Source organism: Mustela lutreola, chromosome 14 (assembly GCF_030435805.1).
Source record: "Mustela lutreola isolate mMusLut2 chromosome 14, mMusLut2.pri, whole genome shotgun sequence".
Lineage (NCBI taxonomy): Eukaryota > Metazoa > Chordata > Mammalia > Carnivora > Mustelidae > Mustela > Mustela lutreola.
In genome coordinates, this window is record NC_081303.1 from 2,832,480 (window position 1) to 2,976,658 (window position 144,179).

Genomic DNA, 144,179 nt, shown 5'->3' on the forward strand with positions numbered 1-144,179 from the left:
ACTGAGACAGGCGTGAAAAATAAAATGAAGACAGACATCTTGTTGAGAAGTAAAGTTTTGAGGTGAATAGTTAGAATCTGCAAATATAGAAAATTAAGTTTCTTAAGGTCACTGTGTTGAATTCTATTGAACCTTTAATCTCAAATATCATTAAAAGCAATGTGAACAAAAAAGAATGCTGGAATCTTCACTTAATCTACTGCCTGACTCAGTATTTCTACTTTTATTTGATCTTCGATAAAGCTCTCTTTGTTCTCATACATGAGTAATGGGTTCAAGGTTTTTATTAGTTGTCTTGCTACAGCAGGGTGCAGTAGCTGAAATTCTTCTTCAACCTATGGAAGTATAGATTCATTTTTCAATGAGACTCTTATCTTCAGAAAGAGCACATTTCAGCAACACAGTCCAAGGTCATGATAACAAGTCTTTCCTATGGTCTAAGAATAAGAGTCTGACTCCTAGCAACTGAGGAACATGCTTTTGATAATACTTATGTCAATGTGATATGGCAAAGGAATCTTCATTACAAACAAACAAAAAAAAAATTGGAACCTTTCAAACAAGAGCTGGGTAAAAAAAAAATAATCTAAGTACAAGTATACTTTGATTTATAGGGTGTTTAACCCTACGTTTTATAATTCTTTTCCACTTTTCCACCAAGAAAAAATAGTAAGTCTGAATGCTACTATACAACTTTTCTCGTTACTCCACTCCCAGGGGAAGAAAGCAAAGAGAGGCTCCAAAATACTCAATGGTAACCCAATTTGGGGATATGCACCCTTTGGTGAGATAAACAAAGGGACCAATGTCCTCTTCTTCCTTCTGATATTTCTAGTTTTTTAATTGCTGCTACAGGATACTCAAGAGGGTCAAGTAAGAGTAAAGTAGAGGCCATGGGAAGGTAAGCAGGGACTCCTGGGGCTGAGTTTGTATTAAAACTTACATTTAGGGCACCTGGATGGCTCAGTGGGTTAAGCCTCTGCCTTTGGTTCAGGTCATGATCTCAGGGTCCTGGGATCGAGCCCTGCATCAGGCTCTCTGCTCAGCAGGGAGCCTGCTTCTCCCTCTCTCTCTGCCTGCCTCTCTGTCTACTTGTGATCTCTCTCTGTCAAATTAAAAAAAAAAATCTTAAAAAAAAAACCTTACATTTACAGGTTCAGATTATTGCATTGACACTTCTGTAAATCACTGATACACACCAGCATGACACACTATCTGTCAGTGTCATTGGCAGCATGCGCCTAATTGTGGTCAGAGAATCAGGTTCTAATCATGGCTGAGTGCCCTCTCCTACCCTGGGAAAATTACTTAACCTTGGTTTCCTTATTGGCAAAAGGGGATAGTAAAACCTACTTTCTGGGATTATTGTGAAGATTAAATGAAGTAATGGATATATAAAATGGAACACAGTATTTGGCTTATAGTAAATACTCATCAAATGATAGCAATTATTGCTATTACTGCAGTTCCAAAGTTAGGAGATTGAGGTTAATGCTAATGGCTGCATAGCTAGGAGGAAATTTCATGGCCTTTATATTTTAGACATCTGTTTTCAGTGCTATGTACTTAGTATATCACTTAATTGAACACACAAAAGTATATTTAATATCCTGCTACATACCAGAAGGCAATTTGTAAGGATATTTGATACTTGTTAAGCCAACTAATATTCTGTTTTAAGGCTTTTTTTTTTCTTACATGCCTCTACTCATCCTTACAGAAATTCTCTGTGGAAGACAAACAGTAGATAAATGGCAAGAACTAGGCCTCCAATTTCTTGCTTGAATTATAGTTCCTGTAAAAAATATAGTGTGGGATGTCTTCAGCTTGAGAAGTGGAATATGAAGGGAACTGGCTTTTTTAAACATAAGAGAAACAAACAAAAGGTGTTCTTTATGTCTGACATTTTCCTATCAACACTATCTCTTTGGGCCTCGATCATATTATTTCACGTAGCAGCAGGTAATATTCAGTTATATCAGCATCATGCTATATATTCATAATATTGAATATTTGGATTATTTGCAGTTTAAGTCTGTTACAAATAGTATTGTTTATTTGAAAGTCTGTTGTTTATTTTGTGAACTTTCCAGTTTTGCTTCTGTTGTTGATTGCTAATTTCATCTTGTTGCGGTCGGGAAAATTTGGATGGTATCTGTCATTTCAATCTGCTGAGACCTGATTTGTGGCTAACATATGGTTTACCCTGGAAACGGCTCTGTGTGCACTGGAGAGGGATGTGAGTGCTCCTGTCCTCAAGTAGAGTGCTCTGTGAGGCCTGTTCCATCTAGTTGCTCTATGGTGTTATTCAAGACCTTTGTTGCTTTATCTTCTGTCTACTTCTATCTGCTCTTGAGAGTTAAGCATTGACGTCTCCTGCTATTGTAAAGCTGTTTACTTCTCCCCATAATTCTGTCAGTTGTTGCTTCCTATATTTTGCTGGTCTGTCATTAGGTATATAAATGCTTATAATTGTTATATATTCTTGCTGTGTTGAAACTTTTATTAATATACAGTGCTCTTATTCATTTCTTTTAACCTATGTTGATATAAAACCCATTTTTTCTAATATCCCTATAGCCACTTTTGCTCTTTTTTGGTTACTATTTGATAAAATATCTTCTTCCATCCTTTCACGTTCAGTCTCTGATTTGGATTTAAAGTAAGTCTCTTGCGGACAGCATATGGCTCCATCACACATCATTTCCTTTCCACCAGTCTCTGTCTTTTTTTTTTTTTTAATTTTTTATTTTTTATAAACATATATTTTTATCCCCAGGGGTACAGGTCTGTGAATCACCAGGTTTACACACTTCACAGCACTCACCAAAGCACATACCCTCCCCGATGTCCACAATCCCACCTCCTTAGTTTCTGTCTTTTGATTGGAGAGTTTAATCCATTTACTAATAAGGAGGGACTTAATTATGTCATTTTGCTGTTTTTTCTTCTACAGGCCCTACAGCTTTTTTGTCCCTCATTTCTTGCATTACTATCTGCTTTTGTGTTTAAATTTTTTATAGTCAAACATTTAAATTTACTTCTCATTTCCTTTTGTATATATTCTGTAGCTATTTTCTTTGTGGTGACCATGGGGATCACATTTGACATCCTAAAGTTCAAACACTGTAATTTAAATTTATACCAGTTTAACTTCAGTGAAATACAAACTCTACTCCTTTACCGCTCTGTCACTATCTCTCCTGGTGGTGGATGTCACAAAATTACATCATTTACATTGTGTGCCCAAAAAGCTACACTAATAATTCTTTTGAATGCATTAGTCTTATAAATCATATATAAAGCAGCATGTAGAGTTATAAGCCAGAGTTACAGTGACACTAGCTTTTAGATAATAACCTTAAAAAATACATTAATTAAGTCTCTTAAGTAATGTGGAACAGGAAAAGTGAAATTACAAACCACTGTTAAAATAATACTAACTTTTATAACTGCCTTTGTATTTAACTTTATGAAGATACTTGTTTCTGCAAATGGCTTCAATTTACTGTCTAGTTTCCTTTCATTTCACCTGGTAGGATTCCTGTGAGTATTTCTTGTAAGGCAGTTCTAGTTGAAATGAACTCCATCAGATTTTACTTATTTGGAAATGTCTTAATTTCTCCCTCACTTTTGAAGGATAGTTTTGTTTGATACAGGATCCGTTGGTTGACGATGTTTTCTCCCCCACATTGAGCACTTTGAATATATTGAACCATTGTCTTCTCACCTCCAAAATTTCTGACGAAAAAAATCTGCTAATACTTGTATTGAGGATCCCTTGTATGTGGTTAGCTGCTTCTCTTGTGCTGCTTCAAGATTATCTTGGCTTGGTTTTATCTTTGGCTTTTGAAAGTTTGATTATGATGTGTCCCAGTGTGAGTCTCTTTGAGTTCGTCTTATCTGGAGAATGTTGAGCTTCTTAGATATTTATATTCATGTCTTTCTTCAAATTTGGGAAGTTTTCAGCCATTATTTCTTCAGATATTCTCTCTGTCCCTTTCTCTTTCTCTTCTCCTGGAACTCTCACAACGTGTAAATGGCCTGCTTGATAGTGGCCCACAGTTCACTTCAGCTATGTTCACTTTTCTTCAATTTTTTTTCCTTCTGTTCTTCACATTTGATAATTTCCACCATTCTACCTTCAAGTTTGTGGATTTTCTCCTCCGCCTGCTCAAATATGCCTTTGAATTCTTCTAGTGAATTTATCATTTTAGTTACGTACTTTTCAGCTCCAGAATTTCTTTTTGACTCCTTTTTATTTGTTGATAATGTCATTCTGTTCACACATCATTTTTTTTTTTTACTTTCTCTACATCTTCCTGTAATTCTTTGAACATATTTATGACAATGTTTTTTTTTTTTTAAAGATTTTATTTATTTATTCGACAGACAGAGATCACAAGTAGGCAGAGAGGCAGGCAGAGAGAGAGAGAAAGGGAAGCAGGCTCCCTGTGGAGCAGAGAGCCCGATGCGGGGCTCGATCCCAGGACGCTGAGATCATGACCTGAGCTGAAGGCAGCGGCTTAACCCCCTGAGCCACCCAGGCGCCCCGACAATGGTGTTTTTAATGCCTTTTCTAGTAGGTCTTCTGTCAAATCTTCTCCAGGAAACTTTTTGTTTATTTATTTATTTATTACTTTTAATAAGCCTTATTTTTCTGTTTCTTCATATGCCTAGTGATTTTTTGTTGAAAGCCAAATGTTTGGGGTGCCTGGGTGGCTCAGTTGTTAAGCATCTGCCTTTGGCTCAGGTCATGATTCCAAAGTACCGGGATCAAGCCCCACATCGGGCACCCGGCTCAGCGGAAAGCCTGCTTCTCCATCGCCCACTCCCCCTGCTTCTATTTCCTCTCTCACTGTGTCTGTCTCTGTCAAATAAATAAATAAAATCTTAGGGAAAAAAAGAAAGAAAGAAAGAAAGTAAAACATTTGAATCTAATAATGTGATAACCTGGAAATCAGATTTTTCTCCTTTACCAAGGTTTCAATTATTGTTTTTGTTTATTGCTTTTTATTGTTGCAGACCGTCTGTATTCCAAAGATCCGCCGGAGGGACAAACTTAAGATCTTCTCAGGTCTTTCCTGAGCCTGCACCTTTTCTTGGGTGTGAACAGTCACTTTCTAATTTTCCACACATATAGTTGCTTGTGAATGTCCTAATCTTTATTTATTTTACTGTCGTTGAGAGAGAGAGAGAGAGAGAGAGTGAGAGCATGAGTCAGGGGTGGGGGGAGGCAAGGAAGGAGGGTGAAGGGAGAGGGAGAGAGAAAATCTTAAGCAGGCTCCACACCCAGCATAGAGCCTGATGTGGGGCTGCTTTCCAGGACCCTGAGATCATGACCTAAGCCAAAATCAAGAGTCAGGCATTTAACTGTCTGAGCCACCCAGGTGCCCCTGAATCTTATAATCTTTAATGTCTATCTCCTAAATGGGGAAAAAGAGTAAAATGAAGGGGGAGGAAGGGCACTGGCCACTAAAACCCCTAGAAATCATTTTAGCTTGAGGGGGAGTATGATAGTAATTGTCATCCTCCTGTTCATCTGCACCTCTGTGATCAGAAGCAGCAACCAGTAATTAGAGCACAGATCCCTGATGTTGGAGGATAGAATTCTTTTTGCCCAATCGGGATCTAGTAAGTTTCTAGCTGCTCTAGGTACATGTGCACAACTGCCTGCCATGGGGCTTAGTATTAACCTCAATTTACCATCCATATATTAGACAGATTCTGCCACTGTAATTGTTTACTGGAGAGATAATTTCTGGTGCCTCCTACTCCTCCAGCTTCCCAGAATACTTTCTGCTCCACAGCATTTATTAACCTCCATGCGTCAGCCTGGATATTTTCTTCTGGTCTATTTTTCAGCTCACTAATTATCTTTTTGAACTGTGTCAAATATCCATTTAAACTTATATACTGGACTTTCAAGTTAAGTTATATTTTCAGTTCTAGAAATTCCATTTGATTTTTAAAATTCCACTGGTGAAATTCTAATGATACATTACTTTAGTTATGTTATTAGTTTTTTAAGTCCATGTTTGCTTTCTCTGATATCTGAGCCACCTATTTCTGTTGTGTGTTGTTTCCCTTGGTCTTGTTTCTGAATATGCCCCCTTTTTTAAAAGAATGAAATGTTAGGCATTTTATATGAAAATTATAGTGACTCTGGATGTTGTATACCTTAACAGAGAATTCAGCTTGTCTTTGAAAGCAAAAGAGAGGCAAATCAGCTCAATTCAATGGGCAATGAACTCAATTTTGTTCAATTCAGTCTGCATCAATTTGTTTGCATTCTTTAGGGTATAGTTTACTAGATCTCCTAACAGAGAGCCTGAAGTATTTATTGTGGCCTCTTCTCCCTAATATGCCATGAGCTTCAATTTTTATCTTCCTGCCCCTTGTCAGGTTGCCAAAATGTCCGATCTAATTTTTATTCACATTGTGCTATGCCTCTCAGCCTTTTGCCTGGTTCAACTTAAATACCTTGAGGGGACAGACATGTGGATATTGGTCTCATTTGTCTCAGCCTCCCTCCTTTATGAAAGCTCAGCAGTCCCAAACTCAAGCTTATCTTCCTTTAATGCCATTCCATTGATAAAGCTCTGCTGGAGTCCCTGCTTCTTAGCAGGAACTTTCTTCTTGTTCTTGTTCTATGCCAAAATGTGGCAGGCAACCCAAGGATAAAGGGGAGATGGACAAAGTTTGGTTTGTCTCAAAAAGCATTCTTCTCTGGAACATAATCATTTAAGTCCTAGTTGCCTTACAAGCCCTCTGATATTTGGGGTGAGGAGGATCTAATATTTCAGATTTTTTGGGCTGCTCTTGGTGGGAACATGGTTGGTCTGCTGCAAGCTGCTGCATCATGGCCCAAAGTGGACACTATCACTTTGTGAACTATCATTGAATATTCACTATTTGCCAGGCATTCTGATGGATCCTTACCTATGTTATCTTACATTTTTTCAGCAGTTCTTTGAAATGCTGAAGCTCAGAAGGACTAAGTAACTCACTTGAAATCTTTAAGACAGAACCAAGGAATCTACCTCCCTGAGCTGCTAAAGCTCTACTCTTCTCTCATGCTAGGCTCAAAGTGGGACATAATAGCCTGTCTGGTAAGGTTAAAGATTAATGGTCATTTGGTCCAAAATAACATAAAACCAGATATTTGAGATCCTGTATAATAATTTTTAATGGGGAAACTGAGACACCTGATAAATTAGAGAGATCAATAAATCATACTCTTCAAATTTTGAAAGAAATAATTCAGACTTCGAGCTTAAAGGAGCAGCAGATACTCAAAGGAAAAATTCCAGGAAGAGGAAAAGATTAAAAGGCGAGTGGCAAAAGGAAGTTTAAAAAAAAATCATGTTGAGAAAGATGGTTCTGGTGTTTTAATTAGCAATAATCGCACCTCGGATAAACCTCATTGGCTATGATACTGCCATTGCACCAAGCTGGTTCTTGTGTTTTAAATGTGAAGCTGGACACCAAGTTCATGAAAAGTAAGGGTGTGTATTGTATAAAAAGGTGAATGGTGACTTAAAATGTTGAAGTTAATAGTTCATGAGCCGCAAAGTGTTGAAATAATACGTTATTTCAGGTCTTAAAAATTTTTTAAATGTGTAAATCCCTTTCTATCAATTCTCCTCTCTTCTTCTGTAATGATAAAGAAGCAAGAAAAGAACTAGTCTTATTTGCAGTCATGGCTTTTATACTAAGTTCCTCATATACATGTCATCTCACAGCAAACTTTGGAGGTGAGCAAAAAAAAATATGGCCCTGAAATTTCTTACCGCTGTTTGCCATGGAGCAGAACTTAAGATGAGCCAAATCCAGGTGGGTTTAAGATGATAAAATATATATATATATATATATATTTTATATATATATATAAATATAAATATATATATATATTTATATATATATAAAACAAGGAGAATAATACATATGTATACCTAGCAAGTGTAACTGGCCCATAGGAGACGCAGCTAGGCTCTTTGTTCGCCTGAAGCTGGTCCTAGAGGAAAGGGGAGAACTGGGAGAAGAGAAGGGTAAGCCCCGTTTGGAGAGATTTGCCCAAGGACTCTGGAGAAGAAAGCAGGTGGAGACTGGGCTGCACTTGGCTCCAGATTTATGAGAGCAGCAAGCCAAAGAAGGTGATCCAAAGTGGCACACCCACTGGGTAGGCTATAAATAAGCATTAAAGTCAACTGAAGGACCTTATGGGTTTCAACTCAGCCCGACTTACCCAGGCCCAAAGCATTTTGTAGCTCTCCTTTAAGAGCCCACCCACTTTTGCTTGGCTTAGAAATAGTGCTCCAGGACCCAAAAGTCGGGGAGCCTGCAGAGGCAGAAAGCCAGCCTGGGACCTCAGCTCAGATGTCTTGTGAAGGGCCAAGAATCTAGTGAGCAGGCAGGTCCTCTAATTCTGAGTGTGATATGAGAAGCCACCAGGCTTTAGCTGTTCTGGGGCAGGAGGGAAGAGTCCGCAGTGGTTTCCCTAGCAGCTCTGTGTGCTGCTGCTTGCCTGGAACTGTTCCCAGTTTGAAGCATCTTCATCACATGCATTTGCCTACCCTTGAGGGACCTTTCTAAAATGGAAAGACAGCAAGGATTTAGCTTCCAGTTTCTTTGTGGTGCCCAGAGGAACCTAGCCTGGGCTATCTGATCCTAAGGGAAAGAGCAGATGAAAGAAATCAACATTAGTTGAGTAAGGACTAGGGTAGGACTTCTTTCTTTTGTCTTCTTAATCCTCCCAACAGCCATTTGCCCGTTTGTGGTAGGTCTGAGTTTTCCTGGTTTAGAAAGCCTCGGCTTCCTCAGGAGAAAGAAGGTGTAGTACCTGCACATTCATGTTTCCTCTGAGGGTATTTCACAAGGCATTTTGACTACTTGTTGTGTTTTATATATTGGAACACACCATAATATCACAGCTGTGCACGTCGCCTGTTCATTTGCTCTGGTCTTACTTAACCTTCAGGACCATCAACCATCCCTTATAGACTATATAATGACAGATTAGATGCCAGCTATGTAACGTAGGCAGACCTTCATGATAACCTGGATAAGCTGGAGTTGGGGTCAGAGAGAGAGGAATTTGGGGTAACTCCTAAGTTTCCTGCTGGGGAAAGAGGAGGGGCATGGAGAGACTAGGCGAGTTTGGTGTTAGACTTGTTGAGTTTAAGGTTCCTTGATGAATGAACAAATGTCAGCAAGAACAGAGTTATCTTTTCTTCTTTCTGGGCTTACTATATGCTAAGCCCTGTGTTAAAGGGCTTGCATACATTCTCATTTAATTCTCACAAATATATGTCAGGAGGGGCCATGATTAGCCCTATGGGAAAGAGGAGTAAACTGAGGTTTACAGAGGTAACTAAATTGCTCACTTTGCCCAGCGTGACAGTAAGTAACAAAGCTTAAACTTTAGACACTAGACTCATTGACAAACAAGTGGTAGTTAACCTGTGAAAATCTATGAGATCTTACAGTAACAACCTGTTCAATGGAGAGGATGGGGAAGATGAAAGGCAGAACCCTGGAGAGTAGCAACATGTAAGAAGTGAGCTGAAGAAAAGGAATATTCTCTGAAGACCTCCAGGAGGTCTTCAGAGCAAGAGAGGACACCAGGAGAAGAAATTTCAAAAAGAGAATGTTCAGTACTGTTGATAACAGCTGAGACATTTAGCAAAATAAGGTCTAAGAGTATTCACTGAGTTTGGCAATGTGCAGATTACAGATGTCTTTAGCTAAAGCTGGCCCGGTGGTGCGTGCAACGTTAGTGTCAGTGGTTGGAGGAGCAGATAGCCTCTGTGAAACTGCACTGAGTCCCAACTGAGTATGTTGGACTTCCGGCCTATAATAGGATGGGCACGTTACCAGTGTACTACTTGGAAATGTGTTTTAGTCCTACTGTATTTCATTCTTGCAAAATTTCAATATCACTCAATAGGGCTCCTGGATGGAGGTGGGAGTCAATGGAGGGCACTCACCCATGCAAGGCAGGAATGGTCCGACAATGCCACTTACGATTACAAGAGCCAGAATTGAGGGTAAAGGAGAGTTTCTTTCAAGGCTGGCATTGAGTTTCCTTCTCAGAAACACTACAAGCCGGTGGGCCTGTGGAATTATCTTGCACTTCTCTGTTTTCCCCTGTCTCATCATTAATGAATATATATTGGATTGTGAACCGTGAGCAGGAAAGCATTTCTACCCCCAAAACATATTATTTGCATGAGGGTGGTATTGTCTTGCTTATGTGTCATGGAGCCGGTGACCTGTCACATGTGATTATCGTGTCAGCTTATGAACATGCCAGGGAAGGCAACTCCTGGTTTCCACCTCAGAGGGGAAGCTTCTTAGGGTGGGCGCACATTCTGCTAGCCAGATGAGGCACGGTTCTGCCAGCTTCCTGTGCCAAGGAAACCCTGGACAGTAATCAATACCAAACCTAACTATGAATAGGACCACCCAAGGGCACATGGCCATAAAGCAAACCTCCTTCCCCTCCTGCCGGGCTCTGATCTCTCGGCAAATTCCTTGCTAGTCCCAGCTTTGTTCCCACTTACTTGTGGAAGAATCCAGAAACGGGAGTTATTTTTTAAAAGGGTGGGGCCGAAAGAAGGGTTGGAAAGGCGCTCTTGGATGCTGGAAGGGTCATGAGGAAGAGGGTTCTGGTTACTGACATCACCCGGAGCTTCAGATTCTTAATAAATACGGATTGATGGATGGAAGTCAAAGTGAAAGCCAAGGAAAGACCTACACATGTTCAGAGATTTTGAGTCAGAAATGCTCTCCTCCCAACTCTTCCCCAAAGGAAATCACACGGGGAAAGGAAAGTAGCGATTAAGGAACTAAACAGGCCACAGCGTTCTCTGGGGCCTTCTAAGTTCCCAGGCCAGACCTGCTGCCTGCTTGCTGGGACGGGCATATGCTCCCAGCCACAGCTTCCCTTCTCCTGACATCTTTTTGCCAGATGGTGGTTCTTCAATTCTAGAGGTACTTGGCCCTCCTGGTTCCTGCAACCTGAGCCGAAAGAACTTTGATCCACCAATTTCCCCCTCCCTCCACCTCTCTAGCGAGCAAGGCCTGGCGCCTGGACTGCAAGGAGAGGCCAGGCAGCCACCTTGGGCATTCTGAGAAGGCCTCTCCTGCCTACCTTTGTGTGCCCAAAGTAGAGCACTGACGCTGATTCTGAGGGTCCCTGAGAGCCTTTTCCGCCTGGCCAGCTAGGTACAAACCCATGCTTTTCACCATTTATTGGGTGACCAGAGCTCTCCAGTTGGTCTTGAATCTCCCTGTAGGGTTATCCGCATAGCTTTCAATTACAATCCAGCAAATCCAGAATCTCAGCAAATTACAAATGTTGTGTAAACATAATCAGGGTGTGGATCCAACCCACTAGTAATTGTTAATAGAAAAAAAAGGAAAAGAAAAAACCTAAAAAGGGCTAAAAAAGCAACACCAAAAAAGCAATTCTGCTGGGCTTCTGCCTTGGGGATTTATTTGCTTTCCTGGGGACCCTCCCAGAGCTTTCTTCCAGCCCACCCTGCTGTCCGGACTCCCCGCGGTGATTTTGGCTGAGGCTGAGGGACTCTGGGACTTGGCCTCGGAGGCCAAGGGGTGCCTGCCTGCCGGGGTGCAGAAGGGCCCCTCGAGCCTTCGGAGCCTTCCTTCCGCTCTCCCGCGCCTCCGCAGGGTTCCAGGAAAAAACGCTCGGGGTTGGTGAGAGGGGATCCTGCCGCTTGCCTCCAGACCCTGTCCCAACACTGGCTTCTCCCTTTCCCTGGACACCTTGTTAGTCTGACCCTGAATTCGTTTTCGGGCTTGGAAGACATTCTGCTCACCCCTCCCTCCCCAAGGTCCGCAAAGGCCACCCCAATTGCTGGAGGAGGACCCCCAGGCTGGGCCTTGAGAGCCTTGGTGGGAGAGCTGCGGGGCCACGGCGGAGCTCACCCAGAAGTCAGAGGTATTTGAATTCTCAGCCCCAGCAGCTGAGGATTTGGGGGAAGAGTGCATAGAAAAATTTATATAACTTACACACAGATACATATTCGGTCGACAAATGTTAAGCAAATGTGTCTGATGTTTTTGTTGAAACGGCGTCGTAGTTAGTATTGGTAGGACTGGTTGACATTATTACCCGAATGACAAGTGGATAATGTTAAGGGAGTGCCTGATCCCTCCCGAGAACACGGCGAGTGCGAGCGCAGACCTCCGACTGTGCTTCCCAGGAGGGCCCAGCTCTGATCTCTCCTCCCTGTCGCTGCCTCCCGGCCACTAACCAGACTGCCTGGCGGCCCTGCAGGGACCAGGCCGCTGTCTCCCGAAGGCGGGCTTCCCGGACTGACGGAGAGCCTGGGTCTCCAGCGGAAGCGCGGCGCGTCCTGGGGTGTCCGAAGCCCCTGGTCTCTTGCCCAGACCTTTGTCACAAAGGGCAGTTCGGTCAGTGTCGGGACAAAAAGAAACGTTAAATTCGACTGTCAGCGAGGGTGGAGGAGCAGGGCGAGGCTCGGGCCCCGTGCGGGTCTGAGCGGGGCCCGCGAGCCTGCAGGAGGCTGACCCGGCTGCGGAAACCGGCGCTGCCTCGTTCGGCCTGCACGGAAGGGAGGGCCCCTCGGCCCTTTCAGCCCAGCCCGGCCGGCGGGACCCCTGGGGAGGACCTCTCTGTGCGATTGAGTCGCGTCCCTTCGAGCGAGCGGGTGGCACCGCCACGTGTGCCGCCCAGCGGAGGCTCGCGCGCGGCGGTGCGGGAGATCCCCGCGGAAGGCGTCCGTCGCCCAGCAGCACCCCGCTAGCCCTGCCGCTCGGCTCGCACCGGCCCAGACGCGGACAGATGTTTACTGCCTCGAGCCCCGACCGCTGGGGAGACGGAGCGGCGGGCGCGGCGCACCGCGCGGCGCTGGCGGGGCTTGGGGCTCCCGGTCGGGGGTGCGAGCGAGCGGGGGCGGGGGGCGGGTGGAGGGCGAGGGGGTGGAAATAGGAGCGGGGAGTGGGTGGACTAATGATGAAAAAGTCTCCTCCATCCCGGCTCCTTAATTAAATGCATGGAAAGAACCGCGCGAGCACATCTGGTTTCAATCTGCAGCCCTTTGATGGCATCAAATGTTCTTTTCCCAGATCGGGGCTGGGAGTTCTGGGCTAACTATGGCCGTTTGGAGCCCAGAAACCATTTACACACACTCGGACCCTTCTTTCTCTCCAGTCGAGCCTCTCGGCTATAGGAGGGAGAAGAAGGGGGGAGAAAAAAAGTCTAGTAATCAAGCCAGCGGGAAAGTATGTGTGTGTGTGTTTGAAGAACATAAAATGCCACAAATAAGCACTTAATATTTTACTTACTCGTCATATAGTAACTCATTTCTAATGAGACTATTAAAGCTGTTACCAAATTCCAACAGGTCATGAAAAAATCCCTCAGCACCTCTCTGTTCCTCGTCAAGTTAGGGCTCGGCAGACGGGCGGCAGGGCATTATCCCTAGACGTGGGAGCTCCTCTCTCCCTCCCTGTCCCTCCTCCTACGGCCGCTCCCCCGCCCGCCCTGGCACCCGGGTCCGACCCTGTGCTCAGGACCCTCGCCTGGCCACTCGCTCCAGGAATGCCCCTGACTCCTGCGCATCTGGGCAGCGCGACCCTCCCGACTCCGCGTTGTCGCCTGGGGAAGCGACCTGGGCCGCACGGAAGAGGTTACGAAATTGGCCAGGGTGGGAGGAGGGGGGAGCAATTAAGCTCCGCTCCTCGAGTTCTTTCCTCCAGCTAAATAAATATGTAAATTTCCGACTGCCCTGGCCCCGGGATTCCGAGCGGCGCGAGAGACTCGAATCGATTCGGCACCTTCCCGATCGCCCCGAACCTGCCTTCGGTTCGCGGAAGAAGCGTGGGAGAGCCTCCCGGTCCTTTCTGACATTACTTAATAGCTGTCTCTACGGAGCCCCACGGAGCCTTAATTTGCTTGCTCTCGCCTTCGTTCTCTCTCAGACACTCCCCCACCCCCCAAAACTGTTAGCACGACAGGAAACGCTAAAGAAAAAAAGGGCAGAGAGAAGAAAATTTGATTGAGATAGTTGTGGATTTTTTCCAACAAGTTTCCCCGCAGCTGTTATCAAAACATGCAAATGAGTTTTTCCAACAGGATCTTAAACAAATCTGGAGGAGTTAATGCCCAAGCAAAATAATCAGCCCGTTTGAAGTGACTGTGGGTTTCAGTTTGTCTTGTCTCCCCGCGATACTATTGCAGGGAATGATAATTAGACCTTTACTTTACAAGTCCAAGGGGCTCTCTCGCTCTCTCTTCCCTCCCTCTCGCTCCCTCCTCCCCCTCTGGCTCCCTCCCTCTCTCTTTCTCTCTGGCTCAGATGTTGGCAAAGGGGGTTTTCTTAATCAGACTGTTTTTTGGTCCGAAGGAAAGGAGGAAGAAGGAGATTGTGATGGAGAAAGGGGGTCTGTAAAACGTCAGGCACCGCACAAAGGCTTTGCCACGTAATTACAGGCTCCTATTAAGTCGAGATCTGCCCTCCCAGGGGTCTCCAATTTTCTTGTATTCCCTACAAAGCCTCCTCTGCATGCCAGTTTGTGCCTTTTGAAGTGCCAGAGAGCTTCTTGATCCAACTGAGAAGGAAAAAGGAGCTCAGCGAGAAGAGGGGGAGAGCGAGCGGGAAGGGAAAGGGGGAAACCCACCACCACCCTCCTTCGGACTCTTGAAACCCTTTTTTTTTCTTCTTACGAAAAGTAAAGTGAGAATCCTGCTCTCCAATACATCTGCAAGACATCACCCTCTCCTCCTGAAACTTTAGTCACTCCTGAGAATCCACAGGAGTGCAGAGAGGGGGAACACGTTTTCTTGAAGATGTTTTAAAGCTGGAACAAGCCTTCTTCTGTTGGTGCTTGAACTCTTGCCTGGGAATAACTTTTTTAACCTTGAAAAAAAAAAAAAACACTTTGATTCTTCTCTCCCACCCCTTCGTCTCTCTTCTTCTGTTTGCCTAACTCCCCCGCCCTGCTGGCCTCCCCTTTCCTTTCTCCCCCTTAGTATTATTTTTAGTGTGTGCGTGTGGACGCGTTTGGAGAGCTAGAAGGAATTTTTTTTTTTTTCTCCTGACTTGAACATAGGGTGACTTTTTAATTTTATTTTTTGGTGTGGATTATCTCCTTGGACCGCGCCGGGCTTGGCCTCAGGAAAGCAACCGAGGCTGTCGAAGGCTGTTGGTGCAGAACGCTCGCTCTGCAGAAGGGGGTCCCCCGCCCTCTTTCCTTTTTTTTTTTTTTTTTTTTGTCCTTAGCCTCCTTCTCTCTCTCTCTCTCTCTCTCTCTCTCTCTCTCTCTCCCCTGCTCTCGCTCCCGCTCTCTCTCCACTCCCCCCTCTCTCTTCCCCACTCGGCTCCTCTCCCCCCTCGCGCCCACAGCGTTTGGTGTTGATTCGAGCGGGAAGAGGGGGGTGGGTGGGATCGGAGGGAGACCATGACCTCCAGCTACGGGCACGTTCTGGAGCGGCAACCGGCGCTGGGCGGCCGCTTGGACAGCCCGGGCAACCTCGACACCCTGCAGGCGAAAAAGAACTTCTCCGTCAGTCACCTGCTAGACCTGGAGGAAGCCGGGGACATGGTGGCGGCGCAGGCGGACGAGAGCGTGGGCGAGGCCGGCCGAAGCCTACTGGAGTCGCCGGGACTCACCAGCGGCAGCGACACCCCACAGCAGGACAGTGAGTGAGGGACGCATGCCCGCGGGAGTGTGTGTCCGCGACCGGGGTCCGGGGTCCCGGCTGGGCGCCCGGAACCCTCCCGGACCAGGGAGAGAAAGTCGGGGGCGAGGAGAGGTGGTGTCCGTGGCCAGAGGAAGGGCCAGGCACACGCGGGGAGGAAAGGATGATGAAAAGGGATCGCCGAGGGTGCAGCCGGGGCGGGCGCTACAGGGAGTCCCGAGGCCCTGAGGTCGAGCTTAGGGACTCTGTCCGCGGACGACGCTCGCCGAAGCCGACTGGGTTGCCCCTCAGCCCCGGGCGAGCCCCGCGGCCAGGTCCTCCTGCCTGCGGGGCAGCCGTACTGGCAGGAAAGGAGGGGTGGAAAGTTGGGGAGCCGGCCCTGATCGTGAAGGCAGCGGATTAACGATGCCGAGTTGGGTTGGGAGGGCTTCTCCCAGGTCTCGAGCGTGTGGGTTCGGGGGCAGGCGGGGCGGAGAGGCGGAGGGCACCGCGCACAGCGCCGGGACCCGCGCGGCTCCTGCGGCACAGCGCGCTCGGGGCCCCGATGGCCGGGGCGTGCGGGAGGGGCCGCGCGGGAGCGCCCAGCCCCAACCCGGGATCCGCTCTCCGTCCTCTGCTGTCGCCGCGCTCCACCTGCACATGGGTTGGAGACCCCCCGCAGAATCAAAGGTCCGTGCCCCGGGAAAACTCGGGCAAAGCAAAAGGGGCGTCCTTTGGGGTGAAACCCGGGCTCCTGCCCCGCTCCGTCCCGCACAGGAGAGATGCGCAGGGAAAGCGAGGACTCCAGTGCCTGGTCTGGTGTCGCATTCCACGAGCTCTCCCTATTGGCCCTAAGTCCTCCCAGAAAAGTTCACGCAGTCTCCCTTTCCCATCCCTCGGGACTGATACCGTGGCCCCGCGGAAATCTCGACTGCGTTGTTAACCGCGCCTTAAAAGGTGGCGGCAAGTGGATCCATGCGTTCTGGAGTCTGTTACAGACCTGTCCCCTGAATCAGCCCAGGTGACGTGGGCCTTGGTATTTCCTCCTTGAGACTGCAGGAGTCTGCACTTGGCTGGAAGTTTTTTAAATGAGGCAAATTCTTTTCCATTTCATTATTTGTAGACTGTTATTTTGTCTTCAAATTTGGAACCTGTGAAAACAGGAGATCCCCGAGGCATGCTTTCATTAAAAAAAAAAAAAAAAAAATTGCCAATATCAGACTCTCAGGAAATAGTACGGGAAGGAAACCGGACCCAGAGACAGCTGGAAGCAAGGCCCTAGCAAAGCTGTGGGAGCCCAGCAGCAAGCCTCAATGAAAGGAGAGGCTAGGAGATCCCCTCTCTCCCCAGGCCGCCCGCCCCTTGCCCGCTTCCCCAGGTCCAGGCCTACAATCCCCTCAGGTTTTGTTTTGTTTCCTTTTGTTTTTAAAGCCAAAATTGAACTGGAGTCAATCCCCCGTAGGTATTCCCAGAGGCAGAGGGCGATGGGGAATTTGGACAGGGTCATCTGGCCTGGCCTGGCCTGTCACTAGAGAAAGGCGGCTGCTCTGAGGAATGAAGACCTGGTGTTCCCAAGTCCCGCGTAATGGCTGAGCACAGACGCCGAAGCTTCCTTATTGGAGATGTTGGTGCTGCGAGGGGGTGGGGGAGAGGAGGGTGGTTCGAGCAGCACGAGCTGCCCACAGCGGGAGTTAATTGTTTGCCTAGACACTTTGAACTCCGGGAAAATGCACCGCGAAATAATGGGATTGTTCTTAAACGCTTTTACTAGGGAAAATTTAAATGTGCAAAGAGGGGGAGAATAGTGTTCCGAATCTCCAAGTGCCGATCGCCCAGCTTCACTGATTTCTGCACTTTCTGCCGGTCTGGTTTCGCCACGGTTATTTATCAATCACGACACTTACCACTGTTGGGAGAACTGGAAGCCGGACCCACAACAGAAAACAGGGTCGTGAAGAAACGACTGCGTAAAAGACGAGGGTGGGGCGGGAGGGACCAGCCATTGTTGCTTTACCCCTAAAACAAGCGGGGGGTGCGAAAAGCAGGCTCACGGGGGCCACAGCAAGCCCGGCGGGCGCCGGCCCTGATGCGCGCGGGATGCCGACCGTTCCTGCCCTTTGGCTCCGAGGAGACGCCTCGGAGAAGGGAGCCCGGGTTCACGGTGGCCTTCTAGTACGGACCGGAGGACACTGCGCTTGGAGGCCGGCTGGCGGGCACCCTGGAAGCTCAGGCGGTGGCGGGGAGGCAGCCCAGGGTTGACTCCCGTGAAACCCAGGCCTGGCGTGGCTAAGGTCGCGCCGTGCACGTGGCGTCCGCGGGTATGCGCGAGGACACGGAAAGGGCCTAGGCGAAGTTGGGGACCATGTGTTGCAAGGGAAGGGGATGAAACCTCCGGGTACCTGCCTGATGCAGCCTTAGTGCTTGCATCTCCGAGTTTCAAGGAGTAAGGAGGCCTGCCTAGTGGGGAGTGGGCAGGGGAAGGAAATTGAGGTTAGGATACCAGCCAGGAAAAGGATAGTTAAGGCAGAAGGATGGTCGACAGACCCTTCAGAAGGAGGTAGCAGAAATGCAGACCCAGGTGGTGGGGACAAAGTGACTGACCGACACTTGGGAAACCCGGTAGGCCTTGCTTTCATGCGATGGCGGGGGGCCTCTTCTAACAAAGGGTTGTTGCTTTAAAGAAGCGATGTTTTCTCCAGCTCCTCACTCATCTCTGAGATGAGGACAGGAAGGTCTGGTAAGTGGGGCACAGGGTGTCCAGTGGGGCACAGGGTGTCCAGTGGGGCACAGGGTGTCCAGGAGGAGCCTTGTCCTTAGCCCTTGCGCCCCCCCCCCCAGTCAGGTGTTGCCGAGGGGTCTGTTGGGAACTACTTGAGTGAGGACGGGCGGGCCCTGCTAGGCTTCCAATCTGCGGTGGACAGGGAGGCTCAGTCTGTGAGTCAGAGAGGAGAGGAGTTTTCAGTCTTCGGGACTAACGTGGGGCTCTGGACCGGAAGGGGACAGAGAGCCACACTGAGAGTCAGGTGCCCCTTACGGCCTGCTGGAGTCTACCCCCGAGGGGGAAACCATAATCTCCTTTGGAAAACATGGGAAACACATAAAAGACATGGTTTACTCTTCCAACTCTATGGAAAGGTTCTTAGATTTTCTTTTCAGCCGAAATTAATGAGACATATTCCATCTACACTCATGCTGCAGAGTTTCCAGTTACCACCTGGCGTGATCTTAGCATGATCCGGATGGGAGCTTCTGTCTGCTCTCCCTCTCTGCTTACCACAATTCTCTTTCCCCTTGGTTCAGGCTCATTCCACTTTCCTCTCTGTAGAACGATCCCTCTTCCCTTTTACTGGTTTTCCCAGCCCAGTAAATGTCTCAGACTTCTGGGTTCAGATGCCTTAAGTGTTTAAAAGAAATGGTTCTTTAACTGTTAGGAATCCTGTGGCTAATGGGGGAGTATGGGGTGTGAAGGGGGGTAGAACAGGGGAAGCCTGGGAGAGAAAAGAGGAACAGGTCATAAAAATAGGCAGACCTACTCCTAAGAGGACGGTGCATCTGCTGTCATTTCTTAATCTGAACTTCTGCAAACTCTTAAAAAAAAAAAAAAAAAAAGCTCCTGCTTTCCACGTTCCCAACCTCTAAATTAGTGAAACCAGATTGTCCTAATAAGACCTTTTGTTGGAAACACATGTAGTCATAAAAAGGTAGACGGAAAGTCAATTAGACACGCGTGCACACACGCACACACTCCCAAACCAGTGCTAAGTGTGTACCGGGGCACAGCTGGGCCCCGGGCCTTTGGCGGGATGCGAATGCAGAACGGCGGCAAGGGAAATCGATTTGTCACAAAGGGAGAGGTGTAAACGCGGCGCTAAGGAATCCACGGCCCACAGTCCTCCCACCACACTCCCCGGGCCCAGCTCCACCAGCTCTCCCCCACCCCGCCCCCCAGAGGTAAGCCCAGGGAGCTGGAACATCTCTAGGGGGCTCCCTAAGTGGGAATACACAACAGAGTATCAGTTTCCCTGGATTTTCAGCATTTCTAACACCCAGGGCACCCTTAATTTCTGCGGCAACACCCGGGGTCCTGGAATCGGTGCTGGCACTCTGAATTTGGGCCTCAGTTATCTTGATTCAAAGGGGAGCCCACAATCTATATCATTTTAAGGGTAGCCTAGAAGCTTTTTCTCTTTACAGGAGGCAATGAAATCCAGGATGGAGGTAGGTCACTGAGTCCCCCATGGTCGCATGTCAAGTTCAGAGAAAAAGAGGTAAATCTTGTTTATATCACAGGCAGGAGCAGGGCACTGGATGGCCTCCTCTTAATATTTTGGAAAAAATGGACCATCTGGCAACTCCCACCCGCATTGGGTAGAAGGGCTGCTTGGAGTGGGATCTGAGCCTGTATAGTCAGAGGCCCCAAGCAGCCAATACTCACTAGGGCTGCAGATCGCCCAACTCTAGAACAGTGAGCCCCTGCCTCCCCTGTTCATTGCTCCCAGGGAGCCCTTTCCAAGACTCCGGAGCGCCTCTGCCGCTCCTCAGGTGTCACGCAGCCCTGCATTTTGGCAAAGCAGCTTTAATGATCCCCCACATGCTTAGGTCAGAACATAGGGGCGTCAGGCGGGCAGGCGTGGATCACAGGGAGCCCAGCAGAGCCTTCCTCCTCCCAGGGGCATCATTTTAGATTTTACCGCAGGAGTGAATAAATCCTCTCCAACCCAACAAGATGTCACGCACACCCCTCCCCTGTGGAAAAAATCACAGCATCTTCAGAACCAAAGATACCTTCCTATCCTACTGGCTCCAATCCACTCTGATCCGAATTTTAAAAGGCGCTCCCCCCACCAGAGATCCTTTCCCACTTTTAAACGGTATCTGTAGATTTTCAGCTAGAGGTCCATTTGATTTTTATTTTAAAAGATGTGTTTCTTTTACAATCCCGCTCCTGTAATACCCTACTTACCTGCTCCTTCCTTCAGCAGGGCCCACCGCTCCCAAAGCAGGCCACTAGCTCCAGGAGAACTCAGCTCCTTCGCAGGAGGGGGGCCCAGGGGACTTGGGGACTGGGATGTTGCAAATCTGTGCGTGCCTACGTGTGCATGGCTATCCCTGCATGGCTCCTGCTCCTGGTGGTGCCAGCTTTCAATGGTTCTGAGAAAATCTGTTTATTTTTTATTCTTTGAGAGATGGAGTTAGAAGAAGCCATAGGAAGTACTTTTTTTTTTTTTTTTTTAAATCAGGGAGCATTCTTTATTGAGGAGATGAGGCTTGCTTTTTGCTGCTGCTTCTTCTTCTTCTTCTTCTTCTTCTTCTTCTTCTTCTTCTTTTTCTTCTTCTTCTTTGCAGAGGGTGAAAGTTTCTTGGGGAAGAACTCTACCCCGAAGAAAGAGTAAAACTTGGGTGTTCAGCATCCTCTATTCAAACCAATTCGTAAGGTCATTCAAGAGGATTCTTGCAGTATTCCTCTGAGCAAGAGATTAGACATTTACAGGAAATACTCGGGTAAGGGACTAACTTCCTATGTCCACTGGGTGTGCAAACATTTACAGGACTACCTGTGCGTCCATGCCATTGTAATCTGATTAGTCTCGGCTTCCAATTCTGTTTTAATTTGATGCAGGGCCCAGTACCACCAGCCCCAGGCTTGATGTCTTTTAACTCCCTTTTCAAGGATACAAAGAGGATGTCTATGTCAACAGCATTAATATTTATCCACGAGAATTTGGATTCTTGTATTTAAATCGCTTGATGAGCAGACTAACAATACTCAATTAAAAATTAACTGGAATAGAACAACAATTTCGACAAAATGCCACAATCTCCTTTTCTCTGAATGCCCTTTCTTATTAAATCAATAAATACGGAGATACATTGCCCAGACATCTGAGGAGAGACAGTCAGTGTTGTTTGGGGGTTAGCGGGTTTGTTTTCCACCTATAGAAGTTTTTGAGTAAGATGTCTCTACTGTGGTCCAAATATGAGAAGATTCTTGGTGTGGTCATTTGTCTAACTTAGTGAGGCAGGCTTACAGAAGTAGCTGTACAGAAAACTGTGAACTATTGGTTTTAGGTTTCCACTTAAAATCACTACATCGCACTTGTCCTGGAACCACTTTTCTTGAAAAAATATTGGGAAGACGAGTACAGGGGTGATAGTCACTTCAGGGCAAGGTGGGGGAACAGGCACAAACAGTGGTTGGTGGAGGAAATTTTGTAAAAGAAAATAAAGAAAACTTGTCGGAACAAATCCATCGCACACAAGAGTGACTTCTCAGGAGAGTCCAAGGACAATCAGAATCTTACGGATTCTGCTGCTCCTGTAAAGCTCCCAGATACAGGGACGAAGTCAGGCCGAGGATTCGTCCTCGCGTAAGGGATGGCCCAGCCCTTCTGCCGCGCCGCGGAACGAGAGCGCTCCAATCCGCGAGAACGGATTTTCCCGAGGCTGATTTTTGCCGCTGTCGATGTCCCCAGACTCGGCTTCAAATGAGGAATGGATTTGAAAAATGCGTACTAACGTGGCTCCCCAAGACTCGAGTTACTAGAAAGAGCAAGGGCCGGCCCGCTGGTTCCTATCTTGGTGCGTGGAGCTGTCTGCGCGCGGCTGGACGTGTCCCTCGCGGGCGCGCGAGGAGCGACTGTGCGGGAACGTCCCGGCCGGGGCGGACCGCGCTCGGCCCGACGGAAGGCTCTGGCGGACCCTCGCCGTTGCGGGGTGGAGACTGGAGGGAGGACGGAGAGTTAATCCCGAACTGCAGTGAGGAGCAGACGTTGGACTGGACGGCCGCGCAGACGCCGGTGCCCCGCACCCCGCACCCCGCATCCCGCACCCCGCACCCCGCATCCCGCATCCCGGCTGGGACACAGGTGCCGGCTCCCTCCCCGCTGCGGCCCGCGTCTCCCCGCGTCTTCCCGCGTCCGAGGAGCGCGGGGAGCACGGCGCCAGCAGGGTGAGCGCGCGGGGAGCCAGGCCCCAGCGCCCCGGCTCTGCCTCCTCCTGCCGAGAGGGGGCGCCCCCTCCCCCGGGCCGGGGCCGCCCCGACCGCGCCCGCAGAGAGCCCGGGCCCGGCGCCCTGCAGGGCCGCCCGCGAGCAGCCAACGACGGGGCGCGCCGGAGCCGCGAGCACCCTGCGGGGCCGCGTACGCGCATGCGCCGCGCGCGTCTCGGCAGGAGCCCGGCGACAGCTGGTGGGCCCCGGCCTGCGGGGCCGCGACTGCGGGTGAGCCCCACCGCGAGGGGCGCTGCCAGGGCTCCCCGGTGGGACTGGCACCGGGTCCGCGGTGCCAGCGACGGCGCGGGGGAAGGGCAGGGTCCGTCTCCGCGCAGGTGGGCGGGCCTCGTGTGCAGGGGACCCGGGGCTTGAAGAAGGGGCAGCGGCCTGTGAGGGGCCCTGCGGGGACACCGCCTCTTCCCGGGGGGGGGCAGACACTGGCCGTCCTAGAATTGGGCCCTGCGGTTGGAGGAACCCTCTTTCCCTCGAAGGAAGGGCAGTACTTACCCCAGGTCTTGTGTGTGTGTGTCCCCAAGTTGAACTCCTGGCTTCTGCCCATCTTCCCTTTGGGGGCAAGAGTTTCAGGTGACTCACAGGACATAGGAGGAAAATTCTTAACCCCCTTCCGTAAATCTTGGGATTTTCTACTTCTCTCCTACCACACCCTGAATCTGGAGGTCACCAAGTCAAGGCAACCGTGGGAGCAACCAAGGGGCAGAAGGAACACTGTCTTCTTAGCAGAGATGGTGGGTCATGCGGACCTTCCCGATAATCTGAGCTGGGGTGTTCGCGAGCAACAGAAGGGCCAGGCCAGGGCTGCCAGGGAAATTGCATTCCCACAGACGTTCGTCTGAGAGGAGGAACATTCACCCCATTCACTTAATTTCTCATCAGTCATGTCATTATATTTTAGAGGACCTCACAGTGCTGGAAGGTGGTGTAGTTATAAATAAGCATAAAAACAGATGCGCACTCTCCCAGTACTCTAAATGTATATGGGGAGGCCAGAGCTTCTCAAAGAAGAGTCAGATACACATCTTAAGGGCCAAGGAGCCCAACTCAATCAAAATTTGAGTCAGGATATGCTTAGTTGAATCAGCTTGACTATGGGGCAAAGTGAAAGTCCTAGCCAGCACTTCGGTTGTATCTACAACCCCATTTGCTCAAGTTTCCACTGTATTTATGCACATAGATTCATGCTGGTGTGCAACAGACTTGGGAGATATGGCCCAGGCCTGGTGGGTGGTGGGGGTATCAGGGTCTAGCTTCCTGCCTTTGTCAGCCACCCTTCTTTGCACTCCTTGTGGCCTGACTGGTTGTCCCAGAGGTGTCTGCTGCCAGGAAAACTCGTGCCTAGAGACCATGGAAGCCTCCTAAATGGCATTTTCTAAAATCCTCAGAAAAGGAGAGAGCTGTTGAGCTCAATGAAACCAAGTATTTTCAAGTATTTTTCCTCTCTGATAATTCATTTTATAATAGCCCACTTAGAGACTTCTCGGAAGCAGAGGTTTGGGGAGGTGGTTACTGCTTCTTTTTAAGGTAACTCAGGAATACATGTAAGTTGAAAGTTTCAATGGAAATAGGTATTGAGTCTAACCCTTTACACCTGAGTACTGACAAGTAGCCATTCATCCAGAGTGGGAGGTGACTCTCTCTCTATTTTCTACCAGGCCTACTTCCCTAAATCCTGGTCTGGATCACAGCAGTCCTCTACCACTGGGATAGCTGCTAAACTGTTGCCTCGGCTCAGTGAATGCGTCAGTGGGAGAATCACCTCCCCGTGTCTAGGGGATCCCCTTTCAAATCCAGCCTAAGCACTGGGCCCCCTCTGCTCCCCTTCTGACTTTATACCATTTGCCTAGGAGCTCTCCTGCAGGCTCACCTTTTCTTTCTTTCCCTTTTTCTTTTCTCTTTCTTTTCTTTTCTTTTCTTTCTTTCCAAGCAGGCAGAGAGGCAGGCAGAGAGAGAGAGGGGGAAGCAGGCTCCCCACTGAGCAGAGAGCCCGATGTGGGGCTCAATCCCAGAACCCTGGGATCATGACCTAAGCTGAAGGCAGAGGCTTTAACCCACTGAGCCACCCAGGCGCCCCATAGGCTCACCTTTTCAACAATATTCACCACCTGCATACTGAAGACCCCCCAGGTTACGGCCACACGCCCCGCCTTGGGACTGCAGGTCCATGTGCCGCCACCGATTCAACATTTCCATGTGAACTTGGCAGAAGTGCTTCAGACTCCAAAACAACAAAGTGTGACACCCAAGAGCTCCCTTTGCCCAATCGGATCCTCTTACAGCTTTGCCTGTTTTTCTCTAACACAACATGGGGATACAAAACTCAGAAATTTCAGACTCATCCTGACTCCTTCCTTTCCGCCTCTGTCCAGTCCATGTCCAAATCTCAACAAGTTTACCTTCTAAAATCACCTGAATCCATCTCCTCTTAAAAATCTATAATATCTTTCCTGCATGGCTCTACCAGCCTCCAAACTAACGGGGTCTCCCTGAGTCCTTGCTTGTCCTCCCATCTATAGGTGGCGCACAGGGTGGATATAATAGATCCTCAAGGAGAATTTGCTGAAGGAAAAAAGGGCATGTGAGTACATTCTTTTACAAACATATTTTTAAAAAATCATGGCCCTCTCCTTTAGAACTCACAATCGCTTTATATTTTTTAAATTTAAATTTAATTATCATATACTATATTATTAGTTTCAGAGGTAGAATTTAATGACTCATCAGTTGCATACAACACCCAGTGCTCATTTCATCAAGTGCCTCCTTAATGCCCTTCAGCCAGTTACCCCCTCCTCCTCCCCACTCACCTTCTCTTGGGCAACCCTCAGTTGTTCCCTATAGTTAAAAGTCTCTCATGGTTTACCTCCCTCTCTGTTTTCATTTTATTTTATTATACCTCAGGACCAAATTTGTCCTGTTTGGTGTTTTTTTTTTTTTTTTTCTTAATTACCTTTCATAGTCTATATTTCCATCATGTCCCAGCAACCTGCCCATTCACACAGAGACCAGAACTGTTCCCTTACTTTTCCCTAGTATGCAAGTTAGGCTAAAACATTTGCCCATGTCCTCTAGTCCCCTTTCTGCTGCTCTGACTTCTCTTAGGAGACGTCCTTGCTCCGTACGTCTTCTTTGCAAACCCAGCCATGCCACCTTTCAAGGTTCTGCTCCTTGTGACACGTTTCTTGACTGCTTCCTTTTAGACCAAGCAAACCCCTTCCCTCGACGCTTTACTGTAGAAATAATCAGTGCTTTTTACAAGTATTGCTTAATTATTTTCTAAGTATGATATGGTTGTTAATATACCTAGAGGATTTTCTTAAGATGAGAGATTTTGAGGGGACGGGTAGGGGAGAGACATAGTCCTACTATATATAGGAAAGCTGCAGTAAGCAAATTAAGTAGGTCTTCTTCTTTTTTAAAGAGTGTGGTTCTGCTGTTTTTGCAATTTCTAGCCATGAGTAGTTTTTCTTAATATAAGCATAATGCTGAAGTGCAATACATGCTCATTTTAGAAAATGTATTATTTTACATTAAAAAAGTTTAAATTGGAAAGTAAAATCACCCATATTTCACCACCCCGAAATAGACGCAGTTTGTAGTTTGGTATTAAAATATTTCCTTTATATTTTTTATACAGTTTTTATATTAACATTCTCCATTACTGATTTTTCTTAAATTAACAGAGGAATTTTCATCCCATTTTCAAAGATTGAGTTTCACCACAAATTAAGAAAATACACAAACATATAACCCACTTGCTCTCATCAGAAAATTACACACACATACAAACAACAAACAACAGCTCCACAAGGATTGTGGGAGCTGTGACGTCACTCCCATTTCCCAGAGTTCCGGTTTCCGGTGGGCCGGCTCCCAGCAGTAAAGACCTTCAGAGTAAACAGCTTCTTTTTCTTTTCTGCTTGTTCTAGCTGGGAACCTTCCCTAGACATGAGCACATGTCTCCTTTTGAAATTGGAAAAGCCTGCATAATACTTAAAGGACATTCCAGGACCACAGTTGGAGAGCTACTGCTCAAAAAATTAGTTTTTACATGGTTTAGTAAGGAACTGCTCCATAAAACCGTTGAGGAGAAAGATGTCTTAAGGGAGTGTACATTTTCTGTTTTCGTAGATCTCTGAATCTTGACTTTTCATTTTATAAGTTTTTTTTTCTTTTTTAATGTCATAAAACTTACACAATGCTTTTGTGAAAAAGGAGAAGGAAAATGACATTTATTTATAACTTGTAGAGTGATGATCAGGTAGACTAGTGACACTAAAGAGTAGAGTATTTTGGTAGGAGAAGCACTTCTAAAAATACAATGCATTTATTAGTATATGAAAGTCTACATTGCCACAACCCTTATTTAAAGTGATAATTGCAGAGAAAATATAAATTGTTATTATGAAGTGTATTCAAAAATCATTCCCAGGCAAGTTGATGTTAAAATATTTGCCTGATGAATGCAAATATTTTCTTTAGGGAAAGTATTATTTAGTGATATAAAATTGTATAGAACAAAATCTTTAAATTATGAATTAGATATATCTTAGAAATTAATCTTTCTCTCATAGGAAGGGTGAGCAGAGAATCATAATTTTCAAGGATTAAAAAACCACACTTGTCCAATAAAAGTTTCTGCAGTTCCCTGCACTGCCTATTTCTGAGGGAAGAAAGAACGGGAACCACCCAGAGAGCTCTTTGCCAGTAACCAGATGTGCTCTTCAGCAGCTCTGCTCAAGTTTGAGGAAAGACCACAGGATGAATCCTCAACACATTTAAGAAATAAAATGTAATTTAGCTCATTAATCATGAAACTGAAATCTGCAGTTTTGCTGCACATATTTCAAAGGCTGAATCCCTCCTGACAAGAGAAACGGAACATAATATCACCGCACACTTGACTGTTAAGAGTCTGTTCTTCGTTTTCCTCAGGGAAGAAGAGATTTTTCTGGGTGTGATCATTTTTACTCAGAATATGTGGAGCACTATTTAAATTTATGCCTTTCTTATCCCCTTTCACCCCGACATTCTCCTTCCTCAGGGTGGTAAGAATATCTTTTTTCTGCTCTGTTTTGGATTTTTTTGGTTTGGAGAATCAGAGCTACCTTGAATAGCCAGGAAATTCCAGCTGTATCTGGGTAGGCCTTAAAGTCAATCATTTTAACTGACTTACTATATGTACTCAGACTGCTAGAGGATTTAATTCTTTTCCCTGATTACTTGTATAAATAATGCCCTACTTTGTCTTAAAGAATTAATAGCATTAATAATATAAGTAATGAAGTGACATAAAATAAGAAACTGCTTCACAAACTCTAAGAACATTTACCAACACTATTGTGTTTTATAAAACCAGTTTGAAGAAACAGGTGGGGGTAGTGCAATTATTTTCATTTTACAGAGAAGAAAACTGGCTTGGAGAGTTTTAGGGACCTACTGTTAGGTGACTCACGTATTTCCTTCCTGATCCTGTTTTATTTTTTTCATTTTATCCCATCATCATTGCTGTCAACCAAATTCTTGTGGATGCGTTATAGTCTAGTGAAGCAATGCTGAATTAGGAGTAGAGAGACCAGCACACCACTTCACAATATACTACCATGCTGCACAATCTCTTTTATTTCCTTTGGCTCCTAGTCTTTGTTATAAAGTGGGCAGGGAACTGCTAAACCTGTCTTCCTCGAGGGAACACAGCAGGCCAAAAGGGTACTGCATTTGCAAAAATACTTGAGGAATAAAGGGCCAATTTATTATTACACCATAGGAATCAAATGGAGATTTTTCTAAACTATGTTATCAAGCAAAAATTGAAAGGTAAGAATGTGTTTCAATAAATATATCCCCAGCCATCAAAAAGCAAGAATCTTTCATTTAGATTTAAGGCATCAGGGATTTTGAAGCATTTTACTTTGTATTTACAGAATTCCGTGGTAAGTTATGATTCTACAATTTACTTACTGGTTGACTTTAGATAACTCTCTGTCTTGATTTCCCTACCTAAAAATCTGGTACGTTAATAGCTATTACACGGGTTTGTTGCTTGGAATAATGAGGTAATGTGGACAAGGAGTGGAACACCCTACTTCTGTCCCACTGAAGGCGTGCAAGGACATGTCTGTTCTTGTCCTGCTCCCACCTCCAGAATCTCTGAGATATGTCTCTGACAAATGTCGCTTACTCCAGGCTCGGATGTATATTCAGTGTGGTTTCCCAGTCAGTGTTGGAGGCCATGTTAATGTCATTAAAACTAGGAATATTCCCATACTCCAAAAGCCATGCTTTTAAGCCTGTCACTTACCAAGTGACTAAGTAGACAGATGTTTTTGATCTATAGTCAGGAACTGATGCCTTATGATCTCTAGTGACACACATCTAAGTCACACCATGAGTGCCTGGCAGAGCTGGGAGTCTGGCTCAGAGGATCTCTCCCGTGGTCCCCTCCTTCAGGCCACCCTTCTCCTCATTAGCGTGAACCGGTCATCTGAATCTTCTTGAACTCTGAGATGGCACCAGCCTTTCATGCTTCCACTGGTTTCATCCATCAGTGCGGACTGTGCCTTCCTCCAAACCTGACCCTGAATTTAATGGAGAGTATAGGACACTGACTTCGGACCTCAGGGGTCGAGACCTCTTACCCCAGCCCTCCCGCAGCCGCTGTGTCTCCCAGAGACCAGCCGTGCCGGGTTTTCTCTGTGGTGTCGTGTCTGACAGCACCGTTCACCACTCCCCTCAGACTTCTGTGGGGTCTAGTTAGACACGAATAATACTCGCCATGTTCTTTGTGATTGTGCATACAGTTGTCATTCTTGTGCCAACCTGGCTTTCCTAACCAGCAGAGGAAGACAAACATTCTGTTCCCCAGTCGGATACGTGACCTGCTCTCCCGTGTGTTGCTTTGAAATCTGGTCAACCTAGAAGATATACACACCACATTTCTGTATCATAAAGCATCCGAGACTCTCTGTTTTGCTGCCAGGCAATTGATGATTGAATCTCCTTGGCATCCTTTGGTAACAGGTGCGCCTCAGCTGTGGTACATGCGGAGAGAAAGGGTCACTGTGGGTGAGGTGACTGGACGAGCCCGTCACGTGGCTCTGCGTGGGGCCAGAGAGGCAGTTGCCGAGAGCTTTCTGCAAAGAGAGGCAGAGCTCTGAGCTTGCTTGGTGGTGAGCTGGAGACGAGGAACCGGCCTGTCGTAGCACCAGTTCTGACACACAGAGGAGGACCTGTGTGTTTGCTAAAACACTGGCTGTGCTTTACGGGGTTACAGTCTCTGACTGGGGTGTGAGGAGCTGGATCGCCATTCTCCTTTAGAGAGCAGGAACCTGTCCCCCTGCAGGAAAACCTTCCTTTGGTCCTTTTGACTTTGTTTCCTCCTTCTCTGTGTCTCCTGTGTGATTCATGTCGAACGATCTAGAGGCAACAGACAAAGAGAAGTAACAGGTCATGGGATTCTTTCTCTACCAAACTTCTGGCCGAATCCTGTAGATCTTCAAGTGTGATGCCTGGTTTGTCTTCATCAGAATGAACTGAAATGTCTTGAAATGCAGATTCTGGGACCCCATCCATACCCAGCAAATCAGAATCTCCCCAAAACGTGCGTTTTTACCCCAGATGATTTTCATATGCTGTCAAGTCTGTAGATGTAGGCGTAGACCACATGCTTTCATAGCGATTGGCATCAAATGATGTATTTTTGCCTGCTGTCCACCGGCCTGTGTGGCCCGCTGTCATTCAACTCTCCCCTTACAAGCGTTGGTTTTCTCTCTTCAGCAGGTGTATAAAGTTTTGAAGAGAAGGGCAGACCGAAGGAGGCTTTATACTTCAGAGCGTGGCGGTGCTTTCCTATTGTAAATGACTTAAGCAGTTGCTGACTGCTCAATGCATGGCGCATTCACTCGCTGCCCGCACTGTTCTAAGTGCTTCACCTGAGGGGGCAAAAAAAGGAAAAGGCATTTAAGGCGATTACTGAAAGTTGTAAAAATCCTAACTCTGACTAATTTTAGGTGATTGTTATCTTAGCTCTTATTCTGGAAGAGAAAACGTGTACCAAAGAGAGGGCAGTCTATCACACAGATACTATTGTTTGCAATTTAACTTCAGTTTTAAGTATGTTTTCAGATGAAAAGTATGCCACGTTTAGAAGTTACGATTCAGTATTTTGTGTATCTCTCTCTCTCTGTTTTTTAACAAAGTCTTCCCTTCCTGTCTGATGGTTGATAAAGCACAGTTTTTCTATTTGTGCAATTTTGCTTACCTTTTTTTTTTTTTTAAGATTTTATTTATTTATTTGACAGAGAGAGACACAGTGAAAGAGGGAACACAAGCAAGGGGAGTGGGAGAGAGAGAACAGGCTTCCTGCCCCAAGTAATAAGCCTGATGTGGGGTTCGATCCCAGGACCCTGGGATCATGACCTGAGCCAAAGGCAGACACTTAATGACTGAGCCACCCAGGGGCCCCTGCTTACTTATTTTATGCACAGTTGGAAAAGCCCAGTTGTTTTTGTTTTTGTTGTTGTTTTGCCAGCACATGGAATTTTATCAAAAACCATTCAGTGAGTAGGATGGATCTCAGCATTTTCTAAACAAAACTCTAAAGCATGAGTTTATAAGTTCAGCATAACTTCATCAACTCATACTACGGAGGGAAAAGGTGGCTGGATATCACGTGGTGACTGAAGGACTGAAGGACCTATTCATCGTCATGTGGGGACACCCCCGAGGACTTGCAGAAACTCTTGGGTGGATAAGGTCCTGAATTACCAAGTAAAAGCCAAGTCCAGACTCCACCTTGGGTCCCATTAGTAGACCAGTGGCTCCCAAACATTAGCACACATCAGAATCACCTGGGGGGGGGGGCTGTAAAAACACGGATTCCTGGACTCCAAGAATTTTGATTCAGTAGCTTTTGGGTGGGGTCACTAAGTTTGCATTTACTGTCTTTTTCAGATACTGGCTGTGAGAAGGTTTTATTTGAAATTTCAGCATAACTTTTCCCCCTTGCCATTTTTGTTTTTTTTTTTTTTTAAAAGATTTTATTTATTTATTTGACAGACAGAGATCACAAGTAGGCAGAGAGGCAGGCAGAGAGAGAGAGGGAAGCAGGCTCCCCACTGAGCAGAGAGCCCAATGTGTGGCTCGATCCCCAAATCCCGGGATCATGACCTGAGCTGAAGGCAGAGGCCCTAACCCACTGAGCCACCCAGATGCCCCCCCTGCCATGTTTAAAGACAAATTTATCCCATTAGTGGGGTACTAGATTGGCACATACTCAAGTTACATCTGAAATATCTTCTTTTTAGGTATGCTCCAAGGTTTTTGTCCTAAATGGATTTTCTATTAAATATTAAGCTTTTTTTCCTAATGAAGTATATGCAATTCATAGATTGTTGTCCAAAGTGTGTGTGTGTGCAGGGGGAGGGGGAAGGATAGAAATAGCCTCTTAAATGACAGATCATTTAACTCATCAAACATCATTTGGAAAAGCACGGTCAGCAGACTTTAGGAAGCTCAGAGGAAGAGAACAAGAATGGAGATGGCAGAGATGAGAAGGGCCAAAAGCAAGGGGAAGGTCTTCTCGGGAGCTGTGTCTGTAGCAGAGACCACTGCTGAGTAACAGGCTTGGAGCCCGTCTGGGATCCTTTGGTGACATGAACTTCGCTCTCGTGGTTTATGACATCACTGGAACCCCCTTGGTGGAATTACAACTTCATAATTCACAGTTAGCTGTTGTTTATTTTATATTTAATCATTTGTGGAGTGCACTGGCAGCATACCCAGGGGAACTGTGTGGTTATGCTCCTGCAAATCTTGTTGTTGCATAATTAAGTACGTCAGAAGTAATTCACCAAGTGTCATAACATCCCATATTTCAGACTCGCAGATGCTGGCCTTGCTCGTGATTGTCCTGAAAGTTATCCCATCTGACTCACCTTCTCGATGAGTTTTCCTTTTGGAGGAACAGTTACCAAAGACAGCTGGGCTTCTGGGCTTAAATGCAGTTTTCTGAGTAGTAAGCACAATGCTTCCATAGAAACACAAACCCAAATGTGATATTGACTTTGATAATGTAACTGTAAAATGCGGCTTTATTTCTATTATCCCATAAGGATATAAGATGAATCAATCAAATAACAAAGACAGTTTCTGGGTTAGCCTAGGGAATGGAGAGTAGTCCTAGTATTTCTTTGTGTTTGGCCCTTGGCTGTTCAGAAATGACCCCACTCATCTAGTGCCTTTGGGACTTTCACAGGGAGAAGGGAGAAAGGGAAGGAAATTAAAACTTCCTCCATCTTTCCTAAAGGAAAGAAATGAAGATTTATTGACACCCAACATGACCAGGTCATGTGTTGGGTGATTTATACTACTTATGTTATGTCAAATTCTCACAGTAATGTTGAGTGGTAGGTATTGTCACCCTCGAATTCACAGATAGGGCTTTGAGACTCTGAGGAGTTTAACAACTTGCCTGAAGCCTCAAAGTCGGTCTTGTTGAAACCAGCACTTATCTCAATGCCTCTGGAACTCGGTATTCCATAATTCTCTCATTTACCTTCCAGTGGATAGACGGCTGGAAGGAGAAGTTGAGCTGAGTGGCTTTTCTGCAGCATTTATTCAGTGAGACACAGAACTCCAGGAAATGTAGTCCTGGACTGTGTATTGGGATTGCAAATGAGAAAATGCAAATACCCCATCCGGAAATGATACCTTTGCAAAGAAAATGCCTCGATGGCACTGGATATTTCAGTGAGTGGCAAAATGGAGGGTAATTACGGGGCTCAGTGAACTCGAATGAAAAAGTGAGTTGGAAGATAATGTTAGAGAAGCTAGGTGAGCCAGAGAGCTTTTCTGAAGGTGAAGAATTGATTTTGATCATGGTTCTGACCTTGAACATGCCACAAGGCCCTCTAAGCTCTAGTCTTAGGAGACAGGAAGAACAGCAATGTATTTTTGATGAGTCTCTTGAAGATTAAATCAGGTATATGTGGACCTTCCTTACTTTATTTACCTCAAAGTACAAAGCTTCTCAATTGCATCAGTTCTAATACCGATGAGAATATTGGGGGATAAAAAGACCTCAAATTTCTGCTTAAATTCCCTCCTTCTATGGGAGTGAGTTGTGTGTGTTTGTTTTTTAAGTTAAGAATAGGATTTTATTTGAAAGATTCGGATAGTCTGATTTGGTTGTTTGGGGCTGGAAATTCATTTTCCAGATGCAATGTTACAAGGGGTAATTAGGTTCCCTGGAAGCCTCCAAAAGGTTGGTACATGTATGAGACAGACGGACTATATTGACCATGGAGGCAGCCAGAGTGTTGCTTCTGGAAGGAACTGGCTTAGTGGCTCAACAGTAAAGAGGAAGAGGGTGCCTGGGCCTCTTTTTGGTGTAGGAACAGTGCTGGGCAAAATTGAGAACAAGATGAATTTAGTCTCTGCGCGGTCTTCTGCAACACCCACCCCTGGCCACTACGGTCCAGGTGCCTATCATTCTACTCATCCCTCTTCTCTAGAGTTCCCAGGAAGGAGGACAAACACAGAGAGCGATAGCTGAGTGGGAAAGAAGGCACTGATTTGTCATCATGTGGGCAAACAGGCTATGAGCCCTGGGCCCTCCAAGGCCCCATCTTCTGGGATCTGCTGATGAAACAAAGTTGGAGGCCTAGGTTTAAGTCTGTAATGATTGCAGAACAAACTCCCACTCTACTCTTTCTTTCTCTTGCTCACTTTCTCATACTCTCAGCAAATTTGTGTTGAGTACTTGCTGTGCGCCCATCACTGTTCTAGGTGCCGGGGATTTGGCAGTGAAAAACTCCACTTGCCTCTGCTCACAACCTTATTTTCTCCTGAGAAAGAAAGGCAATAACAAGTAAACAAACAACTAGGTAAATAATGGAATTATAAAGAATGATAAGTCCTATAAAGGAAATGAACCAGGCTTATTTGAGCAGGGATAGGGAGGAAAGGAAGGTGCTAACTATGTGGAGATCAGAGTAGAGACCACCAGAGCATTTTACCTCCCAGGTAAAATCAGGCAGCGAAGTGAACACGTGTGGAGGCCAGTAGGCATGAACAAACCTGGAAAGTCTGAGGAACCAATGAAGGACACTGGGGCTGGAGGACAGCAAGTGACGTCAGAGAGCCACGCAGCGGTCAGGGGATCACAGAGGGAGAGCTAGGCTTACAGCCCAAGAATGACGGCAGTGGGCAGCCATGGGAGTGACTGAAAGTGGGGGGGTCTTGTGATCTGACTGAAACAGTGAAGAGAACGACCTGCTCTATCGAGAATGTTCTCAGATTTTCTCAGAAGAGAAGGGGGATGCAGTTCGGAGGTTCTTGCCGTGGGCCAGTGAGGGATTATGGTGATTCGAAGGCCGAGCGGCGGTGGTGGGCAGCATCTGGGCTGCTAGAGGGCCCAGGAGGCCAGCGAGTCGCCTCGCTTTGTCCATGCAACAGGCCTTGCCCCGGGGACTCACCCAGGGCACTTACTTTTCTTGGTCTCTTCTCTTCTGCATTTCTGTACCCAGGTTTTCTCTCAGACTCGCCGGCCTTCCCCTGGCGGGCTCCCTGGAAGCAGCCGACAGAGGAGAGGGAGTGGCTGGGTGCAGCGGGGTGTGAAATGGGAGCGATTTTTTCCCGAGTTTGTTATTTGAAAAGCCCAGAGCCTGTAATTCAGGTACGGCCTATAATTTTCCCCGAAAGGAAGGGTTCTGTTCAATTCTGCAGAAGCGGCCTCTTTGTAATTTAGCAAAACATCGGAAGGCAGCGCCGCTGACAGCTACAGTCCAGGGACCCGAGGCTCCTGCAGCCGAAATGCCTCCAGAAGGGGTTCGTGTTCCCTGGGTCGAAGCTGCTCCCCTGCAGCGCGTCCGCGTCTATGCTGCCGCCGGTCAGAGATGCCTCCGGTGTCTTCTCCCCGCGGCAGCCGGGCGACCCCTCCTCCAGGCTGCGGTCGGAGCGCGCTGCCCCCCACCCGCCACTGCGCTGACAGACGGTCCGTGTCCCCTGTGCCGCGCTCCGGACGGAGGACGCTGGGGGGGCCTCGGGCCTGGGCTCTTGCCGGAAGGGCCCGTCGTCCGGCCGCTGAGGGGACTCCGGCGCTCGCTCGCACACGGCTCACCTCGCGTCGTCGTTTTAACTGGCCCCGTGCCGCGGTCCCCAAGCCCGAACACTCCTCTTTTCCCTCTAACCCGACCGTGCCTCAGGCCCCGGCGGGACCGGCAGAAGCGGCTTCCGGTCTCCACCGCAGCTCCGCCCCTTCCGGCCTCTCGCTGCGCGCGCCTCTGGCGGCGGACGTCCCGCGTCACGAGGGTCGGTGCGCTCTCCCCTCGCGCGCGCCGGGAGCGCTCTGACCCGCCGGAGGAGCTGCACCCGCAAGAGCCCGCCCGTCGGAAAACCGTCAGGAGGAAGATTGAGCAGATCCGTCGGGCTGCTCAAAGAAGGCTTCGAACCGCAAATAGTCGAAGCGTTTTCCAGCTCGTCGCCCCCGGAGAGCGAGCGCCGCCTCTGGCTCACCTTCCGGAGCGCTCTGCGGGCGGCGCTTCTCGTGCGATGGCAAGTTACCCTCGGCGGAGACGCGTCATTGTGCAGTCGGAGACGCCGGCCGCGAAGCGACGGAGAAGCCGGTCCGCACCGGCAGCGAACCCGGGACGAGACGACGGGCGCCGACTCCACACCGGAGCTCCGAGGCTGTCGGTTTCTTAACTTCTTCACACAAGGGAGCCGAATCCGTATTTTCCCGAGGCTGAGACACTGGCTTTACCGCAGGGTTTACTTGGGGTTTTCTTAGGCTTATCTCTTCCGACTTCCGCTGAGGTCTTCATAATGTGCCAAAAAAGAAAAACAAAACAAAACAAAAGGCAGAGGAGACGGACTCACGCGGTCCAGCGTCCGCCAGCTGTGGCCGAAACCACCGGCCTTTGCACCCCCTGATACCGGGGCCCCCGCAGGGCCGTCGAGGCCGGGAAGGCCTGCGCCCGGGAAGGTGGGTCCGAGTCGCTGCAGCCTGCGATGTGCCGTCAAAGGGCGACTCAGGTCTGGACAAGCGGCCGAGCGGGGGACAACTCGGCAGCCCTCCGAAGCCCGACTCCCCGCCAGCGGCTGCCCTGGGCGACCTGCAGGACACGTTTGGAGGGAATCGAATTGGGGGATTATAGTACTTTCAGACAGACTCGGAAGCTTACAAGGTATTTGTTTCAGAAGATGAAGAATAAAGAATTTGGAACCAGAAAAATCTAGATTTCGGGTCTGCCTTCATTTCCGCCTGTGTGCAGTGGCCTCTGGGACGTGCTGATACGACGGCGTGATAATGTCTGCTTGTTTGTGGTTGTCGTGGGGTCCTGGGGCTGCGGCGGGGGAGGAGGGATGCGTGGTCCAGGTCTGACCGGTACCGCCGTGGAGCCACGAGTGAGGGATGCGTTGCCGGGGGTTCGGAGGCGGGAGTTTCCACACCCGGCAGAGCACCTGGGGAGACTTTCCACGGGAGAGGAGCCACTCGAACGGGACTTCAGTGTCCTGGAATTGCTGACACGGGGCAGAGCGCTGCGAGTTAGCAACGGTGTGAGCACGAGGCGCACACGCCGGGAATGCACGCGGGCCTGCTCGGTCGCGCAAGAGCCGCTCCAGGCAGCAGGGCGAGGCCTCTGCGTTTCCTTGCCAGGAGCTGACGTTGCTTCACTCCGTCATCCTTAAAAATACCGACTCTCCGCCCCCAGACTGTCAGTCTGGCCCCTTTCACCAGCATTAAACACATTTAAAAATGATTTGAGACAACATTACATTAAAAAAAAAAAAACTGGTAGATTTTTAGTCAAGGGTACAAAAAACAAGTTGCTGTTTGTGTCCCAGAGATTTTTTTTAAACGCATCGTCTGCTCAGTGGAGGAGAATGGCAGCTTGGAAAACAGGCTGGCTTGGGGGACCAGACGCCTAAGAGGGGGGAGGTGGGCAGCTCAGCGTTGCACATCCCAGCTTTTCTTCAGAAGGACTGATGGTGGCCTTGGAGAGGAGGGAAGCAGAGGGGAAGAAGAGAAGTGGAGAAAAGAGTTTCTCATTCACATAATCCCATGGTTTTCAGCAAGGTCACAAGTCTGAGAGTTCTGTGGAGTGGGGAGTGGGACTAAGGAAAATGTGATTTGCCAAGGTCAGCAGTGTCTGACACTCATTCAAATTCTGGCCTTAGGGGGTAGGTGTTTGATGAGAGCAGGAGGAAGAGGTGGCATGAATAGATGGCATCTGGCATCGGTGGGAGACAGGCGGCGGCTGCAGTTTGCTCACTCAGTGAGTTCCATGGGAGGCATTTCCAGAACAAACAGAGTCACCTCTTAATTGCCTGCATATGGATCTCCCACTTGGTGGATTCTTTTCACAAGCTGCCGTTGGTGTTTCTGAGGCACACACTCTAGACTTCCTTCGTTCTCAGAGAGACTACACTTGGAGACTCCAAGGTCGTCTGCAAACTCAACCTAGGTGAGACCTGTTGAAAGTGTATACCTCCTAGGTAAATGAGAGCAAGGAGACCACGTAATTTTCCAAGCATAAGTAAGGGCTAATTACACCACCTTCTGTTTTGGGGAATGGAACGAGTGCTCATCACATATTTTGTAAACAGTTATGCCTTGCTTCTTTCCATTAGTTAGAATAATCAAGAATTGGTTGGCCACTTCCCCATCTCCACCCCAAACCCAACTTATTTAAGTTCTCCTGCTAACAGCAGCCTGTTTTAAGAGTAGCACAAAATAAAACAGAACGCACGATTTCTATGATATTAAGGGCTTTGTAAAAAAAGGTCACCTTGACCATTTGGGGATTGTGTTTCTGTTTATGTTTTTACAACTTGGAATATTGAGTGGAGAACAGTATCAGCACTAAACAGGCAGCTTTCAAACCCTCAGTGCGGAAGCTGGTCCTTAAATAATGAGAAACTTCTGGCATCAAACATTTCCAGTCCAGTGAGGTCATAGTTGGTGAAAACCCCACTGGACACAGGGACTCTGGGTCTACACACTTCCCTCTGCAGAGTCTTACAGGAAATTTCTTGGGATGCTCAGCAGTACCCCACGACTTTGAATTCTTTCTGGCCTTTCTGGTCTGAGTTTTGCTCTGAAGGAGTGGTGGGACCCCCCGGAGCCAAGAACATGGGTTCCGTGGAGCCCCTCATTTCCCTCACCTGCTTGTTCTGTGCTGTTTCTCTGGAGCCTCAACTTTCTTTACTCTGAAACAAGGATCCACTCTGGGATTGTGAGCATAATGTATGTGTTGACCGTGGCTAGCCCTGTGCCTGGCATGTGGCAAATTCCAAATGGAAGTTGTTTTAGAGTAAGTGTTGCATTCTTACTTTACAAGAGCAGACACTGTGGAGTCCTTTATCACTCAGCCATAAAACCATGTGCATATTTCCTTGAAATATTCGTAAACATCTGGAAACAGTTTAGTCTGAGGACACTTTAGGTAACTAAAGGGACTCATTCTGAAAATGAATATATAGTCTCCGGAGACTCTGGGGTCAAAGAGCAAGTGACCAAATACGTTGACTCGACCCAGAAAGTTTCATGGTGAGAGAAAGGGGGAAAGAGAAGAGGTCAGAGAGAAATAGATTTTGCTTAAAGCTAAGCATCAAGAACATTTTGGGTGAGAAGCAACTTGGTGTTTACTGTATCATCTCGAAGTCAAAGCACCTGGGCTGTACCTCTGTGCATTTGTTGAGTGACTTCGAAGTCAGTGGTCACACCTCTCTAAAACTTTGTCCTGTTAGGATTACTTTACCTATGAAAAGAGATCTTAGAAGGTAAAACCTAGAGCCCTCCACTAACTTTGAACCCAGAAAGCAGTATCAAATAATGTGAGAAAGGACTAACACTCAAGGTACAATATGGGTCAGGAGTATGTAATATTACATAGCATTAAAAGATATCTCTGGAAATGGCCTATACTTGTGGCAAAATTAAGGTGTCTGGTTTGTTTTCTGTTTTTCTTAAAAGTTGCTTTTATTTAATCAATTTGTTTGAAAAAGCAATTCGATTTTTAAATTTGGTCTTAACAAGAACACAAGGTCAGGTATGTTACAAGGGTTCCAACTTTTAGCACAGATTTATGCTCAGGGTTATCTCGTCTTTAAAAATATATTTACCCAGTTAAGTTTTCTTTTAAAAAAATATGGGTACCCTTACTTATTTAGCCAAGTAAGGATATTAAATAAACGTCCTACTATTTTCTGTGTATATTCTTTTAGGAAAGAAGGGGCATTATAGCACCAACATAACAAAATTGATTATAATCTCAAAATAAAACAAATGGGTGCATTTAACTTAAGAAGAAACTCACTATGGCATTCTTACTACTCCTCCATTTTATTCTTGGGTCTTGAAATCTTCGTTCTTTCTTCTGAGAACTGTTGATGAGGATCTCTGCTTTCTGCCTCCTATACTTCACTATGTAATTGCCGTTTTCACTAATGAAACTCACTTGATGATTTTGTGGTGACCCAAGTTCAAGTAAAATTTATATTATTCCTCAGCTATATATCTTTTGGTTCCTAGTTCCATGACAACCAAATTATCATCAATGTACAGTAAAAACCAACCGCAGAGTTAAAACCAGATAAAAGACAATCCAAGCTAAAAGTAGACATTTGAGACATGAATTATTGATTTGCAGTTGTACTGAAGTTGTACTGCATATATTGAATCCATCAGGATATGTTGTTTCCTCATCCACTGATACCCAATCTCATAGTCCACAATTTCTTAGGGGTAGTAAAGGAAACCTTTACTAATCTTCAGTGTTTCAAGGCACCTAATACCAAAATATATTTGTACTCTCTACAAACAACAAGAACAACAAAACTTTAAGATTTTTCGATTGCATCAATTTGAGTTTAGAATGACTCTGTGGATCCCCGTACAGTCCTTAGAACATAGTAGGGACTCCTCAAAGAGCTAGAGGAATGCAGGACTGAATGATGATACTCTCCACCACCACAGGTTAAAGTGTACCTTGGACAGACAGTTTTAAATTTACTTGATGCAAATGACAAAATATGGTTTACTTGGTAGAAAAAGTTGTAAAACATGGAATCTATGGGAAGAAGGCGGTCCATGATGCTGAAAAGATTGAGAGCATTTATATTTTTTGGTGAAGATATGAGTGGAAATAAAACTGTACTTTGAGGGAGGTTTTTGCACTTAATCTTTACGTTTATGACCAGAAGTCTATGCTGAGAGGGACGTGGGGGGTTTTGTTGTTGTTGCTGTTTTGTTTTGTTTAACTTTCAGTATTTAGTTCCAGGGTCCTAATACTCAGCAGCTTAAAAAAAAAAAAACAAACAAACAAACACCATTTTCATTTCTTAGGTATTTATCTTGCTTGCTTTAGGACACCAGGTGGCGATATGGGGCGAAGTGTGGGGAGCTTGGGGCACCAAGATTGGATCTTATCCTATGAAAGGGGAAGCAAGCCTGTGGTTGGAGATCTGGACAGCAGATTGATCAGCAAGTGTTTGAGAGACAGATAGATAAATAGATCAAAAAAGGGAGAACGTTTTAAAGATTTGGTTACCTTTTGGCTGAAAAAGACAAGGTTAACATCATCTGTAGGAAACACTTGTGTCATGAGATTCTAGAAAATATTCTGCTTGGAAAATTCAGGAGCTACCAAAAAGTCTCTAGCTCCCACTAGCCTTATTTTTTTTAAAGTGTTTTTTGATATATAAGATGCTCCCTCCTCTATACCCTTCCATTCATTCAATTGCAGAGCATCTACAATGTTCCATGCACAGCACTAGAAGTATTGGAAATATAAGGTCTGGTCCCTGACCCCTATGAGCTCATAGTTTACAAGAAGCAGATGTGTGAATCCTAAATCATCAGTATGTTTTGGGTTCTAAAGTGGAGTTAGGATTGGGGCAGGATAAAGAAGGGTTGCAACGAATGGAGTTGTCATCCAGTGGCCAAGGGAGAACTTCATGGAAGATAGGAACTTTGAGCTGGATAGTGAAAGATGAACACTTGTCCATCGTTTAGAATAGATCAGGGGAGGGAGATTATTATAATGTCCATTAGGCCACCACGAACAGTTCAAGTGTCTGTGGTGTGTATGAGAAAGGTTGATTGGGTCTTAGCATTTATGCATAATTATACTCAAGGGGCGCCTGGGTGGCTCAGTCAGTTAAGCATCTGCCTTTAGCTCAGGTCATGATCCCAGGACCCTGGGACTAAGACCCACCTCTGGCTCCCTGCTTAGCCAGGAGCCTGCTTCTCCCTCTCCCTTGACCCCTCCCCCTGCTCATGCTCTCTCTCTCTCTAGCATGCTATCTATCCTTCTCTCTCTCTCTCAAATAAGTAAAATCTTTTAAAAAATAATCATACTCAAAAGCACAAACAGTAGTTACCATCAGGAGACTAATTTTTGAATTTGAAAATGAGAGAGAACACATGTTTGGCAAAACTTGACTTCCTCACAACCCATCATACATGAGAATTTGTGTAATGAGAGCAATTATAATATAGACTGAGCTCTAGATATGCAGATGTTTTTTGGGTCAGGATGGATATACATGGGCTACCTAGATTAGGTGCCAGAGAGGTCTTAGAAGTATGATTCCAGGAAGAATACAGATAAAATAAAACTTGGAAAACAGATGGAAATTTCAAAAAATCTCAGAGCCTAGAGAGAGAATAGGAAGTTGACTTGACACGGGTAGAGCTGTCGGCATCAGAACAAAGAAATGCATGACCTGGTCAGAAGCAGCCGCTGGAAAAGCCATGACTGCAGCGAGCTTTTTCCAGGCAGACAAACTGAGGCTAGTGAAGATAATGTGATAAAAAGTTGTTTGCTTGACAACATTTGGGGGTGGGTAATAAATAGCACAAGTCTGGGTTGTGGGTACCTGTGGAGAAGGTAGGGTGAGCTTTCAGGTGAGAGAGGAATTTTAGTCAGCATTCTTTCTTTGGAGCCGATCCCCACCTGGAAAGTTGTTGGTCAAAGTTTTTGTTGAATGAATAGTGAAATAAAGCAGGTGGGTTGGGTGCCAGCCAGCAAGCAAAGATTGGGTCAAAATGTTTATCAGCCAAACTTGGAGTGAAATAAAAAGCATCTTTTGGTGACTGCTGATGGGTTTGATCAGGTCGGACACACAGATAGTGGGAAACCGCTTGTTTTTATTGAGTGGGTCCCTCGGAGGGAGTCTGACTTCACCGAGAAGAAATTCATTCCCTCCCTCCCTCCCTTCCTCTCATCTTGCCTCTTTTTTCCTCTTTTTCATGTTTTTGTCTTAATTTCAGGTACACTGCATTCTGCTGTCCTCAGCCTCCTTCCTTCCTCCTTCTCGCCCTTTCTTTTTCCCTCTCCTTTCTTCGAGTCCTCCCTGGCCCCTCCTTTTCTTCTTTCCCCTTCCTCCTTCTCCCTCCCCCTGCCCTCCCCCTCTTGTCGCTCCCCGTCCTTGTGTGAATGACAAGTATAGTATTGAAAATAAACAAAGTAAAGGAGCATAGTCCCAAGGGTTTAATGTAAAGTGGGAAACCTTAACCCTTGTGCCCTGGGTGGTTCAGAGAGTTCCAGCAGCAGGTTTCAGGGGCCTGTGGGACGTTCTGTTGAGGGGGGAGGCACAGTGCCTTATTATAACACTCAAACCTGCCTTATTGCAACATTTCTTCAAGAAATATCTAATGTACAAAAATGTGTATGTGGTACTATGTTAAGCACTCTGAGGGGTATTAAGTTCTTTGTTCTTCGGGTAACTTAAGACTTGGTTTATGGGTCTAGAATCTGGACTCTAGATTAGATATATAAACAAATATATACAAAATCAAGTGGAAAGGAACCTATGAGAGGAACAGATTATAGGAAATGGTAGTTATTTTCATCTTGGCAATTCAGAATTGGAGTGGGATCTATTCAGGAAACATGTCTCCAGGAAATACATTTCTATGCATTTCCAGGAAGGAATATGTGTTTATATTAACAATTGTCCATGGTCAGGAAGTCCTTCCGATGACTGACACTAATCCAATGGGTTAAGAACTAATTTCTTATTGTCCCATAGTTTTAACACTTTTGATTAAATTATTATTTTGAAGGGTTTAACTCAAGAGAAGAGTCTTAACGTTTCAATAAGTGAAGGTTAGTAAAGGCATTGGAACATCCTTCCTTGGTTCACTGCTGAACTGTATAGTAGAATGTGGCTAACTCTTTAGAATGAAATTAAAGGATAACCTTACATTATTGTGGATTATAACCTTGTATTATAATAAGCATTATAACCTTACATTGTTATTAAGCTATTGTACTACATGTATTTGATGAAAAACTAAAACTTTTTTTTCAGACTATTAGTTTTCTCTTATTATTTAATAGTCAGATTTGTCCTAGTTGAAGAATCATTTTTTCAAGAGAAGAAATGATAGGCCATAACAAGTAGTGAAGATAGAAATGGATCCAACATAGAATCTTTGGGAATAAGTGAAAGAAACCCCTAATTCCCACTCCCTCCCTTCTTCTTCTCTCTCTCTCTCTCTCTCTCACACACACACACACACACACACACACACCCTACTTTCTTACGTTTTTCTACATCTGGGGCTTTTGAAATTTTTATGTCATCAAGAAGGCTTACCTTCTGAAGAGAGCCCTTGACCCTGAGGTACTTGGGAAATTTTAGGAGGTGGCCTAATCCTATATATATTCCAGGCAAATTTTGACAGCCGTATTGCTTTTCATCATTAAGTGATCCTGGAACTTTTCCTAAATAGTTGAGCACATTAACACCGGCATCTTGATTTGGTTCCAACCCAGCCTTCAATTTATTCCATTCTGGCTAGTCACAGCATTCTTCCCTGTTCCTCCTGTGACCTGAGCCATTCCAGGAGACCGATGTGTGTGTTGTTAATACATGTAGAGTTCTCAGGAGACAGAAGCTACAGAAAAGCCAAATACCATGGTTTTGTTATTATTACTAATCACAGGGCCCTGCCTCAGAGGAATGAAGGTGAGAAGAGATGAATTAGCATTGATAAATGACTTGCAAAATAGAGTATGCTGTAGAAAGGCTCTAAATATTACTATAAAGAGTGGAGACAGCATGCAAATGTGATTAAGGAGGTGGGGTCAGAGGGCAAGCGCTGGAATATGGGTGCACTTAGGGTCAGTGTGACCGAATTCTGGAATGATGTAATTTCCTGCACATACCAACCTCAGAGGCAGGCTTTCAGGAAACAGGATATTTGATATGGCGGTTCTGCCTTACTTCGGAAGGGCCCAGGGAAGAATAACAGTTGACTTTCTTGCTGGGCTACAATCCCCTACGCCCCCATCCCCCACACCCACTAAACTCAACAATTAAAATTGTAAATAATTTGAAAATTTGTGTTGCTGGGTAAAACGGGTTCAGCCAGACTCTTAAAGGGAAAACTTTTAGGAATAAGAAGTTCGATAAGATGGAGAGTTTGGTGGAGAATGGCTAGTAGGACTGACAGGTCCATTTGTTACTTGTAATTTATTGGAAACTGAATTAAAAAGCTGAGAAACTCAGATCTTGAATTGGACTAAATTTCAAGATTAGACAGTGGATCAAGGAAAATATATTTTCCTAGAAATATGATCTTACTGAAGGTGAGATACAATGGCCAAGGATTGCTTCTGCATCGTATGAAACTCAAGGGCACTTTTGCTTGCAAAGTCAAATGGCTGGGAGCAATAATTCTGTCTTATTTACAAATATGTATTCCTAGTTTTTGTGTTTCCTGCTTGTGAGACATGGGAATGGTATCATTTACCACACAGAGATTCCATGAGGCAAATATAGTTTGTTTGTTTGTTTTAAGAATTTATTGATTTATTTGTCAGAGAGAGCGAGCGAGCACGAGAGAGAGCACAAGCAGGGGTGGGGCAGGCAGAGGGAGGAGCAGACTCGCTTAACTGACTGAGCCACCCAGGCGCCCCCCAAATGCAGTGTTAGTTTTCTAAAGCACTCTGCGGTTTTCTGGGAGGAAGGGCACTACCACAAAGGAGTTTATTCCATTAATGGGAATTTATGGGTCCAACATCCAAATTTCAGTACCACGAAGTTTCCATTTCTCGCTTGGGTTTGTTATACTTCAGGTCAGTGCATGACATGCAGGAGAAAGGCTGGATCCGTTTTTATAAAATGAATTTAGGGAAATATAGTGACTTAAGAGAATCTTTGAATTCAAAACTGAAAGCGTTTATAAGTTGTTGAATCAAATCTACTCTGGGATCCAGGATCCGGTATTCTGGGCGGACAGAATCCAGGCTGCTCGAAGATTTCACAGAGAAAGAACCACATCTCAGGAACAGCTGTTCGCTTCGCAGGGTGCGAATTAGTTTCATGAAGTTTATATGAAAATCTTGTGTGTGCATATGCTTGTGTGTGCGTATAACACATGTGTACCGTAAGAGGCATATTTTTTATGTAACTGCATTTTCTCTCTCAAAAGCTGGTCACATGGGCTAAGAAGTGTGAGCGCACTGATGGGGAAAATAAGGGAATTGGAACCGCACTTAAAATCTGGGAAACGTGCCCAAAGTGTTTACCAGGGTTTTAAGAAAGCATATTTATACTTCTAGAACCAAGCACATCTTTTTATTGATTCAGGATCTTCTACTATTTCATAATGAAAGCAGATTATACATAAAACTCAACTGATTTTCTTTTTTTAAAAAAAGATTTTATTTATTTATTTGACAGAGATTATAGGCAGAGAGGCAGGCAGAGAGAGAGGAGGAAGCAGGCTCCCTGCTGAGCAGAGAGCCCAATGCGGGACTCGATCCCAGGACCCTGAGATCATGACCTGAGCCGAAGGCAGAGGCTTAACCCACTGAGCCACCCAGGCACCCCTCGACTGATTTTCTTTTTTCCTTATCCTGTAGTAACCAAAGGCCCCGGCCGGGGCTCTAATGAACAGCAGCTGTGCTCTGAGGGTTTCTATAGATAAAAATTAAAGTAGGGGAACATCCGAGGGTTTCGTCATTGTTGTTGGAGTAACAACGGGTGTAGGAGTTCGAAGGTAGCTAAAGGCATCAGCTCTTCTAATTTGTCCTTCAGGCTCTTCATGCAATAGACTAGAAACCTGGCAGAGCCTGAGCATCGTGGCGCTGCGGGGAGGCTGAGCCCTGGGCGGCCGCGGCCTGGGCTGGCCCCTCGGGGCCCGGCAGGGAAGGGTGTCGCTCAGCCCCTCAGATGTCTCTGGAGACCTGGATCCTACAAGACAGCTGCCAGGGGAATGGCTACGTTCATTTACTGCGTCTGATGGATTGGCAGAGCTGAGAAGGGGCCCAAGAGGGTTTCCTTGCAAACCTTGTCTTTGCAGACCAAGGAAACCGGGGCAGTCGGCACGGGATCAGCTCGCTCGTTGCAGAACTGGGGCCGGGAGGCGAGCTTTGATCCCGCTCAGCGCCTGCTGCCTTCCACGGTGGCTTCCCGGGGCTGCATCATGGTTGTCGGCCCTCAGGGTGACGTGCTGGGTCAGTGTCGTGCACCTGTGCATCCAGGCACTCGGCCCCGGCCTCTCCCCCTTCTTTCAGCAACACTTTTCTGGAATGTATCTGATGCTAGTGTCGTCTGTCTGTCCAGACATGGTTGGGGGAGGGAGCCAGCATCTGTGGCTGGAAAGGTCACTCTTTCCTGCTGGGAATGTGCACACGAGTGAGTCTCAGCCACAGCTGGGTAGAGGAGAGCGTTTTCTTCTTCTGGGTCAGGACCAGAAGCTGCCAGTTGTGCCCGAGTTCTTTTCACTCGGGCGTATCAGCTCGCAACCAGTGATAGCTTCTGTTCGTGCACATCACCTCAAACTCACTTCTCCGGTCAGCAAGAAATCCATAAAACAAACAAACAGAATGAGAAACCCATCGGAGGTGTGAATCTGCGTCTTCCCGTCCCCGCCGACTATCCTGACCCCATCTTCTCTTTTCACTCCGTTTTCTGGATACGCCCTTTTCGGCTCTGTCTCTGGGATCGTCGCTGAAACCTCAGTTGAACCCAGCACAGGCTTAGACCGACAGGTTGATTTTTCTGGGACCTTCTAGATGTGCAGTATGGGGGAAATAAACCTAAACGTGCTGTCCTCTAGACTTCGGCCTGAAAGGTTTGGCCCTTCAGTGTGCCCCATCGGCAGGGGAGCGCACGTCCAAAACCCGGTGCGAAAGACAGAGATCAACACCTCACACCTGGACCAGTCACTCATTCATGCTACAAGGTAGGCAGGAGCAGAGGAGAGAGTGACACATGAGAAGTCCCAGGGCCATACGGCAGTCAGACAAGCCGGGCATGCTGCTCTGTGGCTATCTGGGAACTCAGTGGGCGTTAGTCCCACAGTGCGGGCGCGTGGTAAAGGCACCATTATCCATGACCAGCAGTGACACATCCGCACGAGAGAAAAAGAGGCGACCTTGAATCTCAATATCATATTTTAAGCCTTTGGTTGCCCGTCCCCAGTGTGCTGTTCTCAGAGAGCAGTGAAACACGGTCTTCCTTATGAAGAGATAACACGAGCAGCCCCTGGCAGTCCAGAAGGGATGTGGTTAATGTCTGTCGAGCCATTTGAAATTCTTTGTAAGTAGAAATACTTCCCCCAATGACTCTTAGGAATCCAATTTTCCAGTTTAAAAAGGGCAAAGAACGCATTTTGCCATTTTTGCTAGAGATTACTATCTTTATTTACATGCAAATTACTTTAAAAGCTAGGAAAACCTATAAAATTTTAAACATCCCACACCAGGGGGCTTAAACTAAGAGTCTTTTGTCAAATAAAATGAATTCTCCAAGATCTGCTTTGAGCTACTTTCTTTGCATTGAAGCACAGCCTCTCCCAGAGGAAGGAAACAGTAAAGTTCTCACGGAGAGAAAAGGTTTACCACTCAGTAAAAATGCCTGCGCCTCCCCTTTATGAAAGCTTTAATTTAGCTCAGCCCACTCCTCCACGAGTTAACTTAGAGCACCAATAAAAGGAGATTATTTTTGGACTGAGAATCTGCCTGGCACATTATTTGAACTTAATAGAGCTAAATAAAGCCATTTAAACCCCCGTGATTTTTAAAGGGGGTCGCCCACCAGTGATAGGCCTGTGATCGGTTTTGTGCACGCAGCAGACCACATGTGGGAGAACATGGTCTAATCTGGACACATCAGGAGCTTCGTATATGAATACGGCCACCTCTTACACAGACATTAACTGGAAAAGATACGGAACGTGAACATGCTGGTGTGCGTGAGTGTGAGTGCTCACGTGCCCGTGCGCACACACACACACACACACACACACACGGCAAACCACTGAATCTCTTAGACCCTCAGTTACTTTATTGTAAAATGGGAACAGTTGTCTCCCATGAAGGGTTATCATATTGGGTATAAACAAGTTTGTACAATTATATGTATAATATTTAGTTTTGAAGTATAATATTTAAGTTTGATTTTTTCCTTGCCTGTAACTTTTCTATTTTTGTATTCATTTTTTCCTATTTGTCTCTCATAGTAAATGTAAGGCAAGCTCATCGCAGACAATAAGAGTAGGCTATAGGAAGGACAGTACAGGGAAAATATCCATTATTGCATTGCTTGGGAGGTGAACACTCTTAACATTTTGATTTATTTCCTTTCAGTTTTGGGGTTTTTTTCCCGAATATTATTTTATATAGTTAACAATATAACATACGCATGACTTATATTCATGCATATGGACACATGTACACACACATGCATATCACAGGCATTCTTTCAGATCAATGAAAGTCTTTTTTTTTTTTTTTTTAAAGATTTTATTTATTTATTTGACAGAGAGAAATCACAAGTAGATGGAGAGGCAGGCAGAGAGAGAGAGGGAAGCAGGCTCTCTGAGCAGAGAGCCCGATGCGGGACTCGATCCCAGGACTCTGAGATCATGACCTGAGCCGAAGGCAGTGGCTTAACCCACTGAGCCACCCAGGCGCCCCAATGAAAGTCTTTATAAACAAACTCTGATCTCTAGATAAATCTCTAGAACAGGGCTGACGTCATTTATTGGATACTCTGTACCAAACTATCTAAGTGGTTTACATATGTTCTTTCATTTCTCATGAAATACTGAGGTTTGCATATGGAGACGCGTGTAGCCCATGAGACAGGAGAGTAAGTCAGCCTCTGCTAGAGACCCTGGGACTATCTCAACTCATTTAAGCGGCAGCAGGGAAACTCGTGACACGGTGGCAGCGGCTTGGTAAAGCCCTCGTACTGGGAAGTTAAAGCCAAAGTGTTTGGGTGGCTCAGTTGGGTAAGCGGCTGACTCTGGATTCCGGCTCAAGTCTTGATCTCGGGGCGCGGGGACTCCGAGAGTCTCTCTCCTCCTCCCTCTGCCCTTCCCCCACTCCCACTCTCTCTCTGTAAACAAATAGATGAAATCCCAGAAGGGGAGAGAGAGAAAGATCTCTTGCCACTTATATAAGCACTTGAGGATATATATATATATATATATATATATTTAATTTCGAAGCCTGGAGAACAAGGCATCTATTTGTTTTCTGTTCCTCGGGGCGCAGTCCTTTAGAGACGGGCCGACGCCTCGGGGGAACGGGAAGCCTTCCCGCCGGACCACACAGGCCCCACTCGGTGCGGGGCGGTGTCTCCGCGCCCCAGTGGAGGCCCCTGCTCGTTGGAAGCCAGCGCTGCTGACCACGGAGCCTCTACATGAAGCCGCCGAGGGAGGAACCCCTCGTACTGCTCGAGCTCTCACCGCCGCGTCTCGGCCTTTCCGTGCTCCTCAGGAGGCGCACTCAGGGCCGAAGCGGGGCCGAGTCACGGCTGACGGGCCTCCGCCAAGGCTCCTCCAGCGCCGGCCCCGCAGCCACCGCAGCTTTCTCGGGAGCTCGCGGGGCCGCCCGCCGCCTGCTGGCCCGGGCGCAGGGCAGACGGTGCTGGAAGGCGAGAGTTCGCCCGCACAGGGCACAAGATGGGCGAGGGGCGCTGGGGGCGGGGTCCCGGAGAAGCGGCTGCGCCTAACGTTCTAGCCCCCCCGAGGCCGGCGGGCCCAGCCTGCTGCTCCCCGGTGCGCGCCGCGCCGCGGGCGGTCCGGAGTCTTCCGTCAGAGTCGTGGACGCCGGAGTCTGCGCTTCGGCCGCTCGTGATCAATGGGGCCTTGAAAGTCGGGATTTCTTGGTTCTCCAACGCCAGCGGCACAGGCTCGGTGCGGGGACGGACTCCGCTCTGCCGGCGAAGCACGGCGGGCGTCTGTGGCGCGTTCTGCCCCTCAGAGCGCCGCCTGCGCGGCCCGGCGCGGCGGCCGGCGGCCGATTTCTGCCCAGGAGGGACTTCTCTTGTGGAAAAGCTTTTCCGGTTCCCCCGCAAACATTAATAAGGTTTTGTAGGTGTTTCTCACTGTTCATTTTTTTTTTTTAAAGATTATTAATTTATTTATTTGACAGACAGAGATCACAAGTAGATGGAGAGGCAGGCAGAGAGAGAGGAGGAAGCAGGCTCCCCGCTGAGCAGAGAGCCCGATGCGGGGCTCGATCCCAGGACCCTGAGATCATGACCTGAGCCGAAGGCAGAGGCTTAACCCACTGAGCCACCCGGGCGCCCCTCACTGTTCATTTTTACTCCCGCACAGAACTCTTCCGGAGGGGCGCGCGCTCGTTCCTTGAAGTGAGAAGGCGCCTGAGTTTTCCCGCGCGGCCCCGTGTCTCTGGGCCCCGCGTCTCTGGGCCCCGCGCCGCAGCCTGGCCCCGCGCACATCCCCGCGGGGTTCGCGGCGAGGCGTCCTGGGCGCGGCGGCTCCGGGACGAGGAGACCGGGGTCCGTCCACGGCCAACCGCGCGACCCCACGGACGAAGGGGCTGGAGATGGCAAAGGGGGTACAGGGGCTCCCGGGGGCTCCAACGGACGCGGCCTGGCTGAGACTCGCGCGGGGGTTTTCTGCCTTTAGAAATGACGCACAGTGACCCCAAACACAGTGAGGAACACCGCCTGCCGCCGGGAAGCGGCCGATGCGCGCGCAGCTTTCGCACAGACGCGGCTGCACTTTAGATGCCCCGGCGCAGTGAGCCGTCTGGAAGCATCCTCAGGCCCATTTTTGTCCTGCTTCTGTGTTTTCGGAAAGAGTCCTTTTCTATGAACCAGGTGGCAGCAAGGGAGGCTTCCGGGACCCCGGGACGCGCAGCCGGTCTCCGCGCAGGGTCGGAGGTGGTCGGGGGTCGGCGTCCGCGAGTTTCCCGCCCGCGGCTGCGCGGACTCTCGGCGGGACGGGGGACGCTCCCGGCCCTGGAAAGGGATGCCGCGTGCCCGGAATCTGCGCTTCGTCAGTGATGAGGCGCGTGGACGCTCCGCAGGCGGAGAGAAGGACGACAGGACGACGCAGGCGGAGACGCGCGGCGACGGGGACCGGCCGCGCTGGAGGATCCCGTCCTTCGGGCGGACCTTCCGGCTCCGCGGGCTCCGAGGCCGGCCTCGTGCGCGGCCCGAACCGAGCTCCACGCGGCTCGCGGACGCTGCCCCGGGTTCCCGTCGCCCAGTCCCCACTGGGTCCGTCACGGCTTCCCTCGCGCCGAGAAGTGGCGCCCGAGGTCGGCGGCGAGAGGCCCGCGGCGCGCGGCTTCCCCACAGCGTCGTCGTCCTCGCCTCCTCAGAGCCCCAGCGCTCGGCGGCGGCCACCCAGGAGGGCCAGGCCGGGTCGCTGGTCAGCCCCGCGGTCCCGCGGCGTCTGCCCCCGCGCACCTCCAGCGTCAGCACGACGACTGGCTCCCGCGCGGCGCGGCGCTGACGAGCGACTGAGGAGAACGCCCACCCTGAGGAAGAGCAATTCCGCTCCGGCCGCTCTGCCCGTTCTGGGCCCTTCCCGCCGCTCCCGCCCCGCCCCCACCCCTGTCAAAATGCGGATTTTTCCTTCAAAACTCCGTGCAATCGCTTCCTCTTTCGCCGTGACTCTCTTCTCACGTAGGAAGATCCGGTGGGTTCCCTCCTTTGTGCCACAGCGTGACGATCTTTGCTGCCATTATTTTACTCAGTTCGTTAAAGACTGACTGTGGATGTATCTGTTTCTCTTACTAACCTGTGAGGTCCCGGCGGGGTGGAGGCCACGGGCCTCGCGCCCGCACCAGCCCGCAGCAGGCAGCAGACACGCGCCTTGAGCAGCAAGCACGCAGCAGGGGGCAGTGGAAACGGATTCATCACTGCAACTTCATTTCAGTCCGGGGTTTAAAAGCTCACATTTGTGGCCTGTCTTCTTGTCTTTGTTTTCTACGTGTTTGTCTCACTGATCGTTCTGTGTCCACTCAGACCAAACGCTCTGCCTGCTTCACTCAAGAATTACACATTGGTCAGCCGCCCCCATGGAGTCGGCAGGCTGTGAGGTGTGCGTGAGGGAGGAGCAGGCCCGCACTTCTGCTAACCGACGTCATGCTCATCGCAGTCGGACTGAAGACAGCCTTACCCAACTTAATTCCCTAATTGCTTAACCATGTCCTTAGATTGACGTGCTTGCCCAGGTGGACATCAGAAGATTCCAAATTCTGAACCATTTTTTCCTGTTTCCAGCGTCCTATCACAGGAAAACCCTCGGAAGGGTAAACACTCCAATTTGAAATTTTATTTCGATAGCACTTAAGGCAGAGACAGTATAATATGGTTCTTCCATAAATGACAAGCGTAGAATGTTTCAGACAACTCGGGGATTCCAGAAGGCTGAGGCTGTGGCAGCTCAGTGATGTATGACGCGCGCGAAACGGATGGGCTCTAGAGTTGTGCAGTCCTCTTGTTCCCGCTGGCCTTGTGCGTAATTGGACTCGTGCTCCCACGATTCGGGGAGGGTCTGTAACTAGAGGATGGGGGAAGAGTAGAGAACTTGCAGGCTGAAACTGCAGTTCCCAATTTGTTGCCAAATCAAATGCTTAGAAGTGTTTCTCTGCACGAAACACCTCTGATAAAAACCATGTGATTGCAACCCAACCATAGCAAGAAGTTGGTGTCTTTACCCATTTTAATTTCCGGGTTAAAACTGTACCCAACACATTCTCTCAAATTCCTACCCACTTCTTAGAAGTTCTTCCACTTTTTAGTAGTTTAGGAAGCAGATTTCTTAACCTCTGCATCCTTTCAGGACCTCTGTTTGTATGAGAGGCAAGCGGAGCCAAGCGTTTCCGAGTTGGGCTCTGTGGCCAGACTGGCAGGAGTCAGGGAGCCCAGCTCTGTGCCGTTGGTCAGGCTGCCCATCGTCTCTCTGCCTCAGCCTCTTCATCTGCAGCGTGGGGCTAATAATTACATAACCTCCCGGGGATGCAAAATGGACTATTCCACATAATGCACTTAACCTGGCAAACAGCAAGTACTCAGTGATTGTTAATCAAGGAATGTTTATTAAGCACCTACTTGGGAAGCCATATTTATCCAACATTAGATCCTAGAAAGTATGTAAAGGGTTACAAAATGTTGTCGCTGCCTTCAAAGTTTACAATGATGATGCCTTACTTATATGCCTAGTATTTTTAGAAAAGTCATCTTATTTGAACCTCACTTACCCATCCTTTCTGACATTTTGGACTTTGATTTTCTTTCACTGTTAAGTAAAACAAAACAAAACAAAACAAAAAACCCTGGCGCTTAGGAAGGATGAGGGAGTTTGCTGAGAGATGATGTGTGACAGAGACAGGACTGGCTCTCGGAGCTCTGCCTTCTTGCTGCCATTTCCAGTACACACCAGTGTCTCCGTTTAGTAGCTCCTGAGACAAACACGTAGAAAACAAAGACAAGAAGACAGTGCATGACAATGTGCTAATTGTATAAATCAAGCACTTTGTGCAATTAGGGGTAAAAAAAAAGGGCTAATTTGGTCTGGAGAAGCTGAGAAAAGTAAGATAAAATTTTTAAAAATTTTTAAAGATTTAATTATTTATTTGAAAGAGAGAGGGTGAGAGAGTGAGAGAACATGAGTGTGAGGGACAGAGGGAGAGAGAGCCTCAAGCAGATGCCGTGCTGAATGTGGAGCCCAACATGGGGCTCGTTCCCACAACCCTGAGATCATGAACTGGGCCAAAACCAAGAGTCAGACACCCAAGTGCCTGTGCCACCGAGGCACCCAAAATTAAAATTTTAATTAAAGGTTAAAGATAATGTACATGCCTACTGATCATTCTTTTTCTGAGTGTTACTAGAAGTTGGTTTTCCCTATATATGAAATTAAAGGTTACTTTACTTAGTTTTGCTAGCCACTATTAAATTATTAATGTTTTTTGTTACAACTATATTGTGCTCTTTTCTTATACCAAAAAGAGATTTGAAATATAGGTGACATAGCGTCTGTGAGGTGTTTTATGATCTTTGGAAGAAAGGCTCCGTAGAAATGCAAACTTTCAGCTCAAAAGTTATGAACAGAATTACACTGTCTCTCTCTAATGGAATTCTATTCTAACTACACTGAAAATAGAGTGGGGAACATAGATTTCTAGTTATTTTCCTGAGGTTCAACAATCTCTAGGGTGTGGTTAACTCCTGGCTTGAGACCACAGGAACACACTCCAAATACCCGTTGTCTCCAAAGGTTATGTAGAGTGCACGAGATGTAATTGATTCATTGGTCATTGGTCACTGTGGTCATTGTACAGCACCGTATGTATGCAAACATGCCTTCTTGGCTGTACTGTGCTCTTCAAGGAACCCTGAAAGGCAGGATACACTTCAGAAAGCCAGTGGCATACACCTTCCTGTCTTTTGTTTTAAGCTCCCACAAGGGATGATCTTGGCAAAACTCACCTTTGTGACAGTCTTTGTTGAAACAAATAAAATTAAACAGATTTGCATCAACAGATCTTCATCCTGTGTCCAGTAGACTATATACCAAACTTTTCTTAACCCTAAATGTTGGACTTTCTCACTTGGTCTGGATAATATATTGTTTTTCTGGATGTTCTCTTGGAAGAGGCATCGACTTGGATCTAATGAACAGGCCTAGATTCTGTTGTTCCTGGATCCTTTGTAACATTATTTTCCAGCCCTGTCATGAAACTGCTTTCTAGAGGGACCAATAAAACTTACCTAGTAGCTTGGTCTGGACTTTGAAAGAGATACAGCAAATGGTTCTAAAGGCTCACAGGTTACTTGGGTCCGAGTGAGCTGTTGTCACTTTGTAAGCGCTCAGAGTATAATGGAAGAGTACCCTTAGGAATTTACCTTTAATGCCCTCTCACTCTTTTTTTTTTGCGGGGGGGGGCGGGGAGGCACATTTCCTCCTCCATGTCTGCATTATGCAGCAGTGTGTGACTCCTTTGATAAAGTACTTGTACCAACCGGCACATCGTGGCAGTTGACTTCACTTGGAGCAGTACACTCTACCTTGTTTTTTTTATTTAAAAATTTTTTTAAATGTATTTCATGGCTTTTTAAAAAACTTTTATTTTATTTTTGTGTGTGTGGTTCCAAAATTCATTGTTTATGCCCCACACCCAGTGCTCCGTGCAATCCATGCCCTCCTTGATACCCACCGCCAGGCTCATCCTCCCCTTGACCCCTCCCCTCCAAAACCCTCACTTTGTTTCTCAGAGTCCAGTCTCTCATGGTTCATCTCCCCCTCTGATTTCCCCCAACTCCCTTCTTGCCTCCATCTCCCCATGTCCTCCATGCTATTTGTTATGCTCCACACATAAGTGAAACCATATGATAATTGACTCTCTCTGCTTGACTGATTTCACTCAGCATAATCTCTTCCAGTTCCGTCCATCTTGCTACAAAAGTTGGGTATTCGTCCTTTCTGATGGAGGCATCATACTCCTTAGTGTATATGGACCACATCTTCTTTATCCATTCGTCTGCTGAAGGGCATCTTGGTTCTTTCCACAGTTTGGTGACTGTGGCCATTGCTGCTATGAACACTGGGGTACAGGAGGCCGTTCTGTTTACTACGTCTGTATTTTTGGGGTAAATACTCAGTACTGCAATTTCAGGGTCACAGGGAAGCTCTATTTCAACTTTCTGAGGAATCTCCACACTGTTTTTCAAAGTGGCTGCACCAACTTGCATTTGTTTAAATCTTAAACATCTGAAATATCTATTTAAGATACTGTGGAGTTTTGGGGGGTTTTTTTGCTTGCAGCTGACTCCAGCTGGCACTGACCTCCCATGAGCCATTGTCTGGGAGCTGCTAACCTAGAAACTGATACATCAGAGCGAGTTACCAGACATCGCTGGCGTGAGACTAGGCAATGACGATAGGTCTCAGCAGTTTCGGTGGGCTCTCCGGAAAGCCCAAACCAGCCAGACCTTTCACAATGCCACAGGTTTGTCCTTTTCCCTGTGGGCCATTGGATCTGCTTCTCGTTCTCATGTTCATGGCACTGTTATAGCTCAACCCAGGATTTTCTGAGCTGAGTCACACGTCCACCGGTACGGACACCCACATATACCATGTACACACACATGCACACTGACATTTTATGAGAACTATGTCCTCCATCTTTCAGCATAAAATTATTTTAAAATTCCAGAACTTTGCAAAAGTGTTTTTCATCTTTGCTGCCTTCTCGATTGCTTGCATAACTGTCAAATCTGATTATTTTCTTTAAAAACTATTTAAAAGAAAATAAGCATCCATACAGTGTTGAAATGACTCTGTTATCCACAAAAATGCCCTGTAATGTTATTTAAAACATCAAGAACATTACACATTTGACTACAGAAGTCTGTAGTCATTGAATTATATAAACTGTAGTTAATCTGTGTTAAACTAATAGATGATAAAAATGGAGGTAAGTAATAAATAAGTATATTGTTCTTTACTCTGCAAATGTACAGATATATCCATTGGTCAAGTATTTGAAGAAGAATTTGTAAATTAAAATCCAGAAGAGATATTTGAAACAGTCTAATTCAGTGCCCCGTTTGACAGCAATAGAAATGGAAACACATTTGGCCAAGTTACCTTTTTTTTTAAAGATCTATTTATTTATTTGAGAGAGAGAGCAAGCGAGCATGAGTGGGGGGGGGGCAGAGGGAGAGGAGGGAGAATCTCAAGCAGACTCAGTGCGGAGCGCAGAGCCTGCCTCACAGCTTGATCTCGAGATCCCGAGATCATGACCTGAGCTGAGACCAAGAGTCGCCTCCTTCACCGAATGCACCCCCCAGGCGCCCCCCGCAAAGCTACCTTCTTGAGATGGCAGGACTTGGGGGGGGGGATCGTGTGACTTTTTAGGGACAGACAGGATGAAACTCACATTGTTTGACTTCTAATCCACTGGAGTGCCTCCCCCACCCCCGTTATATAAAGTTGTCTTAATGATAAAATTCTTGAAAAAAATTTTAAAACTATTGAATTGTAGAAAATGTGATAAAGGGTATAAAATCACTATTATACAAGTCTGCTGTGGGGCTCTGACAAATGAAAGAAAGTCTTTGATATTAGAAGAATGGGCTCCCTCCAGTCAGGTTACCATGTAGTGTTACCTGATCCCCACGCACCTATGGTGGCCAGCAAAGTCAGAGCCCGTTCATCTTGGGAAGAGCTGGGACCAGTCCTAAAACTAAAATGTCAAGGAAGGAAAATCAAAATCATAATAAATCAACCTGAGACTAACAGATCTGTAATAAAGGAAGATGTTTCCCGCTGCTGTCAAAGGAGGTATGATCACTGTCCCTAGAAAACCTTAGTATAGGAGTAACCAAATGAACAAATTGAAGGAGCCCAGCAAAGGTCTGCAGACATGTCTGGAAAGCAAAAATGGAGCATATTTCCACATAAGTAACTCCTGCTTGGGCTAGATAAAAAATCGTAAATACGTCGTTTAGGATGTCCCCACTTTTGCCTAAATCCACTATCATATATATACTTTCCTTTAACCAATTTATGGCAAACATTTTGTTTGTAAAATCTGATTTTCCAAAATCTCTTCCCCCACCGGCCCTCCTAATTAGGGTATGTCTTATAGGGTCCCCTGAATTCATAGAATCTTCCAGTTTATCCCTAAGATACTTTATTTTAAAGGTACTGGCTTCAGAGTAAGGTAATCAGGTCATTAAACGCTGTGTGATTTGAATTAGAGACACAGAGGAGAAGAGAAGAGGAAGAAAGCTGCCAACAAAAGTTCTATCAGTGCTTGGGAAATGGCTCTGCCATGGAATGACAGACCAGGCCGCCCCTTTTGTCCTTCCTCTTGCTTCCACACACTGCTCTCAAAGTCCTTTAATGAAAGTGATTTACAAATTTGAAAAAGTCTAAAGCTAGGAGAAACCTGAGATAAATAAATAAATCACTCAAGGAGGTGGAGGGCAGGATGCCTGCATTGACCCAGAAGGCACATTGGAAGCAGATGCCAAGGAAGAGAATCATTTAGGTGGATTGTTCTTACCCTTGGTCATCCTGCTTTTCTGGGTATCTCTTCCTCCCTCCCTCCCGGCTTTTTCTTCCTTTCTTTCTTCTTTCTTTTAGTAGACTCCAAACCTAGTGTGGAGCCCAGTGTGGGGCTTGAACTCACAACCCTGAGAGCAGACCTGAGCTGAGATCAAGAGTCAGAGGCTCAACCGACTGAACCACCCAGGTGCCTCTGGTTCTCTTTTCTTTTAATCAATAAGATTTGTCATGAGGTCTTTCCTCTATGCTGGCTTCTGCCTATTATGAGTTGAGGTATGACTTCTTCCTGCCAACACTCAGGAAGGGGGGGCTGGAAATGGTGACCATGACATGAGTCATAGTGACACACAGATTGCTCATAGGTTTCCACCCCAGGCAGACAGAATCACCTAATGACAAGGAGTTCTTCAGGGCTGTTCAACAACAGGGACATGATTCAGTAGAATAAGATTATTCCACATGAATTTTTGAGCGTTTTGCCCGAAACCCCTTTTTTTCCCCCTCATGTGACCTTAGTGCAGCAGCTTCCTTCCTAGTTAAAAGAGTCACACATCCTTGGAGGGGAAATCACTATATAATTAAGGTTTAGGTGTGCTTGGCTGGCAGTCATGTCGCTGTAGGCTGGAGAATGAAGTCGCTGGCTTTTGCCCAAGCTCCTTTGCCAGTGAAAGGGAACAGAAAACACAGTGACTAGAAAGAACTAATTACAAGAAAATACAACCTGAAGCTAAACATAATTTTTGGCACATAGAAATGAGTGTGCCAGGACATGTCTAAAATGGTCAGGCGTTCCATAGGTGTCATCATTATCAAAGCCAAATGTTTGTTGGGTGCTGCTACGAAGTACAGGCCGCCATTCTCTAGGCTTTGCTCACCTGCCTCCGAGGCTCGCCTTCTAATTTGGGGAGATAATTACTGATGTAAAGTCTTGCACAGAGAAAGTACATGAAAAGCCTGGGTAACACATGCTCCTGGGATTTATGCGTCTCATAAACAATGCAGTAAACCTTCATTTCAGGAAAATTTGTGTGCCAAGGCTTTCCAGAAACTCACCCCAGAAGGGGCTGTCAGATTTGGTGGCTGCATGTGAGTTGATCAGGGTGTGTCAAATAGGCATTTTCTCTGTTCTTTTTTAGATTTTATTTATTTATTTGAGAGAGAGAGCATGAGCAGGGGAGGGGCGAGGGAGAGGGAGAAGCCAACTCCCCAACAAGCAGGGAGCCCAAGATCATGATTGGAGCTGAAGGCAGACGCTTAACCGACTGAGCCCCCCCAGGTGCCCCCCAGATAGGCATCTCACCCGGCACCACTGACATATCCATTCTGTCATTCCAAAGAAGGGCCTCGGTGTGCCAGGATGCTGGGATAGGCAGTTAATAAGTCAGAAAAGGTTCATCACGGAGCTCGTAGTCTAGTGCGACGGTCAGCAGCCGTAATCGCATTTGGTCCGAAGTGTTGCTAGAAGGCAGGTGTTTCAGATGCTGGATGGAGGACCACGAGGGGAAGGCTGCTTCTGGCTGGCGATCAGAGAAGGTCCCTGGGATTGCTGACAGGTGACTGAGGCTTGGAGGAGGACAAGGAACCATCGAGATAAAGACTCAATGGCTACAAGTAAGGCCTAGGATGTGTTGTCAGGTGGAATCAAGGCCAAAGGAGAACAGAAAGGAAAGACAAAAGGTCACCACGTCCGCAGCACAGCTAGAGTGGGGTGACTGGAGGACATGTCACAGCGTGGCTGAGAGAGGGACTTCAGCGAGACAGAGGAAGCCTCGGCAGACCGTCTTCTGACCTACCTCCCGTGCCGCTGTCTCTGCCCTCCTCCCTGGCCCGTTACTGGCTCTGCCGGCCGCCACCCCGACGGGGGTATCTTTTTGTTACCATCACTTCACTTTTCAAGTACTTGCGACTTCTTTCCCCACACCAGCGATAAAGTTCTTGAAGGCAGACTACACGTCCGATCATTTCTCTGTATCTCGTCGAGTGCCTCTCTGCCCAGCATGCTTCCCACGCTCAATAAATATGTGTCCAAATGCATGAACCAGGTGTGAAAGTTCAGGATTGATGTGACCACCGTTAGTGACCTCAGTTTGGGGATTAGCCTAAGCTGGTTGATACAGACACTGTCAGTTCACCCGTGGTCAGGAGGTCAAGGCTGGTAGGAGAAAGAAGAGAAATAGTCATTCTCATTTCTGTCTGCTAATTTCAAGTCTCTTAGAAACCTTCTGGTTTCCTCTTTCTCTGCACTGTGTTTATAGGTGAACTTGGTTCTTTTAAAATGGAGTCATGCTGCTTCCAGCTTGGAGACTGATCTCTGTAGGGGGCTCTGGGTATGGAGGAACAGGCCATCACCTGGGCTGTTCCCAAGCATGGGTGACAGTAGCCCTCATCCACTCTGTCCCCAGCCAAAGGTGTTCTCAAACGAAGACAAATCGAGACAAAGCAAACCAAAAACACAACAATAACCACAAAAGGACAAGATTCAGCCACTGCCTTAAATAAGCTATGATTGAAAGTTGTCTGTTGGACTAGTTACGGAAAATACAAAACAAACCTACAAACCCGTGGTGCTGGATCTGGAGGAGATCTTAGTCACTGGGTCCAAACTTGTGATTTTGCCATAAGGACGCTGAGGCCCAACGTCACAGATTTGACCAGTAATCCTGCTGGGTTAGAATCTGAGCCTCCTGATTGTCCCTTACCCCCACCCCCGCCGAGCCCTTTCTACATTGTTCCACAGAGAATTTAAAACAAAATAGAAGAAGTGTGTATGTCTGATTGTGACAATTTTAAAAACGTGTGTTGTTCCTATCTTGTATTTTACAACCCGTTTTACAGACAAGATTGAAACGCAGAGATGTTACGGTGCGGCCTCTTCCTCCACAAAATACTGAGCTTAAATCGCTCTTTACATTTGGCTCTTCTTATTCCTAAAAGGGAATTTTAGGGGTTTCTGGGTAGCCCAGCCGGTTAAGCATCCGACTCTCAGCTTTGGCTCAGGCCTTGACCTCCGGGTCCCGGAACCGAGCACAGCGTCGGGCTGCATGCTCAGCGGGGAGTCTGTGGGAGATTCTCTCTCTTCCTCTCCCCTGGCCTCCAACTCAGGGGCACGCTGTCTCTCGCTGAAATAAATACATGAACCGGAAAGAAGAGAGAGACAGAATTTAATTTCCTTCCACTTAAACATCATTGGAAAACAGCAAGCCTCTTCTGTTGACTGCACTAGCAGAGTCCGGGCTCCACAGCGGTCCGACGTCTAAGACTGGAAAAACTGCCGCGAGGGGCTGCAGTTCTCTACGGGCCCCTCTTGGACTCTGTCTGGTGTCAGCACAAAATCACCCTGGTTCCTTCTCCTCTTGCAGGGAGAAGTGAATTTCCTGTTCCCTGTGGCTTTCTGTGCTGTAGGCTGCTTGTGCTACAGTTAAAACTTGAGACGAAAGAAAAAGAGAGAAACAACTTGAGATGAAGAAGTTAAGGAAGTGAAATCCTGTCTCTCTTCTCAGGTTTTCAAATGCCCACGACAGCCTCTCCATTGTGTTTTCTCCAGCGAAGAGTCTTGCTGCGTCACCGCGGTTCTTCCAAGGCCCGAGCTTCGTCACTAACTGTGCGTGTCTCTGCTGCTCTCGCTTTCAGCTGTGCTTTTTTAAAAATCTGCTTTTTCCCCAGATTTGTCTTTAGAACCTTAAAATGTATTACCCCTCTTCCCCCAAAAATGAATCATTAAAAAATACGACTCAGAGTGGTTACCTCCCATGAAGACACCAATTTCTGCGGCTAATGTCAAGATTGATGTTGTGTCTCTTTCAAAGTGACAACAGTCTCGCTACAGAGGAGAAGGGCCATGGGCAGAAGGCAGGACCTTACTCATCTAGAGCTCGGTAATCCTGCTCGAATACCCGGGCTCTCGTGGGGACCACACACCTGGAATATGGCAAGTTTAGAAAGCTCTTAAAATCTCAGTCAGAACTCACTCTTTTCCCAGAGCTTTGCCTTTCTTGGTTTTCTTCTCATCCTGTTGGCATTTACCAAAGGGCTCAGATATTTAGGGGGAAAAAAATCACTGAATAAATATTGAGTAATATGACCCAAGATTCATGTTTTTAGACATGGGGCAACCAAATTAGTCAACCCAAGGCATACCGGCTGGGAAATCACTGAATTTTCAGAGCCGGGCTTAGCCCTTGGTCTTCTTCCTGTTTCCTGTCTTTTTTTTTTTTTTTTTTTTCCTTTCTACTTCATTTCTAGTGAGATTACTTGTTAAAAGTGCCCGTGGCTTACCTGTCTTTGAGTGTAGAATCTGCCTGCTTTCTGAACGTTTCCCCAAAATCTGAACTGAGAAAGGAAAATTGTCTTCTTAGAAAGCCAGGAGTTGACTAGCAGAAAGAATGTCCCAAATGGGGCTTTTCAGACAAACGTCTGTGCATGACTTCTGTGATGCAATTTTGGATCTACCACCACATCTCAGATCTTGACTCTTAAAGCTTTTGTTCGTTTGTCAAGCTCCGTAGATCTCACTCCGTGGTCCAGTAGCCAAAATCAAACCAACGAAGCGGCGTCACATATGTGGGTGGTTTTCTCACTTTCTCTGCAGTTTCGCTGTGATAGAAATCTTCCCAATTAAATACCAACAAACAGTGAACAGAAGGAAAAAAAGAAACAACAGCGGTGGCTTTGAGCAGTCAGTCTGTCTCTGAGGAGAAACCATGCTAGCGGCGGTGGCCGTGAAGCCTGCCCTTGCCCGTGCCTCTCCGGTGCCAGACCGCGTGCCTGCCACGTGCGCATCGCGCTGTCCGATGACCCAAGAAAGCAGGTCGTCTTACCTCCGTTTTACTGTTTTGTAAACTGAGGCTCGGAGAAGGAAGGTGGCTTATCCAAGGCCACGCAGTCAGTCAGAAGCTGGACCTGTGGGAGAGCACGGGTTGTCTCGGTTCCCAAGCCGGTTCACCTTCCCTTCTCCTCCGCGCCGTGCCCCCTGCCAATGGCTGTTCAGTTGGCGCTGATGGAAAGACTCTCGTTTTCCGGTTTTTTTTGTTTGTTTTGTTTTTTGACATCTAGAAATGACTTGAAAGTAGGTAAATAGGTAATTCATCCGTAAAGAAATTGGGAGTAGGTTACATATCTGAAGCCAGGATTTGATTTTATTTTTCATACAAGAGAACGTATTTGTTGGGTAATTGAAGTCCTGTAGTAATAATTCCGGTACATGAGTATTTTACATCTGATCCTCCGTTCGTGTCTACTGAGCACTGAATGCAAACATACATGTCGTACTTCGAGTTTACAGTCAGAAGGAGACTCAGAGTCACACGGCAGGTCCCAGCAGGATGGAAAGGATGCATCGAGTCCCAGGAGAGAGCCAGGGTTCCAGCACGGGGCTGCTTGGGGAGGCTTTACGTCGGCTCTCCTTGGGGTTCCAATCCGGAATCCTTTCAGAGAAACGTCCTAAGAGAGTTAAAGTAGATGAGGTGATCCTGAGCTGTGGCTCTCTGGGAAAGGCTCTGGCCTGGAGAGGTGCGAGTGAACCCATGAGACAGAGTCAAAAGCAGCACAGGTCCCACGAGGACACCTCTGGCCCTGCAGGCTTCTGTCTTCTGAAGGATCGTCCGCTGTGCTGAGAGTGCTGAACTCTGAGTTGTCTCCACGTGAAACCATGGTAGCTTTACACAGAGCGACTGACTCAGCTTTGGGGGCAAAACTATTACAAATAATATTGTACACTTTTAAGAGCATTTTATTCTCCAAAGGATGTATGTCCCCAAAATTATATCTGAGGTGTTTTCATGCTATCTTCTAAGGCTTAGGACTGACACTTGACTAAAAATAAATAGTGTTATTTGCCAAGTTGACCGTAAAGAAAGAAATTTGCATGTCAAGGACCATGACGCAAAGTTCAAGGTCCGGCAGCTGCAATGTGACCAGCGCTGCCCCACAGCCGGGCCTCTGTGTCGGGACTCCGTGGTGGAGGAGTTCAGCTGTGCTGTTGACAAGGCATGGGTGCTCCGTTAAACTTGGCTTTGGTCATCGTGATGCGCTAGGCTTGGTCTACACTGCAACAGCCATCCCAGTGAAATGACCCATGTGCCATTTATCGGGCACATATTAAAAGGACACAGTCCTAATTGCAATTGGAGCTTAGTGTAACTAAAGAAACTCAAATGAATGCCGCCGCTGTATCTTGCTGCTTTTCATAGGCCTTGCAAGAAAAGCTAAGCAGTTTTTAGTGGCTTTTGCAATTACACTTCCCTTCAATTTTCCAAAGGTTGCAGGGCCCGAACCGCACAAATCCCATTAAAGTAAGTAGTTGTTGTGCAATGTAAGTTCCTTTGAACACATTCTTCAATGCCCATAAAATGATCAGCGGGCTGCTCTGGAGATCCGCTCGCCTGCCATGTTTTCAACCAAAAGGAAGAAGGCAGGCTTTGATGTGGTGGTTGGTCTCTGCTACTGAAGCTGGCGTTTTATCTTCTTGCATCAGATTTCTTTCCAAATTGATGTGACTCAGGCATACGAAACACATTTTTCTTCAGATTTTATTCCTAAAATATGTTTTTGCTGTACCTTTAAATTACATTTGGCTTACCTATTTGGAATTTCCAAGGCTTCTCCCACCAGATGCAGAGCAGAAGAGGGTCGGGGTCTTTGGGAGCTAAGGGAAGCCCGCCTGGCGAGTGCGAGGCCGTCGGGAGCTGGGGTCGCCCGTGCTACCCGGTCCCCGGTCAGAGGACCGACCTCCTCACGTCGTCTTCCCCACCCAGCCTTCAGGGCAGCTTGGCAGCCAGATGTGGGGTCCCCTGTGATTGCAGCCCTGGGGACGCACAGACCTATTGTTCCCTTTACCTTGTACTTGAACGTAGGGGGCCTCCCACTGAGGACTCGGAGCGACGCTCCCATGTGTTCTCATCCGCATCCGTCACAAGGGCCGTTCCTTTTAACATCTCGTTCTCACCAGTGTTTCTCCTTGTTGGAACTCTTCCTTTATCTTGGAGCCTCTTTTCTACTATGGAATAAAAATGAAGGACGAATTTCTTCATTCACGAAGGAATCAGAACCACACAGCTCCTCCCATCTCTACTAACCTGTCTGAAGAAGAGAGAGTGAAGGTTCTGTCCTCCACGGGTAAAGTTATCCAAAAACAAAAGATACCGTTAACCCAGTGATTTGCTAGAAACTGTTAAAAAGAATAATTGGGAATTCAGAAATTATTCAGCCTTCAAAACTTCAGGTGAATCACCAAAGTTCTAAGTTTCTGGGACTGCATTTATGCCACAACATGACCATGACTGTTTCAAGATTTTATTGTCTCATCATTTATCAAGAGACCCTCAGTCATTTCCACAGGAATGTGGAGCACACAGAGGTGACATAACATTGACTCAGAGAACTGAACCATCATTTTTTTAAGTGTTTGATGACACACTAAAATATATGTAGGGATTAAGAGAATGGAGTGATAGTATGGATGGAAATTACCGCAGCGTCTTAGAGGAGGTCACACTGGGACGCATCATACAAAACGGGGGTTTTGAACTGTGTCCTGAAGGGAACGGAAGTGAGCGCTAATAAGGAAGCAGAGAGAAGACGGAAAGCGGGGTTTGCTACTTCGTAAAGACCTGCTCCTGTGTGACTGATGAAGCGGAGAGGAGCGGAGGCCATGGAGAAAGAAACTTCGAGAACATTTGGATCATCTGCTCTTCCAGATGAGAGAGCTGACAGTTCTGTGACTCTTCTGGTAGGAATGACACCGCGTGACACACAGGGACCCTCTCTCTTAGACCCTCTTTGTAGAATTCATGTGGAAAAGCCTGCATTTCCTACAACATCTCCCCAGGGTTGTGGTTTCGTCTGTGCCTCTGATGCTTCACACACGTCACCGCGGTCACTTGCCCTGGAGGCCGCAGCGGGCTTGGCAGGGCAGGCGTCCAGCTCCGGCTCCGGCACACCGGGTCGTGATTTGCGGGAATTCTCGCTTCCTTCTTCGAGCCTTCATGACGCTCCTCTGTAAAATAAGAGCGTGGGCGCTCACAGCGTCTTCGGCTTCCTGTGGTGCCAGTGTTCTGGGACTCATGATTCCACGTGAAAGTACACCGGCTCACAGGGCCATTTTGCTTTTTTTTTTTCAATTAGGAAACGTGGCCGTAACTGTATACTGGCAATTTACTCCATCATCCACAACACACATAAAAATACATAATCATTCACAAAACCCACAAATGCCTCGCATCAGAAATACTACGACTTTGATAAAGTCGCACCCGCGCCCTCTGTGGTTATCCCGCAGCTCGGTGTGACCCGCCCACGCCAGAACCCCAAAGCCTGAGACGCCCCCGATGTCCAGTTGGACACTGGTGTCCTTGGGCAGCATGTGTTAAAACCGACCTGCCCCGGGACTGGTTTTACAGGAAAGACGACCCCTTCCAACCACACACACGTGACCGCCTCCCCGTCTCTCAGCCGGCGTCCAGAATCTGCGAGAAAGGGCTTCTCACAGGCGCTGCGAACGAGGCCTTTGTAAAGCTCTGCGACCTGCACCGCTCTTCTCGGGCGCCCAGGGGCCTGGGTTGAGTCCTGTCTTCTCCCGTCTTCTGTGTTCTTGGAGGAAAACAGCTTGTGGCGGGTGAGCAAAGACAGCCGAGCCCATGGGCTGCCGCTCGAGCTGTTCGACGCATCGTCTCGTCCCGTTAGGCCGGCGCTAGAGAGGGCGTTTGCCAGATCCAGGCTCCTCGGACCCGTTATTTGTGTGTCTTTTCTCACCTTCAGCATGCCCCGGGCCAGTGTTTTCATTTGTTAAAAACAACAAGAACATTCACTGGGAAGCGTTTGCTGGCCTTGTGTCAGGTCATCCTAGCTATTTATTCTGTGTCATAAACTATAATTCTCCATTTCCCTTGCTCCCACGTCAGGGAGCTGGTGGTTTCTTGTGGACAGTCAGTGGAATCTGAGCGAACGGTGGAAGGTTTTAAAGAACTACCAAGAGGTTATGTAGCAGGTTGTAGGGCTAAGAACCAAACATAAAATATTCTTGTTCTTGATCATGGTTTGGCAGCACAAAAAGAAAAGGCTCATAAAACAGCATAAAGAATTTAGAATGTGTGGCTCTATCAGAGAAAGACTTCTCTTTGAGGGAAACAAACCAACCGTAGGACTGGCTTTATAAGGGGTTTCCTTCATGTGAATAAACGTAATCATCCAGGGTCTGTCTGATCGGTCTCAGTCCGGGGCAGGATGGAATCTACAGGTTTTTTCCTGAGCTGCGTTTGAGAGGAGCACGAAATGCACATTGTGCTGCCGTCAGAAAGGCCCGGATGACCTAGAGAGACTGAAGTACAAGCCATATAAAGCTAGACAGGAAGACTGGGGAAAGAGAATGGAAACCACAGGAAAGACTCCAAATATTTAAGTACGAAGGAGAACACAGAGGTAGGGCCCCTGCTGAGCACTGTCTGACCCAGACTTTGGTTCTAGTGTGGATGTGGCTGTGGCTGGTTCTGCTGATAGGTGAACAGTGGTACAATCGGGCTGTGGTAGGCCTCGATCGGTCCCCGAATTCGCACTCGTTCAACTGGCTCTCATGTCAGGGTGCTGCGGAAATGACATTCTTACCGAAAGTGTCACAGCAGCTTCTTTGACGCAAGGCTCCTGGGAACACAAAGGGAACAAAGCCAGGGAGGTGGTCGACTGTGAACATGACCCTAAAACAGAAGGAGTAAGTGTCAGTTCTTCTTAGCCGGGGGAATGGAATTGGGATTATATGGGTTTTTCAGCAGAAACCCAAAAAGACAAGGACATTTCAAGTTCAACAAGCACGAGCTCTCTCCGGGTGCTTGAAACACCCCGAGGAAACGTGGGGTCTCCGCTCAGCCCTCAGGGAAAAGGGGTCTCTGAGCAAAACCACTTGGAGGCCTCAGTTGTCAGGCACTGAGGGATCCGGGCTGGGGGATCCTAGATATAAGCTGCACTTTGAATCCACATCCAAATGTAGACCGTGCCCTCAGTTTGTGACAAGAATAATATTACAGCTCAGGCAGGTATCAGTTCTCTTGAGGATCCGGATTCATGCTAGTTGCTTTTACTTATTTTGTAAGTAGGCTCTGGCCCCGCTGGGAGCCCAGTGCTGGGCTTGAACTCATGTCTCTGAGATCAGGACCCGAGCTGAGATCAGGAGTCCACGCTTCAGCAACTGAGCGGGGGCTTTCTTGAGTGTGTTGTGTGTCTCTGGCCAGAGGATCAGGAGACGTCGAGTGCTGGGAAAAGACCCAGGAGCTCATCCAGCGTGTGGAGCCGGGGCCAAGCTCCTCTCTCCGTCTGTCCCCGCTCTCGTCTGTCTGTCTCCCGCCAGGCTGGGAGTCCGCGGGGAGGGCAGCGGGAGTGGAAGTCCAGCTCCTCCGGCGGAGCACGTGTCTCAGGCTCCGCACCCCTGCGCTGGACATCTCTGGGCGCAGCATGGCCTCCGCAGGTGGCCCGGCCTCCCGGGACGGCTCGCTGGGGGCGGCGGTGCCGCTGGTGTTGGCTCAGCTTCCCGCATCCATCGGTGCCGGCTCGGGCGGGGGGGAGGGGGGGACCCACCATCCTCTCGCCTCATGCGCGGGCTGGGTGAGCCGCTTGCCAAGGTGTGTTTGGGGGAATCGACAGGAAAACAGGTGAAAACTTGGGGTCACGATTCCCCAGAGGTCCTGGGCGAGACTGTTCCAGAGATCTTGAGGTCTGGTCCCGGCCGGGGTCCTCATCCGGGGAGCCTCAGGCCCGTGCTGGCTGGGGGGCGGGTGTGGGGGCGCCTCCCTGATCTGGGCCCAGGCTTCGGCCGCCGCCCTTAGCAGAGCACTGAGCCTCGAGCACAGGAGTTAGGAATGACTCGGTGTCCCCGGAGAACGCGTGGGGAAACGGGAATCGTCGTCCTCACCAGTTTGAGTCACTCCGCATTCGTGGTTGGTTGGTTTTTAAGGTTTTATTTATTTGGCAGAGATCACAAGCAGGCAGAGAGGCAGGCATGGGGGCAGGGGAAGCAGGCTCCTCACTTAGCAGAGAGCCCGATGCGGGGCTCGATCCCAGGACCCTGAGATCATGACCTGAGCCGAAGGCAGAGGCTTAACCACTGCGCCGCCCAGGCTCCCCCGGGCTCGTGACTCCGTGGGTGCGTTAACGAGAAGGAGCCAGAGTTGTGGTTTCCTTGGGAGGACCCTGTGCTGAGGATCACGAGGCGCATCAGGCAGCTCAGGCCCCCGGAACGTCCTGTCCTCCGGCATCTCCGCAGAAGCCCGGGGAACGCGGCGGCAGGGAGGTGTCCGCGGCCGCGGGGGCAGAGCCGGCGTCCGGGAGCGCGCGGTCTCCCGACGGCTGGGGCTGGTCCGGGGGTGCAGGCGGCCCAGACGGCAGGACCGCGGGGCTCGCCGGCGCCCGAACTCATGGCCCCGGGGCCCGCCGCGCCCGCGCGCTGGGAGGGACGCTGGGCTCCAACAGGGCAGGGAGGAAGGGGGCGCGGGGCGCGGCGTCTCCCCGCGGGCGCTCCGGAGGGGCTGGCCGGGGACCCCCGCGACCGTCGCTGCTCAGCCTCGGTTTCTCCCGCCGCAGGTGACCCGCTGAACTCGGAGGAGAAGAAGAAGAGGAAGCAGCGGCGGAACCGCACCACGTTCAACAGCAGCCAGCTGCAGGCGCTGGAGCGCGTGTTCGAGCGCACGCACTACCCCGACGCCTTCGTGCGCGAGGACCTGGCGCGCCGCGTCAACCTCACCGAGGCCCGAGTGCAGGTACCGCGGCGCCGGCCGCTCCAGGGGCCGCCGGGGGCGCGACCAGACCCGGTTCTGCGGGCAGCGGAGCCTTTTATTTGCTCTTAAGGTTTTATTCATTGATTTGCGAGAGGGCGGGCGCCGGCGGGCACCGGCGGGCGGGGGAGGCGGGGCCGAACCCCGCGTGGGCCTCGACCGCAGGCCCCGGGATCGTGGCCCCAGGGGCGGCAGGCGCTTTGCCGACGGAGCCACGGGCGTCCCCGCGCAGGATTTCCACGGACCCGCTGCGAGCCCTTCGGTGGGCGGCCGTACCCCGCTTCGGGGCGCGCCCCGCGGCTGCCGGCCCTGCGGAGCCGGCGACCCGCGTTGTTTTCCGAGCGACTGACTCGACACCACCCCCCGCACCTCATCTCCTGCTGCTGCTTTCGGGGTGACCAGACGGGCGGGCGACTTGGGGGTGCGCCCTGCCGGGAGCGGACGCGAGCGCAGCGGGAGCCGCCCGGAAGCCCGTGTAGGGGCGACTCCGTGCTCTGTGCAGGGGGAAGGCAGCGCGCGGGGCAGCGCAGGGGGCAGCGCAGGGGCAGCGCGGCCTACGACGTCCTCGCGGGGCCGCTTGGCCGCCCTGACATCACGCGGCGGGATTCGTGACGACGACAATCGCCCCGTCGCCAGCACTTCTGGAACCCTCTGTGCCAAGTGCGGTTCTAAGGCCTTTACGTGACCTGGTCTGCTCACTCGTCAGGGCGCTGGCGGACGCCCCTCGCCTTGCAGATGTGGACACTGAGGCACAGAGAGCTTGGAGCGTCCCCCCGGCGTCGCACAGCCGGCGAGCGGCTCGGCCGGGACCTGAAAGCAGACCCAGCTCAGGCTTTCAAGCCCCAGAGGAGACGCGGAGTGAGGCGGCGTCTCCCGGCCGAGGGCTCCTTGTCTGGCTGCGTTGCTGTCGCGGCCGCAGGTGATGACCTCGGTGTCCTCCGGAGCTGGCCGCGCTGCCGGCTGACAAGGGCGGGCGCGGATCCGGCCCATCCGTCCTGTCCGCTCGAGGAAATGGTCCCAAGTGTTTGTGCTCAGTCCCGGCTTGAGGGATTTCTTTCTGCGTGTGACAGATCTCTGGACCGGCAGGACTGGGGCGAGACCCCCCAGAGCATGGAGGTGGCAACTGTGTCTGTGCCACGAGGCGCTATATACCTCGAGGGACGCTTGAGTCGATGGAGAGGGCCCTGGAGGGCCCTTCCACCCGAGGGGAACCTTGGCCAGAGCCGCCCCATAGGGAAGCGGTGACTCCACCTTGAAGGGCCACCCTGGGAGGAGACAGAGGTCAGCGACAGGGAAGATTGTCTAGACCCCTGCCCGCATGGGGGCGAGGCCCTCAGCACTGCCTGGCGGTCCCTCCCTGCTGGGGTGAGAGGGACCCACGGGGTCTGCAGAGACGAGACTCCGCTGTGTCGTCCCGTCCGCCAGCCCAAGCACAGCCCCGAGGTTTGCCTTCCCGCGGCCTCTGCCCCACGCTGCCCTCCGCGGTGCTCCAAACGCGCTCTGCGCTTCCACCTTAATCCCTTCCTCTCCCTTCACACCCGCTGCCTCTTCTGTGCCCCGGGCCTTGGCCCGCCGCGGTGTAGTGAGTCATTTTAGACCCGCAGCTCCTTGAAGCGCCACTTGGACTGGCACAGAAGGGCACCCGGACAGGCCGTGCTGGCATCGTCCTTCCTTCAACGTGGAAGAGCGGCTCGTGAGCCGGTCCTGCCCCGGTACAGCGACAAACAAAGGCTTTCTTAGACGCTGAAACTACTCGCTCTTCCTGCTCTCTCACCCCACTGTGTTCTGATCCCTCTGGGGGCTGTGGGCATTTGGGATGTGAGCGGACAGAACTCTCCCTCCGCCACGTCCTTCCTCCTCCGGGAGTCCCCTTTCCGCAGTCCGCACCGCTCCCTTCCGACCTTGGCCTTTACAGCATCCGTCACAGCACGACGCGTCATGTTGAGTCGTATGTGGGCCAACTTCCCCACGAGTCTGTGAGTCCTCTCGGATGGAAGCCGTATCTTACCACTTTTGCAAAAATTCCTCCCCCCTTTCTTTTTCCTCTTCTTTTTCTCCCCCTCGAACATCTATCAAGCACCTATTATGCTCTTGGAAATGTTTCACTTTGTGGGGATGAGTAAGACACTGGCCTGCTCCTCCAGGGCGTGGTCGGTGGGAGACCGAGACCGTAGATGGGCCTGCCACCCTGTTCGGATGCGTGAGATGATTCCTCCGCTCAAGGAATACACGAGAATTCGTGCTGGACCAGAGGAAGGGACGATCGAATCTGCCCTGGGAAAAGGGGTAAAAATACACTTAAAAGAAGCACCCATTCTGTGCCACTCTCACGACAGCCCTGTGCGTATTAGTGTCCCTGGGCGGTGCAGAGGCGCTGAGGATAGCATTTTAAAGCAGCGGGGCCGGCATTTTGATCCAACTCCATCAGACTTTAGTCATGTTCTTTCCACTACGATTCTTCACAAGAAGGGGATATTAAAGTCAAATCTTGAAAAGCAAGTTGTTGGATGCCTGGACGGAGAGGGGGACTGTCACAGGCAGAGGGAGCCTTTGGTTGACTATTCAGAAGCGGGAACAACTGAACACACCTGGTAGTCCCAAGCCCGAGGCGGGAGCTGGAACACGGAGGGTCCATGCGAGAGGCCCACGAGATGCAGGATGTGGCTGGGTTGGTGGACCAAGAGCTCATTCCCGAGCAGACTCTGTTCTATGGTAAGAAGTTTCGGTTCTGTTCGGTGAGCAATGGAGAGCTGTGGATGACAGCCGATTCCATTTACATTTAAGACGATCAAGGTAACAGTAGTGCCAAGGACATATCAGCAAGAAAAGAGTGGGATGCGTGCGGACCCAGAAAGCAAGCGCGAGTCACCTTCTCTGACTTCTGCCCGGCCCTTGCACCCACACGACCCACGGGGCACTAGCCGTGTGGTGTTTTACACCAGCATTGCTCCCAGGAGTTGCGTGCTATCCCACTCCACACCACGGGATGGCTTTTTCCCAGGCCTCGTCCTGCATTTCCCGTTAATTGTACCTAAAAGATTTGTTTTGCAGTTTGTCAAAGGTACGTGCCGGTCTTTTTTACTTGAATGGGAGCTGCTATGAGCAGAAAATAAGCCTCATCTCCCTACTCCCGGCAATTAGCACAGGCTCTGGAACACGGCAGGGACCTCCAAAAGCTTTCTCAAATGAGTGAACGCCTGCATACGAATCCGTGGCTCTCTGGACGACTGGAGTCGTCACGAGCCAGATGTCCTCGAGCCCAGGAACGCAGCCGCTTCCGATCCCAGTGAACGCCAACAAATTACTTACTCTCGTCGAACCTGTTTCCTCGACTCTGAAATAGAAAAAGTAAAACCCAGTGTATGGAATGAGCAGGATCAGTAGAAGCAATGAATGCAGTACGCTTCTGGAAGTTTCTAGCCCTGACAGCTCTGGATAAATGAGAGGTGTGCTGCGAGCGGGGACGGGTCCTCTCGCTGTAACTTCCTGCACTCTGCCCTGGTGCTCTTCACAAGGCCCCAGTAAACCACTTGCTTCGTAGATTCTTGCCGCAGGCACCAGTGGATCTGGACACGGAGAACTTTCTTTAAATGTCCAATAAGCATTTCAAAAGCATATGATATTTTCACATTTTGGAGAATTCTGAAAAAGACTTCTAAAAAAGCCAGTGTCCATGGTCTAGCGAGGTTTTTCTCTTTTCCTTGATTACAAAGCAACAAGGGTTATAGACCACATTTTGCTGCCTCGTGGGTTGGTCTTGGATCTCCTCTTTGGGGGGTGGTGATGGAGGCCCCGCAGGGGCCTGTCGTGATCGTCTCTGATAGGAGGGCGGTGAGCTCACGCGGCCGCCAGGGAAGGACTGTGGCATCTTTGTATCGCTCTGGGAAGAGGGCTGTACCTGACCGGTCTCTTCCCTGGGGAGGCGTTAGAGGGTAACCTTGGCCAGGACGTTGGCGTGATTCGCGTAACCTCCTCTTCTTTGTTTCCCTCTCCCCGCTGTGCTCTGCTCCTCCCCACACTCTGCCAGGTGTGGTTTCAGAACCGAAGAGCCAAATTCCGCAGGAACGAGAGAGCCATGCTGGCCAACAAAAACGCTTCCCTCCTCAAATCCTACTCAGGGGACGTGACTGCTGTGGAGCAGCCCATCGTGCCTCGTCCTGCTCCACGACCCACCGACTATCTCTCCTGGGGGACGGCCTCTCCGTACAGGTGAATGGTGGGCCCGCCCCCCCTTGCTCCACTTCCACACGTTTCTCAGCGGTCGGTCACGCTCAGCTGCTGGTGCGGCCGGCTGACATTTCTTACTGGGTTACCCTCTTCAGAGACATTCAACTTGCTGACACCCCCAGATTTTCACGGGAGATTACTAGTTGCCCCAGGAGCAGGGTTTGGGGCAGAAGAGAGAGGGACGGGCCATCAGCAATCTCCTCTTGGACTCAGGAACTCTTGCAAAGGTTTCAAAGATGGGGAAGAATCTAAAAGAAAAGATCATTAAGCTTTGCCCAGAGTCCCTCTTGCGACCATTCAGGAACAAAACTTGACGCCACTTCCAAATTTAAGATAGATGGGTTTCATTACACTGAAGGAGAAATTTAACTCGTAAGGCTCCAAGTGTAGGCTCAAAGGTGAACGTTATGGTAAAACTGATTTGGAATTAAAAGACAAGAAGAAGATGAAAAGGAAGGGAGGGAGGAGCGAGAGAGACACAGAGAGACAGAGCCAGAGAGGGAGGAAGGGCCACCCCCAGCCGTTCTGACCACGCTCATGGCCAAGGTCCCTGGTCAGCGGGTGGGGATGGTTTATGATCCAAAATACCTTCCTGTTCTACTGCGAATTCTCACTTCTCTGGAGTGCTTTGGGGGCCAGTTTGTCCGTGTGGGGTTTTTAAAAGATAAAAACAATGTGTGATTCACACTAAACTTTTATATTAAAAAGGTGAAAATTTTTCAAGAAGTAAGTAACAGAGTACTATTTCAATTTCTTGGAAAGACTTTTAACCTCCATTTATTATGCTGTTCCCATAACACAGATTAATTTAGCCCAAGGGAAGTTGAACCTAAGCATTGTTACTGTTCTTAAGTGCCTTTCTTTGAACCTAACCCTGAGTACTCTTAGACCCAGGGTCAAGGCTGCATGTTCTCTCTGGCCAGCTGCAGTGGAGAAGTGTTCACAAATTCATTTATGTTTTTATTTGCCTTTTTATTGTGAAGGTTAATCAACGCTTTAAAGAGCGGCCTTAAACTAATTATAGGAGATGATCCCCCAGCTGAAGTTCAGCTCCTAACGTGAAAAGCCATATCCGTGAAATGTAAATACTTTTCAGAATCGGTTTTAATCAAAGCGAAGGCCTCACCTCATTGTTCTTCCTGTTCCACACCGATTCCTTAAAAGAAATGCCACAGTTGTGTTTGGATTTTTTTTAATCCCCCATGGTGCAATTAGCCTGAATTATGTTGGTTTTAGCACTTAGAGACCCCATACCTGGGAAACTGGAAATTTCTCCAGCTCTCAGATATAGTAAGCCTTGCTGATTTCAAACGATCAGTCCTATCTCTATGTCCGATTTAAAATTTAGACTCTTTTCCCATTGGAAAACTTACTAAAACCACATCTTGAAGACCATTGTGAAATCACGTATCTTTTAATATTTTAAAGAAGTAGAAGACCGCTTTGTTTGTCTGATCATTATTGATAGCTCACAGACTCATTCAGTGGCTTGGGAATGGATGTGGTTCAACATTAACGTTTTAAGGTCTCTGGTTTGAATTTGGTCCTGACCAGGAAGTCCTGCTCCTTTCCCTACCTGGGTCCCAGTTAGGAACGTTTCACACCGGCTCTCAGCCATCCAGATGGCTGCCGTGTAGTCCTTGGCAGCCTGAGAGAGAGTCTGAGGGCACCACACTGCGGGGGTGAGGCTGAGCGCCTCCCCGAGTTAGTGCTGGACCAGACTACCCGCCCCTACGTGGGGGTCACGCCCCAGCGCCCGCGTCACACACGTGTGGTACATGGGCGTCATGCTGCAATCACCAACATGCAATTGGTGTGTGCCTTTTTGGGAAATGTTCTATTTTATTTTAAAAGATTTATGTAGAAATACTAGATACATTTTTTAAGAAGCATTCATAATGCCACCATCTTGATATAACTCGTTTATTTTTGCAATTAAGAGTTCAGTATTTTATATAGTGTAGCCTTAGTGTACATATCTTGTATTCTGCTGTTTTCATTTAAAAATCATAGAAGCTAGTGCTTTTGACTCATTTCATGGTATACTTTTATATAGTTGTTTCTCTTAGATACAGAGTTTGTAAAAAAAATAATTAAAAATCGCATAGGATCTGATTGTTCATATTCTGTATGAAGAATAAATTAATCTCCAGATAGAAGTAGAAGAATGATGGTTTAAAACACTAATTTAATCAATATCAATGTTTTTGACCCAATGTTGACTGAAGTGTTTATATTTTGGTTAATTTCTAAAAGTGGCAAGGCTATTCTGTTACTCGGGAGATTTTTCTGCTCTGCTTAGGACCAAAATACATTATGGTTTCACAATTTGAAGCTTGGTAGGAAATGTGTCTTGTTTAGGAAACATAAAACAGAAACAAGTGTTGAAAAGCAAAGGAAATGAGAGACCTTTTGTGTTATAAAAAAAATTAACTGGCTATTTCTGTTGGTACATTGATGTCAAGTTAGTTATCTCACATGTGACATTCATTAAAAGGCATTTCTTTTGGTTAATCCTTGGAATGCTCCTGTGTGCTAGCTCCATCCTTGCTCTGGTTCCAAAGAAGAAACTGAACACTTGCCCAAGTGTAAGCCTTCAGCCAGCAGAGTAAGACCCGGTGCCCGTGGTGCCTGTGTCTGTCTGTCCAGCATATTAGGCCACGTCACCATGTTCTCATTCAGATTCAGGCTTCCATTACACTGAATGCAGTAAAAAGAGTAAGGCCGGGAAACTGTAAACATGTCCTTTGATTCAGTGTCTGTCTCAGATCAGGGCTGCATGCGTGCAACTGAGGGCCGCCTTCTGGGGTGTGTGAGCATCCCCTGAAGGGCTGATGTGGCTTGGTCATGCGACCAGGCAAGAGTGAGCGGTTCTGCCAGAAAGGATGGCTCACTGGCTTCCACCGCTCTCCCCTGGAAGAGGAGGGGAGGGAACCAAGACTCAAAGCAATCGTTTGCATGTGGTCAGAATCATGGGATGGGAGAGAGCCAACACATTTTTTTCTGGGTGTCTTTTATATCCAGCATGGTGGCCGTATAATTTATCGTCCAAGCTGGGGCGCTTCGGAAAGCGAAAGGGGAGTGCTATTAATAATGACACCAGAGAAACAGGCGTCGCCGGGGACATATGGTTCCCCCTATTTATAGCACGACATGGCCCCGTCCGTTCCCTCGAGCACGTCACGGGTGATGACGTCAGGCAGGCAACTGAACCACCAGGAGGAGCAAAGCGTCCTCCGACACAGACGCTGCTGTGCCGGCAGGTGTCTGCTGCATCTACCCATCGCCCGTGGGGGGGGAAGCCGGGTTTTGGCACACGCGCCCACTGCTTAGGTCAGAACTGGGCAAGGGAGGGCGCACACGGCACCGGAGGTAGTAAGTCCAACAGATCGCGTGGGGGCTTCAACTCCTGGGGAGCAGTGACCAACCAAATCCGAGCCTTTGACCTGTTATTCCAGATGAGGTAGTCGAGCAGCTTCTCCCCAGAGACATCCTTTCCTATGGGAGCTGGAGAATGGCCTGGCTCATCAGTGCCACTTCCCGAGGGAGGACTGGGCTTCCCAGAAAACTAGTCACAGGCGAGAGAGCGGCCCGCTGGCCCTGCCCACGGCTCCCCTCCCTGTCCTGCTCCTCTCCCCGTTTGATCGTGGTCATGGTGCCGCCCGGCATCCACCGAACGCATCCGGCTCATCTCTCCCTTTCACGCTTTCGAAAATAGATCCTCGTCCCTCCCAAGATGTTGTCTGCACGAGGGGCTTCATAACGGATTCTAGCGGAAGACACTGAAAAGGTAACTTGTCACAGGGGGACGGGGGTGGCTGCTGGGGGTAGGGTTTACGTGGGAACCAAGTGTGTTCGAGAAAGCGGGTCTTGGCAGTTTTTAGCGACGCCACCAGGGAAGTCCTCAAGTGGGGATACGATGGGGAAGCAGAGCCGCGGGCGTATGTGTCCTTGGAGTTAAGGGGAGTCGCACAGCCGAGAGCAGGGCTCCTCCGAGATTACTGAGCACGGGAGTCTCCTGGGGTCGGGCTGCAGTGCAGACGCGTTCTGTACGTCTGGCTCAGGACTCGGCTGCGTCTCTAACCCGCTCTCCCGTGGTACTGAGGCTACGACCCCAGGAGCAGGGGACTCTAGGATATGGGGCAGGGGTCAGAAGAACCGTGTTCTTGTCCTGGCTCCGGCCACTCCGCAGGCCGTCAGCCGGGTTGTCAGGCTCTCATGCAGCCTTAGGGCCGAGCGAGTGGCGTCTGCCTTCTCCACACCTCCCAGGGCGTCCGAGTGCCGGTCGCCGACGTGCATGTGAAAGAAGCGACACGAAAGTCCTCGAGACGAGAGAGAGATGCAGGCCCCGTGTGTAAAATGTTCCTAGGAGGGGAAGTTAGATACGGCAGAAGGATCGTGAGCGAACAGTGCACGCCAAGGCTAATGCAGAAGATCAGCTTCTGAATTTCAGAAATGCTTATTTAATCACAAAGGATCACCTCCAGAAGGATTTATGGGGTCTCTCTTTAAAGGTAAACGTCCACAGGAGAGCGGGTATGGCGTGGGCTTAGGTAGAGCGGGTATACCTGGTTCTCGCACTGCAAAAGCCGCAGCTGGAGCCTGGCCTCCGACCGCCAGCATCACCGCGCCGCAGCGGCCTCGCGCCCACCGCCTTTAGAAAAACCCCAATAAGCTGGTGAAACCTCAGGGTCTCAGGATGACACCCAGACTGCTCGGGCCGACAGATTTGTCTTTGGGGGGGAATTTTCAACAGCTTGTCATCATCTGTCCGAGAGGGCCAAAGAGAAAACGAAGTTGCGTTGAAAACAGAGGCAGGCGCTATTTTCCCCCAAGTGTTTGGTGGATCTGTGGGGCATTTCGAAAAGCAGAGGGGCAGGTGCCTGTAAGTCTCCTGGTTTAGAATCATACCATATATAGAATTCTCCATGCTTCCTTGGTGTTTGGCAGCGATCTGAACACGCTCCTCCTCCCGACAACCTTCCGGGGTAGGTTGAAATGATCAAAAATGATCTGTCCCCAGTGCAAGTGGAGCCGACCCCCGCCGCAGTTAGCATTCTGCCGTCTGTGGCTGATCTCCATCTGTTAAGAATCTCCAAACAAGGAGATGGAAAGATTTCAAGCTTGCTTAAATGTGTCAGCTCCGTCCACGTCCCGGCGCAGAGCTGCTGGATCAACAGATGGGACCCAAGCATTTCTGTTCCATCTCCGCTTCCGCAGTGCACTTCACTTGGCAGAGCAGTTTCTCGGTCACAGACACAAAGAACCGACATTCTTCAAAACTCAAGAGAAAAGATGCTTTCGCCAAACCCTATTAACCCAGTTCCTGTGCTCAGCTCATATCCATGTCCTGTTAGAGAGGCAGGTGGCTCTTAGAAGGCAGGACCAGCGGGCCGGACCTGTCGGTGCCGCTAAGCTCTTGACATTACCACGTGCGTCATCGATAGGGATCACTTAGTCTGTGTCTCACTTTCTGATCCCGGCAAGTGTCCTCTTGTGTAGGAACGAGTGCTCGCTTCACATTTTGAATGGTCCTATAAAATTGGTCGAAAATACCTAATTAACCCTCTTTGGTTTCGTCTTGGGAGAAAACGTTTCAAGATCCTCTCTCTCTGCCTAACATAGACCTTTGTAAGTTTTGGTGGCCTGGGAAACAGGTGGTCACAACAGTCTTTCGCACTGGCGGCCAGCCAAGGCACTCACGTCTGTTGTCACTTTGGGAAGTGGGTCCTCTCCAACTTACTTTTCATGCTTTCTTTAAAGCATGACTAAGCGGCTCTAGAGTACCCACTCATTAATTCTGTCTTCTCTGACCTGTCACACGTCTCGCTTGTCACTGGTGTGTCAACGGACTGCCCGCTCCTTGCCTCCATGGCTCTTTCAGTGCAAGTCGAGGAACTAGAACCATGTCGAACTACCGGACGGAGCACAGACTTGTAATTCTTTAGTGCAGGCGCTATTCCAAACCCTGGTTAGTCGTCTATGAAGTAAGACGGGCTCTGTTCTTGTGTCCTACTTCTTAGAGCTGTGCAATGTGCTAGACTAAGTTGGATCCATTTTTGAAAATTTATAATTTCCTAAACATTTACCAAGGGCAAATGTTATCATTTGTTGTGCTCCTAGGAAACTGCAAAACTCATTCATTGAGAGCAGCTGCTGTTCTAATCTTCATGCCCCACTAACTTGAGGGCTACCTACAAAGCATCGCACAGGGTCATGAATGCAGTGATACCCTTACAACAGCACCACAGTACAATCGGACAAGGGTACTTTCTCGACTCTAGAAACTCAGGCTTCCATTTAGGGGAAAGTGTCCCGGTGAAAATCCAATTTCCTGTGCAATATATAACTAATTTGCATTGATTTGGTTTTGAGATGGAAAATGGATTATTTTCTGGACACATTTGAGAGGGAAATCTCAGTATTTCCAAAAGATGTGTTACCATATGAAGTCTTCAGACTAGAATATCAGATGAAATTAGTCAACTACAAAGCAGCTCTATAAAAATTGTCTGTAAAATAGATAATATTGAAGTCAAAGCTATAGTAGACGTTTTTAGAAAACAGCGATGATGTCTTCTGTAAACAAAAACAAACCCCAAGGGTTCCAGTCCCCTTTGTCTACTATGGAAAATGGACTCGATCTCTGACCATCAAAAAAGGAGAAAACCGGGATGCCTGGGTAGCTCAGTGGGTTAAACCTCTGCCTTCGGCTCAGGTCATGGTCTCAGGGTCCTGGGATCGAGCCCTGCATTGGGCTCTCTGCTCAGTGGGGAGCCTGCTTTCCCCTCTTTCTCTGCCTGCCTCTCTGCTTACTTGTGGTCTCTCTCTGTGTGTCAAATAAATAAATAAAAATCTTTTTTAAAAAAAGGAGAAAATCTCTATGAAATAGGACTTTGCTTGCCTAGAGCCTCAAAGGAAAATAGAATCTCAAGAGAATTAGGTCAAGTACTTGAAAGAGTGATACTCCACGACCATTCACAATTTACCATCAGAGAATTTTTTCTTTATGCTCTCTCATAAAATTTTAGCCTTCTGTTTCCAGGAGCCGTTCAATTTTATTCTGTTTAACCAATAACATAGATAATGTGCCATTTCAGTTCCTCTCTTATGCATTTTAAATGGTACTATGGACCATCTTCAGGATTTAATTCTCTAACTAAAACCTGGCTAAGAAAGGTGCTGGGTTCATTTCATGATCTGTAACTTAGAAGCATTTCCCAAACCCAGTGGTCTCTTATCCTAACAAATGACATCTTTGATTTCCTTGAAACCTTGGGTTTCAGTATATACTAGCAATTTTTTGAATGTAGGATTTATGGGTTTGTATACATTTCTGGTAGTGCCTTGAATGGAAGCAAGTAATTCATACAGAAATTAAATGAGAGTACTATATGGGTTTCAAAAATAAATGAAAATTTTTGGTGTATCACTAAACAAAACAAAACAAAACAAAGAAACAAAAAAACGTATCCTATTTTAACAGGGTTTCTGATCATTTACCTCACTCCTAATTGAAACCTGTCTTAACTGGGGACTCTTTTTCTGCTCTGTTGGTAGACAGTAGGAAAGTGATAGTCTGTTGTTAGATCTGTACTAATCTAATATTTGTTCATTTTTTAAAGATATTTTTGATGGATCAAGAATGTGTAGTCATTGGCCCTGGCTTTTGTCCCATCCCTTTGATCGTGCTCATTCTGTCAAGAGAGCAAATGTAATAGGAAGGACTACTTCCTAATGATAAAAGAATATTGGTGAATTTTTAAAAAAGATTTTATTTATTTTTTTTGAGAGAAAGTGTGAGTGAGAAAGAGAGAGCTCAAGCGGGGGGAGGGGCAGAGGGAGAGGGAGAAGCCGCGCTGAGCAGGGAACCTGACGTGGGGCTCCATCCGAGGACCCCGGGGTCATGACCTGAGCTGAAGGCAGCGGCTTTAACCCACGGAGCCCTGCAGGTGCCCCTGGTAAGACAGTTTTGAGAACCCATTACTCCCAGCAGGAGGCCGAGGAGACCACAGACACTGAGCAGGAGTCATTTTCTCACAGGAGATCTCTCAGCTCTGTATTCGTCACACACTTTCTTGAGCGTCGACACGTGCCAGCTACGAGGTTAGCTCCACCCGAGGATACAGTGGTGGACGGGGTCAGATGTGGGGTCGGATCTGTGCGCTTACAGTGAGGCACTGACGTAAGTGCGGAAAGGGAACTTACTGGGTGCCCTCGGAGAACCCAGCTGTGCACAGACGGTTGAGGGCTTCTCCCCGGATATGGGTAAGAGTGAAGCAGGTGAAAATGAGATGGAAGAACGTAGAATTCTCTTGGAACAGTACGGAGTCTCCCTTTTTCTGCCTTAAGACACACACACACACACCAGCGCTTATAAGAATTTTAAATTAAGGATGTGTGTTTCTGGAGAGACCTAGTGATCTGGGACTAATTATACTTCATTAACTGAATTTTCCTGGGCTAACTGCTAGTAAGTGAGCTGAAACAGGCTATTGTGAGTCTTGACCGTAAGTCTCAATGTATGGTCTCCCGAACAGGGACGCACGGCACAGGCGGTCTATTTGGAGAGCAGCTTTACTTGTCTCTGTCTCTGGTCTGTCACTTGATCCCCAGAACCACCAACTCCCGTGTGGCTGGTCGATCGCCCCGGAGTGCAGTCAGCAGTGGAGCTCCCGGAGTCCCATTTATAGTCTAGCTCATTCCAGGCCTCTGTTGAAAGGGATTTTGCTAATGTTAGAAACAACTAGAAACATTTTCATTTAACTAGAACGAGTTCCCTTTTAACTGTTTAGTAGACAGTAAAGAATAATTTGCTTCCAAGTCTGAGAGACCCTTACTTTTTCCTTTAAAAGAAATTCATGGATTCCATTCACAGAAAACCACCAAGTGCCCATTTCTGTCCAGCTGCTTTTCTGGGTCTCAATTACCATCTCTGACCATGAAAAACAACTTCAGGTTTCTCTCAGGAATAAGGACAAAGAGAGAAAGTTACCTCTGAGGCCAGGAATCCTGAACCTGGACAGGGCCTTTGCTCGTTCATGTAGGGGATTTAAACAGTTCCCAAATAACTAACCTAAAGGCATCCTGAGCTACTCAAGTCCTCTTGGGAAGAAGCTACAAAGTCAAGGCCGGTCGGACAGGAAGCTGCGGCAGCACCTGGTGCTCCGGGCCGCGGGGTCAGGGACGGGGGCTCTGCTGCTCCAGCAGCTCCCGGCGCGGCCCCGCCGACGGCCCGCAGTGTGGTGGGCGCGGGGTGACGAGGCCACGGTGCCCGCCCCCCCCCCCCCCCAGACGCCGCGTGTGTCGCTCCCGGCTCCAGGGGCTGTGACGGACGCAGAGAGGCCACCGGCCGGGAGACGTCCCGCTTTTCCGCAGAAGCAGCTTTCTCCTCTCGGCCCAGAAGTCCGCTATGCCTCACTGTGTCCCACACGGCAGGTCCCTCTGCCCGCCCTGTCCCCGCTCTCCCCTGCCCTTCCGGACGCTGCCAGCCTTGCCCGCGTGCCCTAGACCCATGCAGATCCGGGGCTGATAGAGACCTCAGAGGTCACCCGTGCAGCCCGCCGCCGCGCCCGCCCCGTGCCGAGACTCGTGTCTTCCCGGGGCGCCGACTGCGGCTTCGTGAAACTAACGCCTGTTGTTCTCCCTGCTCTCTCCTTTGCCCCTACAGCGCCATGGCTACTTACTCTGCCACATGTGCCAACACTAGCCCTGCACAGGGCATCCACATGGCCAACAGCATTGCCAACCTGAGACTGAAGGCCAAGGAATATAGTTTACAGAGGAACCAGGTGCCAACAGTCAACTGAGGAGAAAAAAACCATTAAACAGGCCTACGAAGAAATCAAACACCATAAGACACCTTTCCTGCTCTGTCATTTCTTCATCTGTTGGGGAAAAAATAAATAAAACAAACAAACAAACAAAAAACCTGAACTCAAACATTGGGACCATGGCAGAGAAAAGCCGGAGAGGAGCAAAATGAAAATTAGTTCACCAGTGTTTCTCCACCCTCCGGGGTACCGCCACCACCACGTGCTTCTGCGTGTGTTGATTTTGTTTTTCCTTCTCCTCGTGTGCTTTGCTTTAATATACTCCAAGCTTCTTCAGTTAGGTTCAGCCCACCCACCCCCATGGCCGTATGAGTTTCAAAACAAAACAAAAAAACTAGAGCAGCCAAAGAAACCACATATACATTCAGAGTCATTGTCTAGCATCTCCTCATGACCTGTTTGAACCACAGTGCCTTGACCCTATCTTTCTTCCCAGTTCTCTGTATAAAAGCTCTAGGAGCTTCTGAGAAGCCAAAGTCTCTCTGAAAAATCTGTGCCAGACACGATTTCCTGTCTTGTGGTCTCCATCTCTGTCGGTCATGGTAAGGTCTTCCCATCAGCTACTGTTCAGAAAGCAATTATGTACAACATCTGGTCACTGGCTTGTGTCTGGCTAATTCTGAGCTCTAAGCTGTAGATCGAAGCTCTCCTTATCAGCTAGAGATTTAAGCTCTAAGCTATAGATGATGATATCGCCATCACCACCACCCCTGACCCCCATCCAGGCAATCAGCCATCGTAAGTCAAAGGTATTTGTTGTTTTTGAATGGTTGTCATGGGCTTGACATTCGAGAGAGGGAGAGAGATTTCTTTAGGAAAACAAAGACTGAGTTGTGAAAGGCATGGCCTACATCTCTTCAGTGCCTTAAGGATAGTCAGATGCACACTTATATATATACTGTATATATTTATATATTTTATGTATATATATCTAAAATATTCTTGCAAGCTTGAGTTTGCAGTTTCTCGAACACTACCAAAAGCACATCTCACACCATCACCACTGTCCTTGATCTCTACAGTGATGTTTTGGGGGATCTCACTTCCTTTCTTTCTTGACACAAAGTTCTCATCAAGGCCACAGAGCACTTCACAGGGCATCTGTTTCAGAACAGGTCGCATTTTCACATTTGAGCTTTGAATAAATTAGAGCCTATTCGAGGCTGTAAAAATGTTCTTGAGTTTGAAGACCGCTCTGGTGGAACAGGAGTATATCCTGACACGTCATGGGGATCACATTTAGAGGAGGGAAAGCCATGTTGCCATCTGCCCCTTCTCCACTCAGCAGGAATCTGAAAGACACATGTTTGAATGGAATCCTTAATGTCTTGTCTAAATTCCAAAACTTTAAGAGGCGACTGTGGGCTATTCTTTTACTAATATTTTGAAATAAAGTTTAGTGCCTAGGGCTGCGAGCCAGGACTGACCTGTCTTTGTTTCTTTCTTTTTGTCTCCAGCTGTGCTTTTGTAACTTGTCGGGTGGACAAGACCAAACCACAGCACCATGCTGTGCCTCAGTTTACCTTTTTGTACAATGGGTTCAGCAATACTTACCTACCTCACAGGGGTGTTGTGAGGCTCTATTCATTTGCTCCTTCATTCTTTCCTGTGTTCTCTGCTTGTGCAGCACTTGGTAGCCATGGGAGGAAAAGGACTACAAAAGTATACAATGTTAATGGAAGGATAAGGTACCTGGAAGCCTTGTTTTCTAGCAAGGAAGTGCTACCTTGCTGTAAATACTGACAGCCTTGTATTTGGAAATGAGAAATAGGTTTATATTTACAGACCTCTCAAAAATCACATCACTTGACCAAAGAATAAGATACACAGAACAGACATATTTTTGACCTATTTTTATCCTGACCAGGTTGGTTCTAATACCTTTAGTTATCAGCAATTAAAAAGCTTTAGATTGGTTTTGGCCAAATACGCCAACTCTGAGTGACTGGCATGGACTGCTGAGTTTAAGATGCACTTTCAGCACACGCTTGTTCCCCCCTCGGCCTAGCAAGTTGAACCAATGGTGGAACTTTTTCACCAATCGGAAAATGTAATTTTAAATGCTGAATCTATACTTCTTTTAGTAACAAGAAGAAAGCCCATCTTGTGCATTTTGCTTCCATCCACTGATTCCCTCTTCCTCTAGCATATTATTAAAATATTTCTTACTGATCTTTTATGTGGGCTGGCTGAACACCACATATTACTTGCTTCCTAAGGATTCCCTCGACTAATTCTTTGGTCCCACTAGCTGCTGCGGATTATCAAGATTCAAAGGAACAGTGTAAACTAACAGATGAAAACATTCTTTGTGAATTGAGTGAAATCCAAGAAATTGGTGAACATCTGGAGTTTGGACTCTGGGCTACAGTGCAGGGAACAGAACTCATACAAGACAAGGTGTTGCTAGGAAAGGGGAATTTTTGAAGAGGGAGGAAAGGAATAGGTCATGTGAAACAAAGTCATTTGAAGCTTTCATCCTGACATCCGTTTTCAGTAGTGAACAGAAAAGCCTGAACCCAAAACCCAAACGCTATGTGAAACTGGGCAGTTTTGCCACCAGTGCCTGGGAAGCGATGTCTGGGAAATCAGAGAGTAGCCAGTGCTGGTCATCCATAGGAATTTTCATTGCTAGTGACTCAACACCACAAACATTTATTATCTAAGCACCTGATCAAGAAGTATACACATGAGACAAGCACTCAGTATTGTTCATTTATTATTGATTTTTTTTTAAGTATTAGTTCGATATATGATTTAGAGGAGTGGCCTTTTGGCTTCCAAGCCAGGTCTCCACTGAGGGCCTCAGGCCAACAACGTTCCAAGGCGTCCTCCCTGCTCCTCACCATCGTTCAACTCAGATACAGATGAAAACGGGCAAACTGTCTGTCTGTGTCCCCAGTCCCTTCCCAAACTAGATGCTGATCTGTAGGACACTTGGCAGGTTAAGTCAAACCAGAAGAGGTGACTGAATAAAAAAGGGAATGACACTTAGGGTATAAAGATCTCCTAATAAATGTAATATGTAAATTATATCTTGCTTTATGATGTAAAATATACATTGTTTGCGCTAGAATAGAAATGATTCCTTTTCAATAAAAAGAAGAAGGATGCTACTATGCGGTCTTTTGTTACATACATTTGAGTCTACTGATTCTTTTCTCTTAGAACTTCAAAAATCAGTCTGCTAGGACCTAAGGGTGCCTGCCGGGAGAGTGAAGGCAGAAGGGATTTGTGGACAGAACTTTCATTGGAGCGTGGTAGTATTTCTTAAAAATGCAAACTGTCTATTCCTCAAAAGCAAAGACAATGGTGGGAGGGAGAGGGGATATTTATTGGCATAATGCGTAAAGGAACACTTTTATGAGAATTTAGTTAATTTTCACCCATTTCTTTAGAATCCATAATACCAGCTCTATATGACAAAACAGACAAAATAGCGCACACGTTTATTTTAGAATAGAGAAGTAACAGAGTAAAATGTAAGCACCTACTGTGTGTAGCACTGGGTGTGGGTATGGGGGTGGGGCATATGTTCTGTTTTCATATAGATTAAGATCCGATTTAAAAGGGAAGTCCGTGAGGAACCAACATATGCAACAGTCAAGACAACAAGTGAAGATGTCAAACGAATAGAGTAGAAACACTGAGCTGAAGCGAGAGAGGGTCTCACGGAAGATGTGGGGTTCCTTTAATCCTCTAGGACTGGGAAGACAGGAGGTGCTGCCTTCAAGTCAGAGAACAGAAAACGGATGAACGTGGGGACACAGGAAGGAGGAATTTGTGTTCGGGGACCGTGACAATACAGGCCCAGATGGAACGGAGGCTTGTTTTGAATCCATGTGGAGGAAAACACTGGAGATTGAAACTGAGCCTTCCTCTCGCAGAGTATGGTGTGTCGGGACAGAGGAGTTTGGAATTTTGCTCAGGCCATAGAAATCCACTAAAAGTTATTAAGTAGGAAAAAAGTCATGCAAAAAATACTACTACAGCAGGATTGCTGTGGTACAAGAATGAAGAGAAGCCAGAACAGAACAGGAACTAGAAGCAGAACAGTTGGCGGGGAGACAAAAAGCAAAGGTTGAATAGGCACATCTTGCAAGGAAAGAATCAACAAGACTTTATGGCAGGAGAAAGAGAATAGAGTCTAAGATAAAAATAAATTAAAAAGTGGGAACTAGGAGAAGGGATCACAGACAAAACTGACAAAACCCAACAGAAATGTGAGACCCTGTGAAAGAAGCAGTAATGGCAGTTTTAAGTACGTAAGTGAATTTGAAAACAACAAAATGTAAGTTAAGGTATGAAAGCTTGGCTTGAAACCAAGGTCAAGGATGGAGATACAACTTTGGGATTCATCTTTAAGGAGGTGATACCTCGAGGTACGAGAATGAATGAGTTTTTCGAGAGAAGAGAGTCCTAAGTGCTTCCACTGGAAGCGTAGTGGACCCTTGAACAACACACTTTTGAACTGCCCAGGTTCACACCAATGTGGATTTTTTACAGCACAGTACTGTAGCTGTATTTTCTCTTCCTTATGATTTTCTTTCTTTAAAAGACTTCATTTATTCGAGAAAGAGACAGAGAGCACAAGGAGGTGGGACAAGGGGGAGAGGGAGAAGGAGACGCAGACTCCCCACTAGCAGGGAGCCCAGTGCAGGTTCAGTCCCGGGACCCTGAGATCGTGACCTGAGCCAAAGCCGATCCTTAACCAACTGAGCCACCCAGGTGGCCCTTTATGATTTTCGTAATAACATTTTTTTCTGTCTAGCTTACTTTATTATAAAGATACGGCATCGAATACATGCACAGAATTTGTGTGCAAAGACTTTTTGTGCCCTTGGTAAGGCTTGTGGTCAAGAGCAGGTGTTAGTAGCTAAGTTTTAGGGCAGTGGAAAGTTTCACATGGATTATTGACTGCACCAGGGGTGGCGCCCCGGCCCCATGTGGTTCAGAGGGTCATCTGTAGTTTCAGTCCAGGGAGGAAGGTCCGACTCTGCAGAACATGTAGCGAGGAGACAGCTGCTGAAGGCCGTTGGAAGGAGCTGTTTGAGAAGCAGGAGGAGGACCAGCTTGTTGGCTGCCCCAGAGTTAAGGAAAAGGAGTCTCCGAAGAGAAGAGAGTGCTGGGCATGGTCAGATGCTGGGGAGCAGACCAGCTTCACTGGGGGTGGAGGAAAGGCCACTGGATGCATGACTTTCTCGAGGATGTTTACTGCAGAGCTGGGCGAAGGAGACACATTTTGACCAGTCATGGTAGGAATGAGTTCCTTGAAAAATGGAAGTGGAAGCCGTGGCTCATAGACTACTTGCTCGAGACCCTTTGGCATCGAAAGTCTATGAATAAGGATTCTTTGAGCTGCAGGTGGCAACTGGTTCAAATCGCAGGGCTGTATTTAAAGCCCACTGGACCCAAAGTACGACTGCTGGAGCCGAGCCGCTCCTGGGGTCCCAGAGGCTGGAATGAGGCTGCACCCCTAGACAAGCCAAGCTCTGTACGCCCTGCCCCGGAGCCCACTGGCGCTCTTCCGACGGTGTCCGGCCTCTGGGCAACGAGTCTGCAGTGCCAGCCAGATGTGCGGACCTGGAACCCGCTGTCCTCACCGTAGACCACGCTTCAGGCATTTCTGATTGAAGCTCCCTGTCCAGGTAGTCTGGAGCCCACTTTCAGGGCCCCATGGGCCTCTCTTCCTGTGACTGCTGTTTGCGGGGGGGTCAGAGTGTGTAGCCGGAGCTCGGTGAGCACAATGCCATTGCCACCCTTGTGGGTGGAAGTCTACTTTGGGTGCAGGACGGGCTGACGTGGAAAGGGAGGTGAGCGGGACACAGGTTGGGGTTCTAGGATCTGACCATCCCCGCAGGGCATTTCTGGGAAGGAATTCCAAATAGTTCGAGAATCCTACATGTCAGCCTGAGTTTCCAGGTCAATATGGAAGTATGTTCATTAAGAGAAGAGTGTCGGACATAATTTGTTAAATAGTTTGTTAGCTTGATTGATAACAAATGTCTGGAGATAAACCTGGACTTTCATTTGTACTCTTGCCCGGACAGCGCCCGGTGCAGGAGCACCACACACCTCTTTTAAGATCTGGCCCGGTTAGCTTTTGGTTCACTTTCTGGATATCCCATTAAACAGAAACCAATGCCAGAAATCTTGCTGAGACGTAATTCTTGAATGTAGATCCATCTCAGCCTCACTATTTTTTTGTTTTTCCTCTCTGAACAGGACTCAGAGCTCTGCTTACTGAGGCCTCAGTTTACTTCTCTCATGGGACAGGCTGAGAAGAGTTTTGAAAAAAGTTAACTTGCCTCCTCTACTCAGCATCCTGGCGGTATAAAGGGCTTTCCAGTCGTCGACGGGTCCTGACGCATTGCATCGGGCTTGTGGGGGGATGGGACAGCAGGGCGGTTTGGGAAGGGGCCGAGAACGAAGACTTCCAGTCATTTCTCCAGCTCCTTCTAAGCCCCTGTAATTCCCACTGTGTCTCAAATCTTCTGACTCTGCTAGAAAAGAGGGAGGTCTTACAGAGTTTGCTACTATCTGACCCTTGGGAGGCTGGGAGGCCCGGCATTGGGTAAAGATCCTCCCTGGTCTACCGAGTACCTCAGGTCTCCTGGTTCTCGATTTCAGGGCCTGTAACAATGCTCCGCTTTTACCCATCAGTTTCTACATGGTCGGCTACATTTCAGTTGCAAGTGGCAGAAACCCAACTCAAATTAGGCGGTGATGGTTTAATCAGGGGATTTGTTACGTGGATGGAGGGTAAGTCAAAGAAGAAAGGAGGAGCTCTAGGAACTGGGGAAGCTCTGAAAACCCCGGGCAACAGAACTGAGAACTGACATCCCCAGAACTCTGTCTGCCTCTCACCTCTGCGTGCGAGTTTTCTCCACGTAGCAGGGAAAGCAGCTACCGCCAGACGCAGCCTCTATCCATTTCACTTGGGAAGAAAGATCAGAGAAACAAGCTCCTGTTACGAAAATCCTGGGGGAGGACTCTATCGTCCTGATTTGTTTCGTGGACACCCATGACCCAGACATTGTGTCCCGTGGGTTGAGAGGTACTGGGCACCCAAAGCAGGGCACCTGCCTGTTTCAGGTACTGCTTGGGCACCGACACGATTCCTCTTGTCCCCATCTCTAGCTCCGGGCACTGCTGCAGTGCTCAGTCGCCAGGCCATTTCAACTTTGGAGGCTGTATTTTAAAAATGGTAAAGCAGCAGCAGTGAGCCTTGGACCCTGAAAAGTGACTGTGGGAAGCAAAGGTACAACCCTTGCTGGCCAGGAAGCATCTTGGAGTGTTAGATGACAGAGAAACGAAGTTCTGCTATGTTGAACCACTATACAACAGGGCCTATTTCTAACTGCAACCTAGCCTCACCGAACTGGCAGGCCTCTCTCCTCTTCTCCTCCCTCCCTACTGGTTCCCTCCTCCTCTCTCCCGACCCCCTGCCTGCCTGCCCTTCCTTTTTTCTATACTACCTGCATTTCAAGATGTTTCTTGTACCTCATAGCCTCATAGCTCTCCCTGACCACATATTCTAATTCTCCCACACTGGACGTTATATAGTTATCCATATAATGGATCTTGTGCCTTTTGGATTACTCCTAATAAAGTAATTAATACACTAATAGAGTAAATTAATACACCAAAAAACATTTCAGAAAATTAATGCCTAACACTGTGGGCTTCCTGGAAAATAACTTCCAAAATGTTATTCTAGTTGTAAAACAGCAGCATTCCTGAAAGGCAGATAGCCAGGTCTTCTACAGATTGAAGGCATCTGAAAACTATTTCTTAGAGTCATATATTTATTTGCTTAGTGTCACTCAGTTAAGAATAGGTAAACTAAGGCCAGCAAAACTGGACAGCTAGAGAAACCCACACATGAGCATGGGAAGACAGGAACAAAAATGTTCACTGCAGAATGGTTTGTAAAAACAAAATTTTGGAAATAAACGAAATGTCCATCAATGGGAGAATAAATAAGCTGTGATATATTCATATAATGGAAAACCATTCAGAAATAAAAAATGAATGAGTGAACCATGGCTACACATGTCCACTTGCATAGCTCTCAGAAACGTAGCTTTGAGGGGAAAAAGTAAGTTACAGAAGACCGTGTGACACTATTTTATGAAGTTTAAAAGCAGTCTAAAATATATATTGTTTGTGAACATGAATGTATTTGGTAAAAATATAAAAAGATGCATAGGAATGAAAAGTAATTTCAGAATAATTCAGAAAAAGCAACTTCTGAGTAAGGAGACAAGGGACTGGATTGGAAAGGGCACCCTGGGTGCTCCAAACTTATCTGAAATATCTTATTTCTTTAAAAAAATATGAGGAACAAAGAGGACAAGTATTAAAGTTTGACGAAAGCTGTGTGGTAAGTACAGCATGTCCCCATCTCTAGCTCCGGGCACTGCTAGAGAGATCATGATATTGAATATTATGAATATTTTTTTCTGTGAATATTATATTTCAAAACTTGTTAAATGTGGAAAGGAAAGAACGCGTATGTGTATCTTACCGCCTCCGCAGGCGGAGATGCAAGATTGAGGTGGGTGTGTTTGTATAATCCCAGATTTTGTTGTAGCGTAGTCGAGAGGAAAGAGGTCACAGTATATTTTCTTAGAGGACTAAAAAAAAACATCCCGCTTCAAGGGATAGAAGCGTTGATGTCTCTGAAAGATTTCTACCAAAAATATCTCCCTCGGTTTACTACTGGCCCTAATTTGTACCTTCAGAGTATGGGTTTCCAGGAGTCTCCCATGGTCTGGGCTGTATGAGGTGGCCCATGCCCTGAAGTTATCATTAGCCATTTTTTATCATTCCTGCATGATCCTGAAAGAACAGGACATAGTTTTAAGACACGGAATGGAGGAAAAGACGGAAGAAGAGGTGTGTGTGTGTGTGTGTGTGTGTGTGTGTGTGTGTGTGTGTGTGTGAGAGAGAAGGGGGGATCTGAGAGTCCCGCTGCAGAACAGCACACGGACCCGATCTCCGCAGAGGGGAACTGAAAGGGGTAACATGATGCAGTGACACAAGCACAGGCCGTGTTTCCGGCCATGTAATCTCGGGAAGTTGCTGCTGTCCTATGTGTATTTTTCTTCTTTGTAAAGTGATGATCTGCCTCACAGATTGGGGAGGGGTTCAAGAGAGCAGATGCACAAAGCACTGACAGCCTACTTGAATCACGTTGTGGATTTCCTTGTCTTTCTGTACGATCAAGGGACAGCTCAGGTACGGGGAAGGGAGCCCTGGGATGTCATCAGTGGCCCAGGCTCTCTGTGTGGCACCAAAGCAGAAGAAATTCAAGGATGAGTAAAGTGTGGCAGCGAGAAACGGAGGAGGGAAAATGCAGAAAGGAAAAGAAGGAACATGTAGTTTCGAATGTGACTGCCCTGCTCTTCCCAGAAGTATACACAAGATGGTCTTCCCTTTGCCTAGATACTCTTACAGTTGAGGTATCTTGGGGTGCCTGGGTGGCTCAGTCGGTTAAGCTGCTGTTTGGACTCAGGTTGTGATCTCGGGGTCCTGGGATTGAGCCCTGCATTGGGCTCTCTGCTCAGCGGGGAGTCTGCTACTCCCCCTCCTTCTGCCTGCCACTCCCCCTGCTTGTGTAGGAGCTCGCTCTCTAGGTCAACTAAATAAAGACAGAAAATCCTTTAAAAAAAATTGAGGGGTCTTGACAGGCAATAATGTAGCAACTTCTTTCTAGATATGTCTCCTGAGGCAAGAGAAACAAAAGCAAAAATAAACTATTGGGACATCATCAAAATAAAAACTTCTACACAACAAAGGGAACAATCAATAAAGCTGAAAGACAACCTACAGAATGGGAGAAAATTTTTGCAAATGACGTGTCTGATAAAGGGCTAGTATCCAAAATATTTTTTTTAAAGATTTTTTTATGTATTTATTTGACAGAGAGAAATCACAAGTAGGCAGAGAGGCAGGCAGAGAGAGATGGAAGCAGGCTCCCTGCTGAGCAGAGAGCCCGATGCGGGACTCGATCCCAGGACCCTGAGATCATGACCTGAGCCGAAGGCAGCGGCTTAACCCACTGAGCCACCCAGGCGCCCCAGTATCCAAAATATTTTTTAAAAAGGACACAACTCAACACCCAAGAAACAATAATCCAATTAAAAAATGGGCAGAAGACATGAATAGGTATTTCTCCAAAGACATACAGATGACCAAAAGACACATGAAAGGATGCTCAACATCACCGATCAGCCCACACCTTTCGGAACGGCTGAAATCAACAACACAAGGAAACAGATTTTGGCAGGGATGTGGAGAAAGGGAAACCCTTTCACGTTGTTGACGGGAATGCAAACTGGTGCAGCCACTGGGAAAAAAAAAGTGTGGAGGTTCCACGGAAAGTTAAAAAAAGAGCTACCTACGACCCAGCATTTGTGCCGCTGGGTATTTAGTCAAATACAAAAGTACTAATTCAAAGGGATACATGTACCCTGATGGTTATAGCAACATTCTCTGCAACAGCCAAATTATGGAAACAGCCCAAGTGTCCATCAATTGATGAATGGATGAAGAAGATGTGGTATTTATATATATGTATGTGTACACACACACACACACACACACACACATATACATATGTAATTTCCTATTCCATTGTGTGTGTGTGTGTATATATATATATAATGGAATGTTACCCAGCCATAAAAAAGAATGAAATCTTGACATTTGCAACGACATGAAGAGAACTAGAGAGTATCATGTTAAGCAAAATAAATCCATCAGAGAGAGACAAATACTACATGATTTCACCAATATTGGAATTTAAGAAACGAAGCAAACGCACAAAGGACAAAAAAGGAGAGAGAGAGGCGGACCCCGAGACGGACTCTGATCGTAAAGGACGAACCGGGGGTCAGTAGAAGGAAGGGCAGTGGGGGTTGTGTCGGGTGGTCGGCAGGGCCTGTGCGTGCACTTGCCGCGATGAGCACCGGGGACTCACGGAAGTGGTGAGTCACTATGTACGCCTGAAATGAATGTTGCATTGTGTGTTAACTGAAATTTAAATAAAAATTGACTCTCTTTTTGGTGTGTGGTTTTTTGTTTTGGTTCTTTGGAAATGTTTGTTTGTTTTTGTGTTTGCCTTGAATACAAAAATGGCACTCAAAAGTTCAGAAGCCCTTTCTCCCACCCCAGTGGAAATCTGACAGAACAATGACTGAGGAGTTGGGATGACTTCCTCTTTCCTCTTCGGTTACACAAAGAGCTCAGACACAGAGCAGCAGGGCACAGAGCTCGTTTTTGAGGGAAGACTGCGTTTTGCTTCAGTTCCTTCTCCTCACTGTCTCCTGACTGGGCGATGCTCCTTCTCCTCAGGGAGGAGGTGTTTGCGGACCTGCTAGAGACTCCCCTCAGCCTGGATGGCACTCCCTATCTCTCCTGATTCCCAGCCTCTCCCTTCCTGACTCCAAGCGAGTTTCAAAGAGTCTGTTTGGAATTTACTGTTTTTGAGTCAGCAAGGGAAAAGGCAGTCACCACAGAGGCCGAGAAATGATTGTGGAATGTCCCTCTCCAAGACTCAAAACACTGAAGTCTGGGCTGTTTCCCATATGACCTGCTGTCTCTGTCACCGGGAACATACCTCAGGCCCTACCCTCTCAGGAGACAATGTGCCTCTTTCCCATCTCACCCCAGCATCAAATGAATGGCCAGTGGTCAGATGGGATCGCATTTCCTGCAAATACATGCTGTTGACAGGAGATGCATAAAACACAAGGATATTTTGAAGAGAACAGAACTCAGATGAGTATTAGACCAAAGAAACTCGGCTTTTCCATATTAATAAGAGATAACATAGATGTTAAGGCAAAGAGCACCATTCGGGATAAGAAGGGCTATCACATAATGATAAAAAGAACAATTCAACATGAAGCCATCACAATTTTAGATAACACTTAGCAACATGTAATGATGTAGCCTTAAAATTTATAGTATATAAAATGACAGAACTATAAAAAGAATGTAAAAATCTACAATCACAATTGGAAATTTTAACATACTTCTCTCGGTAAATGATAAAGAAGATTAAAAACTAGAAAGCTTATAGAACAAGACAGCTACCAAGCTTGATCTTTATGAATATTGATAATATAATTTTTAAATAGCACAGAACTCATTATATAGACTATTTTTTTTATCAGAAATTGATTACATTGATTAAACAATATCATTAACCAAAGAAATATGATGGGGAAATATCATGGACCATGTATGAAAGTCATAGACATCAGAGGTATTTCAGAAGTATAGGTCCAGAAAAGCCAGGAGAACCACCGACTGATTCTTACTGATTCTGCTGAAATTTTCTCTGCTAAGAGACAGTTGGTTCTAGGAGCAAGCCCAAAACAGGAAATGTTCTCTTATCCTGTCTCCAGATGGAGCCTCACCAATCTGAGTGATGTTTATTGTTGTAAGTGATTTCTACATTTCGTTCTAAGTTTGAGTCAGATAGCTACATGAGGATAATTTTTAAATGTCGTTTTTACATGACTCTGATGTATTTTCCCTGCCTGAGTGGCACGGCCCCAAAATAAGCAAGGTGCCAGCTTCTGGTAGCTAGCTGGGTACACCAGGGGGACATGCCAGCTCTCAAGTTTCTTTGAGTTTCCAAGCCTTTTATGGCAAAATGCAACTCAGAAAAGAAAAAGAAACCAACATATTTTGCTGACTGGGCAGTTCTATCACATGGATTTCAGGACAAAGCCATCAGTGTTGATGAATTTCCCTAATGATGCTTTAGACCCTGACACACCATTTTGAGAGTGGCCCCACATTGTGCTGGCCAATTTGAACTCTAAAAATTGTCCAATTGCTAAAGCAAACATGCTCCAGGTTTTCCAAGGAAAATAATCTATTTTCCGATTTCCTGTGCTCCATCAGGGTGCAAAACATAAAATAAGCCAAAATTCCTCCACAGTGGGCTTGCAGTCTTAAGAAGACCATTATTTTCTACACAGAAAGTCAAATATTTTTTCCAGAACCAATTTTCTTGCTGACCACATTGGGTATTGAGAAATCAGGGAGAGCCTTCTTGGGAAAGACTGAACCAAAGGAGGAATTTGGCTTTAGAAAACAGGAAGTGGGTTTCTATTGCTGTGTGTGGCCAAGAGAGAATATGACTTCGAGACCGCATTGTCACAGGTGTGTGAACTGTCTCTAAAGACAGTCAGTACTCCTGAGTCTGACCTAAACCAGGGCAAGTTTTACCCATTACTCCTCCTTTAAGGACAAAGCTCTAGGATAATCCTGACGGACTTCACGGCAGCTTCTCTCTTTTCAAGGAAAAGGAGATCAAGTTGGGAAAGACCAGTTCAACACTTCTAAGAAGCCTTTAGTACAAACATATTTCATCCATTAGGGTAATGTTTTCCTCAGGCTTGTCCAGGAATAAATCCCAACCTTCTCCCCTTCAGATCCCAAAGACACAGCTGATTTGTTTTCAGTTGGGGCAATGAAATGTTGAAATGGGAAACACATGTCCATTTGGTCTGGAGAGGACAGGCTAGGAAGCGTCTTGTTTATGAGGCCCCCACTCAGCAATAATCTGGTGGCCCCAGAAAGACCGAACGAGCAACCAGCAATTAACTCCTAAATAATAGCTCTTCCTGGGAAGACAGTGGATTTTAAGTCCGTGTAGACCCCTCATTATCTAATATGAGGCTTAACGGGTTCCTTATTTAAAAACAGGAAGTGCTTTTAGAGACCTTGCTTAATTGTTGCCCTTCTCTTTCTCGGAACACAAATAAGTGGACTAAGAGCTCCACCCGGACGCTTGTGACCCTGGATCCCTGCCCGTCGCAGGTAGAGCGCCACTAAAATTTCCACCGAAAGTTCTCCCAGTGTGTTGTTTACCTTTACAGTCTTTTCTAAATGCATCCCAAAGAAAATCGGCCAAGCAGTCGGGAAAATGGAAAGAAAAGTATCATCTCCTGAGAGAATTAAACTTAGTAAGCCACGCAGAGAAGTTGCTGAGTCAAAGAAATCTCAGGAAATGGGCACCTGTGGGGGGAGGCGGTGTAAGGCCAACATCCTCTGTGCCGGGACGGGAGCGCGCAGGAGGGATCCCCATCCCATCAGCCTTGTTTGTGTCCCCTGCACGCGACCAGTGTGTGTGTGGCCCCCTGTGCTGCCGACAGAGACTCACTCCTGGGAACAGTGCAAATACAGAAGGTTTAATCATATGGAATATTTTATGCAAATTCTACAAATAGTGTTTCTGGAAGAAACAACAAGCCGGGAGCTGAAATAGGTCCTTCCGTTGATAATTCTGACATACGATTCTGTGTACTGCTGCTGTCCTTGTGAGAAGAGCTAAATGTCACATTACTTAAATAATTCCCAACAGTGTTTTCTGGTGTTTCCTACTGTTTGACTATTTGCTATAGACTGTGGTTCTTCCTGGTACCACCAAACTTAGTATCTCTTATTTATTAACAATAAATATTGATAAATTAATAATCAATAATGAATACACTTATTAAACGAACACTTTTTAGAGATCCACGATGAGTAAAGAGTGTGGAGAATGTTGGAAGGATTTTAAGAATAACTTACGACTATCAGAATTCCCCGGAATTCCGATTTCTTGATCCCAAATCCCTAAGATTAATACCTGTTGGGAAGGCAGACCACTGGCCGTGGATAAATTTAGGAAGAAATCACATCTAGAATGGAATCCTGGGGCTCCGGTGTTCAACACTCTAGCAAAGAATGGTGGAAATATTATGAATTTGGGAACGGGAAAAGTTGTGTGCAAGCCTCCCCGCAGAAACCTGCCCTGCAGGCAGTCCCAGGCAGGCCACTGGGCAATAGAGACAAACCAATACTTTACTGGAATGTCGATAAGATCATATAAGATTAGGAATTCCATTCTGCACTTTTAAAAGAACTTCAAATAAATAAAGGGTGTAAATTTGGGCAATTGTCCCTAGTGATCTTTGCTAAAATTCTGCATGTACATGCATAAACCTGGGAAGGGCAAAAATGGGTGGAAAGCTGACTGGAAATTGGTAGAAGCAGCTTTGTGTCTAGCTCCAAGTTCTCTGGCCCTCGCAAGGCGTCTTATCCCTCTGCAAAATAGGGTCAGGAGAGGGTGTGGTGAGCGGCTGCTGACGGACTGTGAGGTCCTGGTGATTCCTGGAGACGGCCTCCACCAAGGCTCCAGGTTCGGCAGACTTTCCTTCTTACTACTGGAAAATCTTGTACCAGATGAGCAGGAAAGCACAAAAAAGGGATCAGCCAAAACAGAAAATCAAAGGTCAGATGTGGCCCAAGGATGCTACCCAAATAGTAGGGGCGTAAGGATGACGTAACCCTCCAGCGTTTCCACTGCTTCCAAACTTCTGTCACGTGAACACCATTTTATGCTTTCTACAACATCTGCATACCATCCCTACTCTTATTTACTTAATATTTTTCCTTAATTCGATCCATTTTTTAACTTAGCCTTGTCCCAAACAATAATAAACATGAAGTTATTGATTGATGTGCAAATTGTATTTCCCTAAAGCGTACTTACATAACTATTACATGCATCATAACACGTGGGTACATGACCACCACACTACACAAGTGTCCATCTGCGCACCGTCTCAAATCAGCTTGTCTGGGGCGCCTGGGTAGCTCAGTGGTTAAGCCTCTGCCTTCGGCTCAGGTCATGATCTCAGGGTCCTGGGATCGAGCCTCACATCGGGCTCTCGGCTTCGCGGGGAGCCTGCTTCCTCCTCTCTCTGCCTGCCTCTCTGCCTACTTGTGCTCTCTGTCAAATAAATAAATAAAATCTTTAGAAATAAAATAAAATAAAATAAAATAAAATAAAATAAAATAAAATAAAATAAAATAAAATCAGCTTGTCTGCCACTGAGCCATACTTTGGGAAAGAGTCATAAAGACGACTTCGCCCAGTTTACGAACAAAACCTGGAGGAAAGCACCTATCTTCAGCGGGTGAAGGGTACCCCTCTGGGCTGACACACAGGCCATGCTCAGAAGGGACCACACTTGGCTTAATGCTCTGCTCTCACCTTCTTGGAATTCTTAATTTTTAAACAAGAAGCCTCACATTTTTGTTTTGCACCAGGTACTGCAAATCATAGAGCCAGTTCCAAAGGGACAAAGGAATAGGAAAGGGTTGGCTCAGAGCATGGCTCAGCTGTGACCCTGAAATTCGCTTTTCATCAACAATTTTTTGCAATGAATCACTAAGTAGTTACTAGAAAAACCACCACCTAAAACTATGCAAGACACCCATGGGTGACCAAAGTGAAATGCTGCAAACGGGGGTTTTGGAAGGGAGGGGTGGGGGGTGGGGGGTGGGGGGCGGGGGGCGGGGGGGACCAAGGAGGGCACGTGTTGTGCGGAGTGCGGGTGTCATACCTAAAAAACAAACCACGGAACGCTACATCCGAAATGAATGATGTACTGCACAGTGGCTAACATAACATAATAAAACAAAAAGAAAAATAACTTTAAAAGATGCTAGATATTTATTATCTTGCATTAGAGCTTATAGTCAGGTAGGGGGTCAAGATGAAATTCAGCAAACAATTTGATAATCTATGATTAAGAGCTAAACTCCATGTTGTGGATAATTACAATGGTATTTTGGAAAAGAAAGCCATCTCTGAGGAGGTCATCGTGGAGAAGGTGTGAAAGGGAAAAGTCTGAGCCATTCGACGTCACACAAATCTATTTTTAGAAATGTCTGTGTCGACCCTCTCATATAAAACCCTTCAGAGTCTAGACTCAGCCTTTCTTTCTGCTGCTTCTCTGACCAGTTTCCCCAAATACAGACTTGTCTCTAAAGTTTATAAAGCCCAGGTCAAGGGCATCCGTGGAGGCTCACACCGCGTGCATTTAGATGTTCAAAAGTTACCAGGCAAGGTAACGGTCTGTGAAATAATGCACGACACTGGTATCCGACCTTCATAAGATCTGCCGGCTGGCTTCCAAACTACATTTCCGGGACCCTTGGGAGTCCCACTCTGAAGTGGGGTGGGGTGGGGACAGCTGGCTCCCAGCCCCAGCGGCAGCCCGCGCCCCTTCTGTTACTGCATCCGGCCCCGCCGCAGTGCCCGTGACCTCAGCCGTGCGGTGGGGACTCGAGTCCGCATCCACGCTTGTCCACACGCTCCCCAGTAGCTGCCTCCGGCCTCATCTCCGTGTGGGGGTGCTTGCTGCAATGGCATGCTTTGCCTTTGGAAGGGTAGATTTTGAAGAGAGGACCTTGCAAGCTCTCCACTAGGTTGGGGGGCCATTTGGACAGGGGATTTGGGATCCTAAGAAAGCAGACTGTGGTCTGTGAAAGACAAACATAGGGTGGCAGGCAGGGGGTGAGTGTGGGCTCCGGGGGAGCGTGTCCTCTTGCCCGCGCTCCTTGGTTCGTGGAAGGTGTACAGCCGGAGGCGGACTGCAGCCTGGTCCTCGGATGCACAGGACCTCGAGAAGGTACAGCCAAAGTACCTCATGTTCTACTTCCCCTCCCTAGGGGTCATTTTCCCTGAAAAGCATTTTTTTAAGTATCTCTTTTGTCTTGACGTACGTCACTCTGCCTTTTTTTTTTTCACCTGGAGCACCTATGTCTGCTCTGCTGAGGTACGATAAGACCTTGTTCAAACGCGTCTCATCTCCGAAGCGTCGCGAACGCTCAGGCAGAGGTAGTGCATTTCCGCTTTGCCTCCCCTTGGCATTTCGTTTATGTCTCTGGGACAGATTTTATTACCTCGCGTTATAATTACTGTCTTCCCCGGTTGGGCTGGAAGTGCCTTGTATATGTTTGGTCCCTTGTACAAAAACAGTGACTGGTGACACATAGTTTTCCCTCTCAGAAAGGTATTTACTGAGGGAATGAATGAACGAGACACTCCTGTGAGCCCAAGTGTGCCATGTTACCCAAACGAGACACTCCTGTGAGCCCAAGTGTGCCATGTTACCCGAACGAGACACTCCTGTGAGCCCAAGTGTGCCATGTTACCCGAGAGTTTATTTATCTTGCGGCATCACCAGTCTCTACGAGTCGGTGTGAGTCTATGCACCAACCTGCTGAAAACTGGAAACACTCAGTCATCCAACGTTCGGTGCCGCGTGGATGCGTCCTCAGATGATTGACCATATTTTCCAGTTTTCATCGGAATGACTGGCATCGCGTGTGCACGGCCTTGTACCCCCACCACACTGTGTTCTCCAACTTACCACTGCAGACTCGAGTGCTCAGCCGGCTGCTAATGGGATGCAGCCTTCCTCAGCACACGCTGCCCTTGCGAAAGCTGACAAGTTCAGTGCCAAAGGTGATTCCAGCCCATCAGTCCTCATTGTCATTAGCAAGTAGCATTTATTAGGCACCCACATGTGCAAAACACATTTTCAAATGAAAGACATCATGACAAACATTAGCTGATGAGATTTCTTTTTAAGCCATGGAATCCACTTTCCTGCTGCCTACCAAGTTATTTTATGAGAATTCTGCCAAAAGGGAGTTGAAAGCATATACTACATTTAGGTTATTGAAGTTTCCCGCACTTCATGGAAGTCCTCTGTTTCCCCAACTGCCCCCCTCTTGTTATGCCTTTTCGTTGCCTTTTATCCAGAACTCCATTCACTGAGCGTGCTTGTTTGTTAGCATCTGCTGCCCGGCAGGGCTCGCTGGGATCAAGTGGAAACACGGCACACGGAGAACCAGTAGCCCCAGCTCCCACTTGCCTGTGCCACTGGTGACTGGAAGAAAATCACTGACCTTCGATGCCTGTTCCAGAGCTGCTGGGAGAATGAACGAGTCATGCCTGAGGAAAAACACTTTGAAAAGTCTTCAGGAATACAAAAGCAGTAGGGCTGTGTTGTTATCTGCCTGAGGTACACCTTTCCATGTGACCTGGGGTGTTGGTTCTCTTCTGAAACAATCCGAGATGGTGTCTGAGCCATTGTGCTCTAGGGTGTCCAAACGTAACACCAGAATAATGTAGTCAGTAAGAGCTGAATGGTGATTGTGAGGGTAGAAAACAGGATACCCTTAATCTCTGGACACAGACTGAGGGCTGCTGGGGGGCTGGGGGGAGGGACGGGCTGTCTGGGTGATGGACATTGGGGAGGGCATGTGCTATGGTGAGTGCTGTGAAGTGTGTGAGACTGATGATTCACAGACCTGCACCCTGAAACCAATAATACTTTGTAGGTTAATAAAAAAAAACAATAGTATATTAAAAGAAAAAAAAAGAAAGAAAGAAAAGAGGATCATCTTTTAAGCACAGATGGGAAGTTAGAGACTCAACCTTTGCCATAGGTTTCCGAAGAGATTCCAGGACTTCTGATGCAGATTCCAAAGCTCAGTGCCGCGCGCTCCTTCCAGATTCCAGCCGTCTGCACTGTCCTCCCCCAGCCATAGCTTTCCCTTAGGGGTTTTTTAAACATGAGACTTAATTTTTCATGTGCTTTTATGTGGCTTTCACGATGGAAAAGCTGCAGAGCATCAAAGAACCAGCTTAAGCCGGTGCATCCGAGTGGGGCTATCCACGTGCTGGCCGTGGGGTCGCTCCGATGGAGCAGGCCAAGCGCTGCTCTCCTGTGTGGCACCGCGATGAAAGTGGCCAGCCAGCAAACACAGGATGGCTCTTCTTTGAAGCAGTGACATGGGTACATGTGCCCTACTGATTTTTTCTGAACACACATATTTGACCAGCTGGTTTCCTCACCCTCCAGAGAAATCTGACAACACAGACTTCTTTTTTTTTAAAGATTTTATTTATTTATTTGACAGAGAGAGAGAGAGATCACAAGTAGGCAGAGAGGGAGGGGGAAGCAGGCTCCCTGCTGAGCAGAGAGCCCGATGCGGGGCTCTATCCCAGGACCCTGAGATCATGACCTGAGCTGAAGGCAGAGGCTCAACCCACTGAGCCACCCAGGTGACCCGCCTTTTTTTTTTTTTTTTTCTTTTTTAAAAACACAGACATTTATAAAGCCCTACGTCAGGGGAAAGATATAAGCATCTAGAAGAGAATGAACAGGTAAGATGCAGAAAAGATACTTAGTTGAGAACTGGTCAGAGGACAGTGGGGTCGCTGGTTCACTCTTTGAATTGCACAACGATACCACACGGTGGCTCTAGAAAGAACTGCACGAGAGGGCAGAGAGTCTAAAACCAGTTTCCATCCCACAGTACCTTTCTCCGAGGCATTGGGAGAATTTCACAAAAGCAAGTGCCATTCAAAATAGAAACTGTGCTGAAGATCTGAAACAGCTTCTTAAATATTGCAAAGAAATACTTTAAACTGTTATATTTTATCGGACCTTCTCCGATGGTCCCCAGGTGGATGGAGGCCTCGCAGCCCCCAGTGTATCTGGTAATTGCCCACTTTACGTGTCTTGCTGGCCCAGTGGGTGGTACATCGTCTGAAGGACAGGCTAATGTGCTGGAGAGATCTGTGAGCCAGCTGCCTTTGCCCGGGTTTAGCGGGAAATCACGTATGTATTAGACTCAGTTTCCCAACCAGAAAAGTGGGGATCAAAATAAGTACTTCAGAGCGCCACTGCCAGGAGTTAAGGTCAAGGGCAAACAGTGCCTACTGTAAGCAGGTACTTAATCCACAGTTGTTGAATGAAGAGAAGATACGTCTGCAGAACACCTGCATGCACTTTTCAGTTTGAAATATGTGACTTCAAGGTGTTTTCAAAAATGCAATTTAAAGAGAGCTAGTAGGATAAAATTCCTTCTTTTTATACCCTTTTTGTCCTGTCTTTTGCTCTTCTCTCTCAACACTTTTATTTAAGATTATTTATTTATTTATTTGACAGACAGAGACCACAAGTAGGCAGAGAGGCAGGCAGAGAGAGAGGAGGAAGCAGATTCCGCGCTGAGCAGAGAGCCGAATGCAGGACTCGATCCCAGGACCCTGAGATCATGACCCCAGCTGAAGGCAGAGGCTTAACCCACTGAGCCACCCAGGCACCCCACTCTCAACACCTCTTCAGGAAGAATCTCCTTATACTGGGCCTACATGACTATTCTAACCTGTGTTTTTGCTCCTTCCTCTTACTACACATGCAGATATGCTCACTGATTCATGACTTTAAAACGTTCTCTTGACCTGCCACTCCACCAAACCGATCTTTCACCTTTCTCCATTTTACTATCAAAATTCTTAAATTAACTTTCTTCTTCCATCTCTTTACTGTGAAGACATACTACAAACTTTAAAACCACTTTATTACTCACTATACCACAGAAACTATACTCCTGAATATCTCCAATGAGTCTGTAATCACTAGCTTTCATGGACTTTCAAAATCTTATTATTATATTATTTTTTAACCTTGGTAGGAATAAAGATTTTATGTTCTAGATCCAGAGTCACAGCTTATTTGTTTTAAGATATCAAATGAATCCACTAAGATATCAAATTTGGGTCTTCAGACCCAAATTTCTAATACATATATACTTTTCCAACTTGTGAAAATACAGTGAAATTGGGGTATAAGAACATTCTTTGAAAATGGTAAGGTATTGTACTCATATTAAGAATTATTCAGGAGAAAATTATTCACAATAATTAGTAATTATTCACAAGAAAAAGATCTGGAAAGAACAAAAATACATGGAGGTTAAATAATATGGTACAAGACGATTAATGAATCAACCAAGAAATCAAAGATAAAATCAAAGCATACATGAAGACAAATGAAAATGAAGACACAATGGTCCAAAATCTTTGGGATGAAGCAAAATCTGGTCTAGGAGGGGAGTTTAGAGCAATAAATGCCTACTTCAGGAAACAAGAAAAATTTCAAAAATAAAACAAATAACAAAACAAAACCAAACCCCCCAAAAACCAAACCTTATACCTAAAAGAGCCAGACACAGAGTGTACTCAAATGAACAAAATCATAAATGAAAGAGAATAACTCACACTACAGAAATATAAAGGATTATAAGAGAAAATTATGAAAAAGTGTATGTCAACAAATTAGACAACCTACAAGAAATGGATAAATTCCTAGAAATATATAAACTTCAAAACTGAGTCAGGAAGAAATAGAAAATTTGAGCACACCAATTACCAGCAATGAAAATGAATTAAAAAAGTCCCAACAAACAAAAGTCCAGGACCAGACAGCTTCACAGGTGAATTCTATCAAACATTTAAAGAAGTTAATACCTATTCTACCCAAACTATTTCAAAAAAATAGAAGAGGAGGGAAAGCTTCCAAACTCATTCTGTGAAGCCAACATTGCCCTGAACAATACTGGATAAAGTTTACTGATAAGGATCATAAAAAGAGAACTATAGGCCAATATCTCTGATGAACAGAGATGCAAAAATCCTCAACAAAATATTAGCAAACCAAATCTATCAATACATTAAAAAATCATTCACTATGATCAAGTGATATTCATTTCAGTGGATACAAGGGTGGTTAAATATTTGCAAATCAATCATTATGATACATGACATCAATAAGAAAAACAACAGGAGCCATATGATCGTCTCAATAGATGCAGAAAAAGCATTTGGCAAAGTGCAACATCCACTCATGATAAAAGCCCTCAACAAAGTAGGCTTAAAGGGAACATACCTCAACATAATAAAGGTCATTTATGAAAAATCCACAGTGAGAATCATACCCCAAAGGGAAAAACTGGGAGCTTTTCCCCTAAGGCCAAGAACAAGACCAAGATGTACATTCTGAGCACTTTTATTCATCATAGTTCTGAAAATCCTAGCCACAGCTATCAGGCAACAAAAAGTAATAGAATGCATCCAGATTGGTAAGGAGAAAGTAAAATCTTCACTATTTGCCGCTGATATTATATATAGAAAACTCTCAAGACTCCACCAAAAGACTACTAGGACTGATAAATTATTCATTAAGGTTGAAGGATACAAAATCAAAACACAAAAATCCATTGCATTTCTATACAACGATAATGAAGCAGCAGAAAGAGAAATGAAGAAAACAATCCCACTTCCAATTCTACCCAAAGTAATAAAATACCTAAGAGTAAACTTAACCAAGGAGATGAAAGAACTGTACTCTGAGAAATACAAAACATTAATGAAAGAAACTGAAGATAACACAGATAAATGGGAAGATATCCCACGCTCATGGATTGGAAGAATCAATATTGTTAAAATGTCCATACTACCCAAAGAATTTACAGATTGAATGCAATCCCTATCAAATCACCAACAACCTTCTCCACAGAACTAGAACAAAAATGTTAACATGTGACAGAACCACAAAAGACCCTCAGAAGCTAAAGCAATTTTGAAAGAAGAACAAAGCTGGAGGGGCACCTGTGTTGTTCAGTCAGTTGAACATCTGACTCTTGATTTTGGCTCAGGTCGTGATCTCAGTAGCCCACCTCAGACTCCATGCTTCTCTCTATCTGTCTCCCTCTCCCTGGACGCCTCCCCTTGGTTCATGCAGGTTTTCTCTCTAAAATAAATAAATGCATCTTAAAAAAAGAAAGAAAGAAAAGAAAAGCCGAAGGAATCGCACTCCTAGACATCAGGATATACTTCAAAGCTATAATAATCAAAACAGTATGGCACTGGCACAAGACAGATGTACAGATCAATAGACCAAAATAGAGAGCCCAGGAATAAACCTGTAATTACATGGTCAATTAATCTTTAGCAAAGGGGGCAAGAATACGCAATGAGAGAAAGACAGCCTCTTTAACAAACAGTGTTGTGAAAACTGGACAGCTACATACAAAAGAATGAAACTGGACCATTTTCTTTCACTATGCACTAAAGTAAACTCAAAATGGATTAAAGGTCTGAAACCATAAAAACCTAGAATAAAGCACAGGCAGTAATTTCCCTGACATCAGCCATAGCAACATTTTTCTAGATATGTCTCATGAGGCAAGGGAAATAAAAGGAAAAATAAACTTTTAGGAGTATATCAAAATAAAAAATAAGGAAACAATCAAAACCAAAGGCAACCTACTGAATGGAAGTGTTCATCAATAGATGAATGGATAAAGATATGATGTATGTACACACACACACACACACACTCAGGAATATTACTCATAAAAAGAATAAAAATCTTACCATTGCAACAACATGGATGAATGGGGGGTGTTATAATGCGAAGTGAAGTCCATCAGTGAACACAAATATTGTACGATATCACTCAAAGGTGGAATTTAAGAAGCAAAACCAATGAACAGAGAAAAAAAGAGTCAAACCAAAAAACAGACTCAACTCTAGAGAACAAACCGATGGTTACCAGAGGGGGAGTGGGTGGGGATGGGTGAACTAGGTGAAGGGGACTAAGCTCCCTTATCATGATGAGCCCTGGGTGCTGAATGGAAGTGTTGAATCACTATATTGTATACCTGAAACTAATGTAACACTGCTAACTATACTGGAATTAAAATAAAAATTCAAAAAAGAATTATTGTTCCTATTACTATTATCAGAAACACAAGATAAATTAGAAAGGGATCCTGCTCTAGGATACACTATCATCTACTGGTGAAGAAAGATCTTGTGAGACGGTTTAGAAGCAGGTAAATGGGTGCCCAAAGAGCCAGTTTAAAAGTGTTTTGGAAACCTAGGATGTAGCATAAGTGTGACTTTTTATGGGACATTGGTATGTTTAAGAAAAAGAAAGCATTTTCTGATTTACTAAATAGAAAATTAATTGAAGAGAAACTTTCGTAGCTTATTATAATTTAACTCAAGAGACTTGACCCTAAGATAAGGCCCCCTGAAAGAGAGTTTTTACCCTCTTCTACTTTTAGTTTGCAGCTGTCATGCTATTTTTCACCCAGCTAGAATGGAATCCCTAAGGTTAGAGATTAGCTGGTCACTGAGAAGACAGGAGTATCTTGCGGTCTGGAAAGCTGAGGCTTGGGTGACACACCCGTCCTCCACACAGCTCTGACGGCTGTAAGTACGCATGCGTGGGGCTGGATCACAGCCTGGGAAGTGAGTACCCCTGCCGGGCACGCTCGGAGAAAGGGATCCTGGTACTTCTTCATACCTAGTATGGGTACACAGAATCAATGCCTGTCTGCGAGATCGGAAAGGTGGGTTGTAGCTTGTAGAAATATTTTGGAATTTAAGAGAGAAAACAGTATTTGGTTACAATAAAAAACATAGGTACATATTAAAAAATATGTCATTTATGTATTTATAGACTGTGTTTATATATTAGCAATACACATTAGCAACACGTGCTAATTAAAGTGGCCGCTGAAGCATCGATACTTAACCACTTCTAAACTTAGTTTTTGTTATCATTGGATTTTGAAAATAATCTGTCAAAAATAGTTTATTATTCTCAGTAGTCATCTCCTTCACCCTTGAGTCAAATTATTCAGATTTTTATTGTGTCTTCTCACTGTGGCCAATTTTATCTGGAGGAGCAGCTCTACTTTCTACAGAAAGATGAAGGAGATATGATCAAAAGGGCACTGGATAGAGCAGGATGTCCAAGTTTCCATCCTGATGCTTGCCATGTCAGGGCTATTTTTGAACTGGATTAAATTGTCCTGCCCCCTGGACTTTAGGATTCTCATTATTGAATGAGAACTGTTCAACCTCTAGGTTCCTGCCAGCTCTGTGATGCTCTGAGAAGAGTTTACTTTCCCTCTCGCTCTTGTTCTTCTACTCCCATTGCTTTGATTCTTTCAGATAAGAATTTCGCCAATCTTGTTCTTTAACTTGTTCTTTTTTTCTGTACATTTATGAAACTCAGCTTTTTGAGGAGTAAAATTCATACAGGATGTCCCCCTCTGCCCATGTTACTGAAGGGAGTAGTCACACAAACCTGCAGTCTGGGGCAGAATTCTGGGCTAAAGATATAAATATGGGAGTCATTGGCCTAGAGATTATATTTGAGGTCATGCGGCTGGGTGAGATCACCAAAAAAAATCACCAAAAAATAAATGAGCACAGTTAAAGAAAAAGAGACAAAGGACTGAACTCTGGAGCTCTGCAACACTGAGTAAGGGAGACCAGGAGAAACCAACAAAAAGAGGTTGAAAGGAGCAATACAGGAGAAAATACAGGAAAGTTAATGTTTTGAAAGAAGGATAAAGAAAATACATCAAGGAAAAGTGATCAACAGTGTCGAATATTGTTGATGGTGTAAGGAAGACAAAGCCTGAGAATTGACCACTGAGCTTAGCCATGGGGAAGCCATTAGTGACCTTGTTTTTAATAGGGAGGAGATAATTAAAATGAGTTTCAGACCTGAGAGAATTCAGAAGCACCAAGTATAGACAAGACTGTGCTCTAAAGGGAAGCAAAGGAATGGTGCCAGTGTTGAAAGATGTAGCAGTATCTTTCTTTTTGGTCTTTAGATGGAAGAAACAATGAGGTATTTGTATGCTGATTGGAATTGTCCTGTACAGAGGGAGAAATTGATGTTGTGGGAGCGGGGAGAACTTCTTAATGTCCTTAGGCAGGTGAGAGGGGACGGAATCTCTTCTGTGCACGTAGATATCTTGGCTTATGTGGGAGCAAGGAGAGAGTTTATGTTTAGTAACAGGAGGAAGGAAGAGTATGTGCCTGCATATGCTGATAGGTAATCTGATGGGATGATGGGAGTCTAAAACTTCTATTTGTTTCAGTTTTCTCAGTAAAGCAGGACACAAGGTCATCAGCTGTGAATGGGTATTAGGGAGGGGGTGTTGGACATCTGAGGAGAGAAGAGAAGGTGTGTTCGATAGTCATCTACAATAGTGATGCAGTAAATGGATTAGCCCATAATTTGGCCTATGAGCTGTGGCTTTGACACAGTGAGAAGGCAAGGTTATTAGGAATGTGTAAAATGGGGAGATTCTAATGATTAGCTACGAATTTATGCTACGTGAGGGAAGGGAAGAGACATCAAAGGAATGACATCCAGTGAGAAAAGGGTGGGGTTATTTATTGTAGCGAGGTTGAAAGATGACTGAGGCTGGACTGACAATGAGAGTGAGTGGAAAAATAGGATAAGAATGAAAAAAATATGGAGATGTTGCACTTATTTGTAGTGACAAAGTCAGAGAATGACCATGGGAGGACATGGCTGAGGTCCGGGAGGACAATGTCATTGGAGAAAAGAAGTCAAGGACCTGGGGGTGACTTCCATTTACCAGATGTGTGAACTTAGAGAAGGGGAGGGTGAATAACATGCATAATAGGCCCTCAATAAGTTGACCTTAGTCTTTCTGAGCCTTTATTTTATCATCTATAAAATGAAGATATTAACCTCTTCCTGTCTCAATTTTGAAGATCAAATGGAACTATGTATTAGAAAGCATCTTGTAAATAATGCACCAGTGCACAAACATAAAGATTTTATTGTGTTTGTTTTTGTTCATGGTGTGGGATAGGAATCTGGTGAAGAGCTGAAGATTTTAGATTTTAAAGGTTTAACAATATAGGATCTTAAACGAGAAAGTGGCATAATCAAACACGATTAGTGAGATTACCTAATTTACACTGGGTGGAGATAAATTTGTAATTATTTAATATCTCTCTCTTCTTAGTTTTCCAGTACAACATACACACTGTCCCCAAACATACAGATTGGATCATCTTAGTTCCCTCATGCTAGTGTTCCCATTGTTCATGTGGTAACATCTACATTCCTGGGTCTGTTATCCAGGAACCACCAAGAGCTGATGTCATTTTACCTTTCTACCTCCCTATCTTGCTCCTATCCCCTTCTGTGATTTCAGAATATCACATGTCCTTCTACTCGTCTGTGCCTTTGTCCATGCTCTTTTCTCTATAACCTATAGTGTCATTCCTCACATTGGATTCTATTGGTAACATTATTTGATTCCATATGCTACCTACTTAGTAAGGCTTTTTGTAAAAGTTCATCTTTCTGTAGTGCTTTTATTATGCCTTTGTCCTTGAATATATTTTTGCTTGTAATTATTAATTAAACAATTAGGAATTATTTATATATAAATATATATAATTATAATTTAATTTATTATAATTAACTATAATAAATAATAATAAATTATTATTTATTTATTAATTTATTATTTATTTAATAATAAATTAATTTATTATAATTAATTATAATATAGAATCACTACTATATAAATAATATATAATTAATTATAACTATATAAACACTTACTAACTGTTTAATTATATACATGATTAACATACATATATGTGTCTTCCATTGGACTGTAAGTTCCTTTAGGGCAGGAATAGGCTCTTAGAAATGAACAATGGACTCCATCTTCATATGCATCCATTATTTGTGCTCAATATAGCTCTGTTGACTGAATAAATGGATAGAAGAATGATTGAAAGCTATTTATGTACAAAGCACCATGCTGAATGCTGTGTTAAGTATTTTTTTTAGACCCAGTAAGTATATGCTCAATAAAACTTGATTTGTTTCCATGTCCCTACTTCAAAGCGTTTCCCTCCTGAATTGGAAACTGCTGGCAGAGTGAGAGCAAATGAAGTCTGACATGTCAACTAAGTAAAAGGAGGCAGCCGTAGAGTCATGGAAAGAGAACTAAACTGGGATCAGAAGCTCTGATTTCCAGGACTAGCTCATATGCTAGCTTTATGACTCTTGCCACCTTGAAACATCTCTGAACATCAATGTCCTCCTCTGTAAAATGAGGTATTTGGATTATGTGATCTCCAAAGTCCTTTCCAATGTTAACACTTCATGATTCTAAAATGCTATGAAATCATCAGCATTGCTGTCAAACCCAAAATCAAATTTTGCCAAGGAGAACCACTTGCAAATTTCTGGATGATGGCTAATACCCTTGACTGGACAATGTAACTGTTCACAAGAGAGAAAAACAAATTATAATCCTTTTTTCCATTGTCTCAGGCAAGATGATTGGTTCTGCAAATTATGCACTGTTGTGAGCTCAAAGTCCCAACAAGCATTATGCCTCAGCTCTGGCTTAGGGGGCGTAAATAAAAGTATATCTTCGATCTCGATGGAAAATGTGTGTCCCAGCTCTGCTTCAGAAGGCATGAATAAACGCACATCTTCTTCAATCTAGACGGAAAATATGACATGCTTCAGGTTAGGCTCCAACCAATGTGCAGAGAATCACTTCTGGAACCATGAAAACTGGAAAGAAAAAAAAAAGCAACCCTGCACAACTTCAACCAAATTGGAATTGATATTTGTTGCAGAGCCTGGAGAGTTGCCTCTTGGCAGAAGGAGATTTTTCCCAGTTGGTTTCAAAAGTCTAATGATCTAAAACAACAGCTGGCCTTGTAACTCCTAATAGGCCGCATCTGCCCATGACATTTGAGAGTGACGGTGACAGCGCTGCCAGCAGGGACCTCACCAGGTCTCAGAAGATAGCCTCGTTCTTTTTAAAGACCATATATTGTGTTGTTCGCACATGTCTGATTGGAGGATCCGGGATAAACAGGGGAGACATTCAGAGAAAACAAGAGTAAGGTTTTATTTGCTTAGGGCAAAAACGAAACATCTTATAATCCAACTCTTGAGTCCAATGACTTCGTGTTTTTTTCCATTGCCACAAAAAAGGCAGCATGGTATAATGGAAAAACTGCAGGCTTTGGAGGCAGGTGGCCCTGGGCTTAACTAGTAGCTCCTAAAATTTATTCATAAGTGATCTTACAGAAATTGCTGAATCTCTCTCCATCTCTCTATTCAGCAGCAAAACAGGAGCCCTTATTTCTATCACACAGAGTTGCGAAGGTGTTTTGTGGGTAAGATGCAGTAATACTTTATATGTACCAGGTTCCCAATTTGATTACAAAAGTTCTGCAATGTGGAAATGGTAGTGAGGATTACTACCTATTACTACTACCTTATTATGAAACTATTAGTTTATTTATTTTTTTAGTAATCTCTGCACCCAACAAGGGCTGGACTCCAAGATCGAGTCTTGTGCTCTACCAACTGAGCCAGCCAGGCGCCCTCGATATTTTAAACAACTTACAGGTGTTGTTTTAAAGTGGAGGATAGAATTTTTAGTTTTATTTTTTTCTTTTTTAAGATTTTATTTATTTATTTGACAGACAGAGATCTCAAGTAGGCAGAGAGGTAGGCAGAGAGAGAGAGAGAGAGAGAGAGGAAGCAGGCTCCCTGCTGAGCAGAGAGACAGATGGATGTGGAGGTCGATCCCAGGACCCTGAGATCATGACCTGAGCTGAAGGCAGAGGCTTTAACCCACTGAGCCACCCAGGCACCCCGAATTTTTAGTCTTATATACAGAAAAGCTAAGCAGTATTGTTGCCAACTGATTGTCAAGTGTAGGTAAGAGATTCATTTTCATTGCCTCTTAGAAAAGGGAGTGAGCAGGGCTGGTTGCATGGGTGAGTTTCCCGTGCAGTTGCAAATGCCCTTGTACTTAGAAAAGCCCCATGCTTGGTTTAATGCTCTGCTGTCGACACCTTAAAGTTCTTAGTAATTTTTAGACAAGGAGTCCTGCATTTTCATTTTGCACTGGTTCCTGCAAATGACATGGTCAGTCCTGAGATTTAGAAAGGAAATTCAGTGCTATATACATGCATGCTCAAATTTATGGAAAAGAGTGTGCACATGTGGAGGCATTACTCTATCTTATAATAGTAACAAGTATTAGCACTTGTGCTTTGGTTTCAAAGGATGAAATTAATTCTGAGTTGGTTGTGAAGACTCTAGAGGGAATAGATCCATATTTGCATATGTTATCATAGCCATGACTGGAAGGTGAATCAAAGGGTAGCAAGAGAATTTGTATACAAATCTCAGCTCTGCTTGTTAACTGTGTAACTTTGGGGAAGTTATTAAATCTAACTATGCCTCAAATTATCACCTATAAAATGGGATAGTAGCAATTTTATTGGGTTGTTGTGAGGATTCAATAATTTATCACATGTAAATTAGTAAGAACACTGACACAGGGTGAGTGTTCAGTAAGTATGACCTATTATTATCATCTACAAAGTAGAACTTAACAACGTTCCACTTTCGTTTGGGAAGAATATGTCCCTGCTACTTCAAGGGACTCGAAAATCTTTTGGGCTAAGATAACGAAGTTAACTCTAACTTTTATTCACATTGTTTTAAGGTCAGACCCACCTGAGAAGGATGTTCATTTATTTTTTAATAAATGAAGGGAAGTATCGGTAGAGAACTTAACAACTTGGGGATAAACGTTTGAATGTAAGTCACTCGTTTGTAGGTGTCTACGTGTAATTACCCACTTGTTTAGCAGTTATTCACTGTCATACGCCGGGTTCTGAGTAAGTGGTAGTGACAAGTTGTGAAGATGTCTTCTCTCTCAAAAAACCCATCATCTCATAGAAGATATATACCAGTAATTTTATTATAAGTACAGTATGAAAAGCTCTATGGGAAGGATAAGAACCAGGTGTATGGAATCAGAGGGAAGTATCCCCAATTATTTTCAAGGCAGTAGTGGATCAGAAAGGCCTTCAGAGATGTCAGAAGATCTAAGATGAGTCCTAAAAGGTCATGGGAATGACCTATGAAAGAAGAGGGCAGGAACTATGAACAAAGTCTCAGAATTGTATATAAAAATTGCACAAATTTCAGAGTGCCTGGATGGCTCGGTTGTTAAGTGTCTGCCTTTGGTTCTGGTCATGATCCCACAGTCCTAGAATCAAGTCCCACATTGGGCTCCCTGCTCGGCAGGAAGCCTGCTTCTCCCTCCTGCTTGTGTTCCCTCCCTCGCTGTGTCTCTCTCTTTCAAATAAATAAATAAAATATTTTTTTTAAAAAATTGAGCAAATTGGGGTGCCTGAGTGGCTCAATGGGTTAAGCGTCTGCCTTCCGCTCAGGTCATGATCTCAGGGTCCTGGGATCCAGTCCCACATTGGGCTCTCTGCTTGACGGGGAGCCTGCTTCCTCCTCTCTCTCTGCCTGCCTCTTTGCCTACTTGTGATTTCTGTCTGTCAAATAAATAAATAAATAATAAAATCCTTTTAAAAAATTGAACAAATGTTGGTATTACTAGAATGTAGAGTATACCATGAAAGAGTAGTGAGATAAAATACTGAATGAGGAAGGGGTTAAATTATTGACTTTGTAAGCCATGTTAAGGAGTGTAGACCTTATCCCGAGAACATATCGAGTCCTTTTAAGTGGTGAAGGATGTGATTTAGTTATATTTTTGAAAATTTACTTGGACTACAGTATGAGTCATACACTGGAAGGAGAAAATTATTGTAGGGCAGACAGAAGGTTGTGCTATAATCCAGGTGAGAGATGGTAAGGACTTGCACTAAGGTGATGGCGGTAGGAACTGTAACGGGTGGACTGGGTCGGCAGATGGCAGAGGAGGAATCTTCAGGACTCTGAGGAGCAGAGAAGGGAGAGAAGCACGAAGGAGAACCAAGTTTGGGGCTTGGCTGGTTGCATGGCTGGTAATAAGTCATTGATAGCTGTGCTTAAGAGGATGAGTAGGATTGCAAAGGAGGAAAACTTAGAAAGTAATAAATTAACGAATTCAAGTTGGGATTCACGAGTTTAAGGTGTCTTTGGAACACAAAAAAGAAATGTTCAAATAGGCAGTTAGGTACATAATGTGAACTCTGAGTAAAAGATCTTGGTTTAGGAAACTATTTGAGAATCACTGTCATAGAGATGAAAAGTGAAGCTATTAAAGGAAGAGAATATGTTTAGAGTAAGAAAGAATCTCGATTTAGAAAAGAACTCTCTAGAGTAGAAGGAAGAAAGATTGTTCACAACACCAAGATGTAGGCAAGAAGACAAAAGCAAAACCAGGAAATGCTGTGTCAAAGAATGTAAAAGGAAAAGTTTCAAGAACTGGAGTATCTGAAAACTTCTATAACTTGAGGGGAAAAAAATAAACACCCAGATTTAGGAAGCCCAAAGAATACTATATAAAATTAATTCAAGAGATTCACAGTAAGACACATTGTAATTATTGTCAAGAGTTAAAGGCAAGGAGAGAATCTTAAAAATAGCAAGAGAAAAGCAACATGTTACATACAAAGGAACCCTTAATACATTCAGCAGATTTTTCAGCGGAAGCTTTGCCAGCCAGAAGAGTAGGGTGATATTTTCAAAATGATGAAAGAAAAAAACTGTCAACTACTTGGCAAAGTGGTTCATAATTGAGGGAAATTATGATAAAGCATTCTGTAGATAACCTGAAGAGAAACATCACTACCAGACTGACCTTACAAGAGACATTAAGGAGAGTTTTTCAAGCTGAAAAAAAAGGACACTAATTAGCAATATAAAAACATCAAAAGCATAAAACTCACTGGTAAAAATAAATATATAGTTAAATTCAAAACACTCCAATATTGTAGATGGGTAAATAATTTATAGCTCTGGTATTATTAAACTTTAGTATTAATTATTAAAAACAATTACAGCTACAATAATGGATATACAGTGCAAAACAATGTAAACTGACATCAAAACATAAAATGTTGGGATGCCTGGGTGGCCCAGTCGGTTGGACCCCTGCCTTCAGCTCAGGCTCTCTGTTGCCTGTGTTCATGAACAAGGATGGGAGTAACAGTCCCATCTGCCATGGGCTCTCAGCATGGCTTAAAGAGCCTCACACTCATTATTCCAATCAGATTCAAGTTATCAGCCTTGCAAAATGGGTATTCACATCCTCATTTTACAGAGAACTGAGGCTCAAAAAGATTCACAGACCACCAAAGACACAGGTGTAAGTGCTTGAGCAAGAATTTGTAGGGACGTCTACCTGACTCCAAAGGCATGTTCTTTCCATATGCTATGCTGCTTCATTAAATTCTGCTTTGAGCTCTACAGACACCCTACATTAAATCACATTTTATGTTTAAAAAAAAAAAAAACGAAACTCAGGGTCCTGGGATCAAATCTGTACTTTGGGCTCCTTGCTCAGCAGGAAGCCTTCTTCTCCCACTGCCTACCACTCCCTCCTGCTTATACTCTCTCTCTCTCTGACAAATAAATAAATAACATCTAGAAAAAAAAAAAAACCTCATAAAATGTTGGGAGTGCTGTAAAACTGTAGTGCTTTTCTATACATTTAAAGTTATTATCAACTTAAAATAGGCTGTAATAAATATGTTTTATGTAAGACTTATTATAACCACAAAGCAGAAAACATAGAGTATACAGACAAAAGATCAAGAGAGAGGTGTTCAAGCTTACACTACAGAAAATCATCAAATCACTGAAGAGGAAAGCAAGAAAGAAAAAAGGAACAAGGAATTATAAAACAGCGAGAAAATAATAAAATGGCAAGAGTAAATCCATATTTATCAATAGTTAATTTAATTGTGAATGAACCAAACTCTCCAATCCTAAGACCTAGAGTGAACTGAATATATTTTTTAAAAAAAGGAAAAAGAAGACGACCCAACTCGATGCTGCCCACAAAAGGCTCACTTCAGCTTTAAGAAAACATATAGACTGAAAATGAAGGGACGGAAAAATATATTCTATGTAAATAAAAATCAAAAGAAAGCAGGGGGGCACCTGGGTGGCTCAGTGGGTTTAAGCCTCTGCCTTGGGCTCGGGTCATGATCTCAGGGTCCTGGGATCGAGCCCCAAAGCTCCAAATTGGGCTCTCTGCTCGGCTGGGAACCTGCTTCCCCCTCTCTCTTTCTGCCTGCCTCTCTGACTATTTGTGATCTCTGTTTGTCAAATAAATAAATAAAATCTTAAAAAAAAAAAAAAAGTCTTTGCCTTTGGCTCAGGTCATCATCTCAGGGTCTGGGATCAAGCCCTGCATTGGGCTCTCTGCTCAGCAGGGAGCCTGCTTCCCCCCCCCCCCTCACTCTCTCTGCCTGCCTCTCTGCCTACTTCTGAGCTCTGTCAAATAAATAAATCAAATCTTTAAAAAAAAAAAAAAAGAAAGAAAAAGCAGGGGTAGCTATACTTACATCAGATATCCTTGTCAGACAAAATAGGCTTTAAGTAAAAAATTATAACAAGAGAAAAATAAGGTCAAATTTAGTAGAAAGAAGAAAATAACAAAGGTTAAAGTAGAAACCAATGAAATAGAAACTAAAAAGACAATAGAAGAGACCAATGATGCTGAGTTAGTTTTTAAAAAGTTCAACAGAATTGACAAGCTGTCAGCTAGACTAAGAAAGAAGATGCAAATCAATAAAATTAGAAACAAAAGAGGAGACAAGTGACATCACACAAACAGAAAAGTCATGAGAGACGACTACGCACAATTACACACCAGCAAATAGACAACCTGGAAGAAATGGATGAATTCTTGGAAACATAAAACCTACAAAGACTGTATCATGAAGAAATAGAAAACCTGAATAGACAAATTACTTTTAAGGAAATTGAATCAAGAATGCAAAACCTCCCAGCAAAGAAAAGTCCAGAACCAGATGGCTTCCTGGTGAATTCTACCAAACATTTAAAAAAGAATCAGTATCAGTCTTTCTCAAATTCTTCCAAAAAAAAAAAAAAAAAAAGAAGGAACACTTCCAAAGTCATTTTATGAGTCCATCATTACCATGATAACAAAACCAGACAAGGACACTTTCAAGATATGAAGCCAAAAATACATTATATGTTACTTGAAAAAAAGAAAATGATAAGCCAATATCCCCCTTGAACATAAATGTAATATTCTCAACAAATTATTAGTGAACTGAACTCAATAGTACATTGAAAGGATCATATACCAGGATCAAGTGGGATTTATTCGAGGGATGCAATGGTTCACCATTAACAAATCAATCAATGTCATAAACTCCATTAATAGAATGAAAGATAATATAATTTGGCATTGGCATAAAAACAGACACATAGACCAATGGAACAGAAATAAATTCATGGTCAACTAATGGTCAGCTAACATATGGTCAATATATTATGTATATATATATATATTGGTGTATATCTTTTGCAACTAATTTTTGATAAAGGAGCCAAGAATATACAAGAGAAAGGATAGTGTCTTCGGCCGAGAATATACAAGAGGGCTCCTGGGTGGCTCAGCTGGTTGAGTGACTGCCTTCGGCTCAGGCCATGATCCCAGAGTCCCAGGATCAAGTCCCACATCGGGCTGCCAGCTCCATGGGGAGTCTGCTGCTTCTCCCTCTGACCTTCTCCCCTCTCATGCTCTCTCTCTCATTCGCTCTCTCTCAAATGAATAAATAAAAAAGAAAAAAAAAGAATATACAAGAGAAAGGATAGTGTCTTCAACAAATGATGTTGGGAAGATCAATGAGCCATGTACAAAAAAAAAAAAAAAAAGAAAAGAAAAGAAAAGAAGAAACGAGATCCCTATCTTACACCATACACAAAAATCAAAATGTATTAAAGACTTGAATAGTAAGTCCTGAAACCATAAAATGCCTAGAAATAAACAGCAGAAATAATCTCCTTAAAATTCATCTCGGAAATGAGTTTTTGAATTTGACACCAAAAGTTAAGGAAACAAAAGCCAAATAAAGTCAAGTTATACTACATCAAATTTAAATTTTTCTGCACAGAAAAAAAAATTATCAACAAAATGAAAAGGCAACCTATAAAATGGAAGAAAATATTTGCAAACCACATATCCACTAAGGGGTTAATATCCAAAATATCCAGAACTCCTACAACTTCACAGTAAAACAAAACAAAACAAAAACCCACAAATAGCCCAAATTAAAAATGGACCAAAGACCTGGGTAGACATTTTCCTAAAGAAGATACACAAATGGTCAACAGGTACGTGAAAAGGTCCTGAACATCAGTAATCACCAGGGACGTGCAAGTCAACACTACAGTGAGATTCCACGTCATACCTGTTAGGATGTCTGTTACCAAAAGACAAGAGATAACCAGCGTGGGGGGGACCTGGACAAACGGAAGCCTCATGCGCTCTGGGGGGAGTATAAATTGGTGCAGCCACTGTGGAAAGCAGTGTGGGGGGGCACCTGGGTGGCTCAGTGGGTTAAAGCCTCTGTCTTGGCTTTAAAAAAGAAAAAGAAAAAAAAAAAAGAAAGCAGTGTGGAGGTTTCTCAGGAAAGGGAAGACAGAGCTACGATGTGATGCTGCAATCCCGCTCCAGGGGACACCTCCACAGGAAGCGACATCACTATCTGGAGGAGATACCTGTGCTCTAGATTTACGGCAGCATCATTTGTAGCAGTCAAGTACAGAAACCACCCAAGGATCCGTCAACAGGTGAATGGATAAAGAAAACGTGGCGTGTGCATACACAACGGGAGGCCTTTCAGCCTTTAAAAAAGGAAACCCTGCCATGTGCGGCAACACGGATGAAACTGGGTGGTATTCTGCTTAGTGAAATAAGCCAGACAGATACAGACAAGTACTGTTTGGTATCAATGATATGTGGGATCTGAAAAAACAAAGTTGAATTCATGGAAACAGAGAGGAGAAGAGCTGTTGCTAGGGGCCGGGGTGGGAGACACAGCGAGAGCACAGTTACGGGGTAACAGACTGAATTTTAAGATGAATCAGTTCCGAGGATCTAATACTGTGTTGTTTAATTGAAACTCGCTAAGAGTAGGACTTGTGCTTTCACACACACACACACGTAAATATGTGAAGTAAAGGATGTGCCAGGGACTTGCTTGTGGAAACCCTTTCACAGTGTGTCTGTAAACCAAATCATCACTCTGTGTACTTCAAGTGCCTTACAGTTGCATTTGTTAATTGTACCTCAAAAAAGCTGAAAAAAAAAAAAAAAGGATCTATTCACAGGAAGCCAAACGACCTCCTCACGTTTAACTTTCTAATTGCAAGGATGAAAACATACATGACTTTACAACGGTTACAACGGAAAGACCTGACTCTCGCCCTCTGAAGTGCTCAAATTCGACATCTCCAAGAGTAAGACAATTTGATTTTATATGCCACCTGATGTAACTTAATACGAAGTGAATAGCATTCCCTATAAAGTACCCTTATTGAACATGTTTGACCTGAAGCTAATTATTCCTTTAAACCAGACTTCCAGTTTACAGCAATACAGGGGATAAAAGGTGGTCTCTAATTGACAGCCAGATGGAAGCAATCAGTCCGGCAAATCCAGGTTAGAGCAGTTCTCCAAGACAACTGCCCCAGTCTTTTCAAAATGTGATGTTTTTTTAAAAAAAAATAGTATTGAGACATTCTTGAGAGAAACTAAAGAGATGCACAATCAAATACGATGGGTAAACTTTAAGTGGATTTTTTTTTTTTTCATAAGAAAACCAGCTAATTAAGATACTTTGTGGACAACTGGAGGATATTTAAATACGGACTGACACTATGTTATATTAGAGGTTTATGGTTAATTTTATCTCAGGTAATACTAGTATTGTGGTTATAAAAAACTCTTTTATTTTTAAAAGATGTAGGGATGCCTTAATTTGTAGGAGTGTCAATGTCTACAGCTTTGAAATGGCAAAATGTTGACAGCTGCTCCACCTAGACGTTTGATGCCGGGAATGTGTTTTGTTATTCTTTCAAACTACTCTGTATGTTTAAAAAAAAAAAATTCCCAAGGAATTAGTGATAAATTCAAGACAACAGTGATAGAATAGTCCCTACAAAATAACTGTGTAGCAATTATAGATGAATGACTCCATATTCGCAAGGAACAAAATTAGTCCCAACAGGACTTTTTGTCAGGTCGACTTGTAAATTTATGCAGAGCAGCAAAAGGCAAAGAATAGCTAATTCATTTCTGAAAAGAGAAAACATGAGATCTGTGGCTCTAAATAGCAAGATGAGAAAGCTATTTTAAAAAGCTATGGGGTGAGGACGGACTCACTGACAGCACAGATTAGCTCACAAACCGGTGTATGAAGATGTGACATCCGATAGAGGCGGCCTGACGAGGTACACAAGGAGAGATGGTGCGACAAACGGAGCTGGAGGGCCCTAGTTCATACAAGAGAAAAGTGAAACTGCAGCCCGATCTCAGAGCAAATTAGTTTTTGGTTTGAATCGGTTTGGCTTGAATCAGTTTTTGGTTTGAATCGGTTTGGTTTGAATCAGTTCCACACACAGTGAGAACCCAAATCTGAAGAAAGAGAAAGGTCACTCGCTGGAGGAGAACCTTAGGCTGAGGGATTTGTTTGTGTTTTTAAGACAGGAGAGGCCCGAGGTTCGGAGAAGCAGGCATCAGAGGGCACAGCAGGGAAGGGGAGCTGTGCCTGCGGATGGCCCCTGGGGCTCGCGGCCAGCAGGTGCCCGGCGATTACTGAGCGAGTCGATTAGCCGGGACGAGAGAATGGGCTAGCTTAGCTGGGAGGTGCAGAAATTGGTTCGTCCAGGAGCACCTTTATTCACTGACAGGTGTGAGAGGGGAGTTAGCAGAGGCGGCGACTGGTACGTGCGCTTGGCTTTATGACTTCTCCCCTCAGGCTTCAGCAGCAGGAAAGGACCCTCTGTAGCTAAAAATCAAATTTCTTAAACTCCAAAGGCATGGGGAATGGCATGTCGGTATGAAAACGTGCTACGCCCAGAGAGAGTTTTCTAAGAGATGTCATTTGCGTCCTTATTTGTTAGAGTTGTTTTCCTAACCCGGCCCCAGTGCACGTTCCCGGAGCACACGGGGACCTTCCCGAAGCCCGGATCTCAGGAGATTCACAGTGGCATGTGTGGCAAGAGCCAGTGGCAGAAGGGAGCGAATTCTACAATTAAAGTGTCTAGGATCATATCCCGGGCGTAACCCACGGGCTATGAAAACCTCCTGCGGGCTCCCGAGCTTCTGAAGCGTCGGCTTCCTCTCTTCCCACGTCCGGATTCTGTTAGTCCGAGCTCTTCTTTGCCAGTTAGAGAAATGGACTCTGGCGGACTTGAACTCATTGGCAGGATACAGGACAGTCCGTGAATCAAAGGGAAAGCTGCAGGACCAGGCTCAGGAAGACCAGAAACCAGGGTGGCTCCAGACCTCATCCACGCAGCAGGAAAGGACGGCTGGCTCTCCCGCGTCGCCCCTCCACGCCTGACACTCAGTTTCCAGCCTTTGTCAGTGTGCTTAAGATTGGACTCTAGAAAATCTAGATACAAATAGCCTGACGTATTAATATAACGCTGTACGCTGACTACACTGGAGTTAATAAAATAAAATAGCCCGATTTAGACTCATTGCTTATCTTCCAGCTAGAGGAGGACAGAGCATATTTCACACAGTTCCATCAAACTGTGGAAGAGTACTGTTAGCAAACGCATGGAGTTACTATAGAAAACAAAAATAAAAACAAACTTAAGTATACTCCATGCCTTTGGCTATGCAGTTACCTACATCCTCATTTCTATTCATGAACTGTCAGTAGTGCTTTGGCCAACATCCTGTAACTATTCCACAGTGAAAATACATTCATCTTCTCTCCGAAGATGAGCAGCCCCAAACTGCCCACCTCCAAGGCCAGGGTCTCCGAGCCACCTGTGTCTGTGCTGTTGTGTAGACCTGTCTCAAGGGTCTGCAGCCCGTAGACAAAGCAAACTCACACAACAACAACAACAACAACCGTGGCTCTCTACTAGAAAGTGGTACATTTACATTAGACCTAATATTCTTATGTCTCAGAGATCCCCACTGGACAGATACGGTAAGTGAGGTCCACAGTGGCCATGCAATGTGTGCAAAGCCACCAACGGCTGCGTAATTAAGCCAACATCGGAAACTGGGTTTGTCCAACTCCAAAGCCACCTCCTTCCCATCACAGAAGGGTCAGAACAACATGACGTAAATGTTCTTCTTGGAGAATTTTAATGGAAAACAACGCTCTGGTATGTGAAAACAGAGGTCTGAGGACAGTTTTATCTTATGGGAAGCAGGGAGGAAGGCTCAAGGTTGGAGAGGCATGAGGAGGGATGAGAAGCAGAGTTATTCAATGGGGAGGAGAATAAACAGGACTTTCCTGTTCTTAAAACCATTTCGCAGAGACCTTAACACTCCGTACTTTGTGAGGGGCTTACATAGCTGTTTCCTCAACCATTTTTGCATCACTATAGAGTTGTTTGGATTATTTTATTAGTAAGGGCTTTGACTGAGGTACGTTAGCAGGTCGCTTGGAAATCTGATTACCCAATTATTGATTTTTTTAACCTCTGTACCTGTAGAATAAAAATACTATTCAATTAGAGGTAGGGGGGTGTTGAAATGGACTGGTTAGAGAAAAAACAAATTAGATTTTCACCTTACCTCATACAGTAAAATAAATGCTAGATGCATTTTAAAGTTAATGTTTTTTTCAAAGAAACTATTAGAAAAAATAACTTAGAAGAGAATATAGGACATATCTCAGAATGGGAAAAACAAAACAAACAGCCTCTTAAAGCAGGAAGGCGATGAGGTGTCCGTGCTAGCTGGGGGTCAGGAATGCACAGGAACTGCTCAAGTTTGAGGGAGCAGAAGTTAGTGATGATGGAGGTATTCAGAAGGCGGTGGAGGGTCAGTGTCCAAAATGCGAATTCCCTTTACCCTCTCCCAAGAGCTTTCCCACCCACACTTCTTTATACCCAGAAAGAAACAGTGCCAGACATTTTATCCCGCTAAGATTTATTCCCAATTTAAATCTTGGAAACTGCACACAGGCATAATAATTTTGGTCAATCAGGAGAAAGCTTATTGTGTTTCAAAACAAGTCATGCAAGGAAAGACTTAAGGAATTTCATTTTAGCCTGAAGATGTGAAATTTAAACTTCCACTAAAGGACGCTTGGAGGAAATGTTTAGAGAAAGTCATGGTGTTGGCTAGACTCTTTCTGAGTGACTTGTTCTGATGTCAGGTATGCGGTAAGGGTTAGTAAGAATCTCACATTTGGCACAGTCTCGGTTCTCACAGTCTCAAATAACAATCTGGTCATACTCAGATTTTATTTTCCTTGAATGTTTAGATTGCATTCCACTGCTGGCTTGGTAGCTATTATTCAACTTACACTTTTAAAATGAACATTTATCTGTTGGTAAGCAAGAAGACCACAGAGTATGTTTTTCTTTGTTTTTAAGTTTTTGGTCAGAATATTTAGGACAAAATGAATTCCAAGAGAAACAAACTACAGATCTAAGTTAACGACTGTAGTCGCTTCTACAGCGTTCGAATTCTTGTGTGTCATCTCGGACTATAATTTTTAAATTAGTGATTATATGGTGTAAATAATGTGAGAGCTTCTGCCAAGCAAAGCAAAACTAAAGGATAATGTCACAGTGGGGAGCGCTGCCAATCAGTTGGATGAGCTCTGAGCAATTAGAGATATGTTTTAAGTGGCAAGAGTCAGAGTTGGTGGGATCTCAAGAAGACTGGTGAGTTGATAAGCTATCAAGTGTCCATCCCAATCAGTATGGCTTAGCCTTGAAGATGAAGCTCAGCTTGGCCATGTCAACTGACACTGCCTGAAGTTAGATTAAAGAACCAAAGGGCATCCGTTGCATTGCTCAAGAAACAGTGTTAAGAATATTTCAAAGCTTCAGACACAAACAGATATGAACCTCACTTATATGTGAATAAATGAACAAATAAAAATGGGAAAAAAAAAGGTAGAAGGCTTTCAGAGGTTCATTCTCTCAAGCTTTACAGTATAGCTGACTTCCCTTTATCCTGTTTATCCAACAAGAAATTTGGGTTATGGAAAGTATCTATGGATTCCATCAGAAAGAAAATAAGTCAACACTTGATACATCAGTAAAGACATTGCTCAGCTTTGGGCAAGAAGTAGGGACCTGCCAATGAAGCACTGCATCAGAGAGGTTTACGCATCAGGCACCTCGACGCAACAGAGATGTCGGTAATCAGTGGAGAATGTGTAGGAAAGCAGGAGGGCTCTGAAGGACAGCAAGCAGGGCTGAAGAAGCAGTGAGAGATTTGACTCTGCCTGGTGCAACCATAATTCAGAAGGGATGTGGGTAATGATGCATGAATGTTTCTAAGTTCTAAAGGCCTACAAAAGAGGAAGATTTAATGCTTTTAGAGCAATAAATTCAAGCTAATTATTAGGATAAACTTTCTGACAGTGTTATTTGTTTTATGTAAGAGATAAACTGCTCCTGGAGTAGAGAAGTGGAAAAGGTGAGCCAAATCCCAGCCGAGGGAAACACATCTCATAACGGGACAGGAGTGTGGCGTCTAACACACCAGCTCACAGCGGGCATATGACCATGAAATCAGGGTCTACTGTGGGGCTGATTTTCACATGAACCCTTGGGCATTGAATTCAGGAGGAAGTAAGCATAGCATTCTCCCCGACTGAGGCCACATCTGTAAAGAGGGAGGAGTAGGTTTTTCTCCATCTCACATGGGAAGGTCCTCTGCAGAAGCCTGAGCCAGGAATGGGTGACTATAGAAAGCATCCAAAAAGCAAAAAAATGGCTTATTTGGAGGTCTAATGCTTTTGCTTGTGCTTTTGGGTGACATTTGGTGGTCACTTTCATTTGGCGCCCGGATCTCTGAACTTCATGGGCTACTGGATGTCTCTTTCAGTGTCTTATTTTTAGATCTGCTTCTAAGTGACAGTGGATGTATTTCTGAATATTTCTTGAATTTATTTTTTCCTGGAGTATCACAAAACAAATCTTGGTCTTAAATTCAAACTCAAGTCTTCAGAGTCACTCAGATTTTCCTTCACTGTTGTATTTGTAACATCTTTGACTTTATTCTTGATTCCTTGTGTGTAAGAACCTTAGGTCACCAGTATTCCTTGTTTGACACGATGTTTTTCTGACCTTCTCTTGGGATCTTCCTTTAGGATGACAGAACTTTAATTCCTTTTCTGTGTTATTCAGGCCCAACTATTCAGGATCTTTACAAATCTCACATTTTCTCATATGGTTCTTTTTAGCCATGCAAATCAGGTGGAAAATGGCCCAAGTTTGCAACAATATCCAGAGTGAAGACTGTCCGTACCAAGATGGCAAATGCCAGCGGGAAGGGGGTGGAGGGATGAGCATGGTGGGTGAAGAGCCTTGAGAGGTACGAGCTGGCGGTATAGGATGAATAAGGCATGGAGACCAAGGCACAGCGAGAGAATACAGTCGGGGTATTGTCATAGCACTGCATGGTGACAGATGGTAGCTGCTGTTGTGGTGAGTCTAGCACCATGTTCAGAAATGGTGAATCACTATGTCGTACAACTGAAAGTAATGTAACACTATGTATCAACTATTCTCTTAAATAATTTTTTTAAAAGCGGGCAAGTGTTTTGGGAAAGTAGGGAAATAGAAGGCATTTTTTCTTAAACTATGATAGGGAGAAAGAGATAAGCTCAAAAGATAAAGATGAATAAACAAATTTTAAATAGATTGTGTTAGTGTAAGTCAACAAGAATTTCTTATTTGCTGATGTACACATTGCCCTGGGAGAGAAAGTTCAGAGTATGTAAAACAATGAATGAAATATAAAACTAGATATTAGAGAATTTAACATCTTATGGAGGGGGATTGGACACAACACATGGCATCTTTGATGTAAACTGGGGAGTGATGTGATCCTTGGATCTCTCAGACTGGGGTAAATTGTGACAAGGCAATGAATGATAGGTCATGTTTTCAAGGTCAGCTTGGCACCCCTGGCTTATCAAGGGGTCCCTCGGCACCCCTGCCCTCACCTGCTAGAGAGTGAGACTATGGCTTTAAGTGAAAAACAACACTTTTATTAAATGGTCTAAAACTATTCTGAAGGAAATCTCACATTCCACTCTTGCCCCGTTGTAAGCTATTTCTGTCGCCTCCAGAGAGATGAACCCGGATTAGCCTCTTCCCCTGAGTTTTTCATGATGACTCGGCCCTTTGTAGCTTTCACCATTATCCCAGGGAGTCTTTATGTAAGTTCCATGATAGTTTGGGACTTCCCTCTCATGTCCAACACTATATCCTCGGAGCCTTCTACAGCATCTGGAACAAACACCTACACACAGTCCAGCATCGCACTTCGCACTGGGGATACAGAAACAAACATAATAAAATGTCATAATTGCAAACGGATGTGTTATCTCTTTGGTTTTGTTGCCTGATCTATAAGGGATGCGACCAGTTACTCCCTCTCAGACTTCCCTGATCGGAGGACAGATGGTCCCTTTGGATTTACGTGTTTTGTTATACTTGGTCAGGGAACTGTTCTGTCTCTTCACGTTAGCTTCACGGAGATCCGACAGTGCTGTGCTGTGTTACTTTTATGAGTCACTTTCCGTGCTGAATTATGAACCTGCTGTTCTTATTGTCGCTTTAACGTGTTTCGGTTCTTCTTAACTGGACCACCAATCCTGTATTTTATATTTATCTCATTTCATCATATTGCTCAATACCTAGTAATGCACCTAATAAGTACTTTTCAGGTTGATTTTTCAACATTATCTTCTTATAATGATTATAGTCTCCAAATGTGACTATCGGGAAAAGTGATATTTTGTTTCTTAATCTGTTGTTTTCTTTTCAGAAAATAGAAAAGAAAAAAGAAAAAGTGCCTTGGGGAAAATCTTTATTTGTAGCATTTACCCAACGAGAATAAGCCGCTGAGTCTAAGGGGCAAGGCTGGTGGCTTCATTTTCGTTTCGGTTTGGGATTTTTTTTTTAACCAGCCCGCAGCAAACAAAGTGAGAATGCTGGTAATGAAACTTTAAAAATAATCCCTTGAAATGAAAATGTATCTTAAATTAACTTTTGCTCTATGTATTTCTTTGTAATAAAGATGTAATAAAGATGGCCGCAATTTGATCCTCTACCATTTCCAGGACACTCTGAATAGCATAAATCCTAACCAGATTTTAATTCATTTCTTTAAGGAAACTTTCTTCCTTATGTCTCATTTCCTGAACCCTACGATGTGGTCCAATTTCTTGCTATCCTGAGTGCCATTTTCAAAATTGGTTTAATTGCAAAAGCTGGAGACCATGTGAACTGTGGACACTTACTGCCCATGAGAATGTGTTCTTGCTTATTAAAAAGACGATATAGTGAATATAATTTATCTTATATGTTCAAATATATACCTTATATTACCTATTATGTTCAAAATATAATAATTATAATAATAATAATGAATTAATCTATAACAGTTGCCATTTCTTGAGGAAGCATTACATTTTGGGGACAGGACTGAAGACCTGACATGGTGACTCCTTTCTCCTCTTTAACAATTCTGTGGGGCAGTTCTTATTATCCCTATTTAGCATGTAGGAAAATGAGGCTTAACAAGTTTAAGAAATGTACCCTAAGTAAGTGGAAAAGGGAGAATTCAAATAGGGTTCTTCATGGCTACAATGTCTGTAGCTTTAATTTCTTTGTTGGGTAAACGTTCACTGATGGTCTGGACAAGTATTCCCAACCTGCTCTATGTTTACAGCCTATCAGCATGCAATGGGGTGCTTGAATGATTCGTAGAATGCCCTCGCATTGCAGACAGGCTGGAAGAGGATCAGCAGGGATGATTTCTAAACCTCTGTCATAGTTTGATGGAAGGAGTAATAATATTTGGAGCCACAAAATCTGTATTTCCAATTCTAAATCTAGGAATCCCTTTGGCAAACTACTTAATGAGTTGAAGGCTTAGCCTTCTTGCCTACAGAGTTGATAGTATTAATAATTTCCTCCCAGAGATGTTTCAGTCATTATGTTATATGAAATTGTACTGGGCATAGGGATATCTCAGCTTGAAGTCCAAACTGACTGGCAAACACATGGGAGGGATTTACCAGAAACCCACTTGCATGGGTAATTTGGAATCTTCTGGCATGTCTAGGAATAGGGTGGGATGGGCCCAACCTAAGTCCTTTTGCAGAGAAAAAGAAGACCCTTCAGGAAGAAAACATCTCCAGGGAAGAAGGATCCAGGGGTAATAAATCTGAGCAAATAAGAAAAACTTAATTATTATAAAGGAAGAAAGATTCTAAATAACGTTTGGTGTTCATCAGTAGAAATGTGTCCCATCCTAGTCTCCACTGAACTTTAGACCAAAAACTAAGTGGACCATAAAGACAGAGGATCTGTTTATTAAATTCTTTATAGAACTTTATGGGACAAGAAAAAGTTGCTTGGGATTCCTCCGACAGAGGGAAACACAAGAAAAGCATCTCCTTTGTTTTGCCAAAAACCATTGTAGAAGTTTGGAAACTTGGGGTTTTTAGGAAATCATGTCAAAAGCCTAGGAAGTGCTAGTGGCACCAGGAAAAAAAAAAAAAAACACACACACACACAGTATAACTGGCTAATTTTCTGTGCCAACTTGACTGGGCTAAGGTGTGCCCAGATAGCTGGCGAAAATATTTGTAGTTGTGCCTGTATTTCCAGAAGAGATTAGCATTTGGAGCTGGTGAAGTGAGTAGAGTGGATGACCCTCCTCTGGGTGAGTGGGCTGGGTGTCATCCAGTCCCTTCAGGGCCCAAGTGAAACCAGAAGGAAGAAGAAGGCTGAATTTGTTCTCACTCTGCTTGAGCTGAGCCATCTGTTTTCTTGTGCCCTCACATCCTGACACTGTTTCCTGAGTCTTGGGCTCTTAGACTCAGGCGTGATGGCAACTCTGTCGAGGAAGAGATAGTCTTTCCAATAAATGGTACAACTGAACATCCATATCCAAAAAGTAATGAACTTGAATTTCAGCCTCACGACTTTTGCAAAAATGAATTCGAGCTGATTCATAGACCTGGATGTAAAAAGTAAAATTTAAAAACATTCAGAGGACAAGTAGAAGAAAACCTTCGTGACGTGGGATTAGGTAAAGAATTCTTAGACATTACAACAAATGCCGATGCCTTAAAGAAAACAAATGGATAAAATGGGCTTCAAAAAATTTTAAAGTATTTGCCATGCCAAAAACACGTTCAAAGACAAACTTCAAGCTGGAAGAAAGCATTTGCAAATGACCCATTTGACAAGAGTCCTTTACCCAGAATATATAAAGCACCCTCAAAACTCAACAGTCAAAACACAAACAACCCAATTTAAAAATGAGTAAACAACTCAGACATTTCATCAATGAGGATATGTTGACGTCAAACAAGCACACGAAAGAATGCTCCAGGTCCTTAGCTATTGAACTAATGTGAATTAGAACTATGATGAGATAACACCGTAGAGCTAGGGAAGATGCCGAACAATCAGAAGTCTCAGACCTCGCTGCTGGTAATGCAAAATGGCACAGCCACTCTTCAACACAGCATAGCAGTTGTTCCAAAGTTAAACATACACTTAACACAGGACCTAACAAATTCACTTCAAGGAATTTACTTTAGAGAAATGAAAACCTGTGTTCACACAAAAACGTAGGCATGAATGTTTGTAACAACTGCATTCCCAATCACCAAAGAGCTAGAAACAACTAATTGTCCCTTAACAACTCAGTGGATAAACAAACCAAGATAGATCCACACAGACCCAGCAATGAAAAGGAATGAGCTAGAGACATTAGCTGGATGACTTTCAAAGACATTATGCTAACTGAAAGAACCCAGTCTCAAAATGTGGCATAGCGTATGATTCTGTGACTGTACTATTTATGAAAAGGCAAACCTACGATGACCAACAGATCCGTGGTTGCCAGGGCTAGGGATGGGGACAGGGAATGCTGGCAACGAGGCATCACTAAGACTCACTTACGATGAAGGAACAGTTCTGTGTCTTGACTATGATGAGGTGGTTACATGAATTTCTGCAGAACTACCCAGGAAAAAAGTCAGTTTTACTGGATGTTAATAATAAAAAAAATTATTAGGGCCAGTGCCCTCCCCGGCTTTCTGTCACCAAGTACTCTTCTCCTCCTTGTTTTTGCATGCTATCGCAGAAAAAAGCGACCCATGCAGATTTCTTGTACCTCCTCCGTAATATCTGGCATATTCTCTGTCTCGCTGCAACTGTCCCCCAAAGGAACTCACGATCCTTATTCTCCTCCCCACACGGAATTCCTCAATAATTCCGGCTCACTCTGCCCTTCCATGTCTTGACTCCTATAACTCTTCCTGTGTCCTTCTTCTTGGCACATATTCTAACACTTAGATTATTCAAAAAATGTTTCAGGTGCATATATTGGTCTGTCATGACCAAAAGACTTTTTCCTCAAAAAGCATGCAGATAGAGGACAAACCCCAGACTTGCTGGAGCCTGAGTAATCAAAACGTTATGTCGAAACAAGAGCCAATATAATTTCTGTTAGTGTGAGACTTTCAGAAGGATAGCTTAGGAAAAAGCCCCCGTGCACATGAAATTCTGATTGTCTACAAAATGATTAATCACAAAATTTCATTGACTAATATATAAACACTTAATCATACCTGCACATGCCCTCACTCACACCCCTGAACCAAGTTTATAATCGCCACTATCCATTCGAAATGACTGGTCGTGATCACAGGAAAAGTGGGGTAGTAGAGCTCTTTCTTCTTTCAGATTAAAATACTCATATAATTTCATTTTCATATCTCTTTGTACAACACCAACAGTCTGCTTTGGCCTCTCTTCTGATTTAGTCATCTCGATTATCTATACTTTTGAAGTCAAGTTCTGGATGGACCGAGGATACTTTGACGTTGGTGAAGCTGCAAAATATTTTTACCCCAAACATTGTGTTTAGCCAGATTTGTCTTTCTGTGGTTTTCTCTGCTGGGGATGTTCATTCCACATTCATTCAATAAACACTGATTGACGACTTACTGTGTGCCGGGTATGGTGTTAGATGTTGTGAATTGAGTGATTAATAAGACAGACATGGCTCCAGCATTCACAGGATCCACAGACCGGTGACTGTAGGCAGACAAAGGAGCCAATATTTATAGGACATGCATAGGAATGTGTAAATTATTAGTGCACACAGAAGAGGGGCCTGACCCAGTCAATGAAAGTCAGAGAAGGTTTCCTGGAGGGAATAATGCTTGGTTGAGTTTTCAGAATAAATAGCAGTTAGACAGGCTAAGAAAGATGGGAAAGAACTGACAGAATAAAATTCTTGTGACAACATTATATCCAAATACTCTGGGATTCTGGTACCGTTGTAATCTGATATCGTAGAAATGCAGCCTCTTTCTCTTCAAAAGCCTTCCCTTGCTTCTCTGACACACAGAGCTCTCCTGTCCTGTGCACTCAGCGAATGCGTTGTCTGCATCTGTCTTGTGGCAGCTGTACGATAACCCCAGAAAGCAGAGAGCCAGTTAGGATCGCAGGCTTTGGGGTGAGAGCCCCCGGGTTTGTTCTGGATTTGGATTCCAACTGCATTATATTTTGCTACTTACTATTCTCTTCTAGAAACTTCCATTTCCTAATCTACAAAATATGAACAATAATACCTACTTTGCAGAGTTGCTACATAGGTTAGATGAGCTAATAGACGCAGTAGTGTATTTATTTAGAATGATGCAGGAGATACGATCATGCATCAACAGGAAGGTTACCTATTACCAATATGTGTGTATGCCAGTTTGCCAACTAAACTGTATGTTGCAGGAGGGCAGAACCAAGTTTGAATTTTAAAAGAAAGCCAGGAATTTTGCATATAAAGTTCCATTTGATTCTTTCAATGAATCTCTGAGTTTGCTATTATTTTCCCTTTGTTTCTTTTGCAAAGACTGAGTCTCAGACGTGTTAACTCAATTGCCCAAGAGGACTGTTTAGACCCCTACTGTTTAGACTGTTTAGGTCTCCCCTAAAGACCCTGCCTTTTCCACAGGATAATGAAATAAAAGAAGCAAAATGTGCCATGCTGGGTTTTTTAGTTGCAAACAACAGAAAGAGAGATTGGCTGACTTAAGCAAAAATAAATGATTGGGGGAGTCCCTTACAGTTCCTGGATTAGTTGATCACTAGAAAGCAAGGTCTGACAAGCAAAGTTGAATGTCCAGAAGAGTACTACCACGGCCCCGGTCTGATCTGCTTAGTGTGCTGCCATGGCCCCCAGCTGGGGACACTGAACTCTGGATCATGGCCACCAAAGCAGGTTCTAAACAGTCCTGGCTTCTTCATAAAGCTGTAATGTATGCTGTAGGCTTGGCTGTCCCCTAGTGGCTGGAGATCAGGGAAACCAGATATCTGGCCTTTGGGGGCATTACACCCCAAACCTATAGTGCCAGATTCCCCAGCACAGGGAGGAGGTTCTGTGGCTGGGCAATCTGAGTAAGTAAATAAATAATAAATAAATGAATAAACCAAATTCCACTAATCCCCCTACAGGGTTTCTTTTCGAAGCCATGTTGACATACTCTGCAATGTGAAGTGAGAGTCGCACTTTAAGTCTAAGAACTGTCGATGCCGGCTCTATCTGCTGTGCCCGCCTGCACCTGGATTCTGTGCCAACTTGCCAGCGTAAGTGCAGAAAGGAAAGATTTGGGTTTCTGGTTTGGGGGATTTCTGTGCAGACTTCTGGGAAACTGGGATGAAACAGAGTAAGCACAAAAAGGAAAAGGTGGCTGAGAACTGCAGTTGCAATTAAAGAATGAAGGAAAAGTTCAAGTGTAAGGCAAAGCGAGGAGAAAAAGGAAACATAAACACAAGTACTAAAATCTAGGAAAGGATCCTAATGAAAGTTAAGAAAATAAGACAATTTTATATAAAATTTGGAATAGGAAAAAGCAGGGAACATATAATAATGCAGACGATGCTGATTGATAGATCATAATAGAAATAATAGGGCTACTGGCAGGAAGAACTTAGAGGGGGCAAAGGAACAGACTTTGGGGGACTGTGTCAAAAAGAGTTGTTCTAGAAGGAAATTAAGGGTCCAGTTCCTCTACCCCCTCAACCGCCAAAATTAAAAAAACGCTTTAGGCCTCACATTTTCCTGCAAGACAACAGATTCCTCCCTGGGTCACATGAACACGAGGTCTCTTTGTATTTCCTTTGATGTGTGAGTATATGTACTGGGATGTCCAGCCTCTGTGCGGACCCTCAGCTTCAGGGACAGAAACACAGAGAACAGAAAGGCACAGGAACGACCAGCTAGCTGCCCAGAGTCGTGGAATTTAAAAATCACACATCAGTGAGGTTTTTATTCGGATCCTCCGACGGTGAGCTGTGTCTGTATCAGTCAAGAGGTAATCCGCGTTTTCTGCCTGTGAATTAGGGGGACTGTTAAAATCATTTTAACTATCATTTACTCAGCCCGTCCTAGCAAACATTATTCTTTGTGTGTTTTTGAGTCCTCCTATCAGTCAGTTGTTGGGTAAAATCACTGGCTCCATTATACAGAAAAGGCAACTGAGTTGAGATCACATGCCCAAGTTTGTGCACAGAGAAAGCTGAGACTTTTAGGTGGGTCCGTGAAACACAGGCAGCGAGCTGACTTCTGCTGCAAAGAACAGAATCCTGACCCGAAGACCCTTAAATCCTAAGGCGTATGTCGTCTAATACAGCGGGGAAGCTGAAGGGGGCTATTCGGCAGCACGGTAATGACACTGAGGACTGGGGTTTCCATCTCTCTACTCTGCTCTATGTGTCGGTGTTCAAGAGCGTCTCTGGAGCAGTTTCGAGCACCCCATAAGGACATGACTGCTTTTGTTTACAAAGAGGAGGGGGATGTGCTCCAAGTATAATTAACATACAGTGTCATACTTGCTTCAGGTGCACAATACAATGATTCAACAATTCTGAACTTTTCTCAGCGCGCATCGAGGTAAGTGTACTCTTAATTCCCTTTACCTATTTCACCCATTTTCCAACCTACTTCCCCTCTGGCAACCACCAATTTATTCTCTACAGTTAAGACTCTTATTTGCTTGTCTCTTTTTTAATTGGATTCTTCATTTGTTTTGTTTCTTAAATTCCACAAATGACTAAAATCATACAATCCTTATCTTTCTCTAACTTACTGCAACTACTATTATGCCCTCTAGATCCGACCATGTTGTCACAAATGGCAGGATTTCATTCCTTTTTATGGCTGAGTAATAGTTCACTGTATATACATCCCACATCTTCTTTATCCATCCATCTTTCCGTGGACACTTGGGTTGCTTCCATATCTTGGCTCTTGTAAATAATGCTGCCATAAACTTCACAGTGCACAGACCTTCTCAAATTAGTGTTTTCATTGGAGGGAGAAGGCAAATACCCAGGAGCGGAATTACTAGATCACACGGCAATTCTCTTTTTAATTTTTTGAGGAAACTCCATACTATGTTCTTTAGTAGCTACATCAATTTGCATTCCCACCAACAGTGCCCAAGGGTTCCTTTTTCTCCACATCCTCACCAACACTTGTTGTTTGTTCTACTTTTTATTTTAGCCATTCTGACAGGCATTGGGGTTTTAATTTGCATTTCCCTAATGCTGAGTGGTGTTGAGCATCTTTTCATGTGTCTGTTGGCCATCCGTATGTCTTCTTTGGAGAAATGTCTATCCGGTCTCTGCCCATTTTTAATTGGATTATTATTATTATTATTACTATTATTAGTGTTGAGTTGTATAAGTTCTCTACATATTTTGCATATTAACTCCTCATTAAATACGCCATTTGCAAATATATCTCCCATTCAGTAGATTGCATTTTTATTGTTGATGATGGTTTCCTTCTTTGTGCAGAAACTTTATTTTGGTATAGCTTCAATAGTTTAATTTTGCTTTTGTTTCTCTTGTCAGAGAAGACAAATCTAGAAAAATGTTTCTACAGCTGATGTCAAAGAATTACTGCCTATGCTTTCTTCCAGAATTTTATGGTTTCAGGTCTCACATTTAGGTCTTTAATCCATTTTGAGTTTATTTTTATGTATGATGTACAAAAGTGAGCCAGTTTTATTCTTTTGCATTAGCTGCCCAGGTTTTCTAACATCACTTATAGAAGAGATATCTTTTTTCCATTACAACAGATTTCCTTATGTTCATTTTGTATCCTACAACTCTAGTGAATTTCTTTTTTAGTTTTAGTAGTTTTTTTGGTGGATTCTTAAGGATTTTCTATATATAATATCATGTCATCTAGAAGTACTGAAAGTTTTATTTCTTCCTTACCAATTTGGATGCCTTTTATTCCTTTTTCTTGTCTGATTGCTAGTGCTAGAAGTTCCAGTACCATGTTGAACAGAAGTGATGAGAGTGGACATCCTTGTCTTTTCCTGCTTTTAGAGGAAAGCTCTCAGTTTTTAACCATTGAGAATGATGTTAGCTGTGCATTTTTCATACATGGCCTTTGAGGTATGTATGTTCCCTCTCGACCTACTTTGTTGAGAGTTTTTATCATAAATGGATGTTGTACTTTATCAAATGCTTTTACTATGTCTGTTGAGATGATCATATGTTTTTTATCTTTTCATTTGTTAACATGATGTATCAAGTTGATTAATTTGCAAATATAGAACCACACTTGCATCACTGGAATCAATCCCATTTGGTTGGAATGATTTTTTTAAATGTATTGTTGGATTCGGTTTGATAATAGTTTTTTGAGGATTTCTGCATCTCTGCTCATCAGAGCTATTGGCCTATAGTTTTCTTTTTTTGTATTATCTTTATTTGGTTTTGGCATTAAGGTAATGCTGGCCAGAAAAAAACTGGAAGTTTTCCTTCCTATTTGAAATAGTTTCAAAGAATAGGTATTAACTCTTCTTTAAATATTTGGTAGAATTCACTAGTGGAGCCATCTGTTCCTTGACTTTTGTTTGGGAATTTTTTTGATTACTGATTCAATTTCTTTTCTAGTAATAGGTCTGTTCAAATTTTCTAATTCATTTTGGGAAGTTATATGCTTCTAAGAACTTATCCATTTCCTGTAGATTGTCCAATTTGTTCACCTGTAATTTTTCGTAATATTCTCTTTTAATTCTTTATATTTCTGTGGTATTATTCCTCTTTTATTTCTGATTTTGGTTATTTGAGTCCTCTCCTCTCTCACTCTCTCTGTTTTTGTTGTTGTCGTTGATGCTCTTTTAAAAAAAAATCTCTTGGTTTCATTGATCTGTTGGTGGTTTACTTGAAATTTTTCTTTCTTCTGAGGTAGGCCTGCATTGCTATAATCTTCCCTCTTAAAAGAGCTTTTGCTGCATCTCAAAGATTTTTGGATGTTCATGTTTTTATTTTGTTTTCTCTCCATATATTTTTTTATTTCCTCTTTGACTTTTTGGTTGATCCACTCATTGTTTATAGTAGCATGTTATTTAGCCTCCATATATTTGTATTCTTGCCACATTTTTCTTTTTTTGCGATTGATTTCTAGTTTTATACCATCGTGCCTGGAAAAGATGCATGTATATTATTTCAATCTTTTTGAACTTGTTAAGACTTGTTTTGTGGTCTAATATGTGATCTATCCTGGAGAATGTTCCATGTGCAGTTGAAAAGAAGGTATGTTGTGCTGTTTTTGGTTGGAATATTCTAAAACTGTTAGATCTATGTGGTCCGATGTGTCATTTAAAGTGACTTTTCCTTGTTTGATTTTCTATTTGAAGGATCTACTTCATCTATATTAATATGATGGTCACAGTTTGAACCCATTCTGGAAGCACTAAATTTTTTCTTCCTTCCCTTCAATTTATGTGTATGATGTTATACTTTACATCCTTTTATTTTGTGACTCCCTTCACTGATTTTTATTTTTTTAAAGATTTATTTATTCATTTTAGAGAAAGAGAGGGCATGCATGCGTGTGTGGGGGAGGGGCAGCAGGAGAGGGAGAAAGAATGTTCAAGCAGACCCCCCACTGAGTGCAGAGCCTCAATCCCAGTATCTCAAGATCATGACCTGAGCCAAAATCAAGAAGGCTTATCAACCAACTGAGCTGCCCAGACACTCCCTGACTGGTTTTTATAGTTGCAATTGATTTTAATGTTTTTATCCTGTAATCTCCATCCTGGTTTTGTAAGTAATTAACCTATTACTTTTATTATGTTTGTATTTACCTGTGAATATATTTGCATGATTTTCTTACTCCTGATTATGGCCTTTTCTTTCCACCCAAAAAATTCCCTTTAATGTTTCCTGTTAATCTGGCTTATTGGTGATCTCCTTTAACTTTTATTTGTCTGGAAAACTCTATTTCTCCTTCTATTCTGAATGATAGCCTTGCTGGCTAGATTATACTAGTTGTAGGTTTTTCCTTATAGCACTTTCAATTTATCATGGTATGCATTCTGGCCTGCAAAATTTCTGCTGAAAAATCAGTTGATACGGGGTTTCCCTTGTATGCAACTGTTTTCTTTTGCCTTTTTAAGAAAGATTTTATTTGTTTATTTATTTGACAGAGAGAGAGGGAGAGAGAAAGAAAACAAGCATGAGCAGGAGAAGTTGCAGAGGGAAGGTAGCAACAGGCTCCCCACTGAGCAGAGAGCCCAACATGGGGCTCCATCCTAGGACCTTCAGATCATGACCTGAGCCAAAGGCAGATGCTTAACTGACGGAGTCACCCAGGCATCCCTTTTCTATTACTATTAAAATTCTCTCTTCACCACTAATTTTTGACATTTTAATTATTATGTGTCTTGGTGTGGACCTCCTTGGGCTGATTTTATGGAGAGCTCTTTGTGCCTCCTGGATCTGGGTGGTTGCTTCCTTTCCTTGGATTTTGGAAGTTTTTAGCTATTTCTTCAAGTAAGTTTTCTGCTCCCCTTTATCTTCTTGGAATCCGTATAATGTGAATGACATTATGTTTGATGATGTTACTGAGTTCCCTTAACCTAGCCCATTTTTTATTCTTTTTTTTTTCTTTTTGCTGTTTTGCTTGGTTTCTTTCCAGTAATCTATCTTCCAGCTCACTGATCAATTCGTCCTCCTGCTCTAATCTATTATAGATTGTTTTTAGTGCATCTTTAATTTCAGCTATTGAGTTCTTCATCTCTGATTGGTTCTATTTTATGTTGTCTATCTCTTTGTTGATGCTCTCGCTGATATCCTTCACTCTTCTCAAGTCCAGATTCTTATAATCATTACTTTGAAATTTTATCAGTCATATTGCTTATCTCTGTTTCACTTTTGTTATTTTGTTGTGCTTTTGTCCTGTTCTTTCATTGGGAACATATTCCTCTCTCTCAGATTTTGTCTAAATCTCTGCATTTGTTTCTCTGTGTTAGAAAAGTCTGCCATGTCTCCTGATCTTATGAAGAAGAGGTCCTTTGGTGCCTTGTAGCACAATGTCTTTTGTTCACCAGATCCAGGCACTTCAGGGGTATCTCTTATGTGGGTTGTGTGTGCCTACTATTGTATTTGCCTTCAGTCCAGTTGGCTACAATGGCTCTCTTTGCCTGTTGTGGGCCAGGTTTGGTCCCTATGCTGTTAAGATGTCAGTCTGGGGCTGCCATGGGCTTGTAGTTGGATGATGTCAGCCTTTAGACCAGATGCTTGCCCTCAATCCACTGCCAGAACTGTAGCAACACTACAATGGAAGGCACTCTGTTGTTCTCTGAGAGGCTTTTGTTGATGGGGAGGCTGGCAGTTGAATCAGATGCCTGCCACAAGCATCTTTTGGGGCTGTCACAGCACTAACCCAAAGGGAACTCTCCCTGTGGTGTTCCCTGAGAAGCTCTTGTTCATAGACAGGGCTGGCAGTCAGATCAGATGCTTGCCCCCTGTTGCTGTGCTGGGGCAACAGATGCCCTGATCAGTAAGTAATGCCCTCTCTCCACACTGCTGGTTATAAGGCCCAGCTGTTGGGGTTATGGCCAAACTGGTATTTGTGGTTATCTACCTGTCTCATGAGGGAAGGAGTCACTTTGAGGTGGCACTGCTCCCCTGCTGCTGCTTGCAGAGTGAAATGCAGCAGGAGCTGCTTTGGTGGGCCTCTGGTGGGGTCGGGTGGGTTAGATGGGGCAGATCAGAGAACTGCAGGGCATCAAGTGTCAGCACGGTTGGAGGAGGATGTTCTAGCTGGTTCCCACAAGTGTCTAGCTATCTGGGCTGGGTGTGGGGGTGAGATAAATGACACCTGCTAGTTCTTTGGTTCTTGGAGAAGTCTCCTAAAGATCCCTGCCCTGCCAGCCTATGTTCTGAGATTAGTAAATAAATTTCCTTCACATGTAACCCAGGTACTTTTCAAACTGCTTCTTCTATGTTGTATTTCTGTGGCGTTATTTGTTATGCTGTCTCTTTAAAGGTCAGGACTCTTTGAGGGTCAGGTTTTCTATCACCCACTGGTTCTTCCAGAGGCAAACCCACTAATTTCTAATGTATTCAGACTTAAGTCCCATTGGTTGTGAAAAAACAAACAAACAAACAAACAGAACTCACAAAATTAAACCCCACTGGTTTTCAATGACAACTGTTATGGGGACTCATCTTCCCAGTGCATGTCCCATGTGCCTGGATTACCTGGTTTGGGGTCTGCTTCTTTCCCTCCTTTGTGGCTGTGGTGCCCTCCCTTTAATGGTCAGCCTCACTGTGAGTTTGGTTCCTAAGTGCGTTGCTGCCTCTCCTACCCTTTTGATGTGGCCTCCGCTGTAACATTAACTGTGGGAAGTCTGTTCTACCAAACTTTGGGTCATTTTCTAGGTGGATGCACTGATGTGGCTGTTATCTAGGTGTGTCTGTGGCACAAGGTGAGTTTAGGTTCCTCCTACTCTGACATCTTCTCAGAAATCCTCCCCAAATCTTTACATTAGTGAGAAAATCTTTCCCTGATGTCCCCAGTAGCTTTTTCTGCATGTACTACTGATTAGCACTGAGCCAGGTGTCTATGCCTAAATCCAGTCACCTTCCAAGAGTACCACAACTGGCTTATTTCAGTCATGTTCCCCTGCCCAAGGCTGTTACAGGAATCAACTTCCCTTAGCAAGCGTCTGAGAGGGGTGGTGGAGATGGCCGTCGGGAAGACAAGCCAATTTGTCTACCACAGATCCTGCAACAAACTTGGTGTTTTAGGACTGCGTTTTGTTTACGACGGCTGGAATGGAGGAGAGGGTAAGGGAAGGAAAACAGGGGAGGGGAGGGGAGAGGAGGGCAGGGAACCTTTACTGAGACTGTATTGTGTAAATCATGTTACTCTATTTCACATATTCCGCTACTTTTTCTTCTTAGGGTACTTCCTTTGATGATACCTACTTCCTAGAAGTTCTATAAAGATCTTCAAATCACAGAGCCAAAACACGGTGCAGTGATGATTTTAATCCAGATCGATTGATTAGAATCTTAGGCTTTTCGGGGAGAATGATTAGAAGTTATTTAGACGCAGATGTCAAGGAGACCAACATGAAGGGAAAAGTGCCATCTTCGAGAAAACTAACCCCACATCTCTTTGTGTATCTCCGAGCTTCTCAAAACCCCAAATTTAGTTTGTTAATTGTATGCACAGCCTGTTGTGTTCATGGCTATGGTGTTTGATAATCAAGTAAGAGGAAATTCTTCTGACACCCCACTGGACCCCTGGTTCCACATATCAGAGGCTATGGCAATCCAAGACAGCACTGGTGGGAAACCAGGGAGAAAAGAAAAGAAAAACAGAAAAAAAAAAAAAAAAAAACAACCACCACAGGCAGGAATGGAACAAGGCATTCCAAGAGGGGCTTCTAATATTTCATTGTTATTGAAAATTACACTTCATAAAAAGTCTTGTTCATTCAAAGTTTGAAGAGTGACAGAAAAATGGC

General features: G+C 45.4%; 1 protein-coding gene, 1 long non-coding RNA gene and 1 pseudogene across 3 annotated transcripts; 2 read left to right on the top strand and 1 right to left on the bottom strand.

The window, feature by feature from the left end:
* Positions 1 to 7,307: 7,307 nt before the first annotated feature.
* Positions 7,308 to 7,456, bottom strand: LOC131815441 (U4 spliceosomal RNA; annotated as a pseudogene).
* Positions 7,457 to 14,334: 6,878 nt separating this feature from the next.
* Positions 14,335 to 87,935, top strand: PRRX1 (paired related homeobox 1). 2 transcript variants are annotated; one of them, XM_059146783.1, is made up of 5 exons: positions 14,335 to 15,691; positions 70,549 to 70,724; positions 74,767 to 74,948; positions 78,685 to 78,756; positions 84,637 to 84,773. In XM_059146783.1, exons 1-4 carry the CDS (start codon positions 15,451 to 15,453, stop codon positions 78,737 to 78,739), a joined length of 654 nt encoding a protein of 217 aa, XP_059002766.1. In that variant the 5' UTR covers positions 14,335 to 15,450; the 3' UTR covers positions 78,740 to 78,756; positions 84,637 to 84,773. The 2 variants fall into 2 exon arrangements, with proteins under 2 accessions (XP_059002766.1, XP_059002765.1); XM_059146782.1 differs by lacking the exon at positions 78,685 to 78,756 and having other exon boundaries at positions 14,336 to 15,691; positions 84,637 to 87,935.
* On the top strand, positions 22,718 to 28,710 carry LOC131815128 (uncharacterized). Its single transcript, XR_009347585.1, has 3 exons — positions 22,718 to 22,889; positions 25,193 to 25,254; positions 27,251 to 28,710. It is a non-coding gene; the product is annotated as an uncharacterized LOC131815128 (long non-coding RNA).
* Positions 87,936 to 144,179: the final 56,244 nt, after the last annotated feature.

Excerpts from the sequence above, each read along its gene's own strand:
- PRRX1 (XM_059146782.1), top strand. The coding sequence starts at position 15,451 with ATGACCTCCAGCTACGGGCACGTTCTGGAGCGGCAACCGGCGCTGGGC. Across the intron at positions 70,725-74,766 it reads TCACCGAGGCCCGAGTGCAG|GTGTGGTTTCAGAACCGAAG; the intron begins GTACCGCGGCGC and ends ACACTCTGCCAG. Across the intron at positions 74,949-84,636 it reads GGGACGGCCTCTCCGTACAG|CGCCATGGCTACTTACTCTG; the intron begins GTGAATGGTGGG and ends TTGCCCCTACAG.